General features: G+C 36.7%; 1 protein-coding gene and 1 long non-coding RNA gene across 2 annotated transcripts; one reads left to right on the forward strand and one right to left on the reverse strand.

The window, feature by feature from the left end:
* Window positions 1-27,005: 27,005 nt before the first annotated feature.
* PCDH17 (protocadherin 17) lies at window positions 27,006-119,607 on the reverse strand. The gene is made up of 4 exons (XM_053936478.1): window positions 116,977-119,607; window positions 93,005-93,063; window positions 92,675-92,847; window positions 27,006-29,126 (listed from the first exon to the last, which is right to left on the reverse strand). The coding sequence occupies exons 1-4, from the start codon at window positions 119,602-119,604 to the stop codon at window positions 28,444-28,446; spliced, it is 3,543 nt and encodes a 1,180-aa protein (XP_053792453.1). The 5' UTR covers window positions 119,605-119,607; the 3' UTR covers window positions 27,006-28,443.
* Window positions 38,935-41,522, forward strand: LOC128784664 (uncharacterized). Its single transcript, XR_008429573.1, has 3 exons — window positions 38,935-39,211; window positions 40,523-40,620; window positions 41,435-41,522. It is a non-coding gene; the product is annotated as an uncharacterized LOC128784664 (long non-coding RNA).
* Window positions 119,608-144,179: the final 24,572 nt, after the last annotated feature.

The following is a 144,179-nucleotide window of genomic DNA, read 5'->3' on the forward strand; positions in this document are numbered from 1 at the left end:
TTCATAAATTTTTTTCCAACACAAGGCACCAGTAATATGAGGCTGCTTAGCATCTTTTCATTGATTAGATCAATATCAGCATCTAGACTATTGTAGACTCTGTTAAACCAGATGAGAGATGTTTTAAAGAGGAAAAAAGGAACAAATTTGAAAATTTTTGATGATAGGTATAGCACAAATTATTTTTAATATTAAAGATAGACTAAGGGAGATAAAACTGACAGAATTGGTTGAGAAATAGAAAACATGAGGATTAAAAAAATGCCAGCACATTAACCGATTGGTGCACCAAGGTTTTACATTAAACTCCATGTTTTTTAGTAAATTTTATTAATGATCTGAAAGAGAAGATTGTGCAGTGAGGTAGAAAGATGACACAAAGTTGTCAGTCAAGACCAGAAGGTATTGCAAAAATCATTAGCAAAGGAAAATAATCTGATATTCAGTTTTAGGCTTCCTGATTTCACAGATGATAATTGCTACAAAACTACCTAAATCAATTGCCTACACTGGAGGAAGTAGGAAGAATGTGCTGCAGTGCATTTCCATGGCTTGGGATTTGTTTTTGTCCCAGATGGAACACAGGAACTCTGCAGACCTATGAAAGTCTGTAAATAAGTCAATGAAACACTTGCATCAAAAATGTCACCAAGTTATTTGGGGGAATAGCATTATGATAATTAATGTGGAAAAAAGCTAAGAAGTCTTTCCATTAATCAGTAGTTTGGACTTAATTCCAGCAAGTGTACAAATTAGCACCCATCAGAAAGATTATTTGGGAATTAAAGTGTGTAGAAGAAAGGTAGCAATAATCAGAATTCAGAAAAAAAAAAAAAAAAGGTAAGTTTGGTAGAGGGAGGGCAATACTGAAAATAAGCAGAGAATTAGCTTGCATATTAAATTTGTGTCATCAGTGCACTAATAGGTTTTAATGCCCTGGAGTCTCACCTGGCTGCTCCACTACTCCTTTGACCACATGCCTAGGAGCCAAATTCCAGCTCAGCCTTGGGCCTCCAAACACTATCTGGACTACATTATAGGGGTTCCTGTCTCCAGCCCTGCCACCTGAATTGACCTCATTTTCATGGATATCTTATGGAGGGATCCCTTAGATGTACTCTTTGTCTTAACCTCAGAGCCTGTCTCTGTCCTGTGTCTTGCTGCCCCTGATGGGAGCCTGTGGATGTATTCTGGAGCTGATGGATTGATTGCAATGTTAGGAGCTAATGATGGACATTGCTATAAGCCTGTAGCTCTGCCCACTGAGGTCCAGCTCTGTAGGACTGCATCCCATAATGAGAGATCTACCTGCTCTAGGGTCATCATAGCTCCCTGCTGGGCTCCTGTTACTTCAGGAAGCAGCCTGCTGCTGCCATTTCTTATTCATCTGGGAAGTGAATTTTTAGATGTCTGTCTTTAAAACAGCAAAATTCTTCTGAGACCCCTTGTTTAGTCTAAAAAAATAACCTTATTCACATTAGTCCTGTTAAGGAAAACATCTGGAACTGACATTGGCTTGGTTGACCTGAGTGTCTAGATACTGCTCACCTAAATCCATTTGTTCTGCTGGACTTCACTTGTAAACCAGCACCACAGTAACACAGGCTGTCAGGGGTGAAAACTTGTTGGTTGGCTAGTGTTTGAGACTCTAGAGAAGAAACAGTCTCTGGTAAAATGAATAACTCAACATTCAGAGCATGGTCTGAAAAGTATGTGCTAAACAAGGCTTTACATCACTCATTTGAATAATGACAATAGCCAATGAACATCATCCCCAGCTTTGCATTAAATGAGTGGCACAGTTGATTATGTCAATGAAGACAGTGCCACAGGAGGAGTTCCAGTTCTGTTAATTATAGATACAGCTTGTGCCTTAGCTTTGGGTGTTTAGTGATTCTGTTCTCTTGAAATGAATGATATTTAAATGGATTAATTGAATGTCCTTGAGAACACTCAGGGAAAGATGTGTTCCATCTATGTGTAGACATCTAAACATAAGACTGATTTAAAGCAACCTCATTACTGTCATTTTGCAACTTTGTATTGTTTGATTTTTGCATCCTTTACAATTATCTTTCAGATACATTTTTTTTTCCTACAACATATTCAATATGCAGACAAACCATTATCTGTTAACATCCTGAATTGTATTCTAAAATGTGAAACAGATTTCTTCTTCCTATTACTGTACAGTAAGGAAGAATCCCAGCCATTACAAATATCCATCATATAATGCATTATATGCTCTTTTCTTTTCTGGCTTCATATGCTTATCTCTTGCTGGAAGGTAACATTTCTTTTAAATATGATCCTCCATAGTATCTTTTTCTGAATCAGTTACATTTATAGCAAAACATTAAGGTCATATGTGGAGTTACAGTGCAGAAAATAATTCATATCTTGTTTACTCCTTGCTTTTTCTTTCAGGCAACTGTATCTATCTGACACTTTTCAACTTGTTTATTTTGCAACACCATTGCATTTTTCACAGCTGTTTCTGTGGAAATCTTAATTGCAGGCTTTAAGGCTAAGTTTCTGCTTTTAAAAGCTGCATCTTTGATTGCTTATTACCATGCATAGTGGGCAACAAATCTCTTTGGGTATCACTCCAGTTATCAACAGACTGGCAGGATTCAACCACTCACCTTAGCTTTACTATGCTGACTACAATACACTCACTTTTTACTGATATTAGTTGGGAAAAACAACAAGGCATTACAAACAACAACGTTTATGCTTTAACTCATAAAGAAGGACAAATTATTTTCTTACTTTTCTGTCAAAAATCTTTCATTTATTTTAAACTCTTTCTGAGTGTCTCAATCAGTTTACCTTATCCAAAAACTCAAATTGGGGTTGGGCAAAACCCTCTCTCATAATGTGGTGCAGATAATACTGAACTAGTCAGAGTTCCCATCCCAGTCCTTCAAAATCTCACCAATCCCAACATCTGAAAATGAGCCTACTCACCAGATGCATATCCTCAGATTCACTGGCACACTGGAGGCAATGTTCCACACTCACCCCTGGAGCCCCATCCCAACCCCAGAGTGGCCACCAGAGAGGAAATCCCACCTGGGGGAAGGTCCCAGGAAGGCTGAAGGCTACTTAAACTGAAGCATGAGACAAGTGCAAGCCTTGACCCTGCCTCCTCTTGGAAGTTATGTCAGCTGAACACCGCTGGACCTGGGAGTGATAGCAATGTTTGTTCTTTCCATATGTTTTCTGTCTTACTCTCGTTCTCCTTCTCCTAATTCCCTCTTTGCAGAGTTTTGAGTAATTTAAAATCGGTCAGGCTTGGAGTTTGCTAAGTTGAATGGGCCAAGTTAATGCTTTCAGATGTTTTATGTTGATCAAATGCTTCTTTAAGCTTTTGTTAAAGTCATCTGATTTTCTGAAGTTGCCAGTTAAGTTTCTGGTTGTTTTGACCCCTTGAGAATATCTTGTTGGTATTTCCTCCATGAAGCTAATTCAGAATACATAAAAACTACACAAGCCCTTTTAAGAGGCTCTTTGAGCGACTTTTTTTGGGGGCCTTACACAAAGATAAAGCAAATATTATGTAGAAGGGACTAACTCTGAACAGTTTGGACACTGTACTTGGCCCTGGAGAATATGGATCACTCCCTTGCCGTGTGTAGCTACCGGTGTCTTAATACCATCTGAGCTAGGCTGATAGAAATCACCCGAAGTCAAATGGAATGCATTATGTTCAGTGAAAAAAAGACGAAAACATTCACTGTGTTCAATTTAGGATAGAACAATACTTGAGTTTTATATAGAAAGAAGTATGCATCATAAAAAGTAAAAATCTGTATATATTTATTTATATAAAACCAGTTTCAAACACTATCAGAAAAGCAATTTGCATGGGCACTCTGGGAGAGTACATAGTTTATTAGTTTATATTTCTTGAATAAATCAATCCATCTCAAGTGGGGGATAATTAAGTTCAGTACTGAATTCAGTCTATTAGGTGGCATATGTGAAAATCCTACAGGTCTCCCAAGAACATTAGTGTCCCCATAGCAGAAAAAAAGAGATGACTCATTTAGACCAACATCCCATAGGCTGCAGTGAATGATTAGAGGAAGATGACAAACGAGACAAGGATAAGTGACATTTTCTCTGGTCTTGCTTTCCTGTTCCAGGCATCAACTGTCTAGGGCTTCTAGAACTAGAAGTTTCATCCAGACCTCTTTCTTTAGTAAGTACAGAAGGAACTTCACTTTCTGAACATTTTTGGCACTTCATGAAATTTATGAAGTTCATATGAAAATAAAAATCGCTTTTTAATTGCACACTGTATGAAAAAATACTTTTTTTGGCCTTTATAAAGCCACTGCTTCTTTATCTGCTGAGGTGCTTGTTAGATCTTGAGTTAAGAACAATCACAAATAAAGTTTCCTATTAATTTACTATATATATATTTTATTATTTTAGCATATTCTTTGCGTATGTGTGTTTGACTGTCTTCTTTTCCTAAATCAGCTTTTCTGGATACCCATTAATTTACAATTGCTGTAGATTACATTTCCCCCACTCTCTTTTAGAGGGGCAATTATAAAACTTAAATTTCAAAATCTGGGGGAGATATCCTACAACATGTATCTACAGGAGCTGAACTTTGATCTGATCTGAACTACCTCTCACAAGACAGCTGCTTGCTATCTTGAGACAGCATAGCATAACAATCACAGGAACTCAGAGGATCAGTTTCCTATCACTTCTCTGACCCTGAAGAATTTGGGCACTGGCTCTCTTTTCAGATCATGTCACACACACTCGAGGCTGCAGTTCTTGTTTCCAAACTTCCTTCTGAGACTCAGTAAATGCAGCTGCGCTGGAGCTTGCAGCTCCCACAGATTTTGTGGTTTCAGAGTTTTTCTCAGAGTCTTCTGGGTATCCTGAAAAGTTCTTCAAGAACTCTGTGGCTGTTAAAGTAAAAGATAAATATTTTACAGAAATGAACTTTATAAAATAAAAATAGTTATCTATACTTCCTCCATTATGAAAGGAAAGAAATGATGGTTAGGTGTCCTGTAAACCCATGTCCATCATCACTAATGAGCAGTTTTAGTAGACAGATCAGAGACTTCCATGAAGTAGGGATGAAGAATTTCTTCTCTCAAATCTCCAGAAAAGAACTCCTTTGATAAGTTTTGTCATGGCTGGTCAAGGCAAGGAGAAACATTTGCCGTCAGTGTTGCTTAAGAAGAGTAACCTGACTGGCAGCATGACCACTGCAGCATTAGGCATAAGACTATTCACAAGGTGAAATGAAGCATAGTAGCTTGAAAGGATTTAGTACAATCCTGAACAAATAAACCTTTGAAACACTAAAGGTGTTTGTTCTATAAGTCATGTTCCTTCTGGTTTCTCTGAGGTGTCTTGTCCTCATGATCCTCTTACTCCTTATCAGCCTGGATTCAAAAATACTGTTCTTGAGCTTCCAGCATGGGGTATCTGCTGAAGATATTACTTCAAGCATTTTGCATTAAGATATTCTCCTCCCACCTACCTCTCCATGCCTGTCTTTCATAGGCAAAGACTTATTAGCAGTGTTGTGGGATCCAAAGGGCATCACACAGATTGTAGAAGACACCTGAGGCTGAGGGATTTGTGTCCTATGAGACCAGAATATTCTTGAAGGACATAGCTAGCTGTGAAAAAAACAAATGTGAGCCAATCTGTCCCTTAGGGTGCAGGACTGGCCTCAATCCTATCTTATTTAACAATATTTAGGGAGCAACAAATTTTCTGTAATACTGGATGGCAGTAACCCCAAATGGAATCCTTTAGCCACTGTATGATACAGTGCCCTATCACATAATGAAAGATTTTTTTAAGGTAATTTTAAAATGGAATGAATGGAAAAAAACAAAACACCCACAAAATGCCTAAACATTTTCTTTGACATCTGTGTGTTTATGTACTCTTTGTACAGACTTAAACTGCTGGTGATAACAGAAGTTCAAAACCTAAATTATGCAAAGAGCAGGTTACTATAAAAAGCATAACTGCAAAAAAAAAAAAAAAATCCCAAAGGATTAGTTTAAATAATGATGTATTTGTATTACATAAGCAAATATAGTGGTCAAATATTTATGAACAGAGTAAATAAGCCCATCCAGAGTCTTTTTTAAAACAAACAAAAAAAAAAAAAAGGGTCAAGAAGCTCTCCATATAGCACTCTGATTATATCAATCTGTGAACCTCCTGACTTTCTGGATCAGAGCAGAAGTCTGTTCAACATGATGTTCTATTCTGACATGTCCTGTGCCAAATGTTTCAGTGGAAGTAGCAGTAGTCCCCTAGAGTGAAAGGTACTGAATAAGCTGCTCATTAAATAGTTTTCCTCTTGCCTCTAATAATTTGGAAATAGCATGTTCCAAGGTATGAGGGTATCAAAGATTCATCAGAGATGAAACTGGAAAGCATTAGTGTAAACCATCCAGTCTGACCGTCTGCATATTGCAGAGACTTCTCTAATCTTTCTATCAAGTCAATAAATAGCATAACCATATCACCAGATTTTTGTATTTTTGATCCTATTTAGTAGAAAGGAAAATGTTCTTTATCTAAGCAAATGAGTTAAATTCTTTTGTTGGAGTTGACTGTAGTTTCTTTTTATTATTATTATTTTGTTTTTAAGGAACATTGGTTGGTATGGCTGAGTAATCATATTATTATTTTAAATTATAATTTCAATGTTGTCTGCCTAATGTTCACTGATTGTTCCCACTGAATGCACATGATGAATAAAATTTTTCAAAAGTCACTGATTATTTTTCAAGACTAGAAGCTATTTATTTAGGGAAATCTCTGTCATTTACATTTCTGCACAGAAAATTTCCACAAGCTAATTCATCTTCCCAAAATTATTTTAAAAGACCTTATTCCTGCAGTCTACAATGCCATCTGCCAGACATAAAGATTCCTTTCTGAAATGAGGTGAAAAAATCCTATATGGCTCTAAGAGTTGTGTCAGAAGTCTGAAAGGAAAGGCCAAAATGCAGTCTGTTTTTGATAAAACCAATGCTGAAAAATCATTCTTCATTTGCAGACAGGATATGCTCTGAAAGCTTATACAAAATGAAAATGAACCTTGTGTTGTTGAGTAATAAATTTATTTTGTCCACAGACCATTTCTTTTTGTGGTACAATGCTAAAGGAAATAAGTGTTCCATTCATCCCATGTGGCATGTTAGGGCACATATTGTTCCATACAAAGGATGTATTTGCATCAGGATCAAATATTACCCAGCAAAAACCTCTGACATGCATTTTTAGTCACATTCTAGATCTAATACTAGCCTAGAAATTATTTGATATGCAGGAAAGGGTCTAAGGAAAGGAAGAAACTTCTTGCTTTTATGACCAAAAAGCAAACCACTGGTGGGTGGAAGAAGAGGAAAGAAAAAATTGATAAAACATTTGAAAGTTTGATAAGAAGTTCCTGAAGGTTTTTCAGTTTTTGTCCACAGAAGAAAGAAATTTGATGTAGTGTGTAAGGCAGACAGCAGCTGTCAAATTTCTAAGCACTTGAACCCCTTCTTTGGGTGCTAGATGGGAATGTAATTGCATGACTAAAGAGGACCTTCTACGTAACTGATACAAATAACACATGTTACTTTATCCTTTTCTCTCTCTCACTCTCGGTTTTTTAAAAGAAATTGCTTATTCCCAGGGTGAAAAAAATATTGTCTTTCTGAAGTATCTTTTTTACCATAATATTAACACATCTTTTGGACACTTCATTAAAGTTTCAAGAAGTAGTCATGCAAATTAGCCTAAATATCTTATTTTGCCTTGCAACTATATTCCTGTTAAAATAGATCAGATCATTACATTAACTCATCATCATGTGGCTGTGAGGTTCCAGGATTCCAGAAATAGTAAACACTTGTAGAATTTACAATAATTGAGAGCAACAGTAAATTACATTTTAAGTGCTCACAAGGTGAGAACAAGCCACTTCATGAGTCTTCATACACACTTGTTAGGAATGTTGCCAAGCTGGAAGAATGCACAGGTTGATATAGAAGGTGCTATGAGTGCTTTTGTGCTGGAGGAACCCAGTGATTTTTTTAGGGACACCTCTCCTAGATTTTTTTTAAACAAACAAACAAATAAACAAACAAACAAAAGAAGAAAGTGAAAATAGATTTCCTTGGATAGAGATTTGAGCTAAAAAATTCTAATATATAATGCACTTGTATTCCGATTTGATAATTTAAAAGGTAGCCTGGATAGATGCTTCATTCCCTTTGGGGTTCAGGCAGGATGAAATCCTGCATTTAGTTGCAGCTTCCTACAATAAAAATCTTCCCACAGAAAGGCACAGCATCAATAACTTAACACTGACTATTGCAAATAAAGCAGCCGTTGCTTAATTTGTCAACATATACATATGCTATAGACCTGGTAGAAACAACATCATAGAACAACTGTCTGCTTTTAGCACATTTATTTCACTTATGCAATGCAATTCAAGGAGCTGAAAAAGTTTGCCTTTTGCTTTAACAGAACATATTAGCATCACACAATTTTTGGAGTATCCTCTAGCTGGAAATTCCATTGCTTGGTCTTGAAAGATTCAATTTGTAAAACCTACTTGATCTCCTCTTGCCATAATAAAAATATCAGCTTAATCACATGCTAAATTAATTGTGTGTTGCTCCTTTGTGTTAGCTTTGCTGGTATTCCACTATGCCTGGAACCAGATGATTTCAGCCAGCAAAGTCCCAAAGGATCAAAGGTGCCTCTTACCTGCATAGTAACCAAGATGGGAAGGATTTGATCACTCATGCCAAGAGATGATGACAGGAGACCCAGGACATGATAGGGCCTCATCTTTGCTTTCCCACCCTTTCCCCTTCATCTACTTCCCATGGGTTTGGCCAAATCCAATGCCTCGGGCAGCACTGCCCACAGCAGCTTGTCTTCCTCAAGGGTACTCTGTGCATGTGGGGTTTCAGGTCAGTCTGGGAATGAGAGGGACAAAAGACTGCCACCACCCTTCATCCTCCTTCCAGACCCTGGAGGCCATGAAGAGCCTCCAGTTCCTTCTTTATTCCCCATGGGACATTAAGAATGAAAAGAATATTATATCTAGAAAGTCATGTTCTTATAACAAGATTTGGGGTGTTTTTTTGTCTTCTGATGGTTCTTCTCTCTAACTGTATGGCTGTAGGTGGCTCCAGCTGAGTGGGCTAAGAATCAGATAGCAATAATTATTGAAGACTTTATACAGGAAGCATTAGAATAAAATGATATTTAAAAAATGTGAATGCAAATTGCATATCTAAGATACACAGGTCCTTCTAGAGTGTGGTCATACATTTTCAGGGGACTCAGATAAACCTTGAGAAAGCATAATAGACACAGAGAACCACTTTGAGATATTCTGAGTGGAAATTGCTTCCCCTTTTATTCTCTCAGCAAAGAAGATTAATGACTTTAGAAAAATTTTTGAAAAGTTTTGTCCCATATAGATAAAAATCCAAGGCTTCCCACATATCTTGTCTTCTTTTGCAGCTGACATGGTTTGGTAAATTATTAAGTTGGCTAAATTCTGAAGCTATTGAAACAAACTATCAGGCAGAAATATTACCACAACATGTTTTTCAGTAAGGAAATCTAGTATTGTCTCTTCCTGGAACTTCCCATCATTCTTCCTCTTGTCTTAAAAAAAACTTATTAATGTCTTGCTGTGAGAAAAAACTGACAGAGAAAAATTAACCATGAGATGATGGTACAGGAAATCTGAGATTCTGGATACCCAGAATATGCATGGTTCTGGATATCTACACGTATTTAATTAAATTCACTGGTTTCTGGGTGTTAACTGCATTCAGTGAGACCTATTAGCAGAAACCAGACTGTATGCTCAGAGTTCTGACTTAACAAAGGCACCTTTGATTTCCTGAAAAATACAGCTAAGTGAAAAAAAAAAAAAATTCAGACATGCTGAGCATATACTTGGTCTAATGAAGAAATCCTTGAAAGCAATGACTGAATATAAAGCAGAAATAGTTTATTTAGTCATTTCAGGTTTAGAATAAATCTTTGTCTGAGTTTTGTCTGAGTTTGATTTTGTGAGGAATTGGAAAGTTCAGGAAGTTTCTGCTATCAGTTATTCTTTCTCTTTCCTTTTTGACAATGAGACTTAAATGCTGTTGTTCCCAGTTGTGTTTAGCTGTTTGATCCAGCTAAATGCCAGGTGCCCAAGAAAGCTGCTCTACCACTCCTCAACTGGACAGGGGAGAGAAAGCAATGAAAGTCTCCTGTTAGAAGACAAGGACAGGGAGAGATCATCCACAATTACCATCAGGGTCAAAACAGACCCAGCTTTGAGAAATTAGTTGAATTTGTTACCAGTCAAAATCAGTGTACAATAATGAGAAGTAAAACAGGACTTAAAAGTACCTTCCCAGACTTAGCTTTATTCCTGACCCTCTATCTCCTTCCCCTTAGCTCCCTTCAGAGGGTGTCCCTGAGTTGGGCAATGAGGGTTGTGATTAGTCCATCACATGCTGTTTCTGCTGCTGCTTTGTCCTCAAGGAGAAGAGTCCTTCCCCCTTCTTGAGCATGGCATTCCTCTCATTAGAGACAGTCCTCCACAGACTTCTCCAATTGAAATTTTTCCTATGGGGTATAGCTCACCTGTCCATTAGATCCTCCCCAATTCCATTTTTATCTCTCTTAAACTGAGTAGTCCTAAACTGGATGTACTATTTTATATGCAGCTCACTAGTGCCAAGTAGAAGGGAGGAATAACTTCTGTTGATCTTGTGGCCAGAGTTTCTTATCAGTATATATAGTATATAACAGTTGCATACTCCAGATGTAGCTTGTCTTATTCAGAAAGAAAGAGCGCTGTGGAATTGTCTCCAACCTCGTGTACACCATAACCCTCAAGCTCTCTTCAGAAGGGCTTCAACTCACCAAGCCCTTCCTAAGCTCTATTAATGTGTGGTACCCTTTCTCCCTTGGTTCAGATAATTTTGCTTGTTCTTGTGGGACCTCAAGAACTTTCTTTTGCTCTGGTACTGAAATTTATTGCAATCTGCTTGGGTAGAGTTTTGACATTTTTCATGGCCACAGTTATTCTTTCCAGTTTATTTCATCTGCAGATGTTCTAAGTGACTGCACTTATGTTACTATCAAGGTCACTGAAAATGTTGAACTTTACAAGTCTGACATGGACTTCTATGGTACTGAACTTCTTTCTGATCTCTAGAAAGACATTTAACCATTGGTCATTGCTGTAGCTGAGTCCAGTTAATACTCAAACCTCAAAACAAACCCACCTAACTATTTTCTCAGCACATACTTCCTCATCTGTGGAGAATGACAAAAAACTCACTAAAGTCAAGAAAAATTTCATACACCATTTTGTCTTGTCATATACCCAGTCATTAAATTGCACACTGATAAAATATTTTTTATGCACACTTTACTCTTGAAAAATCCATGTTGAGCATTCCTGATTACTCTTCTTGTCTTTCACTTACTTGAATATGGACATGAATTTCAAGAGCATGTGTTTCTTGATCTTCCCAGGGACTGAGACCAGCCAAAGTTTCTTTGATTCTATGATTAAATCCTGAGCTGTCTTTAGGCTCTTCTTAAAAATCACCTAGCTTTCCTTGATGTCCTTATCCTTCATGGCAGCTACGCAAAGAGTTCCCAAGCAACATCCTGAATTAGAAGAAATATGCAGTTGTAAAGTTCGGAGTTCAAAATGTGCTGCTTGCCTTCCCATTTCACCTCCAGGTCCTTAACTTAATCATTTTGGAGACATTGCAATTCAAGGCAGATCTAAGACTGCTAGCAGGTCTTCCATATTTGTGAGTAGAGCACTATCCCTGGTCATCCCAGCCAACACTTGCATTAGGAGGTATGCTAGAAGTATAAATACACCATTCCTGGAGAGCTTTAACTTTTCCCTGAGGATATGAAAACTTTCCCTGACTAGTATAGTTACATTGCAGGTAATAAGAATGAATGGCTAATGAGAGACAAAATTTTACATGGTTATAAACTACTCTTATTCTCTATCACCAGAGTTCAAGAGATATATTTCATGGCCAAGTACAAGGAAGTTTTTTTACCTATCAATTACATCTCACACAGGGCAGTGTGATCACACAGGACAGTATGTGCATTACAGCTTTTTTGTGTGTTTGCTTTCTAATATTCTGTAAATAATTTTCATTTGCATAGTAACTGTACAATCATTTGTTATAATAAATCTACCTGCATGAACAGGAACAATAATTTTCCTGAAGAGCTTCAACTTATTTTTGAAGATAGGAAATATTTTTTGGCTAATATAATAATTCAAATTGAAATCTGGTCCAAAAATCCACAGAAGTAAATATAGTTTATCTACAAAAACTGCCTTTGAGCCATTAATAATCAATGACATGTTGTTTTACTTGCAATCCAAAAAGTGGCAGCTCAAGGCAAGACAAGTTCTCCATTCTTCCCCAAACCAGGATGGCAGTAGAAATGTGGTTTTGGATGAACCCACTTGGAGTAGCAGCAACAGTTTCTTCTACTTCTGGCAGCCATGTAGTAGATGCTCAAGGCTGTGGAATACCACAGTTGACAGAACATTTGGAAAGAGACCATACAAACTTAGAACATAATTTTCATTTCCTCTTAGTATGAGGAGGAAAATGAGGGGTTCCACTCTAAGCTCTGAAAAGGCTGGTAACTTATTAAGTGGAATAGTTTTGACTAATATTGATTAGTTTAATTATGACATGGAAGAAAAGGACAGTATCACTTGGTAAACAGTCTAGTTTACTTAGCAAAGTTTTACTTAGTACTGTTTTCCTTGGAGATGTCCCAAGAATTGGTTAGGGTGAGCTCCACTTAGTTGACTGGATCTGGCACAACTATATAATGAAGTAAAATATTTTTTATGTACACTGAAAATTCAGACTGTAGCTAAAATGTAAATCTCTCATGGTCATATATAGTCTAAAAAATCTCAGTGTCTGTCATCAAAGAAATTATAGTGCCTTAAAGAAGCAATAAAAATGTGTGAGAAAAATTTACAAAATAATTTGGATTAGTAATGTGGACAGAAACAAATAGCTCTGTTATATTGAAATGCTGATTATAATCCACCTTTTATTGTGGTATAAGGGCATTTTAAATATTTATCTAGATCTCTTCAGTATGAAAATACAGGCAAAAAACATTCACAGGGAAATAAATAATGTCTAGATGCCATTTCAATATTTGTAATTTGTCACCAAAGGTATAGGGGACAGTAAAGAAGGTGACATATGGACTCCAACATTCAGAAGGCATAAAAGGCAAAAAGTCTCTCCTTTATTCAGAAGTCTTTATAACTTAGTTTACTTAGTTCACTACAGGTGGACCTGATTGGTCATTTAATTATTACATTTCACATGATTGGCTAATTAACAAGACACCCATTTGGTAGACAACCTTACTGTAAACATCACATAACACACGTTAACATGATCACAGCTGCAGAGATTCAGGATTGTTTATAATTCTTTTCTCTGAGCTTCTTACAGCTTTTCCCAGAATGATGCCTGGGAAACTATCTGTTTCTCTCTGTGACCAGAAAGCCACCATCACATTTAATGGATGCTGCAAAATGTGATTAAAGATGCCCAGATGAGAATGACAAACTTTTGATTAGCTAACCATATTGCAGTATAAAATTTGTCCTTCGTTATAGGTGAATACATCTTTGAAAAAAGTTTGGCTCAGAATGTAGTTTAGCTGGATCTGTGCAACTCAGTTTTAAATCTTTTACCTTCATGTGGTTCTTCTCCTTGAGTGTGTGTGTGTGTGTGTGTTGCTAGATTTTAAATTTTAATTTTCACATTCCATTAAAAGATAGGCACCTTTTTCATTATGCCAGTTTCTTTAGTTACTTAGAAAGCCAGAAGAGAGCATATTTCCTAATATTATTTAAAACAAAAACCTTGGCTCATATAGGGATTTTACTGTCACACTCATTCATGTTCTACTGTGAGTGTCAGATGCTAGTTTTGATATGTATCTTGAGATAGAAATCAAGCATAATCAAATGATTTTATACAGATTTTTTTGTGTGTAACAAAATTATAAATAATCTTGAATATTGTACATGGAGGTCAATTATCTTAAATCAAAACAAATAGTTATAGTGATATACTACCTATTTATCTAAAATTTTATTAAATCAATATTCTTCCTGCCAGAAAATTTGACTTTGAAAAATCCATAGTTTAAGCAACTATCTGAATCATATAACAAGACTTGATTACACCAGGTGGTATTGACTGATATATTTGGTAATGTAATAGAGATGCTAACCCTGACAAAATCTGTTAGTTTGAAAATAGGGCAAAATGCCATTTTATTGCAAAGCTAATGAAAAATATTGCTTACAGAATGATGAGACCCATCAAGTAGATTTATAGCATACGACGTTTGTAAGATCTCAAATATTTCAAAGAGATTGGAAGGGCAATATGACTATTGTCTACTCAGTATAATGAACTAAAGAAAATGGAGCTTTGATTCAGACTTGCATGATAGAGGGCTAAAAACTTTCTGAGTAGTAGAACTCTTAAAGAGAGCGGGTTGTTTCTTGAGCTTACTCAGACGCTGTCGTGGCTCCACAATTCAAAGAGATATTTCTTGGGGGATTAAAGACTGTGAGTCGGATTCAGTGAACCCAAATCCCAGCAGAAGTTTGGCAAAGGAATGAGTCAGTTCCTGGGATGCCAGCATTAATGGCTGAGGTCCAGACATTAATCTCTGATGCATGGCACATGTCGCCTTCTATCTCAATTAAGCCACATCTGCAGCTTGCACACACAGCACATAACAGCAGATTTTCCAAGGCATATGCTGCTTCCAGTGACATACGTTTTAGTTTAAAATCTGATCCATAAGGTATGAGTATTTTGTTGGGTTTTTTTTTTCCTTCAGTTGTTTGATGAAGAAATAAAAAAAAAAAAAAAAGAAAGCAAAGATTTATTAACAGCATTCACCCTGATTTACCACTCTGACTTCTTCATCTGCTATTCCCCTTCTTCAAAAGGATTCAATCAGAACCACACCAAAGATGCAAAGAAATTAAAGTAATAATAGAAGCAACACAGGAAGATTATTTTCCTTCATTTGTTCTTTGGTCTATGTGAGACATGACAGGATTCGATAGACTCTCAAGTATTTACTCTTTAAGCTAATTCTGCAGTGTTGTAAAACATGCAAACTGCAGGCTAGAGAGAAATGAGAAAGTCAGCATAGCAAAACTCGATTAGAAAGTTTGATTTGATTATCTGTTCCTTATTTGCATCACACTGCTGTTTCACTCCAAGCTACCTGACTGGAATATTTTCACTGCAATCTGAGTGTGGAAACCAAAGCTATCAGCAGAATAACAGGCTGCAGGAAGTACAGTGTTTTTTGCTGGAACATTCCAGCACACTAATTGCTGCTTTTAAAATCATACTCCAAACATTTTCTTGCTTCATTTAATCTCTTGGTTTCAGTGGAAAATGTCCAGAAACAATGCAGTAGAGCTTGAAGATGAGAAATGGGAGACTGAGTGGCTGAAAGGTACTGTATGAGTGGATTGATGTAGTGCCTTAATGTACTGGCCTTGAACTGTACAAACTTCATGGTGAATTCAGCCAGATTAAGGAGAGTGAGAATCGATCAGTTTCAGATGTCTCTAAAAGTTGCAATAAAAGGGAAGATGGTGGTCTATTCATTGTAAAAGACCTACACGGAAGACCCTCTTGGGTAATAATAATTAAAAATACTCAACTAGAAACATTAGCTTGAAAAACAAGGAAGAAAACCACCTGACCCTTCTGTTCTTAGAAGAAAGCACATTAGCTAAATGACTGATTTTGTGCTTAAATTTTTTCTTTTTTTTTTTTTTCCTTATTTCTCAGCAAGTATTGATCTCATTCTCTGTATTGCATTAAACACCCCAAAGTATTATCAATTTCATGCTTAGCCCAGTTTGGGAGAGCTAAGTGTGAGACTAATTTTAAAAAGTCCAGTCATATCAATTTTCACTTTTTTATAAGCTATTTTTAACCTTTCACAATAAAGCATGACAGACACCAGAAAACAAGCTACTTTTGGCTACTTTTAAATAAAACAGCCTGTATAGGTTATGTGTCAATTTTTAAAACCATGTGCCTGTTTTGCTCATGTATAACAGCCAAAAAAGAAATAAACAGTTGAAAGGAAAAGGACACCACTCTGCTTCTGAGGTGATGTAACAAAGAATGATCTTTAATGTCATTGTCCCTGCTTTTACAGAAGTTTCTCTCATACATCCTGGAATCATATATAATCTAGATGAGATTGGTAGGGCCAGAAATCTTAATTTATTTATTGTATAAGCATAATGCCAGCCACCTCCTGTTTTCATTATACCAATCTAATGCCAGCCATTTCCTGTTTTCATTAGACCATTGTAATGCTAGACTCCTACTGTTCTCATTAGTGCAGGACTGTGTAATGGCAACCACCTCATGTTTTCATTATAACAGAACCGTATGGTGCCAGCTGCCACTTATTTTACTTTACAGAAGAGCATTTGAATAGTCCATATCTTTTTCAAGAGAATATATGCAGAGATGTCAAGGACCCTAGGGGTCTAAGGCCCCTGAGAAAATGATGAGAAACACCCTTCCTGACAACTTTGTTGCTGGAAGAATAACAGTGCTTATACAGTATGTACAGAGAAGAAGTTGAAGGCTGGGGTTAAACTGTTGTGGAACAGGTTTAAATTCTAGGAACTGCCTTTCTGATCCATAACCTATCTGATCTTCCTGAAGAAGATAAAAAGGTGTTTGCAATAGTTCAAGGTCTGGATTAAAATAATAGGGAGATGCAAGTCCATAACCTATAAATTCTGTCATATTACTCCAGTTGTGACTGGTCTGGAGATAATAAGATTTTCACTATCTGAAATATTGTTTTATTTTGCTTTGCTTCTCTTCTGTAGTACTTTTTCAATATTAAACATTTCACTGCTTATCAGTAATGCTTAAAAAGAAGGTGTAACTCTTTTGCTAGGGTCTTCAAATGCTATTGTGATGATATTAAATAGTACTAAGTACTGCCTGATGATATAAAAATCTTCAACTGAGACTTCTTAAAAATATAGTTTGAAAGCAGAAAGGGTTCTGTTACAACATTAAGTTGTTCTTACACTGCAGAACATTAGGGCTTTACTTACTTTTCATAGTAGGTATCAGAATAAAATTTCCTCTAATAAAAAACATATAGGATGCTGTAAAAATATTTTTCTGAATTTTTTTTCTATATTATTATAAAATGTTTATATTTAGATGGTCAGGTTTCTGTTCATATTGAACATAATATAGATGTCAAAAAAATCCCTCCAAAATATCACAGTGTCATTGCTCTGTAAAAGCTATATAACTTCTATGTGGATACCTTGTAACATCACTGCAAAAACATACCTCGTTTACATAAGGGGACTGCAGCCTCAGTTCTATAATGAATGAATGAGCTGCATATTAGTCATGAAGTAGAGCTACCACATCTACTGGTAGACACACATCTGCTGCCTCTATTCTGAAGCCTTGGGAGCTTCAAGTGCTCGGTATCACAACCAGAAAAAGCACCACAGTGAAGGCCATTACTCTGTACCTGACCAAAATTATCACTTCTGCACAGTGACTTTGATGTTAATTATTTGTGTGATGTCAGCTTCATGTTTTATCAGTTGTATGTTTTAATGATTTATAGGTTCCCTGTAGCTCAGGAGAGGAGAAAAAAAAAGCTCTGTGGACATGTATTATGAAAATAAAATTTTCCTGTTACTATAAATGCTGGTTGTGGTGGATTGACCTTGGCTGGAGTCCAGGTGCCCACCAAAGTGCCCTAACAGACCCCTCTCCATGAGGACAGGAGAAGGAGAAATTAAGATGCAAAAAACCTTAATGGGAAAAGAAAAGGGCAGTTTAAAATAGCAAAAGCAAGATCATGTGCATTAGCAAAGGAAAACAAAAGATTTATTTTTTACTTCCCATCAGCAGGTGATGCTCAGTCCTTTTCTGGGAAGTAGGACTTCAGTACAAGCATCAGTTGCTCCAGAAGACAAATGTCATAAATAATTAATCCCTCCCACCACCTCCTTTCTCTTAGCTTTCAGGTCTGAGAAGATATCATATAGACTACCCCTTTGGTCATCTGTCCTGGCTATATCCTGTGCCAAGGTCTTTCCCATCCCTAGAGTACTATTGGGGGTGGGAGTCTGCGTGGAATGTTGGGGAGGCAGCACTGATGCTGCGCCAGCCCTGTTCAGCAGGAGCCAAAACAGTGGTGTGTTACCAGCACCTTTCCAGATACCAGTGCAGAGCACAGCGCTGTGAGGGCTGCAGTGGGGAAAATTAACTTCATCTTAGCCAGACCAAATACCCTGGCACTTACACTGATTTGTCTGGGAGAAGAGAGCTCTTCAAAAGTGTTTTTGTTCTGTTTCCAATCTTGATGGAAAAGTTGTGTTTTCAAGAAAAGAAGAGTGTTCTTTGTCATCCTCAGATTGCTGTATTATTAACATCACTGGATAGAGTAATTGACAGATGTGTATAAGTGTTGCTAAAATGATTAAAAGCTCTGGAAATCATAACCTGTCAGCGTTCCCTGGGAAACAAAGACCTTTCCATCTGTTAGGGGACTCTGTAAAGCAATGTAATGAGTCACCTTTAAAATGACAGCTGTCACCTTTAGGATATGAGCCTCAAAGAAAGTGCAAAAAATATAAAGAAATACATATAAACTGTCAATCAAAATATCCTTAATTTGTTATTATTTTGATCACCTCACTCTGGGCAAGGTGTGGTAACTTGTAATTTTTCTATGATCTCTAGTGTCTGGATTAGGTCCCAGTTAATAGGAAAGCAGTTATGTTTATCAATGTTATAGTTTGATAAAGCACTATATCCCTGCATATGTCTTCGCACATTTTCTCTCACAGTCTTCACAATGAATAAAATTTTACAAGGATAATGGCATGTGATAGCAGCACATTTGAAAATTAGTTCTGAGTTTTGGAAACCCAATAAAATGGAAACTGAGTGATGGAAGTGAAGGATGTGGGGCGATTGGTACACTTTTAGTTCACTTGCAAAGATGGTATACTCTGTATGTACCACTACACCTTACCCTTTTATATTTAAGTTGTTTTAGTAAATGTAAGTGGTTTGTCATTTCTCTGCTTGTACCATTTTTCCTGTTTCTGATACGTTTTCTGAACTAAGGCAGGTGGAGTCATAACATTTTCTGTGAAATAAAATGCAAATTCTGTTATGCTAATGGACCACTAAGAACTGAATTAGATTAAGCAATGGTGGTAAATCAGCAATTATACTGCCTTTTTTTTTTTCATAGCAAGATTTCAGCAGAAATAAAATTCAGTGGTAGTCACAACTAGAGGAGAAAGCCTAGGGCTGTTGATGTGCTTTAATGAATTTAGTATACATTTTACCACTACTCAGATGGAGTCTTTAAAACCAAGAATGCTGAGCAAAGTGCTTTGAGTCAGCTGGTAACACAGTATATTAATTACAGCTCATAATAACTTCCATTTTTACATAATTGCTGCATCATTGTACATGTTATACCAAATAAAATCCTCAGTCTTGACTGGTGATTGTTATTAATATTTATGCTGCTGTTAAAAATGAGCATGCTTTTAGCTTCACTGATGCTGAAGATTTTCTGGATTATTTATAAAATGCAACAAAAGAATAACTAAAGAAATCCCCAAACTTAGGAAACAGGTGGTTCTTCAAATAGAGCTCTGATTTTTTATCTGTCTGCAAGAAAGCATTGTCTGCTAACAAACACAGGCATTGAACCAGGATTGGTCCTTCTCCAGACCACCCTTCAAGGCTTGGAAATGTCAACTAGAATTTGCTAGTATGTCTTATAAACACTCAGGATAAAGGAAATAAAGTGAATGAGGGGAGCTGGCATGCACTTACAAGAAGCTATGAGATTCAAGATTTGGCAGCTGTACCTGGTGGCTCCTTGCAGTTATGTGTTGCCACTGCCCATGGAAGCTTGAAATTTTTCCAGGCAAGAGGTGATGTGAACATCACCTTAGACTACAGGAATTACTGGTTATCAGCAGAGCTGTCTCAGGTTTACATTCTTGATCCCACAGTAAGCTTGGCAAATCTCCATGAAAGCTTTTTGAACAAGAGTGTTTGAATCAGATGTCCTCCAATTGTTTGTACTTCTCCTCCTGTTGCCATAATATGATGGGCCCCTGACATTTCACCTCTGCTAAAGGGATAAGATGTAATAGGGACTGAAAGTCTGCCTAAAGCATAGTATTCCTTTTCCTTCTCTATCTTGATTTCTACTGCCAGACACATTAGTACTGCAGCTGCAATGGTTTTACAATTTAGGAGTGCACAGAAGGTTATTAATAAGTGCAGAAGTAGGGATGTTTTAAAAGAGAGGATTCATTTGGAAATTAAAGGACTGACTGTGCTTGCTATCATTATACAGGCTTTATTTTTTTTTTTTCTTTTCAAAACATGGGTGTTCTTTTCCTTTAGAAGGATTGCTGTGTCTTACTTTGACATATCCAAAAAGATGTACTAACAAAATTGACCTTCTGTCCATATTGTATCCCTAAATGAGTCACCTGAAGAGACTCTGCTAAGGTAACATCGGAGCACTGAGTGGCAGTGTGGCAGTGAGCTGGTATATACCAGGGTGTTTGCTTCACTTACACTAGCTGATGGAGGTGCAAAAAATTATTACGGAAGCATAATTACCAGCCTCTGGAGTCTCCTCCAGAAGATGACAGCACAAAAGAAATCTAGAGACTGAAAAGAACCCTTATTGTGGTACTCTCCATTAGAACTACAGCTCTTAAAACTGAGGCAAAGCCACAGTGCTTTTAAGAAGCTTATCTTGCCTTCAAAAATAAAGGCTTATTAACAGTTGCTAATCTCTGTTCTAAATCTCTTATAATACAAAGGTACTATAATGGTGTTAAAATAGTTTCACATGTATTCTTTGCTGTATTTGCTATATTCACATGGTATTCTACAAATCCTTATTAAATTATATAGGAGTGCTTATATTACTTTTGTTCTCGATTTAAAATGAGGCTCAAGGGAATATAGAATCATTCATATAGCCAATGCATCTTCAAGCACAGAGACTCAAAGGGCATTCAGAGTAAATACAATTTCTCATCTGGTCTAAGATGAGATAAGTCCCTAAACATATACTCATAATGAAATACCATTACTTTGAACTGCATTATAGTTAGAGAATATTAAATGTATTAGTTATCCAGAACACACATATCAGATTTTTTTTCCTCATAATTTCAGTACAAAAAATCCCAAAATAAATTATTTTTCACTGAAGATGAAAAGGCTATATATTTAGTTATCAAGAAAAGATTCTTATTTAGAGCTGAATAGTTTATTGCAATACTCCTAATGAGATTCCCCATGGAACTCACAATAGTGAACGAAGAATTTGTTCAAAAAATATAAGTATTTTAATTGGAAAATAAAAATATAGTTTTAATATAGTTCAGCAGCTTTAATCAAATTTTAAATCAAAGAATTAAAAAAATAAACAGAGATCTTATCTACAAATATTATGATGAATATTTTTATTATATGGTAAGAAGTGTGAAGACTAATAAGAAATCTACTTTAAATTCTCTACATTAGATCAATTTTCAGTGTAAAGAATTTTAAATTGACATATAAAAAGAAAGCAGTGGTGACTAATAGGGTCACTTGTAGAAATCATTACAGCATGCAGCACCATAATTGATGCCTGTTGTAAAAGGCTTAAAAAATATATGTATGGAACATTTTCCTATAGACAGTATAACAGAAATAGATGTCATTTTCCTGATGGTCAGACACCTATGGTGTTTTTATTTCAATGCAGATGCCAGCCTAGTGATCCATTTTTATCGCTCTCAAATCAAACCAATGAAAAGTCTTCTGCATGTGATTGCCCTCAAAAAAATGGAAAATGTACAAGTATTACAAAATCTAATCGCAAATTTGTTAAGGAGTATTTCTTGTTGCAGATATTTCTATACTGCTACAGCAATCAATTGATTTCCAGATACAACTTCAGTATTTCTTTTAATTTTGAAAAGGTTGAGGATTACTGGCCAACTGTTCCCCTAGTTCTCTGGTAGCAGTTCAGTAGGTGTACTATAATAAGATTTCCATAGTGTTAATGTTCAAAGTATTAAATATGTTTACAGAAATGGAATTTTTATTTTCCTTTTCGCAGTAGATTAACATCTGAATCTGCTGTCCAATCATCTATGTTTCAAGCTAGTCCTATACTATTAACTCTTACAAAGATAAGTTTCAGAATGTTTACAGACATTTTGGAGTCTTGCCCAAATCAAAGGTATTATCTCTAACATAAAGAATCTAAAGGGGAAAACCATGTCAGAACACCATTTTCATAAATTAACAAAGGTCTCAACATTTGACTAGTCTTTGTTTAGGAAAAAAAAAATCTTCTTAAAAATATTAAAAATAATTTGTGCCCCAGATACAGAAAAATGTTTCCCAAAATTTGAACTAAGTATTTTTGTAAGCCAGTCATTATCAGGAACCATCAACAATAAATAAATCAAGATGCTGTGCTCTTTTCCCTGAATCATGACATATGCATTATGGAGTATACATCTCAGAAAATTCTTAGATGGCTCATTAATTCCCTGATCCATTTCTTCATGTGCTACTGAAACTAAGGTGACCTTTCACAAATCAAACGATGCGCACAGCAGACAGTTGTCCTTTCTACTGGAGAAATTTCATTTTTAGGGAAACATTACTAACTGAAGAAATAAGCTTTCAGCTGCCTTCATGTCTTAGACTCAGTAAAGGATAAGGATAGGGTATTTATCCCAGGAGTGAACACCCTGAAGCAGTAATACGTGGTTGGCTTAAAGGAGATCTAAGAATCTCTGTTTGACAGACTGGCCACTTTCCAAATGAGAAATCAATGATTCTGTATTCTGGGTAGAGAAAAGCCAGGATGGTTTATGACTTGCTCTACATATACTGTGGATCCAGCCAACCTCTGAATCACACACAGCTGAAGACACTAAAAGTAACATCCCATGTCCAGTGAGGTCATTAGCAGCATAAGGTACATTCTGTCAGGATTCTGCACAGACAGTGACTTGCTAGATTTTAGAAATTAGCCTGCAGAAAGACAAATATATGTAGCGGGAAAAGGGGGATGTAACATTGTTGGTTTTCAGTGCCTAAGATGGGCAGCTAACTAGATGCAGGCTGGTTTTGTTTCTAGTGAGGAGACTTGCAGAAAAAAATGAAAGGTAAAAATGGTTAAATGGTTAATTCTGTCTACAGGAATAGCAAACACCTTTATAACACCTGTAGTAGTCTGAATAAAGTGAAATTCTATTTAGCTGTCAAAAGCAATGCCTATATACATAATTACTTCTGAAAAACACCCAAAAATCAAACAAATGTCAAAAAACTACCCACTGGGAAAAAAAAAAAAAACCAAAAAAAACCCAAACAAAACAAACAAACAAACAAAAAAAAAACCAAAAAAAAAAACAAAAAAAAAAACAAAACAAAAAAAAAAAAACAAAACAAAAAAACAAAACAAAACAAAACAAAACAAAACAAAACAAAAAAAACAAAACAAAAAAAAAACAACGACAACAACTCAAAACCCTAAAAATTCTGGTTTACAGGCTTTACACTATTTGGTATATTATTGCTACAGTCACACAGGAGCAGACAGAGAGGGCCACATATTCTGAGGTATTGATCATAATGCTCAAATACATAAAACCCAACCAAACAAAAGAAGTTAATGAAAGTGTTAAATTATAACAACAAACACAAAAAAAACCAGACATAGGACTTAGAAATATTTTTCCCAGCAATTTATCACATTGTTTACAGCAACATGAATAAAATTATTCACACTCTTAAGAAAGACACAATTTAAAAAGTTAAAAAGCAAAAACCAATTCCTTGCATTCTTCAGGTTGTCCTCCACTTGTATTCTTAAGCAGTGTTTTGATCTCTCCTCCTAGATTGACAGTCTGTAAGAACTTACAGCCCCACCCCATTTATAGTGTTTCTGGTGAGCTCACCAGTGTACTAAACCAAAATATCCTTTACTCAGCTCCATGTTTCTATGACCAAATAACAACCTCTAGGGATTCAGTGTATCAGCTGCTTAAAAGATAAACCTACCCAGCTTGATGAAAACTCTTCTCCACTTTCCTGTTGAGAGAAAACAGTTACACATTTCTAATAAATGAAGCAGGAACTGTCATTTTTTTTGCAAACTGATAACTAGCTATAACAGTCGCATTGCCACAAGTTGCTTTTCCAAAGTAATTACCGTCAGGCTCCCTGTGGTATGCAGTGTTTAACACATTTCTTCTGTGTTAATGAATGCAAAAGCAGGCAACACCACTATTAGTAATCGCTTTTTATTTGTAGTCCTCATTTTCCAGATAGGTCACATTAAACACAGCCATTAAACAATAGCGGTTGAGAAAATCCATACAATGTATGCTGCTTTTGTTTGGTTTTTTTTGTGTCATTCACCAGTCATTGGTGCAATTTTGAGTCGTATGGGGAGACAGGAGCTGATAAATGAGAATGCCAACCTGTATCACAATTGGGCCAGAGAAGTCAAAACCTTAATCAGATTTCATTCAATTACACTTCAAGTCAACAAATCTTGATAGCCAAAACTCCCATTTAAATTAATGCAATAATAACTGCTGCCTGATGTCAAAAGAAAGCAATTAAACAATAATGAGTGGGCCTATGTTATGCTAGGCTTCAGACTCCCCCTTGACCTCAGCGATTTCCCTTCCATTTGACAGCAAGCAACATGAAATCTTGTTTGAACGGTGTATCTTGCTCCACTATGAACAAAGTTTGACTTCTAGGGGTAACTTGGATTTGGAAAACTCTATTCTTAAGTGGCAAATCACAGTTCAGGAGAATCTGTTTCCTGATAAATATGCCAATTAAAAAAAAAAAGGAAAAAAGAAAGGTCTGATTTTGAGTTCTGATTTGATTGGCCAATGGTATAAGGAACTCCCAATTGTTGGGTTTTTTTAATTAAAAAAGATACAGAATGCCTTATTCATTATTCACAGTGTACAGTACAAATTTATTAGTTGCTTTACTTGCCTCCCTTAACTCCAACTTTACTTTTATAATCTTGTGAAAAATATTTCCTTTCAGTCTTATAAAGCATGTGTATAAAAAATGAGAGAAATAACTCATAAACTTTATCTTTCATTGCTGCCTCTTTCTCCAATGGTGATAGTATAGATATCACAGAGAAAAAAACACTTAAAATTCTTTTGTGTGCAGTACGTCCTTCACACACAATCATTTTAATTTTGACTGAACCAGCAAAACTCACATTGTATGAGCTCTGCTGGTTTGCTGGTTCATTATGTATCCATTCTAAATTGTGAAAGAAATTTTAACCTGGGATAATCTTATACTGGGAAGCAGTATGCCAGTTCTACAAAACAAGGCAGTGGAAAGAGAAATTAAATAAAAGCAAGATTTCTTAAACTCTTCTATAAAGCTGTGAGTCATGAATTCTGAATTACCTCAGAGTGGTAAATAAATAATCACTACTAAATACCAATAATGTGTTAAACAGCTAAAGCTAGTAAATCACTAATGACAGAGAGCCTTAAGGTAAATTCCTCTTACATTGGCACAGCCCTTTCTCAGAATGTTGTGGTTTTATGTCTTCAGAAACATACAATGAATTGTACAATTGGTTACTCAGTGTTAAAATCATTTGTAAAATACACAAATCTCCACACTTGACTGCATTTACATACTGGTGTAGATTTTGCTGAATAATGGATCTTACTGGCAGAGCTAAAGACTTGGTGCACAGACACTGAAGTGATGGGCACCACAGAAATACACAGAAAAGACTGATCAAACAATAAGAATCCTCTCTACTATGGAATTTCAAGCTATCAAGCTATCAAGCAAAACCAATCTTGGATCTCCTGGCCAAAAAAAAAAAAAAAAACCAAAAAAACAAACCAAAATTATATAACACAGACAACACCACGTTTTAGATACATAAATTGTCCAAAACATGGAGAGTAGCTTGATAAGACATGTACAAGATCCTTCATTTTGCATGTAACTGTAGACATGTTTTAACAGGAGCTAAAAGCAAACTATCAGAATTGGTGTCTCCCAAAGACAATAAATTGTAGGACAGATTAGCTAAAATCACCATTTAAATGCAATCCCAAAACCAAAATAGGCTGTTGGGTCAACTTTTGTTCTTGAACTGATAAAAAACTATGGCCTGTGGTATTTCAGATTGCCAACCCCTTTTATAAATGTTTTTATAGTAAAGATTAAATTTAAGAAACCAAATTCATAATTTTTAAACAATGTGCCATAGTGGTATTTTCAGCAGAGTATCTAAAGCATATAAGGGACAAATCCTGAGCTAAATATTTTATTCTTCTGCTTCTTCTTGTACTGTGGAAGTTCATTTGTTATTTTCCAAGTTTCATCCGAAAGTAATTTTGAATTTTTCAAATGCAATAAAAACACTCTTAGGAAACAATAATAAAAAGTAGAAATAGTATATCCCAAGTTATTCTAAATTATTCTGCAAATATTATTCAGATCAAGTGAAAACCTGACTAAAAAAAACCCTCAGAATAAGCAGCATTTATCTAGAACTGCAGTAAGCTATTGCACACTCTAAAGAATCAGATAAAATACTGCTCATGCCACATTGGCACTGATATATTTTTCAGCTCTATAAACTTAATACCAAAACTTTTAAAATGGTGGCACCTCTGAAGAATTCAATCAAATATCCTACATTGAACAGGCTGGCTGCATGTGTTGGGGAAAAAAAAAAAAAAAAAAGAAGGTTCCAGATGTTGGTTCAAGTGTAATTTTTGTTATTAAACATGGGTTTGCAATAGAAGCTTCTACAAGGACCTGCACATAACCATGACTGATGGATGTATTTGTAGGCTGTTCAGTTAGCTCCATCAGCTCACTCAAACATATTTTGAACAGATTATGTACTGGAGTACTTCGTAGACCATACATTAAACAAGAGACTTTGCTCTGAGGCGCTGCTTCCCATATTCCATGGGGAAAAGGAAGCAGGAAAAAACAAAACTCATAGAGTTCGACAGCTACTGAGGCAACACTTGCCATTTACAATATAAGCCCAAATATTTTTGCAACACAACTATATATTAATTTAATAAAATACACAATATAGCTCTTATACACTCAACAATTTGGCTCATATGCACTGAATCTGCAATAAATCAATAAAAATATGTCATTTGATGTAAACACACTGAATCATCTTACATTTGCACATTTAAATGACAATGTGATTTTTGTGGATGTCTGACATTTTCACTTTCCTGAGCTATTTTAGTGTCCACAAATAAATAAAAAAGTGTTAATAATGTTAATTTCTTTTCTGTATTACTGTTAAGGTAACTCTTTTTTCCCCAAATTTTACTTCATTTCCTTTTCTTTTTTTTTTTTTTTAACTTATCACTAACTATTTATAGCTTTGTTGGACACTAAAATGCTAAATAGATATTAAAATCTTTTTTTTTTTCATTTTATCAAGTGAATTAGCTTATGTGTGTGCAGGACAAGATGGACTATATAATTCTACATTTAATCTTAATATGATATGTAGTGCTTCATTAATGATGAGGATATGTTTTTTTGAATAATGATCTGGAATGGTTATTTTTGTTTTATTGTTCTTTTTTTCTTTTTTTTTTTTCATATTTCATATTTGTGGCAGATAACTTTGTACATAAATGTTTACCACAAATGAATGTTAATGTTTGGTGTCGCTTGGACTACTACAAGAACTCTTTATAGGACTTTCAGTAGAAGCCTGTGGTGGCTGCTGGAAATTCACCACAGATCAGCATTATTCAACCCTGTTTTTCTCGGGGTTTATACGTAAACAGTAAAGTCAGCATCAGCTGTTGAGGACAGTCTTAAAGTATCAGACATATTTCCATTCCATCTTTCTCACACCTTCCTATCAGATTGTCAAAATGGTACTGTCTTTCCTTCTTTCATTTTGTTCTTGGTGTACTTGACTCTGTCCTAATGAAAGTTTGGTCAAAATGAAACCAGTGTTATCTGTCAAAAAGAAAGAGCAGTGAAAAGAACATACTTGTGGGCACTTCAGATGTTCACTAAAAGCCTTAAAGCAGCATTGGTCTTCCTTCATTCCTGTAATTCTGTTACAACCAGGGAATTTATTCATTTATTTACTTTCAATCAGCAGAAGAGGAATGCAACTGCCAGCCTGTCCTTATTTTCCCCCTCACTTTCTGATGGCCACAGGGTCGCTTCCCCGGCAGTCCTGCAAGAGCTTGTCTATTTCTCTCACAACTTCCTCGGCATCCACCGACTCCCTGCCTAGATCCCGGGCTGAACGGTCTAACTGCTCCAGAACAGAGTCCATCTCACTCGAGTCTCGGCTCACTCGGGAGTGCACGTCTGCAAAGGCCCTAGCCATCTGATCTGATGCAATGAAGGAAGCGTCCTTTGACTGTTTACTGGGTGATAGATACTGACTGTCAGTTGACAAGTACTGGCTGCTTGGTTCAGCCAAGGCTCCTGATTTCACTTCACAACCATCCAGTGGTCCTTTTGTTGAGGTGCAAGGCTCAATGCATGTCTTGGTTGGGCTGCTCGATGCTGAGGGAACCTCCTGAAGCAGAGGACTCAGGGCACGTTTGGCTTTTAAGTAAGGTTTAACATTGGCAATGAGAATAGTGTGCTCTCTCTTGTCTTTCCCAAATGTACAAAAAGTCTTTTTCCCAGTGGGATTCACAGTTTCATATGTCTCAGTCTCAACGTTAGCTTCAACTGTGGGTACAAAGAGATTTGTGCGATAATCTGCATTCTCAGCCTGACTGGCTGCAGGGAACTGTGGCATCCAACACCTGTCAGAATGACCAAGCACTCTGCATTCATCTGTGCAGTTAACACATTCTTCTTGTTCTGCAAAACAAAGGAGAAAGAGAAAAAATTCTAATTATAAGTGGATTTATTTAGGCTAATGGATAGTCTATGATCATCATATGATGGGCTTACTTGACATCTGGTTTCTTAATTATGGAGAAAAAGAAGAAGCTATAATTAAAATATTTCAGAAGGTTTGCATAAACCTGTTAGTTGAGACAATAGATATATTTAACTCTGTTCTCCATGTATTAAAGCATTCACACAGCCCAATGGAAGTATAAAAGGGTCATAAAAGACTCAGTGGAATTGAGCTTCATCTGTAAACTAATCTACTGTAGAAATCTTTTAGGCTTTATTCTGTAAAACTCATACTAGAAAAGAATGAATAGTACTTAGGGAATTCAAAAGGAATTATAAGGATTAATTATTCAAATCAAATAACAGAGCAGTGACTGCCTTTCTGGAAATACAAACACTTCATAAAAATCAGCAAGCTGTTTTTTCTTTTTTTGTCACCTCCATTTCATTTGTAATTGTTATGTTGTGTGATAGTCACGAAATAAAAAGGTTTTCTTGAAAAGCCTACTTTTCCTGCTGAGAACAGAGAACTAGATCTTCCATCAGTATGCATTAAATATAAGCTTGTCATAAAGTGCATATTGCAATTTTATTAGACATGAGTATGGATCATGTAATCAGTTTCCCCTTTTTTGTTTTGGTGCAACTAAGTGAAAATGGATTTGCTCCATACATACAATTTGGAAGAATGACAAATGGTGATACACTATTTGAACTGATGATGTTTTCAGATAGAATTTCTATATCTTTATTTCTTTCAAAGAATGTAGTTAAATTAGATTTCTTTTCTACACTTTTAGAACATAAGTTTTGGTACTTCCTGTTCTACAATTCAAACAAAATTTTCTGTTTTAAAAACCTTGGCTTGTGTGTCATTTGCATTAAGTAGGCTACATTTGGGCCAATATTTCTTGTCTTATAATTGTACTCACAACTCTAATCAACTATCAGGAATAAGAAAAATAATAAATAGAATAAATCCTTTTATCATCTCTAGGTTTCAGTTAACTATACATTGATCTTAATAATATTTCTTTCACAAAATGTGAATATGGGTTCAATACTTATTTTTTGAGGAATTTAGTATTTAAAAAATGCTTGGAATTCCAGTTAGACCAAAAACTGTTGGCATACCTTTAAATATAAGGATGAAACACACATACAGACAAGCAGAACAAGTCTTCAGAAAAGCAGAACAAACATTTTGACCCAAAGATGGGGAGAATTTAAGCAATCATCATCTTTCTAAATTAGAAAATAAATTCCTAGTAATCTTATATCACCACCTGATTAATGGATGATTGCACTGCAGAAACATGACAAAAGAAACACTGAAGTTCATCTATGGTAATCCAAGAGTATAAACTGTTTTCCACATTTCTAAAAAGATATGAATAAATTGGACTTAAATTAAACTAAAATTGTATTATGTCACAGTGATGTTGAATTAGGATAACTTGTTCAAAAAATGATACTTGTTAATGATCCCATGGTGTGGAAAAGTGTCATTCTGCATATTTGCTCCCTTTCCTTGAAGACTTTAAAATCTAAGTCTGGTATAAACCCTGGAAAAGTACCAAAAGCAAGAAAGAATTAGGTACAGGGATAGCAGGGCAAACTGATTGTTGAGAAAAATGATGCAACACAGGGGCCTTAAACATAAAGTTCAGAGAGGTGAGTCAGCCTCAGCTATGTACCTGGTAAAATCATGGAACAGATCTTCCTGGAAGACGTATCAAAACATATGGAAGATGGGGAGGTGATTAGACACAGACAACAAGGTTTCATTGAGGACAGATTGTGTCTGACTAATCTGGTGGCTTTCTACAACGAAGTGAATGCATCAGTGGACAAGGTAAAGTCTTTTCTAAGGCCATTGATATGGTCAAATATTGATATGGCCACAATATTCTTGGTGCTAAATTGGAGACTGATGGATTTGATGATGGATTGTCAGATCAATAAGGTAGTGGCTGTATGGTCACATGCAAACAGCTGCAGTCAATGGCTCAATGTCCAAGTGGAAACCACAATGAGACGTGTCCCTCCAGGGTCCACATTGGGGCCGACATGATTTATTGTCTATATTAATAAGATAGACAATGGAACTGAGTGCACCCTAGAATCACAACAAGCTGAGTGGTGCATCTGGTTCGCTGGAGGGAAGGGATGCCATCCAGAGGGATTGACAGGCTTGAGAAGTGGGGGCCATTATGAAGTTCAGCAAGTCCAAGTGCAAGGTCCTGCACCTGAGTTGGAGAAGCCAGTATCAATACAGAATGGGGAATGGACAGATTGAGAGACCTGTTGAGAAGGATTGGGGCTACTGGTGGATGAAAAGTTGGACATAAGCCAGCAGTGTGCACTCACAGCCCAGACAGCCAATTGTGTCCTGGGCTGCATAAACTGAAAGCAAGCATATTTAGATCGTACATGACGTAGAAGCTCTTTGATATGAGAGTAGTGAGACACTGGAACAGATTTCCCAGAGAAATTGTGGTTATCCCATCACTGTGAGGTTTCAAAGTCAGGTCAGACAGGACTTTGAGCAAACTGATCTAGCGAGGGACATTCCTGCCCATGGTAGATATTTCAAGGTCCTTTCTCACCCAAACTATTCAATGATCCTATAATCTCCAAGGAAAATTAATCCACATGCTGGTTTTAGTATCCAATAAAACTAAAATTATCATGATGAAAAGCAGGAGTAAAATAACCCCAACCTTAGGACTGTAACAAAGTGGCAGAACTGAAAATATTCTAATGAAGAAATTTAAGTTTGTTGTGTTTGATTGTATTTCACTTGAATGAGATGGCACTGGTATGCATAACCAAAGAGAAAACATATGTGTGGCAATTGCTTAATTAAATGGGAGCCATACAAATGAAGGACATAGCTATACACCTCATTCCACCCATTAGTTCATCTCCACTAAACTTCTCTGTATCTAGTTTTCTGGACCGTCTACAGCATCAAACAGCTGCTGCTTTAAAACAGCCAAGGGAAACTGCTACTCTCTCTCTCTCTAAAAAAAAAAAAAAAAAAAATCCCGAAACAACCAAACAACCTCCTCCTGCTCCAAAAAAACTCACTCAGAAACAGAACTCCACAAATCAAACCAAATCAATATATCTTTAAAAACACCTTCATCTTCCTTTAGAGTAGACTTGTGGCAAGCTCAGCCTCCAACTTTAAAAATGGACTTACAGAAATAGGAGAAATAGGTGTTTCCTTCCAGATTTTCCCTAACAATATGTAAAGTTATTTTTTCTCTCATATGGAATTCATGACAATTATGAGTAAAAGCTTTCTGGCACTTTTAAAAGTTTACCTAAACAACTAATCAGCTGTTCAACTAACTTTTATGTTGTAAGCTTAACTATCCTTTGTATGGATATTTGTAAACAATTTTGTTGCTTTATAACAAAAGACAAAAATAAAACCCTGCTGCATGTTAGCTACCATAAAATGCTCAGAAATGCACAATCAATGGACTGGTACTTTTCTCTGCTCCTCTCTTTTCAATTACTCTATCAAAGCAAGATCCCTCTTTGCTCCTTCCTTTCTCACAAAAAAATAACCCAAACATGACAGTCTATTTCATTATACCACAAAAAAGACATCTGTAGCAGGAAAATTCTGTCTCTCAGGTAGTAGTTTTATGTCATATTATCTTTAAATATTCATATATATATATAATCCTCTACTCTGTACATTGACAACGTGCATATGTATATATGCATATATATATATATTTATATGAAATATAGAACTAGGATATTCTATTTTGACACTGACACTTTTTCTAAAACTCAACTGAACTGTATTTCTTTAAAAAAATAAATATTCCCTGAACTAAGATTGAAACAAACAATCTCAGTTGAAAGGTAAAGTTCAGAGAAGTTCTCAGTCACTGGAAATAAGTACTGCAAACTTATTCAGTAGGTATTCTGTTCTGTGCCAAAAACTATGCTTTGAGATTTTCAACACTCATTAGGTTAATTTATTGCAACCAAGTTATGTTTGAAGATTTACATTTTTAGCTCTCACACACATGCATACATATACACTGCTTATGAGGAGGGGCCTTCTGCATTGTTTAGATTATTCATTACTGCCAATAAAAATACAAAGTTTGCTGGCAATCTCTAAGTAAAAGAGATATATGTCATGTAGTATATACAAGTTATGTATATATTTCATGCTCTATTTTCTTTCCCCTTCTCATTTCCTGTATTTTTAAAGCAATTATTATACTTGCATTTAACTCACTGTATTGACTAACTTTCCATTTCTGCTCCCTGGACATGGTAGCAGTGACTGAATTAAATATGAAGCAAAAAAAAAAAAAAAAACAAACAAACAAACAAAAAAAACAAACAACCAAAAATACACAGAACGACCTTGATTTGAAACCCACCTGCATTGCATGAGCTTTGGTTCTCTAGCCCTGAAAATCTCTGCCTTTGCATTTCATTATTTTATGTCACATCATAGAGAATGGATTTTGAGTATTGATTATCATACATTATAAGCTGTTTGTTTCACCATTAGCCTGTAATTTTGACTGCTACAGCTACCACACAGTGAGGAAAATCAAACAGGGATTTTTGTACTAGTAGCAGAAACCGCAAACACAAAGTGAACTATCACCACCAAGGGCCAAATTAGTACATATGAGAAAATAGAATCAATTTAAAGGTAAATATATAAATACATATGTAAAATAGGTTATATGCAAGATGTGCTGATAGAGTGATATGCACCATCGGTCTTTATCTCTGTGCTTGTCTCCCTCCCATTGAAAATAAACCCTTAACAGTGCATGTGTGTACAATAAACAGAAGCAGTGTAGAGGTTTTCCTAGCTCTCTGGAGCTTTAAGGGTAAACAGTCAGAAGTGCTTTATGCATTTAGGGGAGAACATACACTAAAATAGAACTGCTAAATTATCAGCGGTAGAAAGAAAATGAAACAAGATATCTGTAAACAACAGTTACCTAGATAGGAAATGTATTTTGGATGGAAATTCAGAGATGGTGTAGGATGAAAGTTATATTGGCAACATATAAAATGTAATGTAAGGTATGTATTTTGGCACAACAGAAGACATATCTTACATATTTTATTCTATTACCAGATGAGTTATATTTAATATCGGCCTTCTGTAGCAAGCTAAAAGCAAAATATTCTTATACTGGGGTATCTACAATTTCCTACAATTTCTTTATAAATATTGAACAAAAGTAATTATGGCCACTGATTTCACCCTAAATATATTGTACTATGAAGTTAATTAATTAATGCTTTAGATAGCTGGCTCCTTTCAATGGCTAAAACAGATATCTTATTTTGACTCACTAATTATATTAAATTGGCATAATGATAAAAAAAGAGGAAGCTCAAGAATTTTTTTTTTTTTTAAACATTAACTTGGTGGAAAAATCAAGTCAATAAATACAATGTTTTCTGCAATTTAACTGGTCCCTAATTATTTAAATTATACATACATACAAAGCAAAAAACCCCCAAATTTAAGGTAAACAGCATGCAAACAATTCCAAGAAATATTTTATGTACTATACTTACAGGATGAAGAACACTATAGTCTGTATTGAAGTACTCCATACAATTTGATACTAAATGTCAAGATTCCCATATATGGGAAATCAGACTATAAATATATGTATATACACATATACAAATATGCTTTTATATATATTTATGTAAATAAATGAATCTAGGTATATTTAAAATCTGATTACCCCTGGATTTCCTGGGTATATAAATAGGCATAGACTTAGATCTACAGCTAGATCTATGCTATCCTATTCATCACAAAACCTGTAAACTATTTTATCAAATTTTATTCGGAGTTAAACAAGGCAGACAGAGTTAAGATCATTATAATTTATAAGATTTGAACTGATTGTCATTCAAGTGCATTCTTCCCTAAGAACTTCTTACTCACAAAATATTTAAAAATGTAGTTTTTTATTGCCATTTGTTCATCGATAAAGACTAAATAAGAATATGGCTAGCTAAGTTCATGAATAACACTAAATATTTTAAAATACCAGTAGCTTTTGTTATTTTTAATTGTCCTAGGAAAGACTGTCTTTCAGATATTCTTTTTTCTCTTTCAACAGGGGATGTCTAGTTTTTGCTATTGCATAAACACTTTCTTCTAACTGACTATTTTTTAAATTCTTTTCTATAATTGTGAAAGCTAAATATAAGCCTTAATTGTAAGGGATGCTTCATAGGTTGATTTCATTGAGTGGAATGACTAGCAACTAACAGGTCCAAATACAAAATAAACCAGAGGACCCATTTCAAAATATATGCTGCCTTCTTTTTGAAAGCATGTAGTTTCATAATACCTTCACTCTTGAAATGTTCTATTCTCCATTGCATTACAGAGAATAGTAAAGCACATCTTTGATGATCCTTTTCACATGACAAAGATCTGTCTATGAATGCATACATAGAATTCACACTTCTTTGTGTAGGACATCACCCTTGATGTTGTGAATTTTTATTCATTATTGAAAATATTTCCATTTAGAATTTACTCAGTTATGAAATAAAATGTAAAATTCTCTGCAGCTTGTATTTCCCTGGTCTAACCACAAACACAGTATTCTTTACTCTGGGAGTGGTGAGGCACTGGAACAGGTTGTCACATTCCAGGAAATGTCCAAGGCCAGGCTGGAGCAACTTGGTTTAGTGGATGGTGTCCCTGCCCATGACAAGGCAGTTGGAACTAGATGATCTTTAAGATCCTTTACAGCTCAAACCATTCTATGATTTTATTTAAAAAACCTCCACCAACACCAGTACCTGTTTTAGACTAATAAAATAATGATATGTTTCATATTTTTAATACCTTAAATAGATATGAAAGATCTGTATTTTCTGTACATATGTGTAAGCAGATGGACAATAAATGCCATATAATATCTAACAGAGGATGTAATTAACTCCGCTTTTCAGAACTTCAGTAATTCCTAAAATATGACCAGAAAACCTTATAGAACTTACATGAAATAGTGAAATAGTGGCTTACTTTTTTTTTCTTCATTTTCTTCTTTTTTTTTTTTTTTTTTTTTTTTTTTTTTTTTTTTTTTTTTTTTTTTTTTTTAATTTGAGACAGGCAGTTGCCTTTACTAAAGAACTGGAAAGGCTATAAGTAGATATTTGTTACGGGAGACAAATAATGTGTGCTTCGGCATATCCTAAACACTGGATCTATATGACATTTCTATTGAGAACAATCAGCTAAAGTATTACCTCTGTGGTTGGATTTCTGTTTAATTACAATTGATTTTGACATAAATGAGCAGAGATAAACAAATACTTCTATACTTCTCTTGCTGTTATTAAACAGAGCTGTCTCCTATCTGAGTATTTATATTGGCTTGTCTGTTAAAAGGCTCCTTTCAGTCATGCAAAGCAATTATGTAGCTCAGATTAGCAAAATCACTGGCAGTAAAATCAGAGTGGACTGCACTTTTGTAAACCTCTTGGATCTCATGTTTTTCTCCTGATATTATAAATACAGGTTTCTGAGGTCTATAATCCTTACACAGTTTCCCCACAGGTGGTGTTGGGTTTTTGTTTCGTTGGCTTTGTTTGCTTGTTCTCTAGACACGGGATAAAGACAATATATTTTTTATATTTTTATGACATAAAACACTTCAAAAGCATGAAAGCATGATGACCTATGGATTTAATTCTAGTTCACAGAATTAAATTAGTTCACATTTGTCCCAGACAATAAATATTGGAGGAATATTTCAGGATTACAGGGAGCACTATGGAAAATTTAAAACATTTCTTACAGAAGTATGCTTTAATTAAATGCTTACAATTTAATGACAATCACATATCTTTATTAAAAACAATATAAGAGAAAGAAAATATTTGTGTTACCTGAAAATTTTCCATCCACACAGCGGGCTGGTCCACAGATCCCAACAATGGGTCTTTGGCCTCTGCCTTGCTGTTCTGGAGGCAAATCAGACCTGTGAGTCACAGACAGGGATAGGCTCTGCTTCCAAAATTCACAACAATATCAAAACTTCTGCAGCAGAAAAACAGCTTATACCTGTGATCCAGACACAGCTCACAGCCCTTGACATTTTTCACTAATTTTCTCAGTGGTACAAACACACAATTCTATAGTTGGCAGTGAACTGAAAATGTCTAACTAGTAAAAAGTACGTCTCATTTCTTCGTAATAGAGGAGAAAGAAGAAAATGGACACCCAGTCTTGATTTCCACTGTTTGCCTATACATTGACTGGCCCTGACTCTAATTTGCAGTGAAAAGACCATAAACAGTCATGAAACAGTCATTTTGATCTCTTCCCCATCCCACATAAGAAAGTCTTCATAGCCTGGGACAAAAAATATACAAAGGTTAGCTGTACCAGCCCTGCACTTAGCTGAGAAGCTACTGGGAAACTTTAGCGATATAGCACATTGATAGTTTTAAACTATAAATCTTTGTTGTAGAGCCCCAAGGTGTATCCTGAGAAAGAAGGAAAACTAAACTGCAGTAATTAACAGAAGAAGACAGTCTTGTGGATCTTTTAGAAAGCACATTTTTAATATAGCACATTTTCAGTCTTGATCAAGGCAGTGCAAAAGATATCACAGTGGGATTGTTTCAGCACTAGCATCTACAAAAGCAATGATTCTTAAATCTGAAACTTAACTGAATTTGTGTAATCATTTGCACAATTTCCATGATATTCACATTCTTTTTACTAACTTTATTCTGAGCTAGTCATAATTTTAGTATCAATGATTTCCATATCTAATTTGCAGCACTTAGTAAATGCTGCATATTGTAGTGTGGCAATGCTTATAATCTAGTCATTAACCAGGACCATTGTGAGCCCGCCCATACAAATATTAACAGATTGTATAGTTAGAGACAAAAGGTAACAAGTGATTATGACAAACAAAAGCAATGAATGGGAAGAAAAGACAACATTAATGAAAATATAACCATGCTGTTGCTACCACAGTTGACATTTCCTAAAAATACCAATATAAAATCTCCATAATTTAAAGTAGCTATCTCCATCTGTCAGACCATCAAGCCACCAGCAATGAGCTATATGTTACACCACTGAACTTTCTTTTCCAGTTGCCAATTATCTCAGTGTACAAATCTTTAATTAGAAGGTACCAAGCTTTTAGCTTTGCAAGTTTGCCTCAAATTTGGATATGACAACTTGTTTACAGATATTGACTGAGGAGGGTTCCACTGAGGAGAGAGATGTGATAGGTTTCTGAAGAAATCTCTATTTTCTTGTGTTGGCTCTGTTTACATCCTGACTGTAGGTAGATTGTTGAGTGGAAGTCTGTCAGCCTCTGTGTAGGAGCCTGGTTTTTCCCAAAACAAAATCAATGCAGTAATGCTCTTCAAATGCTACCTGTTTTCCTTTGCAAAGTTTCATAAAAATAATTACAAAGGCTGCATGGATGCTGAACCATTCAAAACTGAATGGTCACTTTGGTGAAAGAGAATATTTTTCCTCCACATTCCTGCCAGTATGCCTGGATTTACATTCAAAATCTCTTTTAACAGCCATAATGAGACGATGTGGGCTTTATACTGATAGATGGAAAACCCTACTGGGTAACATCCTCTGCTTCAAGGGCTGATGTCATAAGCAAGTCATATACTTTGGACTTCATGGAAGGTTTACAATGCACCTGATAGAAGAGGAGGAAGAACACTTTTCATGATGCTGCTCTCAGAAAAAAACTTTAGGTTGTCTAGACATCTTAAGGAGCTCTCACTTGGACATAGAGATGCAGAAGTATCTTATAAAAGAAAGAAACTTTTAAGAGTTTCATGTAGAGTCCTCTCCATGCTAAGTAAAATATTCATTATCATATAATTAGAGGGTCCCTTAGACTATTATTTAGAAGATTGCTGGTGTGTTGTTACCACTTTCCAAAGAGATCTGCAGAATGGGATTACCCTTGTGTCACTTTATGAAGAACCCAAATTCTCTTAGCAATGTAAGTTTCATAATGCTATCCTACTTAACTTTCTGCCAGGATAGTGCTCCAATTAGATCAATCAGAAAGGATAATTAAGGATGTCTTTTTCAAATCTGACTCTCTAAATATAACCAGTTTGGCAAAGGGAATAATACATGTAAACAGATTCAGTACCGTATTTTCATATTCTCTATGAACAGTGGATTAATTTCTGAAAGACACTAACTGAAGATATCTTAAGAATATTCGTATCTTCCTTTTCCCAGATCCGTCATCAAGAACTCTAAGTTACAGATCACCTTCTTATATTTCAAGGATTGAGGTGATTATAGATATTAACACCACTAATACAGAGGAATCTCTCCTATTAGTTACTTTTATGTGCAGCAGTTCAGCTGTTCAACTGAGACTCACCTTTTTACATGTCATCTTTTCATTTGTTATAGTTTCAGTTTCTGAACTGATTCAGACTACTTTGACACAACAAAAGACAGCTTTAAGAAAAATTGTCAATTTGGGGAATTATTTCCAAAGATGTTGTCATTATGCGTTCTTTGTTTTCACTAATATCTTCACTTTTTAAGCCTGGTAACTATTGGAAGCTATTTTTCTGGCATCTAGCAACCTCTAATCTGACCCATGTTCTTATAAAAAAGTGTATTCTAGTCTTGGAGATAGACTTAAAAGCAAATTACAAATATCACCACTAAGTAAGATGCAGTCAGGGTAATTTCTGTTAACTGTGCCCTCAGCTTACTTATCTGAACATCCTACAAAGGAAATCAGCAGTGAGGCATTAGATAAGTTAAACACTGTTCTGGAAAAGCAAGTAAAAGATGCAGCTGCTAAATTTAAAGCTCCAGAAGTATTCAGAATAAGCCAGTTGACATCAATCTATTGACATTCTTTAAGAAAATCATTATTCTGTAGAGATGATGAAGATACTACATCACTAGAAATGGAGAAGACAAACTATAAAATGCAGTAAAACTTATGCTTGGTATGGGTCATCGTCAATTTTCTCAGGGTATTTAAAGCAGTATTTTAATTTACTGGAACTCATCACTATAATATTTACTCTATTTAATGTTTCATGTATGCTTTACAACATTATTTTAATGGGTTCCCCTCCTCCCAGACTTATTGTTTTATTGGAGAAAAAGGAGAAAAAACGTTAGAGACCTGTACAGTTATTATTAGCTTGAATTCTGATTATCACAGATAATGTAAAGCAGAGAAATCTGAGCCCAAATATCTACTGCATGGTTCTTCAAAAACAGCCTCTGTGTTTCCTCATAAAAATGTAACTTTGCTTTGTTTTTCTTTAAGAAGAAGAATTTCTTTAATTCCCAAGGAGACAAAAATAAAGCAACATATCTGAAAGTAAGACTCAGCCTGACCTTGAACAAATTCTGTAAGGAATTAAGGTAAAAAAAATTTGTCTTATGGGAAAAAGAATCACACGTTTTTTTGCTGTTTTGTTTTCACCTGTTCCACAGGTACCTGTGCTAAGGCTCAGTATGTATACCACTTCTCAGGTACCTAAGAAACAGTCTAGCAGAGCTCTAAACTTATTTGTAAGCTCTCGAGTGACTCTGCAGTTCCAGCTGAAGCTGAATACAAGGCAGCTAATTTGCTATCACCAAGGGAAAATGTTATAACATAAAAACATTCCCTCCCTTAGCTTCAAAACTGTGGAGTGCCTAGGGAGCCTGACTATTTGTAGAGCTGATACTATGCATATGCTTCTTCTGTAACTGTTACATGCATACATCTGGCATCTGTCTCTGTGTTAAACAGTCTTAACTGTCCCCACTATCACTATGTAGAAACCCTCTAACCTAGATGGATAATGTGAAAGAAATAAATGAAAGGGTTTATATGTTTTTGGGTTTTTTTTTTGTGGCATTGTTTTTGCATTATTGGCAAGATTTCCAATGAACTCTCTACTATGGCTATAATAAAAATATTGTAGTTGTGCCTTCTGTGTAACTTTGGGTAGAGATTTTGTTCTTGTCTTAGCATGACATTTGCACTTTGAACAGTCTTTTAATAAAATGGGGTTGTTTAAACTGGAACTCTTATTTTTTATTTATTCTTCTTTTATTTTTTTTTTCTTTCTTGTTTATTTATGACTCCTTTTTTTAATCCATATCAGACTTCAGAGCTTTTAATCATTTGCTAGGCATAGCTGAACTGAATCTGAAGATATGTTTTGTTGTTTTTTTTTTTTTTTTCTAGGTGTTATTGGGGTACTCTACATGCTATTACATTATTCAGATCACTGTTGCCAGCAAAGCCAAGACTCAAGCAAAACACTTGATTTCAGATTTCAATATATTTTTAAAAGATCAAAGAGCATGGAAAATCTTGTTCTTTGGTTAGACAGAACATGCCGAACAGTAATACTCTGAAAGATGGAGGTAGATGCATAGTACTAATACTAAATTGAAGGCCTTTTGAAGTTACTTTAACCTTTGTGTCAATGTTCATCTCAAAATCCCCCAGCAAAGTAAAAAAATTCGTTTAATTGAGAAAACACATAGAAATGAGTAATTCCTGTAAAATAAGAGAGGAAAGTAAACAAACAAAAAAAAATTGCTGTTTTGACATCTCAAATTAGTCATGATAGCAAATATGAAATATCCTCAGGGTGCTTCTTCTCCTAAGATTTATTTCTTTGAGCAAGACTATAAAGCATAGACTTTCCTAATGCAACCTGCCCTAGTCTATTTAGGACTCAGAGTAAAGCTATTCTTACAGCTGAGATCTTCTGAAGAGCCTGACTTCCTCCTAGCATGTGCATTAAACCCTAGGGAGTAGAAAAACAGGCCACAAGTTTTTCACCTCTCCTGTTAAACTTTTATTATCATGCAACAGAGAAGCAAACTAGAGAGAGCTTCCATTTAAACTCCTGTTTAAGGGAGAGCTCTTGTCAGTCAAGGACTGAATAAAAGCCCACAGGATGTAGATTCAGACACTGTATATTAGTTTCATCAGTGACATAGCAGCAGCTATAAAACAGAATAATTTCATTCAGCAAACAGAGAAAGCCACATAATCTAATTTTTGACAGTTCAAATTAGGCTAAAATTCTTATGTGGTCTCTGGAGACAATGGAGAGGGATGCATTCAGAGAGCTATTTAGAATGCCACTGAAAGGCTCCAGACCTACAACACTTCATAGGCAGGTCTATCTCTCTTCACATGCATAGAGTTGATGTCCTAAAGTTGTCTTTGTCTGTGTCAGGGATATATATCAACTGGTCTGCCTTTTCCTATAAGCTAAGCTTTTCAGCACTTAGAAAATTGTCTGCTTTAAGAGCCCAGTATTTCCTAAAGTAATGTAGGTGGGATTGAGGTGCGTAACTCAGCAATGAGTCCCCTTTTCCACAATGTGCTCCTAATGAACATTGTCCTACCATTGGTAAGAAAATAGTCCCTTTGCAAACTAATAGCTAAGTGATACCACATACATATAAATCCTGGGAACTCCACAGAATATTTGTCAGATCAAGTTTCATGGTATTTTTCCACTGAGCTATTTTCAGGAAAAAGGAAACAAATTTCCTTCTTCCCTTATACGGTGCTAGCACACTTATGACAAGCTACTGCTGCTTTTTTTTTCTTTTTTTTTTTTTTCTTTTTTTTTTTTTTACAGAATTAAGACTTGTGACAAATTGCTGCACTTTGAATGCCTGAAGAAACACATTGGGATCTGATGTTCTTCATTGAGGAAAATTGTAGCTGATCCAGACCCCTCTTGCTGCAGCCCTGACTCCATGACTCCAAGTTCATATCAGAACATAGCAGGGAGTGACTTTGCTGACATATAGATTCTTCCACAAATTCAAAAGATATTTGACATGGTGTGAAGTGGCATTTTATTTAAATTCCAGAAATTTAGCAAGAGAAATCCAGATGAGATGATCAACTCTGTCTCCAGAGCAAGCTAGCTTAACGTTGCCAACTTAACCAGAACATCATCCTTTCTCCTGAAGGAATCTGGGGGCAGAGCCAAATCTTCTGTCCAGCCATACCCTGCTTTGCAGCCCAGGCTCTGCTGGCTCACAGATCTAGCTGAATCCTAAACATAGCAGAGTACTGGACAACTTGCAAATCTATTGATATAGAACAGCATATTTGGAATTCCCTCAAGTTGCTGATTCCGTTCTCAGAAATCCAGTCTCAAAATTTTTATTTTAAAGGCTGAGTGGGACTGAGCTCTTTCATTCATTAAATCTGTTGCTTTCAAAATCAGCCCAAGTATTCCTTCTTTAGATAAATTCTCAATTAACATTTGGCATGTGCTTTTTGATACAGCAATGTTAAGGTGGTATTTCTCAGAGAGTCAGACTATGATGATAAACAACTCTCAACAACTTTGTTCATAAAATACCAGTCACAGTCCTCTGAAAAACTAATACACTTAGCAGTTAATTTTTCTTTAAACATAATCAAGTGGAAAACCAATGATGGTAATCCTGTAAATGCATCTGCATTATCAAGTAATCTTGTAAAACTTTACCACAGCTAGATTTAGGAATTACGGCCTACTGGTCTTCTTGATATACAAATAAATTCAATTCCAGCTTGATGTTGCAAACTGTCTTCAATGAGTTCATTTGCAGTTCATTGCACCTGCACTTCAAGAGATTTTTAGGAGCCTTTACTCGACAGAGAAGTAAGGCTAATATTCACAAGATACACTGGGATAGAATCTGCCAGGGTAGATATTTTCAGGTTTAGACCATGTTTTTTTTTGTAGCTAAGGGCTATTAAAAAGAAAATAATTATATTAAGAAAAAGTAGAACTAGTATGGGAAAATAAAGGCAATTTTTGTTAGGCTAAACACGCTGAATAAAAAGAAGGTCTTATGTAAGGTCTTATGATTTCCAAGACAAAAACAAAACGGAAGAAATAATAATTAAATTTAAATGTTTATGTAAATCATCTTCCCTAAAGTTTCCTATGACTAATTCATTAGAAATTAATTTGTTTGAATTTTTTATTTGAAAAAATCATATCTAAAGTAATATATTTATTTTGCATACTGTGAAAATCTGTTTTATAAAACCATGAGCAAATGTTGTTCTGGAATGTAATTGCCTATTAGATTTCAAAGAGGTAATCAAAGAGGGGTAAAAATACAGGATAAATCATTTCACACTGAAATATGTATATTTCAGTCATTTTTTATTTTCTGACTTTGGAGAGGAAAATACAGCATTTTCTATAAGCTTTCAGCGTCCCAGTTAGCCTGCTCTAACTATGATGACAACATGCATCTTTGATGACATGGATGAATACCTCTAAAATTCAAGGCTTCCTTCTAGCAAAACTGTAATCCAGTACAGAAGGTCAATGACAACCTGCCTTTTAAGGCCAACTGTTTGTGAGTAGTAAAGCAGCATTTTTTGTTAGGATTCTTCCCTCTGCTTTGCTATCTGATTTCTGCAGGGACATGCATCTATTTACCACACTAAAATCGTGTTGTTCATCTTTTGCATGTAACATATTCTTTATTCATTTACTAGAAGTAGACAAACAGAACTGGCTTTTTTGTCAGTCTCCAAAGACATAGTCAATGCAGACCTAGCTAATCCCCTCCTACTTATTATTCAGCAATCAGTGTCTGCCAATAGGATTTGAGAATCCCAAAAGACAATGTTTAAAGGGAAGCGTTCAATTCGGCCTGTGTAATGCCATTCTCTGTTCATGGGATAATTGATCATATTCAAGGAATCTGTTCCATGCAGGGATCAAAGGCTGCCAATTAAAATAAATTAAACTAGATGGACAGCCATTTGAGTGAGTGAGATTTCTGCCACGATCTGAAGCAACTTTGTTAATGGTGAGAAGCTATGTTGGTAGAGACAGTTCTTTTAATCTGCTCCAAAGGCCCTCATATTCCTGGAAGAAAGTTGCGTTTGGGAGGTCTAGAGTTAAGCTCCCTGAGAATCAAGGATATTAAGAGAAACCTGCTGGGGTATTTTATTTAACATTAAAGTGAATTTATCAGCTGTTACCAACTTTTTGAGAGACTAATTGAATTATCAAAGGCTGCAAGGGGGAATGTAAAGCCTTCTGAGAACAGATTTGTAATATAGATAAAATACTTAACTCATGCCATGTGATTATCTTTAAATGGAGAAACAGCCCGGGTGCTAAAACACACCTGAATTTTAGATTTCTTTTACCTGTCTAAAGCCTCTCTCTACCTACCAAAATTATGGGAAAAGTCAAGTGTTTGGAACAGGAGAAAAGACAAAATTATTTTAAAACATCTATTCTATGTCCCCTTTCAATGTCTCCAGGTGTGCTATGTGGTGACTAGGGTAAGGTCTGTCAAATTTGTTGCTCATCTCTTTACGGCATAAATTTTAATCTTTCCATTTCTAAAGGCTTTCAGAAAGAATATACAACTTCCCTCATTTTCAGTGAGACTTCAAATGACTAAAATCAAAGATAAATGCATCATCTGCATGCACTTGGGCATATAATAGTGACGGAAAAGCTGTTATTAGCCTAGACAATGATTTCGTCTGTGAAAGTTCAGCCTTGTTTAAAATTTTGTAAGATAATTATCTGAAAATTATTTTTTATTTTTTAATTATGTCACTTCCATATACATATTAGTGTGGAATTGTGGAACAGATCCTGGCAAAAAAGACTAGTGCTTGGGAGTGTGTGAGTCTGAAAAAGTTAAGGACCGAAGGCAACTTATTGTATCCCACTGAAATTTTGCAAGAGATCACTTTCATATACATAAACAGTAATGTTCACAAGGATGTTGTTGGAATTATATCATAAAGTCAAAGCTTTTTACGCAACACCTAACTTGTCATACATTTCTTGAGAAATGTACTTAATTACCCTACTAACAATTATAAAAATACCTATAAAATAGAAAAAAAAAACATGTTAAAATTGAAACTATGAGTAAAGCTTTCAATACTTGCATGGCAGAACAAAAGATATAAATCTAATTTTGCACCTGTTAGCCTCTCCTATGCTTCAATCAAGTGCAGTTACAACAAACTGGAGGAAATCACTGCATGAAGAGGTGAAAAGAGATGATTGTAAGAAGTGTGAATACAATTCTATATACATAATAAATTCATTTCAGAGTTCAAGGACATTTGTTAAAATGCTTTCTCTTACCAAGCAGCTTTAGAGATATTTGAGAAAAAGCAGGGGAAAAATCACAAATAGAGGACAATTGAATAAGATGCTATAAGGCATCAGAAAGAACATATACTGTAATCTTATTCAATGATAAAAGTGCATCCTGTCCCATGAATACAACTGGTGATAATTGGGAGTAATTAGTAATTATACCAAGAAGCAACAGCTTATCTCTTATGCACAAAGCAAAGCAATCTCAACACATGCTGTGTTGTTTGCATTGTCCCTTTTATGGAGACCTTTATTTATTTTTTATTTATCTCCCTTTTTATTTATCTCCCTTTTATGGAGACCCTTTTATTTATCACCCTCTTATGGAGGCATCCTAGAGAAGTGCAGAATCCATCATTCAGTAAAGAGGACCTGGGAGCAGATCAGGAGAAGCTGAGGTGCTATTAGTATCCCTATCTTTTTCTTAGAAATATTCTGGCTTTAAGAGAAGGGAAAGAGAGGTACAACAGCCCCCTGAGTTCAATTCATGTGTATTCTTTCAATATATGCAAATCAAATGTCTTTCCAGAGTTCCTAGAGCCTCAGAAGTAAGTTTGCTTGTCCCTGATTTTTGGAGAGCCATTTCACTGGCAGTTATGGATTTCACAGAATATTCTGAGTTGAAAGGGACCCACAAGGATCTTTGAGTACAACTCTTGAGTGAATGGCTTGTGCATGGATTGAACCCAAAACCTTTACATTATTAGCACCATGTTCTGACCAATTTCACAAATCTTAGGGGCTCATATCTTTTGATTTTCCATCTGCCACCAAAGGGAAATTAAAACTTTTTCAAAATTTTGAATATTTTTTGCAAGGCTGGGTGGGGCTTTGAGCAACCTGGTCTAGTGCAAGGTTTCTCTGTCCATGGCAGGGGGGTTGAAAGTAAATGGATCTTCAAGGTCCCTTCCAGCACAAGGTATTTTATGATTCCCTGATTCTGTGATCTTTGTCCCACTAATATACTTATTCATGACAGTTCTGTCCTCCTTGAGCTGCACCAAGGGGCTGTTAGTGTCCCTGTGCTTGGTTCTATTCCCTAGACTGGTTTCTGTTGCACTGTCTACAAAGATAATGTGGTTACAATAACACATAGTGCCATGAGCAGTGGAACTAATTAAAGATTCTCTTCTGAAAATTTTTGTATTGACTAACATGTCTTGGAAGGCACAGTCTGCTTGAAGCTTTGTAAGTAACTGAGGCTTTGTTAATAACTCTCTTCAAAGTCAAAAGGCTTCAGCATCTAATAATCTGTGACATCAGTTTTCCACTGATATTGAACACTTATATAGTCCATTACAGCTGTCTATATCCACAAAATTTGTGGAAACTTACTGTTGAATCCTGCGTCCTTGGATAGATACTGTTTCAGAAGTTATGGGTAATAGGGAAATGTGCAGACACAGAATGTAATTTCATGGATTTATTACTAAAAACCCCTGAAAATATATCTTAAAAAAAAAAGGTTATTCTTTCCATAACTGTTGTTGAAAGATTGATTTCCCTACATGGGATTTCTTTTTTTTCCTCAAATATCTGGAACAGACTTAGGAGATCATTAATGGTACCATAAACTACTTATTGACCAAGTTTTTCAAATATGGCTTTCTAAGCAAATCAATGTAAAATATGTTTAATTGACTACTTATGGAGAAGCAGATTGTCCTGATTATACTGAAGAAACCCACTAATTATCAGATTATCCTGAAACAATTCACCAAAATGTCCAGGTTGACTCTGACACTGTGAAGTAACTCAGACACTTCCACTCGATGTGCAGTACTGCTTTGTGTTGTTTAGAGATACACACATTTACACCTTGACAAGGAATGTCAGAGGGGCATAGCACCAGATTCTGAGCCTAGTATGCCTCTGAGGAAGGTGTCCATGTGTGAGATAGCATATGGAGTCCTACTCAGGAGAATCAATATCATGTGCATGCTAATGTAGATGTTTACAGTTGATCTAAATTCCTAATTAGGTGTATGAATATTGATCAAATTGGCACTTCAAATATCTAAATATAGATGTAGGTTACTATCTTTTGGCAGAAATATTTGAAAATACTTGGTTCTCTACCCTAAATACAGTCTTCTGTAACAAGACACTTTGCAAAGAATTTTGTCAGCGATTATGAGCAGAGCTGCAGAAGTGGCTTCCAATTGGTTTCTTTTTGTTTCTGAGTTAGGCAAAGTCTTATTTGGATTAATCACTCTTGCTACAAAAATGTGCTATTTTTTTCACAGCAGTTTTCAAGAAGGCTGTCTTGAAATTTCTTGGAAGACATGCTCCAGCTTGTTGTGCCCATCTGTGTTATATCACGTAACAACACACTCACACATGATTAATGAAAACCATACCATCCTACACAAGTCAAGAAAGAACTAATTTAATTCACTTAAGAATTCCTATCTCGTACATAAGAAAAAAAGGTCTCCTAGTGTTACTTTAAAAAATAAAGCAGATTAGCTTCTGTACTCACATTTAGAGCAAAGAACAAGAAAGAAGTTTCAAGAGATAATAGGACAAAACCACAAGAGGCCAACATATTTCTATCAGAGCAAAACATAAATATAAAGGGGAAGAAAAAACCAAAACCTGAAGAAATACTTCTACTAAGAAGCAATTCCAACCTTTAGTGTGAACTATATTATAGACCTCCAGACAACAATAAATATCACTTTTTGGATACAATTTTAATTAAGTACCATCCAAGGTCAGTTCACCCAAGGAAAGAAAATTCAGTAACATAAATGTTCAGGACAACAATCTTTAAATCTAGCAAGCTTAAGCATGTCATTTTCTACATGAGTAGAAAAAAAATATTTTAAAATTGAGAATTTGTAATTGGTCAATATAAAGAATTCAAAGCACCAGCAAAAATTTACATGTACATAATATGTGATGGCAAGCATGTAGTAAAGGGAATGTGGGAATTTATATACCTTCTTTGTCTAAAGGCAACATCGTATTAAAACCAAAATAAAATCAATAAGGAATCTGTGATCATAACAATCTTATAGTCTGCCTCATGAAACATTTTAAACTAAACTTTTAGTTTATCTAAATGGTGCTGGTTAAGCTCAGCTGTGTTAGGTATGGCTTTGTTTGATTCTTTTGGATTTTTTTCACCAACTGATATTAAACAAAACTAGAAAATAAAATGTTATTTGTCTAATTAGCTCTACATAAGACTGAATTTCAGCATATTTTAACTAGAAGAATGTTTTACCAACATTGGTTCTGTCACAAATATGTCACAAAATTACATGGTTGTAATCACTTCCATAATCTCAAGTAAAGAATTAATTCTTCTTGGTGGGAAGAAAAAAAAAAAAGTGGTGAATTTTAATAGATGTCCAAAAGTGGGCTCTGGCTAAGGTCTAACTGAAGTTGTTCCACACATCCATAGTTATAGTCAAAAGGAGGTGAGCTGAAATAAAAACAGCAGGAATTTTTATCTTATGTGCATCTAGAGGATCTCCTTTTAGGAATAAATTTGGATATCTGTGGTGATGAACAGGAGAAATACCTTCTAAAAAGTATGTTTGCTTTAATGAAATATAAGCTATTGCCAATTATGTAAAATACATATGTTATTAATATTTCTATTATTATTATTATTTCTATTTATATTTATGTTATTAATCCAATTTGATTTATATTTTATTCTTTGGTCTTTTGTTTCTCATTTTGATCTTCTGTTTTCTCTGCCCATGTTTCTCTTATTCTGTTCCTTCCACAAAATGTGTAATGTTCTATGAATGCTATTTAGAGAGCTGGCATATGGTTTTCTGAAGTCACCACAATTTCATTTTTTCATTGAAAAAAATATCCAAAACTAAAAATAGACCATAGACTTAATCTTCAAATTTGAGCAAAAACCTGAATGGTTACCACCTTTAGTTATTTTAGTTTGACTATTTCAATGAATTCTGGGGGTTTTCCTCATGAAGTACAGATTTAATAAACTCATAATTATATACTGACTGCAGCTACATGACACCAAATGAGGATCAGTCATATTCACTCACATAAGCAAAAAGCAGTAATACTGTTTCAAGCTTTATGTTTTTGGTCAGGCATAGAATTTCTCTCAGCATGAACAGGCAGGTTGTAAATGAAAGACTTTCTCATTCTCAGCTGAAATTTCTGTCTTTCAGTAAAGTAGGTAATAATAAGACAAAATATTTCAGGCTTTAGCAAAAACTGCCTTTTCAATACATTTATATTAGGTAGCTAAATTGTTCAGGGTTTAATCTCCTCTTAAAAAAACTGGGAAGTCATTCTTCTGCCCTGCTCTCAGGTATTAAGTCCATACATCTTTTATGTTGACAGTTCAGCTTCAGGCTATAAAATAGAAGAACCTGTTCTACACCTACTATTTAAAACAAGAACAGAAAAACTAAACCTCCATCAATTTGCTGTCTTTGTCTTATGGCTTATCTGTGGCAAAAAAAATGAATCATAAGAAAGATTTGTTCTGATTCTACAGAGAGATCCATCACACTACCAGTACCCATGAACCATGCATTCCTGCAGAGATTGGTGCTAATGGTGTAGCTGGAATTTTCAACCTAATATGACATCTAACTACTGCTATTCACTTGCAGGCTGTAATAGGAATGTATTTAGAGAAAGCACATGCACACAGCACACCCAAAGTAATACAGGTTCACACAGTCTTTTTTACACATTTTTACTTCTTTCAAATAGCATGCTTACTTTTAGACCTCTATCAGGACCAAAACGAAGACAGTGATGTCATTTTGAACAGGTTTTTTATGTCCAAATCACTTAAATGCAAAATTAATACAAATATGCCATTTCTTCACAAAATTATTTGTAAGCTTTTCAAGAAATAACTGTCTATCAAGCTCTGATATGTGATTTTTTAAGCTGCATCTTTTAAAAAAACAAACCCTACATATCTTTATAATCTCACATGTAAATTTTGGATCACAAGAGAAGACGGCTAACAGATGAAGTATTTGCTCACCTGAAAGAAGCAGATCAACAGACTGAAGTCTACTTGTGATGGTATGTAGGGTGAGGATAGCAAAGGAAAGCAAAGTCGGGAATGCTTGAAAAATAAAATATTTTTAGTTAACAAGAAGAAAATTAAACTTTGGAGAAAGGATTCATTTCACATCTGAATCCCTCTTCCAAAATGGTCTCTGATTTAATCTTAATCCTGTGAATAGCCATGTCTGAAAAAGCATGTCAGCAGTTGCAATAAAGCACACAATTATTTCAGTCAATACTGCAGAGTGTATTCAGGAAAAACTCTCATTCAGGTAAATAATCAGGGTAAAACAGAGCATATAGTGTAGCAGTGATGCAAATGATTTAGTGTAGTGCCTACATGTAGTTTCAGCCCCCTTTTTTAGACAGCTCTATCCAGAAATTTTTTTAATGCAATCAGACCCAGTACCAAAAAATACATTCTCCACTCAATTAAGTGGAGAAAAAAAAATTGAGACATTCTTAAAAAATTATAGTTCCGTTGGCTTTAAAACATGACACAAGTGTGAGAAACATAGAAAACATACAAGTATAGCTTGGTGGCACTTATTCTGTAAAGATTGTGAAAAATATATCTTGTATGGATTATTTGGATACTTGCAAAGGATGAAAAATACAGCTAATTACATAAGCTATCAACAATTTCCCATTAAAAGAGCTTATAGGGTTTCTGACCTGATATGATATTCATTTAATCTAATTTATGAAACTGCTTGAGGAAACATTCAGCTCCTTTCTTGAAAGACTGACTTGGGGATTATTGGAGCTGTATAATTGTTCAACTGATCAAACTTAAAAAGAAACATTTTGTTTTACATTAATCTTGCAGAAATGGGCAATGAATTTGAGAAATAGATTGCTGTCTAAAAGTCTTGCCAAAAAATGTCTAGCTGTGAGCAACCACAACTATTTTTTTCTAACAGTCTCATTTTCTTATTTTCAATCTTTATTCAACATCTGTTTCCCCCCTCCTCTGTAACATAATTATGCAGAAATCCAGCATAAAACAGGTTGAGCAGTTAATAACAGGCAGCTTAAACTTTTTTTTCCCATTGATGCACTGCAGATGTTTCCTTATTTTTATTTTTTTTTTCCTTTGGCTTCTCATCTAATTTGTATACATTTTTATCCTGATCTTGAATATTCACTCATAACATATGGAAGCACCTGAAAGTAAGTCTGGAAAATGCGCATGTTTATAAGGCTTTTATTGGATATGTAGCACATTTAGTGGGAAAGCAGAGTTTGTCCAGATGACGTTGAAGGAATTTAACTGAGATCGGTAGTCTGCCACAACAAGAAAGACTTCCAGACCTTTTAAAGATATTCTGTATAAAGGTCTGTAGTCATTCAGTACATATCTATGTACCTGTATTATTTTTCCAAGATAAATTCACTTTGCTTTTTATTTGACATAAACTTATCTCAAAAGTAGCCATGGCTCCATGACAGTTATTTCTCATTTTGCAAACACTTAATTTCAGTAATCAGAACGTGACATCTAATTTAAAAAAGGTAGCAAAATCTTATACTGGCAGATATTCAAAACTTCCATGAAAATATAAGGGTTCCTCCATACAGAGGAACAGGTACAAGATGCTGTTCTCCCCTTAATTTCCAAAGGATATACTTATTAGGATAAATAAAGGATTCTAATTCATCTGGAATTTAAAAAAATGTTTAAACCTGTTGAGGCTAACTTTGGAAAAAGCACTAAAATTCTAGGAATTCCTCAGTTCACACAAAGAAAAAACAAGAAGATGCAAATTACCAAAGACAATACTATGCAGAATTAGAATGGATTTCATTTTATGTGGTACATGTAAACAAAATACAGTGAATGTAATTGAATGTAAAACCTATTGTAATTAGAGAATTCTATATTCAGGTTCACATAAACACCATAATTGGAATTATTCCTTCAATGTTGAATGAGTTTATATGAGATGAATCCTAGCAAGCCTGGTAAGAGAAAAAGTTTTCCCTATGGGTTTAATAATGTGCAAATGCTCCTGTTTGAAAACTGAGGACTGGACAACTTGGGGTTTTTATTTAGAGTGTCACTGGTTTAGTTCTATATTCTTGGTATGGAAGAAAACTATTGAATATTTTCCATATATTCTGGTGCAAAAGTGTTGATTTTAACATTTTTCAGCCTGTCTGCTGCATTAATTTTTTACATTTACATTTATTTTCACTCCATATTTAATGTATTGTATACAATATGGATGAGATACTACCCTTTGTTACAGAGACACCACCTAATCTGATGGCTGCTGCTGAAGGAAAAATATTTGTTTTCATTTTTCTCACAAAAGATGATGAATAGTTAAAAATTAGCACAGAAGACACATGTAAATTCCTAGTTTATCTATGAAACATTTATTCTTTAAGAGGGTCACAAACCTGCAGCCTCTAAACTGTTGTTTTAAAGTAAAAGAAAATCTGCCATTGACTAATGGCATACCTAGTAAAGTAAGTTTGACAAAGATTAATAAAAGGATGTTTGTTAACTAAATATGAGTTTTAAAGAAATCTGAAACATTAGAATCTTTTTGAGGGGCAAAATTACATTTAAGAAAATTACAGATTATAAAATTACTTAATTTTCCTTTTTTCTCTGAAAAATGACTAGTTTGTCTCCAAGGCAGAAAGTTAACAATAATTTTCAACTTGAAAAGAAACCCCAAAGAACAAAAGACCAAATCCAGAAAAAAAATACTCAACCAAAACCAAACTCCAATTTCAAATGTCCCTTTTTCAAAAGGTAAGGAAAAACATTTGATATTCTTTCACAGCTATCTAATGCTAGAAGCTGCTTTAATAATGAAAGATTACATGGATAGCTATTGTAATGTGCTCAGTCAAGTTAGCCATAAATATGTGCATACAAAACAGGAAAATTCTTTTATAATGCAAAATATTATTTTGTGAAAAAATATAATTTTCATGAAGGAGTTCTTCAGTATACTTGAAAGGCCTATCTTGATAGTTACACTTTTAAATTATTGAAGTTGCAGAAAACTCTTGTTGTTCCACATCATCCTCACCTGCCCCCAGCTAAGGAATCAAAGCAGAAGAGGAAGACTGGAAGCAGAAGTGTGTGGGAAGAAAGTGAAAGACATCCAGCATTTCCCAAAATTGCCCTGGAAATCTGCTTAGAACTACCTGCCATGGAGTGTTACAACTTACAGTGCCCTCATGCATGCCTAGAAAATTTGGATTCTTGGAATTAATCCATCCAGACTGCAGTTAAATGAAGTTTATTAGATTAACTTGGGGGTGGGGAGGGAAGAAAAGTGAGAAAGAGAAAATAAAAACCATGTAGCAGCATTTTCAATACAAACACAAAGACCTCTTTATATGGGATTGACATGACTGTGCTATGGTTTATGGTAGAGTTTTTCTGAACACCACCATCATAACTGAAGGGAACTTACAAGAAAGATGGAGAGACTACTTATAAAAACATGTAATGACAGGACAAGGAGGAATTTCTTCAAACTGAAAGAGAGTAGCTGTAGATTAGATACAGTCTTCACTGTGAAGGTGGTGAGGCACTGGCCACAACCCTGGAAGTGCTCAAGGACAGGTTGGATGGGCCTCTGAGAAATCTGGTTTAGAGGCAGATGTCCCTGCCCATGGCAGGGGAGTTTGAAATTTTATTATTTTTAAGAACCATACTAAACCATTTTATGATATTGTGAAAAGTATATTTTACACGTGTTTAATTTATCTGTTCTTTCATTTCCCTTCTCTTTCAATACAAGAAATTCAAGATTTTTTCCTAGTATTCACCAACAACAGAGATTTTGTAATTGATGTTAAGTAATGTTTCATGTACAACAGTAAAAATATAATTACTACATATACACAAGATCACTGCAAGGTTCTACCAAGACATGATAGTTCTTAGAATAATGTCTTCCTGTCTTTGTGGAGGGAATTTTTCCTGACTTTAAAATATGCTTTTTACAAAGTTGACAAGACTCAGTTAAGGTTTGCTGATATTTAAATTAAATTCTTTTCAAATTTCAATATTTGTGCTGTTATATGTATTCTGATAATTGTCTTCCTCCTCATGAGACCTGATTTGTTTTCTTACCTCCAGATTTCACCACTTTAGACTTTTCTGACATTGTTGTCAAAGTTCCCAGGAAAAAATTTTATCTGGTATCTGCTGCTTGAATCTCTAGTCTTGTAAATATAACATTCTGCACAACACTGTTTTTACAATATTAATATTATAAAATATGTATTTATATACAGAACAAGCTGTTCTGGTATGGCAATCTAAAATAATAGTGCCTATTTACAAATCTTTTAATAAATAATAGAAAAAAAAGTTAATTGATACATTGTTTATAATTGAATCATGCAAGGCATGTGTCTACTAAAAGTCTCAAACTTCAATACAGCTATTCACAAAAAAAAAAAAAATCAACCTTAAATAAATGTTAATCCAAAAAATCTGAATTATGCCCTTTGCAGCTCAGGAAGACAAATAATATTGACTGGAAGGTGGCTGGTTCCAATCCTAGCTGGAACAGACATTCAAATAAATCATCTCTTTTTTCTTTGCAAAATGCAGTATTCTAAAAAATGCTGAGATTCACCAACTCTATCCAGTCATCTAAACCTTGAGTAAGTTCAAGAAGATGTTAATTAATTAAAAAAAAATCTAAACAAGCTTAATATTCTTGGAAACTCAGTCTGGACTTGGTCAAGGATTAGACTTAGCAGTACACTGGGTGTTGATCTAAAGAGAAAGATAAGACATTAATTCTTCTTATATTTCTCTACTTCTGTGTTTTTAAATATTGTCAACAATGAGATCTGTCTAGCTTCTTTGATCTAGGGAGAATGTGCTATACCTTTATGTCAGAAATAAGCAACAGTACCTAAGACCCACACTTGTGGTGAAGAGTATAATTATCAGTGTACCTTCAGGTCTTACCTAAATACCATCATTAGATCATATATCATGTATATTACCTGATATAATTCACACAATATGGACTGAAAAGTGAACAGCTTGCATTAGATGACAGCTTTTTCTGTCTTTATCTCAGGAAAATGATGCTACCTTCACTGGGGAGATACATGGAAAACATCAGCTTATGAAGGCATATTTACTACTTCAGCAGAGCAAATGGTCTTAAAAGACTCACAAAAGCATTGTGAAACTCTCACAACTATATTCTAGTCTCCTGGGCTGAAATTCTACCAGTATAAAGAATAAAATAATCTGTGTTCTGGGAGGGCTACATTGCTTAGATATGTAAATTGAGAAGTTGGCCTTTTTATGCTCCCTACCTAGTCTGTGGAAAAAGAGAGGCTCTGTCAGAGAGAATTTCAGTTTAAATCCTTAATACAGAAATTCAAACACTATTTAAGCAAGATCTCTCTTTTTTTTTTTTTTTTTTTTTTTTTTTTTCCCTTTGGCTACCAAAACTTAGGAACAAGAATCTTTAACCTCATGAACTTCAAAAAAGCAAAATGCAATGCAACAATACTGAGAGATGCATGGATTGAGAGCAGCCCTGTTGAGAAGGATTTGGAGTTTCTGATGGATGAAAAAGTGGACGTGATCCAGACATGTGCACTCACAGCCCAGAAAGCCAATGGTATCCTGGGCTGCATCTTGGTAGCCTGTGGCCAGCAGGACAAGGGAGAGGATTCTGTCCCTCTACCCAACTCTCATGAGATCCTACCTGGCATGCTGTGTCCAGCTCTGTTATTCTCAGCACAAGAAAGACATGGATCTGTTAGAGAGGGTTTAGAGATGACCCAAAAAAAAAAGTCACAGGGCTAGAGCACCTTTCCTGTGAGGACAGGCTGAGAGAGTTGAGTCTGTTCAGCCTGCAGAACAGAAGGCTCTGGTGACACCTTACAGCAACCTATCAGTATTCATATGGGGGTTTATAAGAGAGATGGAGAAAGACTTTTTACCAGGACCTGTGGTGACAGAACCACAGTCCAATGGTTTTAAACTGAAAGATATGTTCAGATTAGATGCAAGGAAGAATTTTTCCACAATGAGGGTGTTGAATCCTGCTTTTGTTAGAGAGGTTAGACTAGGTGATCTATAAATGTCCCTTCCTACCCACACCATTCTATGATTCTCTGACTACATGTCATGTATCTTAACTTTTATGTTCTTTATTAGTATGAAGTTGTCACAAAGAATAGCCTATACAGCCTTGGCTACACAACTCTCTCAGCCAAGGAGAAAGTGGTCCAGTCTTCAGTTTTCTGTATGACATGTCATAGTTCAACCACAGCTACAAATTATAACTAGAATTGGAGTCCTTTGGGACATAGACTACCAAAAATGCATTAATTTAATTGTGCACTCAGCTGTTTTCTCCTTCTAGAGAGAAAATGAGAGAACTTAAGTCAAGAGCTTAATACACTGCTGGGAAGTACTCAGAGACTGCTGTGATGAGTATCAACAGAATGAACAGAAATACCTAATACGTAATAAAAACAGTGTAGGAAAAGGTTGACTTTCAGAGAACTACCTGCTCTTTTCATGATAACTTGGCTGTATGTGTGCAAGGTGTGCACACACACACACACATATATATATATATTTATATTTATATGATTTCTTCAGAAATAGATACATGACTTTCACTTCCAAATTGAAAATATGGCTGAAAGGCCTGGATGCTTTTAAGTTACTACATTTTGCAAGAACAAACAAGAATACAAATCATGAGCATGAAATAACTAACATGAACAAAACTAGCAACCAACCATCCTGCTGGATGGCAGCACACTGGAATGAACACAGCATGAAGATTATTATATAAAAGATAAAGAGTGAGATGGATCACAGAGTGCAGTTACTGTTACACTTTCTTCTTGTTGGACTCTTGTTTTGAAGAGTAAATTTAAGAAGTAATCTGAAAAAAAAAACAAAAAACAAAACAAAACAAAACAAAACAAAAAAAAAAAAAAAAAAAAAAAGCAAACCAAACCAAAACATTAAAAGATGGTTGGGGCAGAAAGGATTTGGGACCATTAACCTTGACAGAGCTGTCTTTGCCGTAAGCAGTCTTGGTGCTTTTGTAACGTGAGCCACCAATGTTCATTTGGAGGCTGAGATGAAAATACAACCACATTTCACTCATGGACTTGTACTCATGTTTTGTTAAATGCATCCACTTAGCCACTGACATAGACTTGCTTTCCTGACAGACCTTAAGAGAGAGTGCAGTTATTCAAATGTGAAAACACTATAGATTTTTTTTTTTTTTTAACTGATGTATTCCAGCAATTTAGGCTGTGTCCATGGTGATTATGTAATCACCTTCAAGTGTATGGTATACAGAACTGCCAAGAAGTTGCAAACTTAGACTTCTAAAAAAAGAAAATCATGTTGTTGCAAACAAAGATAATAAACTATATATATATAATAAAATATATATATAATAAAAATATATATTATATATTATATAATATATATTATTATATATATTTTTTATATATTATATATATTATATATTTATATATTATATATATTATATATATATAATATATTATATATATAATAAAATATATATATAATAAAAATTTATATTTTATTATATATATATTCTTATATAATAAAATTTTTATTTTATTATATATATATATATAATAATTTTTTTTTTTAATTTCCAGTAAGTATTTGAAAATACTTACTGGAAATTAAAAAAAAAAAAAAATTAGAAGTAATGTTTCTGATCAGAGGGGAGTGTCATGGCTTAACCCCACATGGCAACTAAGCACCACTCAGCTTTGCTAAGTCACTCCCCACTGCAGCAGGATGATGGAGAGAATTGGAAAAAAAATTAGAAAATATATGGGTTGAGATAAAAGCAGTTTAATGGGTCAGAAAATGAAAATAAATTGATACATAATGCAGCTCCTCACCATTCAATGACTGGTGCCCAACCACTGACTGGTGCTCTTTCCTGAGCAGTGGCCCCTGGCCAGCTTTCCCCACAGTCTATATGCTGAGCATTTTGCCATACAGTATGGAATATCCCCATGGCCAGTTTGGGTCAGTTGTCCTGGCTATGCCCCTGCCCAGCTTCTTGTATCCCTCCAGCCTTCTCCTTTGTGAGAAGCTGAAAAGTTCTTGATTTTGGGTAAGTACGACTTAGCAAAAACTAAAAACAGTGTGTTATGAGCATTATTCTCATACTAAAAACACAGCATCGCGCCAGCTACTAGGAAGATAATGAACTCTTTCCAAGCCAGAAGCAGGATAGGGAGTCAAACTAATGGAATGAGGTTAGCCAGAAAAAATAAAAATAAGAAAGTTAAAACTGTGTAGGGAAAAGTGGTGAAAAGATTAAAAATATATACCTTATGCAAAATGAGACAAAATGTGATCAAAAGGAAAAATTCTTATTATAAGATCAGGGGTAGAAACAGCATACCCTAATTAAAACGTAATTAGAGGAAAAGTCAAATAACAAGGTGAAAATCAGTATGTGACTATCAAGAATGATTTAAAATAATAAATAAGAAAGATAGAAAAAGTGATACTGTAAGAAAAAGTTATGCAACACCAAAACACACGAAATAGAAGGAATGTTAAAATGCTGGGGGAGAAATGTAATGTCATGATTGAATCAAAGGATTGTGTGTAAAAGTCACACAAGTGTGAATAAGAATAATGATGAAGATGGCTGTACAGATTTTTTAAAAAAATAAAAGTCAGGAACTAAGAACTGCTATGATGGAAACAAAATAAAAATCACAAAAAGAACAACTTGATCCACTTGAAAATACTTCTAATATCTGTGCAATCTGACTAAATGTATCTTTCCTAATACATATTTTAGTGCCCACCAATAGCAGATAAAGTATTATGCAGAAATACATGCATAATACTAACACAAGCCTAAACCATTCAGCTGTATCATAAATAATAATTATCTGGGACACTAAAAGATCATGTCAAAAGCTAATCTAATAAGTCTTCCATTATCCTTTAATACTTTAAAAGTGTGCCGTGAGCTAAACAGTTGTCAAAATTGAGTTCTGTTTACACTGAGCTGAGTATCAGTGAAACAGAGATCACTGCTGAGCTCTCATTACAAAACCAAATTGTTCTCTCTGTAATTGAGCTGCAAAGGTTAGTCTGCTTCTCCTTCTGCCCGTCCCCCACTCCCCCAACAGATTTTATGCTTATTGGAGACACAAAGATGGATGAAAGATCATATGTCATTTGTTGATCAGATAGGAATTGTATGAGAGGGAACATAATACAACCCCACCAGATAACACTGATTAGCTGCAGCCTTGCAGGGATGAGGTCACAGAGAGCCCTGGGACTACTTTAACCTGGATATTGTATTTCATTTTAACTCAGCTAATGGCATACTCCCTTTTCTCCAAAGTGCAGTGGCTACCAGATAAGTGAAGTCCTTGGCTATCCTCCTTCTGAAGGGAAGTACAGATGGCAGAATATATCCAAAGAGTCACAGGGAGTGTCCACTGCTCAAGTGCACATGGACTTCCATCCTTCATGATGTATATGTAAGAACTGCAGTTGTACACACTCCACCTTATGCAGACGTGAGCTAGCTAAGCATTTGTGGAAAGCTGACTGATGTGCAAGTCTGCATCAGGACTGAGGTCAGATTTTGTATATTGAAGAGAACTTCACTATATACATATGGGCATATGAATGTCCAACACGAATGGAAGTAAGAGAGCTCACCAATTATCATGTCTTCTAAGCGTTTATTCATTCCTGCTGGGAAGAGTTCGGGTTCTATTTGCTTTGCTGCAACAAAGTCTTGCATTCATAGACAGTTCGATATCCAGCTTCCCACTTGCCAGCCCTCTCACCAATAATTTCCTCTATCACAATCTCAGGTTAGATAGTGTCTGGCACCAATACAGATATTCATGTTTGAATATAACATGCTGATTGTGTACTAGTAGCAATGGTTTCCTGTGCCACCACATCCCTACGATATGCAATTCACTTGTTGAAAGAAATGCTATTACAATGCAACTAAATACAACACAGCTCCGGAACAAGTATACCTGTGGTGAGAATAGCCGGTCACAGTCAGATGGTAAAAATTTGTTTTACATAAGCCAGTCCCTGCTTGTTCACTGTCAGAGAAAATACGTTTTGCACCATCACTTACATTGTTTTCCTTATCTGACATGATAACTACAATCTATATTTCTCATCTCTGTGCCCCAAGGACTGAAAGTATCAAAGTAGAAGGAAAGAAAATATGCTAATAAAAATGAAGTACCAACCCATCTCATGAACAGAACCAGAGTCATCTTTGATTTCCAACATGCTCACAGGTCTTTCCAAGACAGCTGCTAAATTACTACTTTAAAACACTGAAAGCCAGCATGAGAAAAGCTCTCATTTTATGAATAACTGCTACCTAATACACATAGCCTAGTTCAGGGAAGAATACTGTTTCATTATGGCTAATACTCACTTTTGCATCTAGAACTCAATTTTATTATGAGAAATTTTATTATGATGGCAAAACATGCTATTCCTTTGAATGATGAATTACTAAAATGAAAACAAAAACCGAAAAAAAGGCAATTAAATCTACTTACTTCAACATTCTACACAACTCACCAGATCGAAAAATCTAAGGCTTATTTAAAGCAAATGGAGTGGGTCATTAACAGCTTATTGAAGATGTCAATCAACTGGAGATATGGTAAGAATTTAAACACATGTAAGTACTGGCAGTCTTAATGCCTGATTTTTTTCTTTTTGTTCTACGAAGGAGAAAATTTCTATCTTCCACCCTATTGGAAATAGAAACTCCTCCTAATGTAGATTTGCATTTGTAATTCTTTCATAATGTATCTCCTCTAATATAACAGATGTTTAGAAACTTCATGCCTTAGGAGGAATGTCTACTTACTTTTTCTAGGCTAACTAAATAAAAATATTTTTGCTATTATGAACTTCGGATTTTTAAGACTTATGACTAGGCACATTGCAATGGCATGTGTATTTAATTTGTAAAAATTACTTTTATAGATTCAGGAATCTTTAAAATTCTTTTAATTTGTTTGTGTGTAGTACAAGTCTGAATTTTCTGCTGGGAAAATAATTATTTCACAGTAGCCTTTACAGTTTGCAAGAAAAATGCATTATTGTTTGATATACCTCTAATAATTTTAAATAGTAGAATAGAAAGTCATTACTCTGAAAAAAATAAAAACTGAACAGAAATCTGCACTACTTTCTCAGCCCAGAATGATGAAATTTTGGGTATTAACTAGCAAAATGGGACTTGTAATCTGGCTAGGTCTGTTAAACAAACATAAATCACTACAAAGTGAATAAGAATTTAATTTCTAAGATCTTATCTGTAAATACATTTTATAAATATAATATGTACTTTTAAATGCAAAGTAATACATACACATTCATATTAAGAGTTTTATGTCTCATCATTTCCACAATGATAGTTTCCATCTTGCTGTATGTCTGGTTTGGTAAGTGGAAAATCTAACCTATTGCTTAAACTTTAAGGCCTGCATGTTTTGCACATGCAGAATGAACATTCATTCATTCTGTGTGCCAAACAAGTAGCTTACACGACAAAGATAAAAAACCCCAAAATTGCAGATAATGTAATTAGTTGGAGATTATCTTGCAACATCTTGACTATATGTAGCACAAATTATTATTCAAAGAGTGTAATTATTTTAGAAGACATAGGGAGACATTTATCTTTTTTTTTTTCCTGTTGCAGCATCTGTGGAAAAACACATAAAAATCTCTGTGTCAAGACGTGCCTAGTTTCAGAAAGCTGTTTCACCTGCAACAGGCTAAAGCAACTGCCCACTTCTTCATTTGCTCAGATGTTTTGATGATGATTTGCTCAATATTTTTACTCAGATGTGGAAAAAAATCCATGGCATTTGCCATCTCTTTGTTTTATAAGCAGTTTTGCAGTGTGGATTCACAATTTTTTGGGATAGGAAATATCCCTAGTGAGACCTACCTTCCAACTGAAGCAAGCTTCTCCTTTCTTTAGGCTGTAGTTCTACAATATGTAAAATTAAGCCAGATAATTCCTGCCTGGAATCTGTTCTTTGTTTCTACCCGGTTTCAATTTTACAGTGAGTAGGTTTAAGTGCCTAAAAGAACATATAAAAAAAAATTACTTCACCTTCCTAAACCAACTTGCTGAAGGAACATAAGTCCTCTGTCCTTTGAAATTCTCATCTAGAGAATGGAAAATGCACTCTATGGAACTAGTATGGTTTAACTGATTTAAACCAGATAAAATAGTGAAAGTAAGTTTCTAATGTTGAAGAGTCTATGAGAGACTTCAACCTGTCATATCAAGAACTCATATTTTCCATCGGTTCTCCATTTATTTTCAATGCCAGTTCAAGAACCTGGCCATAATATTTACGGCTTTACTGAGTAGGATGCATCCAAGGATAATTTTCTGTTCACTGCACAATGAGACAGCTGTGTCCCTCTAGGCCACTTTCATGAGTGTGAAGCTCTCAAGACTAGAAATAAAATATTCTTAGTTGATGTCTGTCATTTGATGGAAAAGACACATCACAAGATATAAACAGGGGCTCCAGTCAGATTCTCCTGTACTGAGGAAGCAATCAAAGAATAATAACTAAAGTAAATAAACCCAGAAGTTTAAATGCAGTAAACAAAAGCAGCCTGTTAGCTACAGGTTGGAAAATCAAGTCTCTCATTAACACCTCCATGGCTACAACAAACTTGAATGGTGTGGATCTGCTGGGATACACCATGCCTCCTGCTCCCCATTCACATACCTAATTCCCACTCTTCTGAAGCAAATCAGGGTGCAGTGAGATAAAAATTGTTCCAACAGAGTTGTCGGGTCCCATCCAGGACACTGTCCCAGTAAACAGTTGAGCACAAGCAAGTCTCACATCGATATCTAAATGTTTGAGGTAGTTGGCTTTTACAGGCTATAAGAAGAGGCACCTGGAATTGTGAATTAAGGATTAGGTAAGATCTGAATCCTATGGACTTCAGCATACTGAACTTAACAAAATTAACGTCCTGTACCTTTCTTTGTCTTTTCACAAGAAATATGCTTTTTTTTTTTTTTTTTTTTTATAGCCTAACGCTTTTCACAAGGAAAAAGGATGGATTTTGTTTCCCTTCATATAACACTACTGTCTTTTTTTTTTTTTTCCCCAAACTTACCCTCCTTGCACACTATTCCTTGAAGTATTTGGAAGAGCTCCTTTGGAATGAAACCCTTTTCTGCTGGATACAACAAATGGCAGGATATGCTTGAAGAGTTACACGTCTGGCAGTCACCGCTGAGAGTAAAGCATATAATACTAACTCTCAGCATGCATCAGGGTGGAATTCAAGCTCAGCTGAACAGAGTTGCAGATATCCTTGTCTACCTTTGAGCTGTTCAACCTGACAGAGCAGTGTACCATAACTTTACATTCAGACCTGTTTTGTTCTTTTCAGTAAGGAAATCCTGAATACAGCATCGATGGCATCACTTATTTGAATCAGCAAGCAAGCTATTAATGGGACATGTCTGGGTCAAATATTCCACAAGTTTCATCTGTTACTGTAACCTCTGTAAAACTGAAATGGAAAGAAGTTATCTTTTCCTAAGGTTGCAGATGAAGGAATTTTAAATAAATATATATTGCAATTGAATGAGACTCTGAGAAAAAAATGTTAAGCCCCTTAGACAAACTGCGAGACTCCTATTCTTGTCTGAGCACGAGTGACACTCTTTGGAGCTCAAAATGTTGGTTCCTTTTCTATGGATTCTTTGGCTGAATCTGGCTTAATAAGTGTAAAACTGCCACAGCAGAAAACTGTCTAGTGTAAAAGCTGTACCTATAATTTCCATACAGCTGGAGTCGTGCTGAGCACACCTTTGGCCTGATCTAGCTCTCATGTTGCAGACATGATTCAGAAGTCATCATAGCCAGTATTCATGACTGTGTGATCCTTCTTCTTGGCATAATGTTCTTTTTGGATTTTACCTTGAACTTTTACAGAAATTCTGTGAAATGGATCCTTGGTGGTTACACAAGGAGGTGACTTTTCTGTACTGCTGGGTAAAAGAGACTACAAGCTGTGCCTGTGGCCAGGCTATTGAGCTCAGTTTCAGGGTCAGAGAACCCCTGACATCGGAGTGCCATGGTTTATTTGCACAAAGTAACAGTATGAAGGTGTTACTGATAGGATCTGAGCAATGGGTGAATAAGAATGCATTACCAACATGCTTCTTTCATGTATAATTTCCTTGTGTTTACCAGACTTAACCAAGAAGCTGCAGCAATCCCCACAAAGCTATGGCAGCCTAGTCAGGAGCTACAGCAACCCAAACAGATCCCACCGCAGTCCATAAAAGAGGTTTGGACAGCAGGTGGAAAAGCATCTTAAGGCATTGCTTTAATGAAAGATCTCCATAGTGAACACCAGAGCATGTAAAAGCATAACTACTTCTGTCTGAGGCTACTCTGAAACAGTCTGAAAAATTAAAGAAGAGAGACAAAGAAGATTTGCTCAATTGAATCAAAGCACTAAGCAGATATTCTTATACTCTTACTCTCTTTATTTCTTTTTTTTTTTCTAATTCTTATTCAGGTTAAAATGTCCTGATTCTCTTTACTCTTACTCACTTTGGCACTTTGGATTCACTTTGGATTTAAGCTCAGGCAAAGTGACTGACTGCACCCTAAGCCTAAAGATAAAAATAAATAGCTCTGCAATGTTAATTTGGCCAAGTTTTCACAGCTGCCTCACTGTGGAAAAATAGAAAAAAATTAAGATTTGTGCTAGATTGAAAGGAAATGGTAATAATAATGGATGATTGCATTCCTAAGTGGAATTCTGCAACAATAGGGTGTGAAAGATCTCTAAAAGTATTTTTCCAAGGGTGAGGAAAGTGAAAATTACAAGAGGGTAAGGTACAGCCTAAAATAGGCATTTGGAAAATTGTGTAACAAGGGAACAATAAAAAATATAATTTTTGCCTTTGATACGTGGTATTACTAGTATACCAAGGAAAAATGGACATTGTCTGTACATGTACATAAAAAGGTAATCCTTAGTTGCCAAAACTCCCAGGAAGAGTGAGAAAAAAAACAGAAGGACCTGAAAATAGGAAATCGGTGGCAGTCATCAGAGACAACCAATATATGGTGTGGGTGTTTTTTTCCAGTAAAAAAGGAAGTGCAACATTGAATTTTACTTGAACATTAGTTACAGGTATAACTATCAACTCTCTCTCTCTCTCTCTCTCTCTCTCTCATAAAACTTCATTATGAAGAGGCAGACTTGAGTCAATTGAGTCACAAGCAAGAGATAAAATTCAAGAAGAAAAAGAGACAGCTAAGGATCTCTCTATAATTGATTTGGAATAAATGTGTCTTCTTTTTTTCTTTTCTGTCTTACTGTAATGGCCTAAGAAAGAACTGAAAATGACATCACATTTCTGCAGCATTTCCACATTTCTGTAGAGATTCTGCTTCTACTTCCTGAATTTTAGATGGAAAAGCTCATATACTCTTTTTGGTTGAAAATTGGTAAGAGGAGGGTATATTTTAAATAGCAACCAAGGATATGTTTGCTATGAATGGTACATATTCAAGAAGACTAGGCATTATGCAAACCAGCAGAAGAAAAACGCTGGTGACATTTGAATTGTCTATGATAATGTTTTTTAGATTGAAGACAAGTGACAGGTATAGAAAAGCCTGTAATCTCAGATAACTTACCAAGTAGAGTGCAGTCACAAACTGTAAGGTGAAAAAGGAAAAAAAAATAGATAGATATAGGTATTAGAAATAGGTAGATTAAAAGTTGATGGGATTTGAAGAGGGAACAGCAAAGAAAAACTTCAGCAAATAAAATCCTAATTGAACAGGAAACATAAAAATTGGTAGCCAGACCAAAATCAAGTATTTACTTGATTCTACACTTTTTTTTTTTTTTTTTTGAAGTCTAAAGGATAAGAACTCCAGCAGCTGGTTCTAAGAGAGGAATGTAATGTAAAAGATGCCTCACAAAGGTAGTAGAAAGAAAGAAAGAAAACAGCCAGTGTAATCCAGCGTAATTATAATTCCAAGATACAAATTACATAGGAGTGATGAAGCAATGCACTTATAACAACTAGTCAAAGAGTTCAGGAGAGGACAAACAGTGCTTACTTGATTCACTAGTTAGCATTCAACAGGCCAGGTGAAAAAAGTAACTATAAATTACACTGTAATGTTGGCCACTAAGCTCTCAAATTTAACGTCTACAGAAAAGAGAAAAAGGAAAGGAAAAAGAAAAAAAGCTACCGTATAATTTAACTAAAAAAAATGGGAACAAATAGAACATGACAAAGCTTTTTGAAAAGAAATTGAAGAGGACAACTAAAAGACTAAATCCTTGCAGATAGCATGACAGACTGCCTAAAGATACTATATTAGGAGTTCAGAGAAATTGTATACCACTTATCAAAAACGCTTTTAAAGGACAAAAAAAAAAAATAGCCAGCATGGTGAAATAGCAGACTGAAGGCCATTAAGAGTAAAAAGATACTCCGAAAAAAAGTCAAAATTGTGAGCAAATTAGGATGAGAAAAATGCATTAAGTCCAACACATAAAATGTTACAATATTGTAGGGAAGTATGAAAAAGGTTTTGAAGACTATTTGTTCATGACATAGAAATTAATGAGGATTTTTATCCAAAAAATCAGAAAAAATGAAAGTCTTCCAGAGGATCAGTGAGGCTAACAGACAATCTGCACATACAGAGTGCTGAAAGAAAATAAGGTCATAAGTAGCCACTCCTAAAAAAAAAAAAAAAAAAGTAATTTTTTTTTTGAAAGAAGGAACCCAGGGAGATTCCTACAATGCAGATATTTTGGGGATAGAAAAGAGTCATTAAAACTGCCTGGAACTAAAAAATTAATACGGTAAAATGACTCCTAACAATACAGCAGACCATATGGAATCCAAATATGAAATTCTAGCATTGTAACAATATCACTTAAATTAGCTTTGGTATCAAACAAAAATGAGTAGTAACATCTGAGACTGTGAAGAGCTGCAGATAGATGTCATGCTATTGAATGACTACAGTAAAATGGCACATGAGATTCAGTGTCAACAAATGCAGGTAATATACATGATGGAAGACAGTAACAATTCTCAATACCCAAGCAAGGCACTCTAACCTCTCTGTTAGTCTGGACAGTTAAATGAAGATGTCAGCTCATAATTCATCAAGACAGCAGTTAAAATAAGAATGTATTTTGGAAAAGAATAAAGATTAAACCACAAAATAATACTCTTTTAATCCATAGCTGCTGTGTCTAGACTTCTGTATTCAGATCTGCTTATGCCATGTTCAAAAGAATATAATAGAACTGAAAGGACAAAAAAGAGTAGCAAAGATGATCAAAGTTATGAAAAGGCTTTCATAAGAGAAGAGATTAAATAAATTATGATTTTTCAGCTTGAAGAAGACACAACAAAGGGAAAATATGAAAAGATTTTTGAATCATGACTGTCACTGAGAAGACTAATAGGAAACAATTATTTACTGTCTCTCCTAAAGCAAGAACTAGGCACTGCCAATGAAATTATCAGGTGGCAGGTTTCAATTAAAAGCAGTGTGTTTGCACACACACCAGAGTTGTAGAGATTGTTGTGCAGGACAAGCTAAGGGTCCATAACACCATTACACAAAATCACAGAATAAAAATCCTCACAGGTTTGACAAAAAAAAAATGTCCTTTTTTAAATTTTCTTGCATTCTTTTCTTTAGACCCTTAATTGTAATTGTCCTGAAGTCTTTGTGCAAACGGTAGAGTAACAGGAAATTCCACAAGGTGACTCAGATGTGGCATTTGGGTGGATGATTGAATTACCTTCAGCTGCTGTAAGTGAAGGGCATACATATAGCACTGATGCCCTACACTGCACAATGAGTCAGAGTCTGTTACTGCATGTGTAGCTTCCACATCTCAACCCTTTCTAGGCAAGGTTTTCATATGCTTTTAAACCCCTACAGATTAATATCTTATGTACCAAAGAAAATGTTTAAATTAGTGTGGTAATTGCTGAATCAGTGCTTGCACTGCACCTTCCCAGCAATTTTTATTACTCTTGCTTTCATATCCATTATTCTGAATGTCAGGGAGCTATTTTTAAGTACTAGCTTAGTTCAGTTTAATAAAAGATATTAAATTATTTGTACCAAAAATTAAAATAATTATTTATTAAGAATTTAGTTTCACAAAATCGAATGCATATGTAGCTACCAGCATGACTGCTCCAGACAAGCTACATTTTACAATCTACACTGGAACAGTGAGATAGAAAAAGAAAGTTGAAACCCAAATTATGGGAAGACACAGAAAGCATGCAGTTAAAAATTGTGTATGTCCAATAGAAAATTTACCTACATCTTCAATAATTCTTTTATATGTCCATTATTATTACTAAGTTACTGCTTTAAGCTTAAAGTCCTTCCTTTTGAACATCGCTTTTATTTTTTCCAGGAATACCATAATCATAATATTGAATTCTTATCCTTCTCAGAGTGAAATTTTCTGATGGTAGTAAATAAAAAACTTAGTTAACTTTCAAAAAGTTGAGGGATCTAAAGCCCAAATCAGAATGAATATTAACGATTAAATTGGCCTGTATTAGCTCTATTGATACAAGGAAAGGTATAGAGATATTAAAAGCTGTGTAAGGATGTAAATTGAAGAAATTGTTACACTATTTTCAGTAATAAACACTTTGGCTTTCCTGTTCTGCAAAACTGATAAACTTAGAATATTTTGTGAACTATAAATTTAGCTGTAAATAGCAAAGCATAAAGTATTATATGGGACCTTAATCTAAATTATATCTCCCAAATTTCTGAAATAGCAATCTGGAGTCATTAAAAACTATCTAATTAATATTTTCACAAGAATTTTTTTTTTTAATCTTAAAATGGGAGGATTTGTTTGTTTGTTTTATAAACTATTTCTCTATTTTCTCATAATTTGTAAAAGTAGTTAAATATTGAAGAAACCAACCAAACAAATATTTTTGTGGGTAAAAAAATAGTAAACTGAACCATCAGAAGAAAGTATTCAAATTTCCCAAAGTAAAGGGACTGCCTTGAGAGAGACTGAAAAAATAATCCAGATAGGATGGTTACTCTGCTACTTGTTTTTATGCTAACAAAGCTGAAAGAGCAAACACAAAAACAGAATACAATCATAAGTATTTTAGTGATGTACAAAATAGAGGATTTACTTTCTGAAATAGTTCTGAGAGGCACTTATAGAGTTAAGTAGTTATTATTAGCATTAATCTGTACATGAGAAAGTGTGTAACATATTCCTGACAACAGTGTTCAATTTGCCAAAAATGTAGTTCAATCTTTCTCTGTGTGAGCCTTACAAGAAAGCAGACTATGTTCTCTATCAATAACACTGATGCTGAATAGGAACTTGTGAGACCAGATCTATATTGTGAAGCATTGCTGGCAAAGATATGTCATCAGAAGTGTGACAAAATATATGACAACCCTGTTTCTCACAGCTATTTGGCAGAAAACTCTGACATTCCCGTAGTTATATGAATGTATATTTAGTTTAGTTTATCTCTTTCAGGGGCACAGTGCAGAAAGGTTAGAAGCATACCTCTTCGTGCCAGCATGTGCAACACCTCCAGCAGCTGGCTCTGGTAATGGAGTTAAGAGGAGAGTGGCAGGTGTACTCATGCAGATAAACCTCACCTGGCCATCACAGTGGCACACCCTACAGTGGGTGTGATAAAATGGGATAATCTTGAAGTATCTTAAACAAATATTTACTTAGATTTAATAGGATGGCTACTGTATGTTTATGAAATGCCAGTGATTCTTAAATGTATTTGCTGGAGATTAACAGCTATTCCAGAATCCATTGCTATTTAATGAACATATAAGTACTGTCTTAGATGTTATAAGGAGCTAGGCTTAACAAGTTCATGAATTACATCCATTCACCAAATTATAAAAATTTACTGAGGATTAACATTATGTAGGGTACAGATATGTTACACAGAGATTAATCCTTAAATTAATATATTTTTTCATCCATTGATATTTAATTAACTTAAAATAGTACCAGCAGTCAGATAAATAGGTTAATTTATTTTGATTTTAAGAAGTCCATATAATCCAAGACCATGCCTTTCTTGTGACTCATTTCAATAACACATTTCAGCACATAGGGCTTTTTAGAAGGTTGATCTCAGATTCTAATTTTAAACCTCCAACACACTATACTCCATTGCTTCTGGCACTACCAATTTGGCCATAGAAATCCAAACCAAAAGCCAAGTAGATAAATATTTAAGTGAAGCATAAAAAACAATGCACCTTACACAGTCACCTGATTTTGTGAGGGAAAAACAGTTCCCATCTGCAAATACATGGAAGAGGGAATAATAGGCATGCAAACAGAAATCATATTTCTGCCATAGAGGAGAGATTCAACATCTCTACAGCATGACTGCTGAAATGGGAAAGATTTGCTAAATAAATTTGTGATGATGTCTCCAGAATAAACTTGGGCTGGAAAAATTAACACCTATAACACAAATAAGAAATACGGAAGCCCAAAACTGGTAATAAACAATAGTCAGTTTGCAAAAAGCTTGTTCCCTCAAAACCTGAGAAATTCTTCTTTCATAGGTTTACATAGATACAGTTGTTTATATCAGTTAGCTATCATTTACAGTAAAGAGGATATGATTCATCTTAAACAGATCAAAATAATCATACTCTGGAAGTACCTCACTCTCCTCAGTAATCCTAGAGAGCTCATCAGCTAATTAACTATAAAGAATTAGGGCAACTAGGTCAGATGTAGGTGAGATAGTAGGTGAAATGGCAGGGACAAGGTTCCTGAGAACATGTGGCTGTTCTTTTCTTCAAGAGGGTTGAAAATGTAGAAGTTTAAGAAGCGTTCTGTTCCTTTTTTTTTTTTTTTTTTTTTTTGTAGTAACAAAACCTTCAGGTCCTTCCATCTTGTATTTATAGAGAGCTAAATATCGAGAAGAAAATCCATGCCTTAGTTTCAAATCTATTTTGGAAGTGTAAAATATAGTCTAAATGAAGATGCCATTAACTAGAATATCCTGGATTTCATTAAGATTTTGAAGAGTACTTTTAGCTGTCTTAAACATTTTTCTTTTTTTTTTCTATTTTCCAGAGTATTATGTTCACACATCTCAAGGAAGAATATCATCCAAGTTTTGTGAAAACTTTTTTTTTAATACAAAGGCTTATGCAAAAAAAAATTATATTATCTGACATAGAATTAAAAATACAAAGTTATATTTTGTAGATTTATACAAAACAAAACAAAAAATAACATTCTGTATTGATTCAATATGGGCAAGGTGGTACAGTTTTGCTGACCATGATGAATTTCTGCAAAAAAGCAAGCACCTGTCTGATATGAAATATTTCCAGTTTGGAAATATTTAAATGCATCTTGACTCTAGGGAAATGACAAATTTTTGTCACTTTTGACAGAGAATTAAATTTAACAAAAGAACACTACCTCTAACAGTTTCTTACTTCTTATAAAATCTGAATGCGTTTTGATTGCTTGTTTGGTTTTCTTTCCTCCTCTGTTTTACACATTATGTTCCCACATCCTTAACTTTTAAGTTAATTTTTTTTTTCTTTATCTTCCTCTAAATCTCACTCTGTCTTTCCATACTTCTGCATATCAGAAAAAAACATTTAATAAGTTTGCAATAAATCTGAGCTTCTACTGACATCTGAATCTATGTCTTTAAAGAATATAAAGTAATCTTTAGGTTCTAAGCAGCAGTGAAGTTCTCAGGCTTTAAATACTGGCTTATTTTGAGACTTTAAATACTGGCTTATTTTGCCATACTTATGAAGGTTACATATCTCCTCAAATCACTGTAAAATAATGGTGACTTAGTAATTAGGGTAAGATTTCTCAATAACAAAAGGAAGGTGAGTTCACACTAATCAGTCTAGCCTGTGTTTGGGAGGCTCTTATTTGTGCCAAAATTTTAGCAACATATTTCTGCTATTCTTCATATAATAAGAAAAAAAAAAGTGAATGAACAGAATATAAAGCATATAAAATAAATATAAAGGAATGAAAATATTCATTAATAATAAAGAATGAATAGACAAACTCTAAATATAACAAAAATATAAATATTATCAATACTTTTGTATAAACAAAAGGTATCCATAAGAAAAATTCACAGTTTTATATGCCATAGGCTTAAAAACCTTCTGTGATTTTAGTTTCACAATCAATATAATGAAGAAAGGAAATTTTGAGAGAAGTTTTATTTTGGAAGTCCAAACTACTTGACTTATTTTTTTATTGCAAACATGAATGCCAAAAGAATTTCATTTTGATTTGTTTTTCTGGGTGTTTCATTGTTCTTGGGTTTTGTGGGTTGGTTTATTTTTTTGTGGTTTTTTTTTTTTTTTTTTTTTTGTATTTTTTCAGTTTGTTTCTTTATTAATTTTTTGGTTTTGTTTGTTTTTTTCTTTGTTTGGTTTCTTTTAAATAATTTTTATGGTCCAGTTCAGCAATGGGCCCTGGTTATTAATATACTCTGCTAATTCTGAGAAGCAAAAGAGCAGCCACAGAACACTGGCAAATAAAGCTGAGTTTAAAGCTTTCCTCACAACAGTAGCTTCAATGTTCAGTGTAGATTTTTGTCTCCATCCTTCTCTCCTTTCTAAGCTCAAGCCTGCTCTGCTCTGTCTCTGGCCGCATCTCATGGCACTCATTTGAGAAAAGTATTTTTCATAGGTGCATTGGCATTGCGCCAGTATCAAACCATGACAACTCCATGTACTTCTTTGTTCCCTTCAAAAAAAAGTAATTTATGTGAACTTTTCTAACAACAACAAGATACCACGAGGATAAGGGACAGAATCCTTGCTTCAAGTCAAATTAGCAATGCTGAAAAGAACTATGACTTGTTAAAACTAATCAGAGACATGAAATGCAGGAATATTCCATCAAGTGCAGGAATACCCCACAGAGCGTAAGAATATTCATATTCAGCAGCACACAGGTCCAATATACACTTCCCAAAGCCATGAAGATTACAGATGTGCTGCAAAAGTCTTTCCACAGGGTCAGAACAGACACAGTTCTGTTTCTGTTTATATTTTATGTTTGATTTGTGTTGCATCCCAGGTTGCATTCAGATTAGGGGTTTTATAATGTTAAATTAGCTGGTTCTGTGTATCCCTTTGTACACCCCTGTCCCCCCACAATGGTTCACTCCAGGCTGCCTGCCATTGGAGCTTCCCCACGTCACTCCAGTAACCAGTAAGTTCTTTCCTGAAACTTCCCTGTCAGTTACCCCATCCCCGTGTCCCCGTTCGTCCCAGAGCCCTGTGTCTGCCCCTGTCGCATCCCCATTGGTCACCGTGGTCCACGTCACCTCCACGGTGCCTGTTCCCATTGGGTGGGAGGGCTACTGCCCTCCTCGGCCCGCCCCCTATAAAATCTCATTTTGTCCACGCAGCGCTAGGGAGTGAGCCATGGTTCTCCATCACAGCTCCCCGTGACAAATAAAAGCTCTAGAGCCAGCCACGCAGACAGACTGGACATTTCTTCCTTCTTTGTCTCGCCCCTTGCACTGGCAGCAGAACGTGGCCAGCCCCCCCCGGTGTGTGGAATGCAGCAGCGCCCGGGACAAGCGGCGCCCTGGTCCCACCAAGAAGCAGCACCTTTGCCGGGCTCTCCAGAGCTGCCCGGGACTGGGGAAAACAACGCAAAGCCACAAGTGACGCCCAACGTAGGAACCACAGCCAGCGTGGAGTAGCCGGCACAGGTGGAGATTCACCACGAAGCACTTGAAAGCCACACAGAGAGCCGCCAAAGCCACCATGAGGCTGCACCACCGACCAGCAAGCGCTGCCACCCAGCCGAGTGAGCTGTGGTCCGCGCCGGAACGGTGCCTCGCGTCGGACAGAAAACGGGAGAGCAGACTCCTCGAAGTACGTCAGTGAAGACTCCACCACCCCCGAGGAAAGCATGCGGTGCTTTCCCTGCATGGGAAAGGAAGTGTAACTTTTCATGGCAGTGAAAGCCGGAGAGAAGCCGTTTCCCGGGAACCGAGAACCCTGATGCAGTTTTTGTTTGCGGAGACTCTGGTTTGGTGAGTAGAGAAGCGGTGGGGGGAACCTGGCTAATACTCCCCTTCACTAGGGTGGGCTTTACCGCATTCCCGGGGCCAGGGGACATGCTGTGCACAGCACGAGCAGTAGCCACAGGGGTTTTTCGCCTTTTTTGGTTTTCTTCCGCTTTTCCTGCACTCAGGGGTGAGGTCAGGTGGGTGAAAATAGCATGGGGACTGTGCTATTTAACCACTCAACAGAAGGAATTCTATTCCCATGGTAAATAAATCCTATGGGTGAAGGGCCCCTACCCCAAAAGTTCTGTTAAAAATTTTGTTCAATGGTTGTGCTTTTCCTTCCCCCGTGTTTCCGCAGAGGATGCCCGCAAAAAACAGTTTTCGAAGCAGGTAGGAGCAAAATTAGCGGAGGGAATGGAGCACAGGGATCCCTCCGTGAAAAGTTGCTTCCTCAAGCTCCATCTGTTAATTTCGGAGGTTGTAAAAGCGGAGTCCGCGTGGGACGCGAGCCGGGAAGGGGAGAAGCCATTGGGCAAAAATGTTGTCCCCCCTGAATCCGTTTCCCCATCCTCCTCTCCTACCCCTTCTTCCCCTAACCCGGGTGGGCAGGGGGGAGTACTCTGCTGCTCTAAGGTGCAGGGCAGCTCCATGAATGTGGACCATGCTCCTGGCTCCCCCAAGCCCCCCCCGCCGCCCCTGCCTTGGCGAAACTAGCCACTTCGCTGAGGAACCGACCCCAAACCATTTTTCCAATCCCTTTTTCCCAGTTAGAAATTCCAGTTTTGGCGCTACCCCGTGCCGTACTGTGTCCCTGAATCCCTTTCTTTGTTCCCCTGAGGAAGCCACTGCCACGTGGTCGATGCCTTTGTCTCCACAAAATGGAGGACGGCCGCATGTGGGGGCTTCTTCTTTCCACAGTCCTTTTCTCCCCTTTGTTCCCCTCGTTCCCGCCTTTGACCCAACCCCCTTCTGCTTCCCTGTGGGCGTGGGCACCGCCCACTCAAGGCATCGGGTTGCTACCCCTCCCTCTGTTCCCCCTCAGGTGGGCGTTCCCTCCTTGCATGTTCTGCCCACCGTGTCATCAGCCCCACCCTCTCCCGACAGGGAGGGCTCTGTCATCTCCACCCTGCTGTCCCAGGAAGAGGATTATCCCCGTCCTGTCCCTTGCACCCCACCCCCGCATCCTCCCACTCCTCGGAGACCCAGAGGGAGGAGGGGAGGGGAGGGAAAGGGGGGGAGGGGGGGAGGGATGGGGGGGGGGGGGCAGGACCCTGTTAGTGAAATCGAGCAGTCGCTCCACACTCCAGCCTCCTACACCAGGGGAGGGGAGAATCCTACATGGATCCCTTCCCTATGGATCAATAAAAGAAGTCTACAAGAACTTACATGATTTTGGCCAAAAAAGCCCCTTCTTTAAGGGCATTTTAAAGGCAACTTTAACATCTAAAACCATGCTGCCAGCAGACCTTAAATGTCTGTTTAGCTGCTTGCTTCTCCCATTGGAATACAATCTGTGGGAGAGAAGGTGGAAGAAATTGGCAGCACACTTGCTTCCCGAAATCCAAGAGGGGCTGTGCAGCCTTGATTTTGCGGAAGAACCAATCACTTTAAACCATCTTGTGGGTGAAGGGGAATGGAGTGAGGGGCAGCTTCAGACTCGGGGGATTCCAAAGGCCATGCTGGACACGGCCAGGGGTGCGTGCGTTCCTGGGCATGCCCACCAAGGATCCAATGGTGCCCTACACAGCAATTAAACAACCTGTTGCTGAGCCTTTTGTAGACTTTGTAGACTGGGTCCAGGCGGCAGTCGAGAGGAGCGTGAAGAGACCTGAACTCCAGGACGGACTGGTCCTAGAAGTGGCATGCATGAACACCAATGACATGTGCAAAAGAATCATCCTAGCACTGCTGGTCTCACCACCTCTGACCCTCGATCAGATCATCGAGGAGTGCACCCTGAAGCCACACCTGATAATGGAGGAGGCCCTGAGGAAGCGCAAGGACAAGCTGGTCGCCTTGGCTGCTGCTCCTCCAAGGGACTCAGCACCAAAGCAGTTTCCATCTAAATGCCGGTGCTTCCACTGTCATCAGGAGGGACATTTTCTGGCTCACTGTCCATTTCTAGGGACTACACTGCCCAGGGCTGTGGGAGGATGGAGGGAGGACGGGAACCCCACAACTTCAAAAAACTAAGGGAAGAGTGCAGATTTGCCTCGGGCACTGATAAAAATGAGGCAAGTTGCAGTGCTGCAAGAGGAACCACGATGCACCAGCTAGTTCCATCTGTAAGCGGCTGCCTCTCAACTACTGATAACAGGGAGCCTTATTGGCTCTGACTCACTAATTCTGTACACTTTCATTCCCAGAACTGGCAGTTCTTCATAGCAGATGCAGAGCTTCTGTCACACATCTGCTGCTGTGAAACCAGGAGGAAGGAAGACCTTCTGAACTGCAGGTACCTCGTTGTCGGAGACACAAAGCACACACCACTAGAGATAGAGGTTCCTCCAGTAATTTCCTCCCTTAATGTGAGGCTCTTCTATCTCGCAGCACGCTGTGTCCACACCCCTCTTCCTGCCTAAGGGCCAAGTTATTGCACAGGCAATTCCTATTCCTCGTGCTCTGTGTAATGACCTGGAACTCTCAGTCTTTTATGCTGGGAAGTTGGGAGAGGAAAAACCCCTCATATGGTGTAAACTCAATTGCAAGGGGAGTTCCATACATCTTCAGGGGATGACGTAGTGATCATCCCACCACACAAGTGGCCATCACACTGGGAGCTACAAAGCGTGGCCACGCCAGTCTTAGGACTAGGCGGGCCTCAGCCAGTGAGATAATCCAAAAATATAATCCAAATTAAGGGTCCGAACGGTCTGCTGGCCTCAATACGTCCGTTCGTGATCAACTGCAAATTTACATTATGGGGGAGAGATGCCGTGTCACAGTGGGGAGCCAAACTGGAATTTCCAGCTCCCCAGCATTTTTAGGTGCGGCCACTGAGGAGCGCCCCACACAGAAATTGACATGGCTCACAGATAAGCCTATCTGGGTGGAGCAGTGGCCGCTGAGTAAGCAGAAACTACAGGCGTGCACGAAACTCGTGGAGGAAGAATTGGCAAAAGGCCACATTGTAGAAACAAACAGCCCCTGGAACTCTCCGGTGTTTGCAATTAAAAAAAAATGGGGAAGGACAGGTGGCAACTCCTCCACGATTTAAGAAAGATCAATGAGGCTGTGAAAGACATGGGCTCTCTCCTACCGGGTATGCCATCTCTGTCGCCCTGATTATCAAGAGTTTTCTAAAGCCTTCTGAGTTTACATTCTTGTGGAGAACTTTCCCACACAACTTTCTGTAAACAACCTATTGTTTTGCATTCTTTCATAGAGGCGGAGAAATTTGATGTACAGGTAGTTTGTCCAGTGTCGTTGGCTAGGTGGCACGTTCACCCTCCAATCCACTGGCACCTTTGGAGAACTATAAAAGATTGGAGTCAGAGAAAATAAATTAGTCTCTTCATCGTGACCAAAGCTGTGGTGCGTCATTTTTCCTTGTGTCATCTGGTGACACATCTCCATCTATGCTACCCCAAAATTACAATTTGGCTGTGATTGATATCAAGGATTGTTTCTTCCAAATCCCACTCCATCCGGATGATGCTCCTCGCTTTGCCTTCTCTGTACCCTCCATCACAGAGAAGCCCCAATGAAGCGCTACCACTAGAATAAACAAACTCTACCCCAGGGTACTGCCCCAGGGTCTCAAATGTTCCCCTACTATATGCCAGTGGTATGTCACTGGGGTCCTGTCCCCAGTGCGTGCCAAGTGGACATTCTGTATTTTCTATCATTGCATGGATGGCATGTTGATTTGTGCCCCTGACAGCGAAGTCCTACAAATAGCTCTGGAGAACTATTAAGGCTTTGTCGGTGGCAGGATTTGAGTTGCAGAAGGAAAAGGTACAGTTGCTGCCACCCTGGAAGTACCTGGGCCTAGAAATTAACAACAGGACAGTTAGGCCCCAACAAATTCAGATAAATGACAACCCTAAGACGCTGAATGACCTCCAGCACCTGTGCGGTTCATTAAATTGGATCAGGCCATGCATGGCTGGGGCTCACCACGAGGGAGCTATCCCCTCTTTTTGACTTGTTAACAGAAAAGGAGAGGGATGAGGGTTTAGGTTCCCTGAGAGCCCTGACCCGGGAGGCCAGAGCAGCACTTGAGAAGGTCTAGGCCACCACTGCGAGCAGGCAGGCCCATCGTTGTCAACCAGGGCTGCCGTTCCGCTTCATCACCCTAGGTGAGTTACCCCATTTGTACGGAATGATATTCCAGTGGGACAAGGGCCAACAGGACCCCCTCTTAATAAGAGAGTGGATGTTCCTTGGCCACAAACAGTCCAAAAGTATCACCAGGCCACAGGAGCTGATGGCGCAGCTCATAATGCGGACCAGGGCTCCTCTGCAGGTACTAGCAGGCTGTGACTTCACATGTATCCACCTCCCCATCAAAACATCCAAGGGGAAGATGACCAAAGAGACTTTTGAACACCTTTTAAGACAAAATGAAAATTTGCAGTTCGCTCAGGACAAATTCAGATCGGACATCCTGGCCATCATTTGTTCAACACCGAATTCAAATTGTTACCAAAAGAAATACAAAATAAAAGACCACTCAGAGCCCTGACAGTGTTCACAGATGGGTCAGGGAAGGTGGTGACTTGGAAGGACCCAGAGACTCAGATGTGGGAATCTGATGTTAAGGTAGTGGAAGGTTCCCCACAGGTGGCTGAGTTGGAAGCTGTAGTGAGGGCTTTTGAGAAATTTGACCAACCTTTTAATCTGGTGACAGATTCAGCATATGTAGCAGGAGCAGTGTCAAGAGCTGAACATGCAGTCTTAAAGGAAGTCTCAAATCAGGTCATCTTTGGGTTGCTCACAAAATTAGTACACCTGGTTTTTAACCGTGAGCATCCCTTTTATGTGGTGCATGTGAGATCACACACGGATCTCCCAGGCTTTATTGCTGAGGGGAACCGCAGACCAGATGCCCTGGTAGCCCCAGTACAGCTAGTGGGCCAGCTGAACATAGTTGAGCAGGCCAAGCTCAGCCATCAGCAGTTCCACCAAAATGCCCCGGGTCTGGTACGCCAGTTCAATCTGTGGCATGACCAAGCCAGGGAAATTGTGGTCTTGTGCCCCAACTGTCAGGAGGCAGCCTTACCAACACTGGGAGCAGGTGTAAATCCCAGAGATCTCCACAGTTGTGAGGTATGGCAAATGGATGTCACCAAAGTCCCTGAGTTCGGGAAGCTCAGGAATGTCCATGTAACCATGGACACCTTCTCGGGAGCAGTTTTTGCCTCAGCCCACATAGGGGAAAGGGCCACAGACGTAAGAAAGCACCTTATACACGCTTTTGCCACCTTAGGCATCCCAGCCACAATTAAAACAGACAACGGTCCAGCTTATACTTCCGGTTCAGAAACTTCCTGCAGGAATGGGGGGTCCAACATAAAACCAGGATTCCTCACTCCCCCACTGGCCAGGCCATAATAGAGAGGACTCATCAGATGCTGAAGCAGGTCCTCCGGAAGCATCAGGGAGATGTGCGAGTGCTGTCACCGCACGAGAGGCTTTGCAAAGCGTTATTACCATCAATTTTCTAAACTGTTCCTTTGACAGACCAGAACCGCCAGCCCTGAGGCATTTCAAACAACATCAGGAGCTCCAGCTGGAAGAGCGGCCTCCAGTGCTAGGGAGGGATCTGGACGCTAAAGAAATCCAGGGCCCATTCCCACTTTTGACTTGGGGACAGGGATATGCCTGCATATCCATGTCCTCAGGAGTCAAGTGGGTCGCCAGGAGGCATGTTAAACCATACACACCAGGGCAGTTAGTGGGTCGGAATGATAAGGTGCCTCTGGATGCAACCAAAGATCCCACCAACCAAGGGAGTGTTGCATCCAATCATAAGTGGCACAAGGAGGGAAGGGACTCTACATCTCCATAAAAAATGTTTTTCTTTCTGGCTACCTCAGCCTGTTTATGTTCCCAGTTCACCTGTTGGTAATAAAGTTGTTTTCCCAGTTCCCCTATCCCCAGACACCCAAAGAAGAACCAGCTCCAGCATCATCTCCAGGCCCTCTCCATCTGCAAGGCAGTCATCACAGTCACAGCAGCAGAAGAAGCTGGGAGAAGAGGCCACTGTGCGAGAGACAAAGAAGTCAAAGCAACTGTCTTTTTTTATATTTTAAAAAGTGGGGTGATGTTGCATCCTGGGTTGCGTTCAGATTAGGGGTTTATAATGTTAAATTAGCTGGTCCTGTGTATCCCTTTGTACACCCCTTTTCCCCCCACGATGGTTCGCTCCAGTCTGTCTGCCACTGGAGCTTCCCCACGTCATTGCAGTAACCACCCCCTGTTCTTTCCTGAAACTTCCTTGTCAGTTACCCCATTCCCGCATCCCCGTTCGTCCCAGAGCCCTGTGTCTGTCCCTGTCGTGTCCCCTGTCCCCATTGGTCACCATGGTGTACATCACTGCCACACTACCTGTCCCCATTGGGCCAGAGGGCTTCTGCCCTCCTTGGCCCGCCCCTATAAAATCCCACGCGCCACCAGTCCCAGCGCTATTTTCTCGACACGGCGCTAGGGAGCGAGCCGCAGTTCTCCATTGCAGCTCCCCGTGACAAATAAAAGCTCTAGAGCCAGCCACGCAGACAGACTGGACATTCCTTCCGTCTTTGTCTCACCCCTCGCGCCAGCAGCAGAACACGGCCAGCCCTACCCCGGTGCGTGGAACGCAGCAGCGCCCGGGACAAGCAGCGCCCTGGTCCCGCCGAGAAGCAGCACCTTTGCTGGGTTCTCCAGAGCTGCCTGGGACTGGGGAAAACAACGCAAAGCCACAATTTGGACCTTGAAAGGTTGTTTGGGCTCTGTAGCTGCCTAGAGGTCTTGTCAATGTGCAACCTAAACTGCACTTTTTATGTAAGAACTGTGTTCATTTGTTCAAATAAAAATTTGCTATACATTATTAAATAGATATTTTAAAACTTTATTTGTAAAGTTCTGCTTTACATTTATATACTCTATTTTATTCTGACAGCTTTTGCCTCAGAATTATTATTCGTTCCAAAACAACCTTTATGGTGAAATTTGAGTGTTTTGTGTAAACAGTTTCATGAATTGTTCTCATAGTTGCAGTTTTAAAACAAGCAAGCATAAAATATTGTAAAGCATTAAATTTTCTATAATGTTAAGGTATAGATTTATATAGATTACAAAATTAAGTTTTCAGGGATATCAGTTAATGATGTCTTATTTTTGTATGTGTGTGAGAGTATGAGTATGTATGTGGACATATATAGACATGTACACTACATATATGCATATAATATTAATAATACTGCATTAATAATAATAATAATAATATATAATAAAAGACTGCATTTTTTGATATGTAAGTACATTAACATCCCCACTAATTTATATGAAACAATTTATGTACTTAAAAACTTGAATAATAGGGTCCTAAATTTAACAAATACCTATACTTTTCTTAAATAAAGGGGTATTATCTGTGTCACAGTGTGACTTGGTTATGCTGGGCATATGCTTTTCTCCATTTCATGCTGCAGAGGGGAGCAGATGGAATTAAATATAGCTTGGCATGCAGCACAGGGGCAGCCATGGAGCAGTATTTTTTTAGAGCAGGTATTACCAGCTCTATATACATTAGAGATGAAACACAAAAAAGGGGATTTCACCTTCAGGAAAGGGTAGTAGTCAGGGAACATCTGTTATACATGCAGTGTTCCCTGTAGAAAGAACTGAAACATGATGAAATATGCATCAAAAGTTCCCTATGCTTTGACGTACATTAAGTCCCTTTTCAAACTATATGAAGCCCACTTGAGGAAGGGAGGTTATTTGAGTGCAGCAGCTGGAATAGGAGAAAGCAGCAGCAGGGAATGGAAACCAGCTGTTCTGCCACTCTGGAGATCCAACTGGGCAGTAGGTGCACAGAGGCTGATACATGGCACCGTGTATCACATGTACAGAGACTTTGTCTACAGAGACACAGATTCACTGAGTTCTGTTAGTTAATCGTTCTGCAACTCTGTCTCTGAGCCAAGACCATGCTAAATGCTGCATATTATTGTTGGGAAGCACTACATAATCCACATTCCCTGAAATTCTCTAACATGGTGAGTTCTTCAAGATGAAGAAGATGTTAACAGAGAGGAGGATGAGGAACGGATCAGAGCAAATATTCTCTTCCAGTATGTTTTACTCTGGATTAGACAGTGCAACACATCCCCATATTTAATTTTGGCACCATAAAAAGCAGGACTAGAGTGGATCCTCTGGCCCTGGACAGTTTAAAATAAATGTAGATTATCACTGACAAATGTTTTTAAAATCTCCAGGAAAAGGTATTCTTTAACTTACAGGGGTAGCCTGCTTCGGTTCCTACACATCTTTATAGTAAAGTTCTCTCTCAAATATAACTTAAATACTTCCCCCATAAAATTAAACAAAAAGAAAATTAAAAGCAAGCACCATCCTATTTATAACAACTTTATATACGCAAAGACCTTTATTATGCTTCACTCCAATCTTTGTTCATTTTAAAGACATAGAGATTCTAAACACTTCTTTCAAACTTCACCTAAAGGTGATGTTTCACAAACCTCTATTTTCTGCTGTTATTATACCTCTTTTTTGATTTTGAATTCTTCCAGATCTATCTCTAAAATATGCCCACAAACTGCATACTGTAGATGTATCCCTAATTAGAGAGGCTGCAACTCTGGCCCAAATTAAATTAAACCACATTTCCCCCTCTGGAAACCACAGCATAGGAGAAAAGTAGTATGCAAACAGAAAAAGGGCCATGAAAAGGACAGTCTCTATTAGAGTGCACAGACATTAGGAAACACTCTTTGTTCCAGAAGCACAATATAGAATTAGTAGTATTCCAGCTAAAGCATTGATGAATGGAATAATTAACTCCTGTCTCTTATTTAAGACACTTTTCTTTTGTCTTCCCCAGCTGGACATAGAACTATTGATAAATACAATAATTCAGATTTCCAATTAATATGTGTCATCTTTATGGGAACTCCATCTGCAGAACATTGCTTCTTTTTGGTGAAAAGAATGTGGCTGCAATATGAAATGGGATTTTGTTAAATTTTGTCCACTACTGCTGTTTATCATATCAGTATTTTCTGCTGACTTAGTAAGAGGAGATACATAAATCATAAAATGATGATTTAAAATGAGGAAGAGAGAATATGTATTTATTTTGCCTTCCCTATATAACTGAATAAGCACACAGACCTTCATATGTATGTTTTTTTTTTTTTTAAACTTTAATTCTGTGTAAGCTCAATAGAAACCTGTAAGTACACGATTCAAGGACGTTTTCAGACACAGAGCAAGAGTCAGGAATAGACTCTCTCTAGTCCTGTTACAATAGTTTCCTTGATATTAAGTATTTATCCACTATATGAATATATGCCCTAAAATATTCATTAACAGAAGTAAGCACAAGTAGTGAACATCCATTTATCACCCAGGGAAATGCATAAAGCCTGATACTATGAAAACTTTCTATTTTCTGATTTCCTTTTTTCAAAAGTTGTTGATCTTTCTACGCCCCCACTTTTCTTTCAATTTATAAAAAGAAACTGAAAAGAAGAAATGTTAGCTGAAGATAATGATTTTGACATAGAAGGACCTCATCTTACTGAGAACTGCAAATCCTTCTCTTGCTCTTCTGGTGGGAATAAAGTGAAAAGATAACTTATGGATTCTAAGCCTTTCAAGAACAAACTGCAGTACAATAACTGTGCTCAGCCCCAGGAAAGGCAGTGTCAAAACAGAAAGTACAGAAAGGATGTAATGAGATTTCCACTAGTGACAGGGGAGGGATATTCTGCTTTGTTGCCTCTGAAGTAAAGCAGAAAGAGATGAGCACCAACAGCTACAGCACCCAAATATTAGAATCTCAGATATGAGACTTATGGTAATAGACCTGTGATCTTGAAGTGCATGGTATGAATTAATTTGCAAATAAGCTCATCAAAGAAAACTCTTCTGAAATTTATGAATACTCTTATTGGTGCAGTCATGAACTTTTCAGATGTTAGTAAGAGAATATCTAAATTGATTCAATAGTGAAGCATCCAATGAAAATGACACAGGTCAAAAATACATATAATTTTCAAGCACTGAAGTATTTTTTAATTATAAAATAAGTAGAAATAATATGGAGGAGAAATGAAATTACCTAAAAATGTAGCATAACACACCAAATGGTGCATAGATGAAGTTGTGCTGAATGGCTGTAATCCCTCTCTGTCACAGTGACATGTTTGTATGTACTGATGGAGAAAGCCCTTTCTGTATGTTTTGAAAGTCAGTTATGGAAATTTTCACCCTAATCTTTGGCTAAATGCATTAATTGTGGGATATGCTGTTCACAAAATTTCACAGCTACCAGATATATGATGGCAATAATCTGCCAGGTGATGAAACATGCACCTGATTAAAACCCCACTTTGGCAGAACAAGCACCGATTTAAATGCAGGATAATGGGCAATTAGAGGCAGCAATAATAAGCTAGACAATCTTATGCAAACTGTATTCACTGTCACTTCAGCTGCTAGAATGTTTGCAACACTCCTATTTCGTATCAACAAAATAGAGGCAGAGAAGTTATGAGGATTAAGTAAATCTATCCCTTCTCTGTTAGGATGCCACTTCACTTCCTTTTCTGATTTTTTTGTTCTTTTAGGACAAACATTTTCTTTGTCACATTTCTCCTTCCTTACCTGGATAGCATTGCTTGAAAACCAAAGCTGCTGTGTACTTCTGAAAAGAGCACACTATGGTGAAGTTGTGCCTGGGAGCCCTCCCACCTGTAACAAGGAAGCACCAAACAAACTAGATTCTGCTTTGAAGCAATCACACAGCTTCAATCACAAATCTCAACTTGGTATAAAAATAGCTGAAATCTAAAAGATAAACTTAAATTGATGGGTAGACTAGGAGATTGTCTAAAAATAGAATCTAAAACATGAGCGATATTCAACATAATTCTCTGAGTGAAGAAAAGTTGGCAGATATGAGAGTTTTTACTTTGTTTTGTCTGAATCCATCACATAATTTGCTGTAGACATTATACAGCAAAAGATATGTAATAGATTACTAGGTATTAGCATGAGAAAAGCTGAGAATCATCTGTACAGCAAAGGCAACTGACCTGTATTTTTCTCTGTACTTCATTAACTTTGGTTAGAAGGCAGAATATAATTCTGATCTCTCAAAAAAGGGAAATATTGAACATTTGCACAGTCTAGCTCAGCCCAGGTAATAAAATCTTGCAAAAGTATTGCCTAGATCATCTTAAAATGCTTGAGATCAAGACACTCAGAACATTTGAAACTTTTATTAGTTTCTTCTGACTCAAAGTGAAATATATAAATTTAAAAGTTTAATCCCAAACAAAGTTTCAACATCACCATTCAAAAGGATTTCTAAGTAGTATGAGACCAATAATAATGCTGGTAATTATTGATCTCATAAAAAAATAATTTGTGTAGAAGCAAAACATAAAGGCAGAGAATGCTGGAGTGCTTTGTCTGTCTGATTCTCTAAAAAAACTTCGCATTCATTGAGAAGTACTGTTTCACTGAACCAAGTACTCAGAGTAGGAAAAAAGAATAGAAGTAATGTCAATGGCTCCAGCATGATATTGAACTTGCTATACATCCCAGAGTAGATATCAAAGAATGGTATTATTCTTCATAAAGCTCTGCACTTCTACCTACATTTTTAATCTTAAAGTCTCATTATTAGAATAAGACCAAAATCAAATATCTCCAGCTTGTTGATAACTAATTTGGTCAATCAGAAACAGTTACAGAGTAGATACAGATACAGAGTAGATTTCTTTGACCTATGTTAGTCCTCATCTAGGATCATACATATGCTTGCATAAAACACAGAACCTAAAGAAAAGATGAGAAAAATATATAGAAAAGAATAAACAGAAGCAGCAAACGCAAGACTCAATATCTCATTTTGTGTGGGCTTCACCTAGCAATTTCCAGAATTTAAAGTTGTAGAAACAGATTCTGCTACTGAGACATACCAAAAAATAAAAAGAGACCCTCAATACAAGTTGCTTTGCTTTTATAGCTTTCCTGGGAAACAATTCATCAGATGAAATTGGAAAATGGATACTGTGTGCAAGTAAACAGCAAGTTAGCATCTTACCTGACTATGTTAGAAGTAAGCAAGTTAGAAAGGATTATAGTGCTGGACATAAAGACTATTAAGTGGTGTCAGAGCAAGAAGGGCAGTCTGACAGCTATTCTGAGCACAGAGAGAATGTGATAGATGTTCTGTCCAGACAAGAAATCCTATGGGAGGAAGGATTGTTAAACAAAAGATTTTACATGTTGTGTCAGTTCCTGGAGACTCCCAGCCTCCATCAGTTTCTCAGAAAAGGCCATCACTAGTTCTGCAAACTTTGAAAAGAAATATTTCTCCACGATCTTCTTTTCCTATTATCTCATTAAGCTGGTGTATTCATAAAAGAACTCATCATCCTCAATGGGATGGAAAGCATTGGTGATGATGTCAGACAGCAGAAATGTGCTTGATGAACTTTCTGCACTTATCAGTCTAGACTGATTCTAACTCAGTTAAACAGAATGGATTTTAATTATCCAACAGAGTCTAGCAAGATTATGCCAAGAAAATTAATAGATAGTACAGCAAAAATGTGGTAAAAAAATTTTTGTAATTTCTGCTCTGCTGCAGATGGATAATATTTTCAAATTACACTTAGTATCACTTTTTCATATAGATACATTAAATTTCTTTTATACTAGTAGCAATACCCTAGAATAAAATGGTGCTGTTTTACAGAGAAGCCTGATGGGCAGCCTTGGTCCTAGAAGAGACTCTGACAACTATACTGAAGACCTTCATTTCACCCTTCCTCCAAGCAGTTGCCTCTGTTTTTTTCTTTATAGTCAGGATCCACAATATTGTTAATGAGGCAACAGCATATGCAGATATAGCTCTTCTATGGGATGAAGGTGTGAATTGCAAGAAACTGTGTTGAAAGATGTAACACACAGTGATTAAGCAAAAAACTCAACAAAGCTACTGAATTTGCAGATATTTAATCCCTTGAAGTTTTTTTGACAAAGACATGAAAGTATAGATTTACAATAAATTAAGAAAACACAGACTGAAAAAAAACGAGAACAAAAGAAAAAGAAACTAAAGATTCCTGGGAAAATCTAACAAAGACAATAATTTATGAGTAACTACAGAAAAGTCCATAATTTGGTATTTTTTACTGATTATAAGGTAAACATATGCAGGATTCACTAAGAAAAGTATAAAATTAGCATCTTGCTGTTTTACTGCTCCCTTGTTGATATTATTGTTTATGTTTTATGGGTTATGATACAATTTTCAGCTTAGGATACCTTTAAAAGAAATATAGATTATTGCTCTTATTCTTAAACCATACCAAACAAAACAACTACTCTGTTATTTAAATGCGAAAAGTGAATGCTACATGCTACAACTTCAAGTGAAATAAACAGGCAATTAGCAGATGTGTCCAAAACTAATAATTCTTGTAAGACTTCTAAGTAGGGTGATCTCAAACTGTCCAAACTAGCGATAGGGTTTAAAGTATCAGCAATGGAAATGGAAAAAAAAGACAGGTAAACAAAACAAATTTATCCAAAACCATTCTATTAAAGGAGTAGCAGGCATATGGAACAAGCTGTTTAGTGAGACAGCTGATTAAGATAGCATAAGTAAGCTTAAGAGACAGCTAGATATTCTTATGCAGAAAGTGGCTTGGATATCACAGGAAGAGAGTATAAGGCTGAGATAACTAAAGTGGGATGTGCATATTGTAACGCAAGACTTACTGTCATGATAATTTTTACAGTTTGGGGGAGTTTTCTGCTTTCCTTTCACTAAGACCATTCCATAAGCATTTCATTAATTATGAAATTAATTATATCTAATTTGCATTGTCTTTCTCATTTGTGAAAATGTTTAAAATCACTACCAGACAAAACTTGCTATCTGGATACATTTTCCTTGAAGTCAACTACTTCAATAATAAACTGACAGGCTCTGTCATTCACTGTTTTCATTAATTAAATGAAATCATAAAATAATTAAATGAAAATCATAAAATTAATTAAACGAAAATTATAAAGTAAGCTTGATTGCTTCCCATCTCATGCTGAAGTCACAAGATTTTTTTATAAATTTTTTTTTGTAAAATTTCCTACTTCTGTGTTACTGAGAGGACAACTGCTGTAGTGTTACCAACACACTTTTTTATCTCAGTATAGCCTTTTAATTTTCAACCATCTGGGCTAGAGTTGCCCAAAACTGTAGTCAAAACACTGGTACAACTAGAATTCTTGTTACTGTCATTGGCAGAATTGGATGCATGACAATAGTGTTTGGAATTACGTGAAGAATATGTCAAACTTAAACTTAACTAATTTTTAAATTAGGATTCTCATGTCAAGATCCTTACTTCACAGTTAATCCGGATAATTTTTCAATAATTTCATAAGATTTAATTATTAGTGTTGTTCTAACAGCAGAAGCTAAAGTATTTTAAATATCTTTAAAAGACAATAATCAATCCTAGAACTTGACTACAAAACAGTGAATTCCCATCCCTGCATACATCCCAGAATGGTGACAGAACTGCAACTTCTGATATTGCTTCAGGCATTGCTGGAGACAATTGTTTCTAGCAAGCTTTCCATCTCTTTTTCCCAGAAAACAATTTTTTTCTAAAGAAAAATTCAATTCTTTTTCTATCCTAATCACATATATTTCTTACCCTCCTTCAACTTGGCTTATGACTAGAGAAAACAATTTTATTTATCTTCTTTCAAAAGAGAAATATTACGTTGGGCTAAGAACCCTAATCATACTAAGCTCAATGACAAGTAATCATTGATTTCATTTGGAACACCACATAGCACCACATTTGTTACTGCAATGACCTGAAATCCCATAAGGTGCTTGGTGCAGGTTCAGTTTTCATAATATAACAATGATTTTATTATAACACACTAGAGACAGAAGAGTTCATTCAAGAAAACAAATTTATATCATTACTATTTGTAATTATATTTGGGGGGAAGAAAATATTTTTAAAAAAAGGAAAAATAGTTTGTCACTCTATCTCCATTATTTTATTTTCCTCAGTAAAAAAATTCATATAAACAGCCACTGCTGTAGATCAGTGGCTGACAATACTTAACACCCACAATTCAATATGTGTTTCATAAGAACATGAGGAATTCATCTGAGTGATTGGAATAAATGTTTTTGATGAACAGGGTAGCTCAATTAGATATAATGACAAACGTAAACCTGCACATAGCTCTTTGCATTATAATGAAATTAAGCAATGGGAATTGGAGTTGGCTTAATTTGCTTGCTAGATTGCATATATTTTGAACAGAATTGGGTTTGATACTGCTGGACAAACTGCAGTATTATAAACACTGGCCATACAGTCCTTTTCCAAAAGACTAGACATTTTTAATCTGAGTACTAGATAGTTTCCTAGTGAAACTTTAAAAATTTTAAGGCTTTTTAATGGCTATACTTGATAGATGGAAATCCAGAATTTTTGTCTTTTTGTCACACAAAACTGAGAGAATAAGACACATGCTCAGATAGCTTCTTTAAAAAAAATCTGTCACTGCATCTTTATAACAGATCAATGTCCAATTATAAGCAGAGAGTTGCTGTGGCAAAAGTTCAGGAAAAATAATCTTTCCAGCATTTATTACTTGGAAAATAAGGTCACATATGAGGTCAACTTCCAAATGTATACAGAATAAATTATACTGCAGCATTCTAAATATTTTGCACTGCAAAAATTATACTGCAATCTCAACATAATCAGAAAAATGAAGTTGAACATGTATTTCCTGACAACTGGACTACAGATCAGACTAAGCTAAGAGGTGAAAAACCCAGGTCCAATTAATCAACAATTAATAAAAAGCTTATCATATATTTCTGCTTAATTAGAAATATAACTTCTTATTAAGGCTGACTGATTTAATAATTTCCCAACTGTCTTTAACACTGAAACACCCTCCCCACAACAAAGTAAAATAATGGAAAACATACAAAGCATTTAAAAATCATTCCGTGATGCACTGCTTTATTGCTTACAGTGTAAAAGCAAAACATAGAGGCAGAGAATGCTGGACTGCTTTGTCTGTCTGAGTCTCTAAAAAAAATAGAAGTGTATCTTTTGAAATAAAAGACCTTCTAATTAGATAAAATACATTTGGAAAAAAAAATAATTGGACACAGTTTGAGGAAATAAATATGTTTGTTTGTCAGAATGAATGTTGGTAGAGAACATTGTCATTGTCCTGATCTAAGTCATTTTGCTGTTTAACAGATAGTCTTAATCTTTGCTACCTTCACGGGATGTGAATGAAAGTATACTGAAAATAAGATCATATTAGTATTTAACACTTCTCACAGTACACTTAATTGGGAAATCAACATTACAAACAGGAAAATGCATGAAATGAAAACATCTTCTGATTCATTTTTACTCTTGCCTTTTATGCAAAGCATTTTCTTTTCCTCTTCTCCAAAATACATGAGGAATATAAATGACTGGTGTTCTTTTATCTGTTGCAGTCATGTCTAGTTTGAATTTCCAAATCAGGCTTTGACAGAAGTATTGCATATAGTATATCACAGGCAATGCCAGTGCAGATAGAGTATATTCTAATCATTTTCAAAAGTATTAATTTTTTTTTTTTTTTAATCTGCTTTGGACACTTGTGGTTTTATTTCATGTTCATTCTGAAAGATACTGTGTTCTTTGCTCTGGGCTAGTGACAAGATTTACTGTTTTCTCTGATAATATTATCAGTGGGCTATTCCTTCCTGATAAACCACAACTGCAATACTAAATAGGTTGATAATGACATTTTAAAGTTTACGCTTTTGTAGGCATTGTAGGCTTCACTCACCTTGTTCAAGTGGCTGGCTTTTAGTTGAAGTAGTTTTCATCTTGAGTGCCTCCCTAACAGACATGTCACAGCAGGAGCCTTTGTTAGTGTCTTGATCACTGTCAGCCTGATCACTGTCCCCATGCCCGCTGTCCCTCAAGCTGGCTCTTTCTGGATCCTTGAATGTGGAGCTACTGAAATACATATTAAAAAGAAAAGAAAAAAAAAAAAAGAAAGAAAAAAGAGAGAGAGTTGTATTTACTTGTTCTAAGTTGAATTGTACTCTCTGGCAAAGCAATTTTGACAAGAATGCAAATGGGGAAGCCAAGAAAGTTATTTAATAGGCCTTACCTTTGAACAAACTGCTGCCTGCTGCCCATGTAATTGGGCTCTGCGGGAAAATTGTCTGTCTGTGAAAGAGAAGGAAAAAAATACGTATAGTTGTACACTGGACAAATCTCCTGCAGAGCAACAAGATTTCCTAGAGGAGAAATGATTAATAATTCAAAAATTCCCTTAATCTTCAGATTTGTACATTTTAATTAAATTGGAAAATGCTGGCATGTAATTATGTGCTCAGAACAATTAAATGATTCCGGTCCACAAATTACCTGCTAAAGTAAACAATGAAGCTCCAATAAGTGACATTCTCTGTTAGTAACCTGACAGATGACACTGTTTATGTTTTTTCATTAGCTAGATATTAAGACTGATGGTTATTGAAAATGAGAGAAAAAAATCACTCTTGCATATTAAAAAAAGTGAATTATTCAATAATACTAATTTTTAATCATAATTACATCATCTATTGGGATTCTGAAGCTCTTACTGCTGTAATATAGTTTTGTATGCTGCTATATTACACTTGAATTGAAAAAAATAAATAAAAAATCACGAAAATTTATGGCTGATTAACTGTGGGGTTTCTCAGATGCTACTGGAAAAATGCAAGTATGAAAACATTTGGATTTTCTCTCTTTAATTTTCATCAGTATTAATATCTATGTCAGAATAATGAGAACCAAACATGCAAAAGAGAATATTGAATGATCAATACTGTTGACAAGTAGTTTTTAAAAGAAGATACTTTCATTAAGTATGTCATGTATATTTTTAGCAGCATGAGCCAAGTAACTGTAGAAGCACAAGTATTAAAAGGATCCAGACCAACATGGAGCTCTGCCAAAGGGAACTGAATTCCCCTTGTATCATTAGCTGAAGTTCTTTGGGAGAAAGAGAGACTGCATCATTCAGAAAACTCCACATACTGTACATTCACACACGTCACTTCTTGCAGCTGACCTAGCGACAGAGCTTCTACTGTTTTCTTCATCACTTCACATTACACCTCTCTGCTCCGCAGCAGCTCCGGCTGTCGCAGTAGCATCCAGCGGATCAGTATCCGTAACACGGGCAGCACTCAATTAATGGAGCTGAGGGCCCGAGGTTTAATGTCACACAGCAAGTGCTTACACAGGTGACTGGGATCTTAGATATTTGGATTTCCCTGCCACTCCCCACCCCATTTTTTTATCTTTGCCTTGGTTTTATCTGTAGGAGGTAATTAGAAATATTTGCTACTTCTTGTATGGTTGGAGTATTTGAGTTTGGAAAAGAGGCAAAAAGTTTTATTCAAAATTTAAGTCACTGCTGTTTGCAACAGAAATTGGGCAGACACCTGTTACTCCCAAGGGATTTGTGAAATAAATGTGCTTGTATACCATGGATGTCTTTTGTGTTTTAGAGAAGGGATGGAAAATATAGAACCATCTTCCATTCAGCATGTATGTCAATGTACACCACACTTTCTTCTAGTTTCTAAATCCTTTTGTTCACAAAATAAGATTATAACACATACTATGTTCATATCCATCCTAGCTTTAATATATGCAATTAGAATAAAAGTTCATCTTCACATTTAGTATGTATCAAGTTAGAAAAACAAATATTGGAAACAACAAAAAAAGGAAGTATATGTCAGCATTCTTATGTATATCTCTCAATGCAGCACATCATATTTTGGAAGCAGCTATAATTCTGTTGTTTCTTTTCTTCTCACAAGTTTTAAGCTAGTGAGAGCTGCTCTTTTGTGCAGCAAAAAGATATATATATATATATACACTCATACAGAACCTAGTACTTATCAACTTGAATAAACCTTTACAACTGCAGGACTCATGTCTCTTTTCTATGTCTAATATCTCACATACAGATATCCAGGAAAACTGACCTTATGCTTTTACTTATGTAAGACATCTGTCTCCTCCTAAACACAGCTGCTACCAGAATCAACATTTCCATTTTTCATGATATTGGCAGTCAAAATGCCTGCTATAAACTGCTTTTTCATTAATTCTCTGCCATTACAAGTCATACTTTTGTCCTGAAAATAATTATAACTTCTCCTTTTTAATGGTTTTAAGAACTTAACTGTAAACTAGACCACTGTAGGAACCGGTCATACTTTTTGTCTCTGCTTTTTCATAGCAAAAGAGCATTTCACTCATCCTGGATGAGCCAATACACAGATATTAAAATAGAAGATGTGACTGCATCTTAGCTGCTGAGAAATTCTACATTTATGGTAATCATTAAAGACCTTTAACTAGATAATAATTTGAACAATTACCTTCATACTGTATTTTGCCTCAATACAAGAATTGAGTGCCATGTTACAGCAAGATCATTATTACAAAAGAACAAATGTAAGTACTTGGTGACCATATACAGACACAGAGCTCAGAGTTGAATACTGTTCTTTCTGCACTATAAGCATTAGTCCTTCTTCTATGAATTATGAAGGTATGATGCTTGTGTTGAGATGGAAAAGCCCTCTGAGATACAAGCAGCAAAGGGAGGACTGTTTCATGTATGAAAATCTCTATTAGAATTGTGATAAATAAAAAAAAATTAATTGTAAGGTTTGGCAGTTTGAAGGAATCTTAGAAATGTAAACATCTACTTCACAATGGATGAGAGAGAGACGAGTGTCTAACATGTCTAACTTCCTTAAAATCTTTTTTCTTTTATCCTAGTTGAAGTGAGAGGTCATATACTTAAAATTTTTACACTTTAATATTTAGGGAAGTGATATTACACATTCCAGCTCATGTATTAATCATACTTCTTTAAATTGCATAGCTGTAACTCAAAGAAACAAATGCTACTTAAAAAATCTAAAAAACCTCTTGTTCTTCTCTGGATATACAGCCCTTTCTAGGACAACAAAATCACCAAAACTCTGGCCTTCCAGTTTTAAGGTAGGTTGCAGTTCACCTGCAGAAAACCACCTAAAATCTAGTCAGCTACTCTAGCTAATCAGCCAAGATCTCTCAATGTGCCTTTGGGAAATATAAAACATCCCATTTGGTCATCTAGTATTAGGTACATAATACTCCTGGGGAGCATTATTGATATAGGTGAATCTTGACAACCAGCAAGAGGTTCAGTGCAATAGCTAAAGCTAAGTAAGATGCATCAGGTCAGAAGAGAATTGTCTGGAATTTCAGTCTCCTGATAAATAACCAAAAATTATTCAAATGCCAGCATCATAAACCTCCTGAAGAACAAAATAAAACAAATTCCACCCTCGTTTTCATCCTCCCACCAAAACAATCTCCAGGAACAATTTGTCTCTAAAAGTCACCAGAGTTAATCTGTAAAGAAATGTGAATGTTTTTATCTCCGTGATTCAAGATTGAGGGCTGGAGTATCAATCAGGTCACCAGCAGCTACCACAGCACAGGTTCTCCAGTAGCAGGACAAATGTTATCTAAAATTAAAACAAAAGCAGGAATGTCCACCACCACCAGAAAACTAAAGTCTGTGATATCAACCTAACTGTCCAAAGATACCTTAGAGAAGTGGCCCTGGTTTTATGGCTCATTTTCACAGATTAGTGGAACCAGCTAATTTCCAGCGAGAGTATGCTGTTAAACCATTCAACAGATATTCTTTTTTGACAGTTGCTATAACAGACCTTTACAAATACTTTCGTCTACCTATCTGTTCTAATATGTGACTCTGGATCAAATATGAAATTTTAGGAACACTGTCATTAGTGTAATGTTGCAGAAAAATGTCTGAGGATTTCTGTTCAAGCATTTGATACAGCTTTCTCAGAAGTTGAAGCTCATAAAAAAAGCCATTTAAAAAGACGTCAGAATGCATAGGAACCTTTCAAAGCTGCAAAAATTAAAAAAAAAAGTTTACTTCCTTTCAGAAAATATCATACAGTTTGATTTTGTTGCCTTTTACTTCAGTCAGTTGAGAAGAAGGAAAATAATAGAGGCAAATTAAACCTGTGCAAAATATACTTTTCATAGAATCATAGAACAGTTTAGGTTGGAAGAGACCTTAAATTTCATCTAATTCTACACATTCTCTCCCCATGATGGGTAGGGATACCTTCCACCAGTTCAGGTTGCTCAAAGACCAATCTAACTTGGTGCTGAACACCTCCAGGGATGGGGCACCCACAACTTCCTTAGTCAATCTGAGCTGGTTGGATTTACCAATATGGAATTTCAAATGCAACAGTATAATTACTAAAGTCCAATAATGGGACTTTGAAAAGCATTAACTGACCAGTGTTTCCATGAACAACACATAGAATATCTTTCCAAGTACATCAACTCTCTACAAAACTATTCTGTTTATTGCACCTGTCAGGACTTATATAGTATGACCACACCAGGACCTAGATAAACTAAAATTGTTGTCAAGTAGAGGTCTCACATAGTGTATTTGGAATACTAAATTTTATAGACTCAGAAATAAAACCATTCAAAAGTTTGAAAGTCAACTGTTAAGTTTCTAGTAATTAATTCTGGAATGGCTATGGTTTCCAAAAGTTTAATTTAGAGAAAGGAAAATGAAAAATTATAGCCAAGAACAGAGTATGAGAAACATGTTCTTCATAGGATCCATTAACCGTAAATAAACTCATAAGAAAAAAAGCAGTAAAAACCTTATCACTGGAAACAGCTTGAACCAGCCTGGGCCAAGCATTACACAATGAATTATAGAGAATATTTTTAGCAATGGGCTATATTAATCTCTTATCCCTTTTTTATCTTTTCATAAATTCATATTCACAAGGTATATGTGTTTACTTCTGTTGAAATATTAGGCTATTTTTATAAATACAAAAGAGTTCTACTGTGGGTCTGCACACACTATATTTTTTAAATTCAGGATTAGAATTACAGTACTGCATTAATCAATCAGGTTTTAAAAATTCTGCTATTACTCAGCAAGAGAACAGTAGACAACTTCACAAGTTATCTGCTTTCAAGAATTGCTGCAAAAAGCAGACTGTTTCTTAAAAATTAGAGGCTCCTCACTGTTTTTCTCTTTACTTTTTAATAAAAACATTTTTGTGTCACAGTTTTTAAGATTTCTAGCAATATTTGGTGTATTCCATACTGTTTAAGTAAAATTAGAGAAAAACTTAAAAAAGAGTTTGCAATTCAATAGTTTTGTCTAATAAAAAATCAACACCTACAAAGAAAAAGAGGAAGTGAGAAAGAAAGAGACAGAGACAGAGAGAGAAATTCAATATTTAAGTATTCTTCACAAATTATGCCTAGAAATAATTGTCATATAAGGGAAAGATGTACTCTAAAATATGAAAAAAAAAGACTTAGACGTTAATCAGATTAATGAATATTAGGTGAGTAGAATATTCATAATTTTTTTCTCAGAATTACAAGAAGTATCACATTTTCTGAAATTATTTAATGCAGCTCCATTTTATGTAGGTGTTCATACTACTATAATAAAGCAAAATGTCTTTGCTGACTCTAACTTCTTTTTAATTAAACATTAAATGCAAAAATGAAATGAAACATCTCTCACCTTTATCAGATTGCCACTTAATATCTAATTCAAGTACCTTCTGTGCCTTTTCTTGAAAAGCTGAATTCCAAGTATTCATCCTTCCCCCATGAAACAAAGATCTTATATAATGGCAATCTCTTCTGGAGGCAAAAGAATTGTATTGTGCCAAATTGAGTTTTGAAAGAACAGACAATTGTCTTCATTTTGTTAGGAACAGTGTGGGTTCAACACAGGACAATTTTTCACAAAGACTTCTCAGTATAAGACTGCCAGTAAGTGTGTATAGTAGTTTTTGCTTCCACAAGATTTACTTCATTAAGAAAATTCACTATCCCAATAACAAAAACAAACAACAAAACCAAAAACTGGCATAAACATCTCATAGGTTATTCTACCTTTTTCAAGAACAAAATTATATAGGCTATTTTTAAAAATATTATCCTACTATGTGCTCTCCACTCTCATTCCTTGGAAAATGTTTTTGATATATAACTTATATGACTTGTACATATTTGGGAAATTTCACACTTGCTGCAAGATGTGTATTTTGGTGTTAAAGGTCCTACGGTGTGTTTATGTGAATTTCTGACATATATAGCATTCTTCAAAAGCACATTGAAGACACAGGGCAGTAAAAACAGTCAAATGCACAAGGCAATATTGTTCATGAGGCTGCTGTACTCTTTCTTAAAGTGCTGGTTGGTGGCTCGTGTTTTCTCTTCCTCTTGAATGAGAAAAGCAAAACTGTGAGAGGAGCAGGTCCTGAGCTCTTCAGTCAATTGCACAGTGATTTCTGAAAAGTAAAGCTCTGAGGACAGACACTACCATCTTTTCCCATAAGCAAAGGAAAGCAGATCTCCCTGTATAAATGCACTGTTTTCTCTTAGCAAGTACTATTTTGTTACCAAAATAAATTATTGTTGATTTATTGGTTAAGGTGTCATACTAAGGCATTGTAGATTATTTCAGCTGTTTTCACTATTTGTTTAATGAAACCGAATATTTATTAAATTTTTATAAGAGTTTATTCTGCAATGCACAAGGTACTAAAGGTGGCATAAGCTGGACTGTGGTAACTTAACACAGTGCAAAGGTTAGAAATCATAAGGCCCAGACAAGGTTCTTCTCATCTCAATGATGATTGCACCAAGTCAGAAGACTGAAGAAGCTAAAAAGGTCACTACAGAATGACATAATTTTAAGTGATCCTGGTAAAAAAAGTAGATCTGAGTGACATTCAAAAAATGAGGTGAAACCAGACCCGGATCAGACTTTTTGATATGAAATAAAACATTTAAGTATTTCAGGAACAAGCTTGTCTCTTTGTTGGCAGGGAAGTCAGCTCAACAGAAGCCTTCAGCTTCCCTGCCAGTGCAGGATGTGTGTTTAAGGTCAGACTTCTCTCTCTAAGAAAGATGGGACAAAGAAAAACTGTGGAAGCTGAACCCAAAACTTTCTCCTATAGAAAAAGGAATCAAGATTTTCCAGACCAAACTCAAATTGCTGGATTTTTTACAATGAATTCAGGTTTCTGGGCCTTATTTTATTTTGCTCTGGAGAAACATGAAATGTAATGAAAGTAGCATGATCTCAGAAGAGAATGTGGAAAGTTGTCAAATGTGACTAGGAAAAGGGAATTGTAATATGAGTTCTGAAGTTGAACTACATTTTGGAGAAGATGCAAGATAAGAATGTAGGAAGAAGTGCCAAACATCACACCACATAAAGAGCTCAAGCTGAAAGTACAATAACGCTATCACAGCGTCAATAAATAAACATAATGAAATTCATGACACATTATTGCATTGCTCTGCACTGCCGCTATTCATTTAAAAATGATGAACACATTTAAAATAATTCGCAGCTTGTCAAATGCCTGTGAGCACTGCAGTTAGACTGGTGCCGTAAGAGGCATTTGTAAAGGTCTTACAAGAGAGTTTCACACAACTTATAGCAAAGTAAAGATGGAAGTATGGGAATAAAAAACAATAACTGCACCTGAATCCGTTAGTACAGTTGCATCCAATATATTTACACTGCTCACCAATGATATGTACTTACTGAAGCTACTCTGTCAATAAAAAACACATTAAGAACCTTTTGAAAGAGCTTCCCTGTCAATTAGGATGTAGATACATTCTATCGCTCCAGTTTTCCTGTCAATTTAATATACTGGATCATATTAACAGTACTGGTTTGTCAATAAGGCAAATCCGAATCCTATTAATAGAGTTACAGTGCCAATATAATCAGCTTCCCATTTATCGAGCTTCCCAGTATTTGGGAAAGCTGTGAAATGGGATTATAAGGTTAGTTTACATACATCTGTCTCTATATTACATAAATATTTCAGGAATTATATCCCGTTGTGTAAAGAAATACGTGTAACCACTTTTTTCCATTACAAAAACTTCAGATGACAGGATAGTATAATAGTTTGCCATTGCTGAGAAAACATTAAATTATCCTCATTTATCACATTGTTTCCTGCTTTCACTAAGTAAAACTGCTATTTTATGACACAGTCTACTCGTGTGCCACACATATAGAACTGCTAGGAGATGTAGGCACTTCACCCACCCCCCTCTCCAACCACTCCGCAAAAGATAATATCTGCTTCAGAACACAAAAAGAAGAAAATAGAACATATTTTGGAAACAAAATACAAATCACTCCACAGTTTCAGTCTGTATTTAGCCCTTGTGCTGTGCTGCATAGTCTTTGTGGAAATGAAACATGTAAGTATAATTCTAGTGTAACAGAAACCCCCAGAAATAATTACTAAAAGGTATTAATGAATTAAAAAAATAGTAGAAATTCAGCAAACCTTCTATTTAATAGAAGTCTTAATGAAGTTGAACATTAGTTTCTTTTAACCACATTCAATATGAAACAACTACTTTCACTGGATTAGCAGAACATACAAGAGACTGTTAAACCTGATTATATTAAAAAAAAAAAAAGTAAAAAGTAATTGCATTAAGAGATACTGGGTATTCTCTTATCAAATTACCTCTCTATGTCTGACTTGAAAATATGGATTTAAGAAACATGGTTCAAAAATGACAGTTAAGGGTCAATGAATCAAGCTGCCCATTATATTTTCTGGCAGCAGATGGGTGCAATGAAAGCTAATGATTGAATTTGAAACGCTTTAATGCTCCTTTTATCTATGGCTACCACCATGTTGAGTCTACCTTAGTATTCCTAACAGATACTATGTTTACTGCGTAACAGACTCAATTACAATTAGCAACTAGAATGAAATCTGCACTTATCGCAATATCCAGCTTATTCAAAGAATATCATACCATGAACTCAAAATAACAATACACATAGGAGTCTGTCTTTTATAGCATTTGTTGGTTGTTTTTTTTTTTTTTTTTTATTTTTCATGATAAATATGAAGTCTAAAATTTAGAAGAAAACTTAAAGGGAAAACTTTTGAAATAGTGCCTTGAAATGTAAGGATATAATCAAAGTATTTGTTTAGAATTTAAAAAAGTTTAGAACCTTTTTTCTCCATGAGAACAACAACTGAATCTTTCTTTCTTTCTTTCTTTCTTTCTTTCTTTCTTTCTTTCTTTCTTTCTTTCTTTCTTTCTTTCTTTTTTCTTTCTTTCTTTCTTTTCTTTCTTTCTTTCTTTCTTTCTTTCTTTCTTTCTTTCTTTCTTTCCTTTTTCTCTTTCTCTCTTTCTCTCTTTCACATTCTGCAGTGCAATGTTGATCTCCTGACATTTTTTTTTTTTTAATTTTGAGACACATCTGAAAGATCTCAGTGAAGCCAGTAGGTAAAGTGAAATTTGTCCTATTCTTACCACTGCTTATTTCCTGTTTCTAAGAGCAACATAACTCAAATGTTTTCTGAACAGATAAAAGCTTATAAACACTGCAGTCCTGGATGGTGGAGAAGGAGAACAAATTATGGCCTTTGAACACTGTTAATCTGTTTTGTACTTATCATATTTAGTAAGGAGAAAACAGAGACACTGGATATTTAAAATCTGTTAACTTTTTGTTAACATCTATCCAGTATGTTTACCTTTTTCTGTCCAACCCACACTCGTACTAAAGGCAACAATAAAACTCCCAGAAGCCATGACCTGAGGTCCAGTGAAATCAATGGGTGTTTTCAAACTGGTTTCAATAGCCCTTGGATCAGTCTGCTTACTTCAATTACCAGCTAAGTGAGCCTTTACATGGCGTGCTACATTCCCACAGATACATATGTTGTATGCTGAAGAAAGTTGCATTTGAACAGATTTGTAATGGCAGTGACGGGGAAAGGTGATTAGCTAGGCAGCAAATGCTGCATGCAGCACAAAATTCCAGTTCTGTGTTTCTTTCCTACAGAGTGAAAGAAATTAGCAACAAAGATGGAGCAGGATTTGGTTCTGAAGCCATACTGCCTGCACAGAAAACACACACAAAGAGGAACACTGAAGCTTTCTTCCTAGGTGGCAATCAGAAAAAAAGGGGTAAATCTAGATCACCTCCTTTTCTTTAAAACTGCCGCCTTATCCCCTTTCTCTTTCTAAAATACCACACCAGAAAAGCAATGATTCCCTAAAATTCCCTAGGAATTCAGAAGAAAATCACAGATGTTGAAATTTACATTATAAGCTTTTGCCTAATTTCTTATTTAGGTCATGCAACTCTTTATTTCAACTTTTTTCTTAAAAATACTCAACAAGGTATTCTCTAAACATTTGTGACAAGATACAAAACCCTACTTTCACACAGATTCCTTCGTATAATTATTTTCTCTAAGCACTAGGAAAGCACTAAATATGCTGCCAAAATAATGGCTGAATTTATGACAGAATAGTAGATCATCAAGCTTTACAGACTCACACGGCCATGCAAGGAGATTTTCAACTGTAAAATGGTGATGAGTTGATTTATTATTTGTGACATAAGATAAATAATTTAGGCTTGCACAAATTTAGCAAGAGGTTCTGTCCCTAAATAAATTTTAAAGTCATAACAGTTATGTGTCTATGATGAGGTACCTCATAAAATGGAAAGTTTGATTGAATACACCATTACACCACGAGCATAGTAGCAGTGGTCAAGTAGATTTGGACAGAAAAAAACAAGGCTATTCTGATATAGGGTTATGTGCATGCATCCACAACTCTGTCACTTCAGTGTTAACCCACTGCAATGTCTTCTGATAGTACTCTCTACTAAATTGATTCAAAACAAGCAAAAGAAAAAATAGCTGCCTTTCTTATAGGATCACCTCATCTAGGACACAACCATCACTTAACCACAGGTAATCTCTAACTTAATAGGTATTTAAGAGCTGACTTTGACCTGTAAATTCTTAAAAGACTGGGAAAAAATGTTCTGGATTACCCTTCCCATTATGGCTTGACATATCAAGACTCTGAAATCAGATCTTTCTGTAAAATTAAGAAGATCTACATAATATATGGTCTCTGCAAAATTCCAGGATTTGATAAAGTCATCGTTCTGTTCCAAAGCAATGTTGGTTTGTCAATATCTAGGACACTGCTTCAGGTTTCACTGGGGATAGAGTGACTGAACATGAATGCTAATATTTGACCGAGGGGTTTGTTAGCACACAGGGATTTAATTATGGACTTCCTCTCTATCTAATTAGCAGGATGCTCACCCAGTATGTGAGCACTTTTTTCCAAAGTGGAATGCATTGAACATCAACTGAAGGATGAATATATATTTTACTTTTTAAAATTTTATTTAAGACCTCTCAAAGAAAAGTTTATGAAACATGCTCTAAATAATGTCCACATAATGTCCACAGACGTTCCCAAGTTGACATTCAGAAGCATGTATATGTGGAAACCTCTTTCAAAATGGGAAAAGAAAACACTACAAGTACAGTGCAAGAAATTTCAAACAAAAGTTCATGCAAAATGAAAAAAAAAAAAAAAACTTGGGATTGTTCATACTGCTCTTCCTGGATACTCAAACCAGATCATGTGTAACATGGACTAATGCTGCTCCCTGCAGGTGGATCATGAGCCCACATGAAGCCACACCAACTTCCAACTTCACTGGAATTCAACACGGAGTTAGGTTCTTAGCTGCAGAGAGTGATCTCCAGGAGTACAGCCTTTGCATGCAATTCATTTACTCATATGCTCTCAAAACTTGCTTACAGGTAGAAAAACCCACTGGAAGATGAATTATTTCCATGGGAATGTGTTCATTTACATAATTTCAGGGCCATCTTAGTTTACTGGTGTTTCATGCATTGTGCTATTTGGAATAAAACAAAACCTACAAAATATTAAGGAACTACCTGCAGCTTTATTAATGTCTTGATAAATTCCTAAGAATGATTAAACTTGAGTTTTTTTGGTGTTTTTATTTAAATCTGTTGAGGCATAACGCAATAAAATTTGAAATACCCTTCTAAATAATGCTAAAATCAACAGCAAAGTCATCCACTTTCCATGATAACAGAAGTGGCATCTTGCTCCTAGGATGCTGTGGATCACACTTCAGCACAGAAACTTTGCAAGGCAGTGGTATAGCATCTTAGTCTTAAGGGTTTATAGTAGCATTCCTTCTTTAACCTTAACCACAGGATAATAAACAGCACCAATATAATGATAGTCCAAGCTACCAGTAATCTTAAGAACGTTCAAGGAATAGACTGGAAGGAATCAATCTGCTATTTTCATATATCTGCCCAAGGGAAGCATTGTAATTGCAAAAATTTACTCAGACTGCTGAGACTCATAGTAATTATGTTTCTTTTTTAATAGAAATAGCCACAGGTAGTAACAAATTAGGTTTTGAGATGGGGAACTGGGCATGCATTCTAACCCAAATTACTATGTAATTGTCTTTATTATAAAACACTATAGAAAACCCAAAACTTATATCAGAACTAAAACTTTTCCTTAAAAAGTGTTCTCCTCCCATGGCTATTCAGCATGTGTGCCTATTTCTTCATTCACAGGTATCAGCAAGACCAGTATGACTGCAAGTAATTTATCTAAATATTTTTGCCATTGCAAACCAAAATTCCTGAAGCTTACATTTGTTTTATAGAAACAGCTTGCTCTTGCTTTACAAGTAGGTCAAAATCTGAAAATCCAGATACACATTCCTAAGTTTCCTTTGCCAATACCAGGGGATGAAGTAAAGACTATTTGTGGTCTACACATATATTAAAGGAACTGAAATTAAAGTTCTCTTCAAAATTCTGGAAGGTTGTTTGAAATAAATGAGCCCAGGAAAATACTTAAAATTAGTTATTTCACACTTGAAAGAATTATTATCTTGTTATGCCACACTGTTGCAATAATGAGAGGCATATTTTTGGGAAAGATCATGTATGTGATGGCCAATGAATACATAACAAAATAAATTTATACAGTTGTTTCTGCCCCTTGCAATACTATCCCCTGTTACACCTGAAAAGTAGCTACATGTGGTTTAAACAGACAAAATACATGTACAGATTTAGACAAAATAAAGACTGAATATTGAAAGAAATAACAGACAACATCTTGTTTTCACTTCCTTTTCACCCAACAACTACAAAGCTGACTGATATATTTCTCACCTTGGAGCTATGAGATGCAAATTATCATGCACTTTTTAATAACTAATGCAGTCTATGGAATCAGTTAAGTGCTGTTTCTTTTCACATTTTGCATGAATTATACTTCCTTTTAATCATCACTCTCAGTCCTGAAGTTTGATAGCAGGATTCCATCATGAAGTGGAAAATTAGGTCCTTCCTTACCAATACTGTTGCCTCAGGAAAAAAATGACAACATCATTTGTCTCTAAACTTGATGCTTTCTAGTTTGCAGCAAAAGGTGCAGGTTGACAACATCTTCCAAAACACTGCTACACAGCTCTGTACAGATCATATACAAAAAAAAAAAAAAAATAGATGCACATTGCTCATTAATAATGTTTTTTATCCATCTCAATGGTTCTTTTGATTCCAGTCTGCTCTCTTTTCTGTATATCCATGTATGCATGCATACACACAGTTACATATCTGGCCCATAGCCTAGAAATATAATAGTTTTGAAGGCTTCGTGGTTGTCATTTTAAAAAGGCTTTTAATTTCATTATTTCTCAAGCACTTTAAATTCCACTATATTCTTAATGTCATTTGATACACTGAAATGATGAAGAGATCACAAAAGAACACACTTGGTACTTTACAGCTGTGGCTGGATAATCTGGCTCATGATCATCAAAGCAGGATTGTTTTTATGATCTTCAAATCTGCACATCAAATTACTAAAGTCTCTGCAAGAAAGCAAGACATCAGGACTATCTCAACAGAATATGAGAAAATGTAGTTGGAGGCTAAGTGAAACTAACAGCTTTTGCAGCTTTGCAGCGTTCTTAAAGCAAAGGAGAGAAGCAACAGGGACCAGTTCAGGTAACACAGACTAACAGATTCTGGGCTGAATTCTGCACAAGCTTATACACATCAGCAACCCCACACCTGTAAATGATCTATTTAATTTTATGGTTCTATTGACCTAAATTAAAATGGTCACAGATTAGGTGTTTTAAGGATCCTGCCCTGAAAGAAATAATATTAATTTAACTATATATATATATATATATATATATATATATATATATATATATGTATGTATATTTCCACAGGCCTCAAAATTACTCATGCTCTGACTAACGACATGTTTTTTTTCTAGATTTGCACAAAGAGAGCATTTTTTACTCAGCTGGCAGTAACTCAAGTGCTGAATCTGAGGTACATCATTAAGACAATGTTCTTTTCCTTGTTACTTTTAAAATTTTATAGAATTTAAATATTTTCATTAAGAATTAATGAACATTTGTTTAGCCCACTTCAGCTTACCTTTTTTTAAACTGATTCGTAGCTAAATAATCATAAGTGGTTGCTTAGCAATCAGCAAAGAGAGAGACAGAAATATAGTAAGTAAAGAAACTGACATGTTCTATGTTTGAATCATGATATTCAGTAAAAACAACAGAATAACACCAAGAGAAGTTTAAAACAAAATTCTCTTAATAAAAGAATATAAAAAAACTGCCTTTAGGAACAAATTATGCATTTAAAAGCTACAAATTGTTATTCACATGTCTGTTGCTATAAAAAAATCCTGTAGCTATTATTAAAAATACATTAAAAGCCTTCAAATGTTCATGAAACCATTATTCACCTTTTGTTTTAATTCAATTGTCAACTGTGCTTCCAATGATTTTAAAAACAGTATATATCTACAAAGCAAGCAAGAGTTTACAGCTTTGAAGACTTGAAATTGATTTTTAATGCACCAGCTTTCAAACACTACAAAGGCTGCTCTCTGCTGATAAAGACAGTAAACAAGAAACTGTCCTTTAAATGTTTCCTTTAATGTTTTTACTTAATTAAAAATCAATCAAAAAACATTGCCACATAAAAAAATTAAGACATTAAAAATGTTTACGTTTTTGACACACAATACAGTCAAACCAGAATGAAAACTTATGATGTTTCTTTTGTTTACTTGTATTAGTTTAGACTTTTTTTTGCACTGTAAACACTGTTAATCAAAAAATAAAAGCATGTAAAAGTAGTTTATCACTTAACTCAGGTCTTTTCATAGAGTGGAAATGTTAAAAATATGATGAAATTAAACTAGAAATTATAAAAGTACTAAAGTAAAATACTTTAAAAACACTTTAAGATTATTTTAATATATTCCTATCCTCTAATCAGACCAAAGCTTATTTATGTAGATTAGTTATATCTAGAGTCTCATTTATCTAACCTGTATTTACTCTTTGATCACAAAGCTTGTTAACTTAAATGGTCTTTTATTGTTATGATTCATTTTCCCATAATTATGTGGTTTAACTGCCTGATTTTTTTGTTTGTTTTAATAAATATATGCACATGCACCAATCATATTCAACAGTATTATGCTGGATGCTCAATGAACTGTAAGAGCTATTTCAATATAATAAAAGTGCCTGGAAATGTTCCAGGGAAAGGACTGGAAATACGAGTAATCACAGTGTCACTAGAACTAGTACAGGCAATACACACACGTCGTACACAGATCAGTAGATGGTCTGAACTACTCTCTGAAAATCGTTCTGCATGACTATCACTGCAAAAGCCTGCAATGTATCGATTAGAGGTCTCACCCACACAGCTGAAATGATGCATTTGCATCCCATGTCAAGACTTTTCCTTTCCCCTTTGGAGTTCTCCTTTGGCAGGCCACAGACACTGCAACAGAAAGCCACCCACCAGGGAACAGGAACTTTTCTGTTACGGGTTAAAGTATTTTATGAATGTGAGAAACTCTGATCTGATACATATGCCACAAAGCCAGTAGAAAGGTCCATGGCTAAAATCAAATATCTTAATTTGAAGAACTTAAGATGCCTCAATTGCTTATACCTTATTCTATTGAAAATAGACCAGTATGGGACTGATTGTCTTGAGGGTTGGAAAAGGAGATACACCCTCAGTGAACCAAAGTGAGATACAAATTGATCTTTATGCTGTTCCTCTGTACAAATAACACTAATAATTGGCTGAAACTATGCAGTTTTGTCTTTATATGTAGAAGGACTTCTCAGTTTTCAGGACAAAAAAAAAAAAAAGAGAACTCATGTCAAGCAAGTGGATGAATTGATCTGCTATCTTTTCTGTGCAGGTAACACAACTACCTAGTGGAAGCAAACCAGTAGGAGAAAGAGATGGTTCTTGTATGACCTTGTTAAGAAAGAAATGTATCAACAGCCTCTGGGATTTAGCTAGAAAATATATGACTGGTCAAGAAGGTTATTTAAAGCACTGTGTAATATCCTAATTATCCGGGACATTCATAACAATTTGCTTGTTCTTGAATGTAGTATTTAATACTGAGTATTTTATCAAAACAGCTTAATAATTTGCTTTTTTTTCTTTCTCATAGGATTTACAGTAATTAATCCAGAATCTTCTTCTGTTAAAAAAAAAAAAAAAAAAAAAAAAAAAGTCTACAGCAGACTGAAAAACAAAGGTTGCACTATGACAAATAGATTAGTAGGTCTTAGAATGCACCCTGGGTAAGAATTATGGCAGCTGCACATTACTCTGTTTCATCTCATCAACAAAAGCAGTGACTTGTTAATATCCTCGATGCCCCCTTAAATACTTGACAAATAAAACACTTAAACTCAAGAAACTTTTTCCCCAGTAATTTTGCCATTCTCTTCCTACTACTTTTTTTTCCCCTTTTTTTTTTTCTATTAAGGCAAGAACCTGCAGTCCCCTGAGAGTTTTACTTGTTTCCTGTATTTTTGAACATTTTAGCATTAATTTTACCTTTTCTCTTACAGCTGAAGTAGCCATACAGTTGAAAGCGTAAAGCTTTCAGGCTGTCTGCTGCAAAAATTTGTCCCAACTGCTCTACACTGACCTTTTGGCATCAGAGGATTGCTTCTATAATTTAAAGATGAAAGCAGAGCTATGTTTCTGCTGTGGTCAACAAATCCTTGTTTAAGTTCTCATCACTGAATTTTTTTTACCTATCGGAAAACATTAATACTAGTGTCAAAATGTCTTTTCCTCATACATGCAGGTGCTCCTCAGGCATGAAAAAGTATCTGAAGAATTCTGCCATGCAACATATATGCTTTCTTCAGAAAAAAACCAAAACCAAATCCAAAAAAACCCCACATACATCCACTTTTTGTATGTAGAATGAGTGTCTTGCATGGCAAAACCTAAAATTAATTTAAATTAACACTTTTAACTTTTGTGGAAACAACAAAATAAAGAAGAAATTAGGCATGATACTTAAAAACATATATGTAAATATTAGCTGATATATTAATGCCTCCTGGGGAGGAAGGTAGTGAAGAGAAGGAAAAAAAAAATGCTGGGGAAAAAAGACCAAAAAAATCCTTTTTTTTTTTTCATAAAATCACAGCTGCTTCACATCCAAATGTTGTGAATTGGGAAGAATTTTTTTAATGACACTTTTGTCTTATCAGAGAAACCAGACTGTATCTATGCTTTCTTAATACCAAATAATATTTGTGATATTTCAAACATACCTGTTGCTAATTTTCCATGTAAAAATATTTATTGAATTTTAATAATAATGCTGTATTATTCACAGTTTCAGAAATATATGAAAATATGTGGTAACATGTTCAGCAATATGTTCAATGGAGTATTTGATTTCTTTTCCACTGAACACAAGATTATTCTGGGTTAACCATTGGACTTGATGGTTAACCATTGGAATCCTAAAAGTATTGCCCAACCTAAATCATTCGATGATGCTGTGTTACAATTCACATCATAGTTACAAAAATATCTAAATTCCAGTCTCCTTAATTGTTTGTAAAGATGCCACAAGAAAAAAAAAATCACAAAACCCTCAAAAATGAAGGGCCCAATCATAATATTCTTAGCTGCATTCCATAGAGGTCTTAGTCATGATTCACTCTTGAACCCCAAAATCATTTATGAAGTCAAAATTATGCTATTGACTGAATTATGAGTAAGAACTGCCTTTTCATCAACATGGGGACGGATAATAGAAACTTGAGAAAATATGTTGTTAAAGATAACCCTTCAAAGGATTGATCAGTCATTGAAATTGCACTGGTAATCACAAATTTGTAGGGATCTTTCCAGCTAAGTTTAGATAGTGACAGTGAACACAAAGATGTAGAAAGCTCAGACAACTTTAAGAGCAGTTGAGAACTGTGACACTCAATCTTACATAACTTGTTTCATGTCTTTTATAAAACAGCGACTTCTATAGTGATATTATTATTCTTATTTTTTTGTTAACATGAATTTCTGTTCTGGAAAGACTGGGTTTTTTTTCATAATATGTATATTCCACTTTAGACCCTTAATTTTTTTTTTTCTTAAATTGGTTTTAAATTGTTTTTTTCTCTATTTTTTATTGTTCTTTATTACAGCTTTTCATCATGGAAAATTCTTTGGATTTCAAATAGATCAGTATATCAAGAATGATCCTTGTAGAATAATAGTGCTATAGATATCACCAGCAAGGAACTCAGATCAAGACCAGAACAGATGTAACACAAAAAAATAGTTCAATTCTGCTTCCTCTGTCTATTTCAGCAGCCAGTGCAGATGCCACAGTAAGTGGTGTGTTGTCAGATTTGGTCCTAAAATGTATGTACTTTGTGCCACCATACTATGCAGTGCATCTTGGCCACCAAAAAAAGCACCAATGGATGAATAGGAAAGGTTTCATCCTGAAATTCTTCCATAGTCAACTCTAAGATGGACTTCATCCAGTGAATGAAACTAAAGCTGAAGAACAATGTAACAAAAAAACAGACTGTACACAAAACTGCAGACTGTATTAATAAAATGCAAACATTCAGAAGAATTATTTTGCAAAACATCTAGCCTTGCAAAACACTGTTAAAGCCACAGTAACGAACCCTAGGCAGGTAGTTCAAGAGCTGCATCTCACAACTAGTGTCTTTAGATACAGCCCTAGAATATGTAGCTGGGAATCTCTGAAATATATAGAGTACAAACCTGCAAACTTGCAAATGTTTAGAACTGCTCTAGTATCCTCTTGATGAAAAATGTTACCTTGTAAAGTTCTAGTGAGAATAGAGAATAATATTCCTCAGTTGAAGTAGGAGATATAAAAAAAAATATATACCTCTGTTTTCAGATAGGAATTTAAATCACTCAGGATGAGTGCAACTTCTATGATGAAAGCTGCAGATTTCTTTCTGTAATCTTGAAATTTCTCAAAGTATGAAATAGCATACTAGACAGAGCAGCACTAATATGGCTCATGGTTTTTATTTCCCTTGAAGACTCTATCTTAGGTACTACTAGTTACCTGGCAATGAAGCTGCACTGGGACTTGACATTAATCTATTGATACATCATAAACTTCAGGTGCCTGAAGTATTAAGGATGATCTGTACTTTATGTTGAAATGCTGTGGGAGTGCCCGGTACAGCAGATACAATGATTCCTAGCTTGAGATCTTCTTTCTGCACAGCCATTAATTTTTAGCTGTTGTTTAACAAAAGCTGTGACCACCTCTTTTTTTTATTCACACCCACCTTATTCCTGATACATTTACAAAACTCCCCAAGTTTGCACCACAAGTATAGCAATAAATAATCTCTAGGAGGATCAACACTACTCTTGCATATTGCATATAGTTTTCTACACTACTGATATTTCACTTTGAGGAACCTATTTCTGGAACCTACTTGTGTAAAGAAACTATTTGTTTTCCTTTATCCATCTACTCTTACCTATTGGAAATCTGCAAGAAGAAGTTGTGACTTGTTCACACAGGGAAAGGCAAACTATCTAACTCAGAATTTTGGTAGGAGAAATATATCTATATGTATGTTTGTACTTTTTCTTTTCTGATGTCTGCACTTAAAAATAAAGCAAAATTCTGTTTCTTTTAGTCAGGTGAGTAGGTCACCAGAACTAGATGAACCAAATTTTCCCAGTAGTCTTTAAGGTCTAGAGTGAACAGAAATCTTCTTTCAGCCAAGTTGAGTTTCCATTTTCTCCTGCTTTCCTTCTTCCCAATAAAAATTAATAGTTTGGCTTTTACGTGATTCAGAAGACACATTGAATTTTGACCCTGGCAATGAGAATTGTACAGCACTGCCCCATATTTAAATATGTGTAACAGACTTTTGCTTGAAAGCACTGTTTCTAAACTCTCTTTAGAAAATGATTGCTGAAGTAAAGAATAATAAAACATGGGCTGGTGAAGTGTAAATGTGTAACTTCCCAGTATGTTGCTAAACACTGTTCTTAATACACATCAATCTCAGGTGCACATCAAATCACAAATGGTCAATTTTCAGAGGGCTTAAGAACTTGCAAGTCTCTTGCACCCATAAAAGCTGAATGTATACAGCATCCTTGTCTGTCCATCCAACAATTTAAACATATATATATATATGTTTAAATTCTTTAATTTTATGGTACTGAAGAAGTTCATTGGTTCATATATAAGTAACACAGGCAACTGTGGTACACAGGTGGATGCTACAAAGTAATGAGCAAACACACAAGCTGTCAAATTGTGTGATTAGTGTGTAACAGAAGTCACTTAAAGAGAGGCAAGATTACACCACTGTTACTCATGTCAGGAAGTATTTCATTCAACTGCTGGTCCTTTTGGGTCAGTCTGAAATCCCTAGTAACTAAGTAACACTTTACTCCACAGGTATTTGTTGATATAAATTGGGCTATCTGTATAGTAAAATACTATTCATGAGAAATAAGGGAACCATAAGGCCCATGGGCTTCACTAGGTCTTACTAGTAAGTGAAAGGGAAAAAAATGCGCTCTAATAAGAGTGAGAAAATTTGGATCTTACTGAGAAAAAAAAGTTATTTATTTGCTATTAAATATTTATAGAATCAATTGGATGTACTAAGTAATAGTATAATATTTAGCATGTATATACATCTCCATAGATATATAGCATGTACATATATATATATATATACACACACACATATATATATAGATTTAAAGAGAATTGTGCCATTAAACAGTTGCCGAGAAAATGAGTATGAAGAAATGCAGTTCCATTGTATGAATTACATACTATGGGATTATCATGTTTCAAAAATATATCTGTAAAAACTAATGGGAACATTTGTTAGAAAACCCTTACACAAATGTTTATCTTCCCCTTACTGAGGTACTGAAGAAAACAGCTTAACTGGATTGATTAACTAAAAGAGATGATAAAACAGCTGGATTTTGTTTCTTTTTTTTTTTTTTCCACTGCCTACACCTTTGATTCCTAACTGTGTAATTTACATATGCAGACACAGCTTTCTTGGAGTGATTCAAGATATAGTAGATCCAGAGAGACAGCTGATCCTTTACTATTTCTCCTTAAGTCTGCAGTTTAAATTTTACATGAGGCAGAAGTACAGGACCAGACATAAAGTAATGCCTACATTCTAAATGCAAATTTTATATAAAATTTACTCCAGAGATGTGGAGATGGAGAATACAAAATGTATTTTAGTAATGCAAAAGTACAGTGAAGAGAATCAATTTTCCCCTCTAGCTACTTTAAATCTAAGCCTTTTCTAAATAGAAACCTACTACACTGTTTCTTACTGTATCTATTTTGCCAATACAACTCCAAAATATAGTATCAGTAAGTATGTTTGAACAGGCTGTACACTAGCTAAAACTGAATGCTTACTAATCTACTGACTGGACCATGAAAACCTCTAAAACACTCTGTGTAGATAATGAGGGAAAACAAGACCAGCATTAGATATACCAGTATATGTTATGAGGAGTTTCACTTAACATTTTCCATAGCTGTGATAATGAAAACTCTTATAGAAACCACAACACACTTTTTAAGGGAGGAAATTCCTCTTTTAGCTTTATATAGATTTCAGGGAAAAAAAATCATTATTGATCTTATACAGTGAACACTGTAAAAAAGAAGGAATCATATTTTTCATAGGGATTTTACACTACAATTGAAACTTTACTAATCAGTAGCATCAATACATTAATTAATTGCTTTATATAGACATTACATAGTTGTAGGAAAGTATAATTTTCTGTCTTTTAGTAACTATTACACTTGTCAGTAGGAAAAAATGTGGAGTGTTTCTTTTTTAGCTTTCTGACAACTCCACAGTAAAAAAAAAAGTTGACATTACTTAAACAAGTGTCATGGAAAGTTATTTGGTTTTAAAAGCATGAATAATAAATCAAATTATCTCTGGTTGTGCGCTAACCTAGACTTTTTCTAAAGTGTCATTTTTTGTTAAAATCAATTTCAGATTTTAAGTATTGCTCCACTCACCTGATTGATAGCAACACAAATACATGATAGGCATAAAATAAAATTGTTTCTGTGACACAACCCAATAGCCGCTTGAGGATTAGTTGGATTAGTTTACAGTGACCTTGTACAGGCAGGGTTTTTTTCCTTTTTTTTTTTTCCCAGTTATAAATGTTCTATTTCTAGGTCATCGATTACTTGAAATTTGGTTCTTTAATCTGTCAATTACCACTGGCCATTTCTATTCAGTTTAAAATATTAGATACAGCTGGCAAGTAGAACATTTGGTGTTCACAGATCACAGGACATAGTAACTCGAAGGTATTATGAATCTTCTTTAGGTACATCAAGTGACTACAGTGCAACTTCTTTCCCACTAGCTGCATACATAAAATGAGTCTGTGTCACTTCTGATACACTCATTCCCCTATGACTCAGAACAGCATATCAGGAGAACCACAGGATAAAACAGATATGACATTTCAAATATATTTAATAGTCATTATCCAGAGCCTGCTTTCAATCCAAACGTTAAAAATCACTTTGGAACATACCTGTAGTGTTTGAACATTAAGCTGCATTAATCATGAAGTAATACTTTAAATTAAATCAACTGGAGCCAATTTCTGCCCTCACCTTCACTCTGCAAGTTCACTGCTCTGAAATAAATCTTCTGAGTTTGGACTTTAAACTACCTGCTAAAAATTAAGTCATTCTTTGATTAGTACCTTATATCAAATGGTCCAAATTCTGCCATTTCTCACATTCACAAAAGTCAGTAGAGGACAGTATGGATATAACTGGCAGCAGAATGCAGCCCAGCTACAATTTCTAAATGAGCTTTGGTAGAAGACAGAGTGTGTAAGTCTTTCTCTATAAAGCAATCATCAATGTTGACTCAGGCTACTGGAAATCTGACTAGTTGTTTTGCTGGTTTATGACAGGATGTGAGTTTTGTTAATATTTAGAGGTAGGAGGGAGTCACCACATATATTTTCTTTCTATTTGACTAAGCAGAATTTTCAGCACTGAAAAATTAGTTATTTATGGGGGGAGGAGGAGGCAATGGGGCCCCAATGATACTGTCAAAAAATATATTTATGGATATATATTCTGAAGAAGGAAATTTTTAAAAAATTAAAACATACATCTTGGAATGATAGCTCATATTTATATACAAGATTGGAGGGCTATAATACACTGTTGCAATAGATGTCCTCATTGTGCAATTTCTTCCCTGTCCTGTTAGTTACTGAAGGTGGTATGACCACTTCAGAAATGCCCTCCCTCTTCTCCACCCCAAACCAAAGAGAAGTGAAACTTGTGGAAGTGCCCACCTCTGTCTGACAGTCTCCTGGGAAAATCCCCCAGCGTGCCTCAAATGAGCTAAATGCCTGCACACACTTTCACATGCACCTCTTTGGCAGTGCTGTAACTCTGTCTGTGTTTCAGTGGGCATTTTCTTTTGAATCACATGGGAAACACCAATAAGACAGCAGAACCAGACCCACCAGATGTGATCTGGTTCCACTTCCATTAAGTCCACCTCTCTTCAGTGACTTGTGGTGGTTCCTACAGTGGTGCCTTACAGCAGACTGCACTGCACACAAAAGGGAAAGTTAAACCAGTGTCTAAAGTGAGGTCCAGGGTATTCTAAAAGTCTCCTACCTGAATTATGGACATCCGGCTCGGGGGAGCCTCGCTGGCGTTAGTCCCTTGCCCTGTGAAGCTGGTGTGGCAGCCCACATGTCCCTGGGGTACAGTCAGGTTGTTGGAGGCGGGCTTCAGGTACATCACCTCAGACCTGGGAGAGCTGAGGGGCAGGCGGGTCTGGTAGTCAAAGTACATGGGTGAGGTGGCCAGGGATGGGCTGCTCACCACGTTCATGACATTGAGGGGACCCCGGCTGTCCTCGCCCTCACTGGGCACCAGCATAATGTCATTCTTGCTGATCTTCTTCTTCTTGCCCTTGCCCCCTCCACTGCCACTGCCTCCTCCTCCCCCGCCACTGCCTCCCCCTCCTCCCAGCTGAGGGTGGCTATACTCGGCAATGCGACAATTATAGGTGCGGATCTCCTTGTTCTCTCGCTTGCACTTCACAGCAATAGTGATCATGGCAGCCAGCAAGATGATGGAGACAGTGCTCAGTGTCACAATCAGCGGCAGCGACAAGTCCCAGTGTGGCCGCCGATGCTGCTCACCATTCACCTGCGGCTCGCCAGCCTCGGGCAGGGGCCCCGCCAAGGCCCTGACTATGAGCTTGGCCACAGCAGAGAGGCTGGGCTTGCCATGGTCACTGACTTTTACCACCAGTTCAGCCACAGGGCTGAGCTCCTCCCAGTAGGGGTGCAAGGTGCGTATCTCACCACTGGTGGGGTCCATCTCAAAGAGGTGCTCCTCATTGCCTTCCACAATCTCATACGTGAGGCGCCCACTCTCCCCAAAGTCACTGTCCAGGGCGCGGACGGTGCCCACGGGGTAGCCCACCCCAGCATTGCGTGGCACCTGCAGCTCAGCAGTGTCATTGATGAGGGCAGGCAGGACGATGAGGGGCGCGTTATCGTTGACATCGAGCACGGTGACACGCACCGTGGCATTGCTTTCACGGTGAGGTGAACCCGAGTCTTTGGCTAGCACGCGGAATTCAAAGTGCTTTGTCTGCTCATAATTGAAGCTCCTCAGAGCATAAATAGCACCATTTGTGGGGTTGACAGAGACATAGGTGTAGATGGAGACATCTCCCACATGCCCAGGCAGAATGGAGTAAGACACTGTCCCATTTTGGCCCAAGTCAGGATCCTGGGCCAAGACTGAGCCCAGATACTCTCCAGGGATGTTGTTCTCAGGCACCTGCAACACATAAAGATTCTTGCTGAAGCGGGGTGGGTTGTCATTCTCATCAAGGATCCGGACAGAAAATGACTTGGTGGAGTTAAGTGGGGGATTGCCCCCATCACGTGCCACAATGGTCACATTGTACTCGTCCTGTGCCTCACGGTCCAGGGGTCGGTCGGTGACCACAGTGTAGAAGTTGTCATAGTTCTCCTCCAGGGTGAAAGGAACGGCACCAGGCCCACCGCCACCGCCCAGCACCCGACACTGGAGCTGCCCATTCTTGCCTGAGTCACGGTCGGTGACCCGCACCAGGGCAATGACAGTGCCTGGTGGGGCAGCCTCACTCAGAGCTCCCTGGCGAACGGAGACAAAACCTATGGTGGGAGCATTGTCATTGCGGTCAATGAGGCGGACAGTGACCTTGCAGTGAGCAGGGATGGGATTTGGCCCCAGGTCCCGAGCTTGGACATCAATCTCAATGAGGCCACTCTCCTCATAGTCCAGGTTGCCCTTAACACGGATGAGGCCACTCTGTGGGTCAATGCTGAACAGGTCACGGACACGCTCAGGTGTGTAGCCACTGAATGAGTAGAGCACCTCTCCATTGGTACCCTCATCAGCATCAGTGGCATTGAGATCGATGACTGCCGTGCCTAGTGGTGCATTCTCTGGCAGCTCTACCACGTAGGAGGCTGCCTCAAAGATGGGGCTGTTGTCATTGGAGTCAATGAGGCGCACATTGATCTGCACCGTGCCTGAGCGCGGCGGGTCACCACCGTCCAATGCTGTCAGCACCAGGGTGTGGTGACTCTGCTCCTCACGGTCTAATGGCTTCTGGATGACCAGCTCCGGAAACTTTGTGCCATCACCACGGGACTTCACATCGAGGGAGAAGAGGCCGTAGTCATCACGAGTGAGCAGGTAGGTGCGCAGACCATTGTCCCCAGCATCTGGGTCATGGGCGCTGGTGAGGGGGAAGCGGGTGCCTGGTGCAGCATTTTCGGAGATGTCCATGTCCACTTGGTCAGAAGGGAATGATGGTGCGTTGTCGTTCAGGTCCTGAATCTCCACTTTGATCATACAGATCTCCTGGTCATTGGCGAACACCTCGAGGGACAGCTGGCACTTGGTGCTGCGCCGGCACAGCGCCTCACGGTCAATGCGCTGCTTGGTGTAGAGCAGCCCGCTCTCCCCGTCCACGTCCAGGAGGTGCGGGGCTGAATTCTCCAGTACGCGGAAGGTGGACTTGGTACCGCGGCCACCCCCGGGGCCGCCACCGGGAACGCCACGCTCCGCGGGCAGCATCCCGCCTCCCGCCGCGCCTGCCGCCAGCCGCGCATCGCGCCCGATGTTCCCAATGACCGTGCCCGCTCCCTGCTCCTCGGGCACCGAGTAATTCAGGTTCTTCAGTGACAGGGCGGGAGCCCAGCAGAAGAAAAAGCAACAAATGGAAAGGTACATCCCCGAGCAGGGGTGGGGGAGGCAGGAGCAGCAGCGACGACCAGGGTTGTCCCCGTCTTCTTTGCCTCCTGCGCTGGGGTTGCTCTTCCTCCTCTGACGGCTCTTCCTTTCCTTCCTTTTTGTTTTTGACTTTTTTTTCTTCTCTTTCCCCACTCCTATATTTCAAGTTCCTGAACCTGTTGCTCTAAAACATCTGCAGAGACACAGGATGAGAGGCAGCAAATAGACCATGTAGCTCAGAGGGAGGGAGCAATCGGGGGGGTCGGGGGGAGGGGAGGGAGCAGCTTCGGCAGCGTTTCAGCAAGACCTTGCCGTGCTTGCAGTCTCCTCGCAGTTACTTCGTCTGTCCAACTTCGGCAGTGAGAGGGTTTCAAAAATCAGAAAATTTGCAAAAGATCTTCTCCTCCGGGCAGGCGATGTGTTCCCGATCCTTGAATCCCCGTAGATGTACAAAGAATAATAAAAATAATAAAAAAACGGCGGCAATGGTTGTTCTAAAAATGATCAGAAATATTTTTTAAATATGTGCATTTGTATATACATAACAGAAGGGGATGGTCACAGGTCTGTAGCAGAGGTAAAAAAGCTTATTTGCTACTCATAGCTTGAAATGCGATTGATGGAGTGGAGGGGTAGGAGAGAGACTGAAGGGGTAAAAAGTCTCAGCTTGTTGTTGAAGCCCTCTTCGTGTGCAGTGAGCGGCAGTGAAATGTCTGATTGCACCGCGGGGTTGTTGGTTTTCAGGGAGTGTTTTGCTGCATTTAGAGATCTAATCTTGCATTGCTTGCGGCGGAGAGCTGCATCTCGCTGCCGTCGGTATTTCCCCCCTCTCTGTCTCGTACACCCTGGGTCACTGTTTCCTTCCCGAATCAGAGGGAGAGGGAATGAGGATTGCAGGGCAAGAGGGGAAAACAAAACACATTAAAAAAAAAAAGCCCAAAACCCAAACCACTCCGCCCCCGCCCGCAAAAACTAGTGTCCGGATTTATAGGTTCCTTTCTCCCCCTCTGCTACCAGCCTCCCACCCGTCCTTTTGGAGTGAAAAAATTAAGAAACCCACCAGCTGACCTTCATCACTAGCAGTAAATATATATTTTGAGGGAAAGCTCAGACCGTGCTCAATCAGCAGCACACTTGGGTTTCTTTAAGACAGGCCAGTAGCCGCCGCCACCACCACATCCTTTCTCTCCGTGTATCTATGCGTGTGTGCGTATGCGTGTCTGAGGAGCTGCACTTTTCTCGATGCAGTTTAATTCCAGTTTGCTTTTCTCTCCAGTCGAGAGGAAAGCAACAGGCAACCCATGGCTAGACGCATAGATAAAAAAAAAAAAAAAAAAAAAAAAAAAAAGCAAGGGAGGGGGTGGGAGGGCGGAGGAAGAGAAAGAAAAGCCGCCACACACACTCTCTCTCTTTCTTTCTTAGTCTCTCGCTAAAAGGGAAACACTCTCTATATTCACAGGGCTGCGCTATCAAGTGCCTCTCTTTTCTTTCTATTCAGCGTCTCCTTCCAATGACACTGCCGCCTAGCCCTCTTCATTTGGGGGAGGTGAGAAGAGGAGGAAAAACAATCTTGGCAATGAAGGAAGTGGGAGATCTTTTAATCGATTAATTCGCTTATATTAAAACCTATGCAGTTCCGCGATCAGTATGATGCATTTTTTGCAGTCCTTTTAAAGCTTTAACAGTCTCTCTGAGCATCTTGGTACAGGGGAGAAGAGCGGCAGCAACGCCAGATGCGTTCCCCCTCTCTGATACACACCTTTCCTAGTGATACGATGTACAGGTAAATACTGGGGAAGGGTAGCAAAATATTATTTCAGGTTCTTTTAACAACCTGAAATAAACGAATGGCAAATTCAGAAATGCAGATGTTTCAATCTGCTTGGATGAGTCAGATCCAGCGGAACAAATCATATTCACTATCTCCTCATGTTCCTCCCTTCACAGACATTAGTTACAGCTTCTTCCTAACGCTTCACTGACTCACTCTATAGACAGGAAAAAAAAATAGATTTATATTTTGGAGAGGGAGGAGGGAAGAAAAAAAGGAAAAAAAAAAAAAAAAAAAAAAAAAAAAAAAAAAAAAGGAGAAGGTGGGGGTGTCAGATCCAGCTACACTTTTACTATACCTCTTTCTCCGGGAGACTGAGGATCAGGAAAACAAGGCTGTTATCCGCTCACTGGCACAGAGGCGCGTCTGTCTCCTGCTTTGCTGAGTGTTTTTAACCACCTTTCCTCAGTATTATGTGTGAAATAAATCAGAGATCTTTCACATTAAAAGAAAAAAAAAAAAAACAATAAAAACATAGGTTTCCAATACATAGCTCACAGATCTAGTTCCGAGTCTTAGTTCTGCACTGTTTTTTTCTCCTTTATTTGAGTCCGGACCCAAAGTACACAGTTAATTCTGCAACGTGTGGCAGGGAGGCTTTCAAACGCAAAAGAAGAAAAAACAATTATTCTTCTCTGCCTCATTGATGGGTGGCCCCTTGCAAACAGACAGTCGCCAGTCTTAGCCAGGCAGCACGCGGAGTGAACGCCGATCCCCGACAAACCAGATCCATTTCACCAGCCGCCCGCAGGTAAGTGGAGAATTCAGTGAAAATTCAACAGTTGGAGCCGCGCTCTCTCACTCCCCCCTCCTCGCCTCCCTCACTGCAGCACTCGCGGGGCCGCCGCGCCGCGCTCGCCCAGCGCCGCTCTCCGACTGCCTCTATTCACCTCACGCCGCAGCTTAAACATTGATACGGATTCTCCGCCAGCCAATGGGCGGCGGTGGCGCCGGCCGGCCCCGGCGCGGCCCGGCCAATGGGAGGAGGCGGGGGGTGGGGCCGCGGCGGGCGCTGGGTGTCATTGATTAGATCGGCTCCGAGGGGGACGCGGGGCGCGCGAGCGGTTCGCGCGGGTTGCGGTGTCTGGCTGCTCGCGCACCGCAGCGCCGCGACCCCGGCCCCTGCCGGCCGCCGCCGCTTCCTCACCCGGCCTCTTCCTCACCCCTGCCTCCCCGCCCCCCATATTTATTTATTTGTAAGACGTGTTAACAAGTCCTCCGCGTTGACGGGTGGGGAAGCAGGGGGGACGCGACGCCCCCGAACTAGCCCAAAGCACTGCGAGGGCGAGGACTTGACTCCACTGCACGGTCCCCGGGTGACCGCCGGCCCGGGATGCGCGGCGAGAGAAGGGGGGTGTGAGTGGGGGGACACCCCCCGCCACCTCCGCCCCGGCCCTGCGGGAGCCGCCCGAGCGGGTCTCGCCCTCCCCGAGGGGCAGTTCCCGAGGGCGGGAGCGCATCCCCTGTCGGCGGGGAGCGGGGCGCTGGCAGCCACGCCGTGAGGGGCCGGGGGCCGCAGCAGCGCCCGCCCCCGCCCCCGGCGCGCAAGGGAGGCTTCCGGCCGGGGCGGCGGTGGCGGGGGGAGGACTGAGGCTGGAAAGGTGCGTGCTCGGATTGCCGGAGGGCCGGTCTCGACCCGTGCGTACGGAAATGAAGCTGCCATTTGTGACGAGCGTGTAAGTAGCAAGAATCATTTAAGGGAAAGGAGAAAAAAAAAATTTTAAAAGGGAAGAAAATAAACTGCGGAGCAGTTATAAGACGCTCTTGAATTATTTTAGGAGCGTCTCTTAAAAGAGACAGTTAAGGCAGCTGCTCGTTTGCCTTGCTCAATAGAATAACCTTCATCCCTGAGTTATTATGTCCATAAATATAATATGAAAAAGTCTTGCAGATTTATAAATTCAAATGAGTGTTCTTTCCAGACCCATCTTCTCATCCTGAGGACCTCTTTGTAGCTGTGAAACAGATAATTTGCCATCCATAGCGAGTCTGCTAGTAAACGTTATAGAACTAATGCCGTGTTAAAATGCAGTGTATAAATAACCTATACATATATTAGTGGCAACAGAAAACCACTACTCTCAGCTGAGACAACTTTTTGTGTGAGAGCAATGGACAGATGAAATAAAGGATATGTTTACAGAATGGGCTTTGCTTTCTGCATGAGGGCTTCAGATTGGCTGAGGGAATTTGGCGTGTTTGGCTAAATCACGTTTTTGGAGATGTTCCCTATAAAAGCAGCACAGTATTAAAAGTGGAACAAACACCAGCTTAAGTCCCTGAGCTATCAGGAGACCCCGGCTGACTGCAACTTGAGTTCTCTCCTTTCCTCTCCTTATTCTGCAGCTTATGCCAAACCTTTAGGATGTCTCAGGATGTCCAGTGATTTTTCCACGCCAGTTCTGCTAATTGAGGGGGGGAAAAAGGGTCATTGCAATTATGTAATGGCTCCCTCTAGCGTGCCAGAGGTACTGCTGCATTTGGGGTATATCCCGTTTTCCCGTGTGCATGCGTCCTGTGGGGTGTGTGTATATGTATCTGTATACATACATACTGGGGGCTGTACACTGTGCCTAAGTGTGTACACACGTGGTAACATTAGTTTCCTTTCAGAGCATGAGAACACCAGCAGGAGTAAAGAAAAGAAAAAAAAAAAAGGTTTGTATTATAGTGGCATATAATATGTAATACATTTCTGACAATGTTTCTCATGTTTAATTTAAAAAACAGCCTCAAAACCCAGGATGATTTTTTTTTGGATGAGTTTAGTGTCTTCATCACCTTTTTTTTTTTTTTTTCCAGTCTAGTGAGTACTTTTTTTTTATATGACTCAGCATTACACAATAAATACTCTGACTCCACAATGAATTCAATACATTTGAGGGCACTCTGCAGTTTGTAAAACAAGTACTTGGGACTCTGAATTAAGGGAAAAACTATATAGCCCTTTATACAAGTAACTGGAGTCTTTGCTTGTAAAATCTGTCTGTTTCATCAAACATCTTGCAGCTTAGAACAACCCATTGATACCAACGACATGCATGGAATACTTAGAGGAAAAATAAAATCTGAAATACTAGCACTGGGTCTTCAAACTGAGTGCCACGTGATAATGATAAATTAAACTCCTTGCTCTACAAGTCACTTTGGTTTTCTGGTGCTAAGTTCAGCAGAGCTGCATACTCATTCTCAGGTATGGCTGATTATTAATTATTTCTAATGATTTCTTGGAAATCATGCCATCTTCGCATCTTTACAAGTTGTGGCTCTTAAACCCAATCGAAACTTAGATGCCTAACTGGAAAAATACACATTAAAAAACATCCTTGCATATGAATATATGCCTCTGTCAGGCTGATGTTTGTTGCATCAGACAGTTTGTAACAACAAAATGGCATTTATTGATTTTAATCCACCTGTGCAACTAATGAATATTTTATTAGTTCAATGATTTTACAGTATATCTATAATACTTTTTTGTCAAATTTTTAGCACACATTACATATTTGTTAGCTTAGACTGGCATCATAATTTCATATTCATCATTCATCATAAGTTGTTGTATTTTTCACAAAGAAGAGTTGGAAATGAAATGTATGATGGTAATGCAAATGAATGCAAATAATACCTATATGTTGTGCCATGTCACTATATGTGGAATATATAGTTTGTATTTGTTGCTGAAAAAACAAACAAAAAAGAAAACAAAAAAAGAAAAAAGAAAACAAAACAAAAGAAAAAAAGAAAACAAAAGAAAAAAGTGCTTATTAACAGCTTGGACAGAAAGCTGGTCTGTAGAGAGGCTAATACATAAAAAAATCACAAATCCTTAATAATAGAAATACACATATAAAAGACTTGTACTGCCTGCCAAATCAACAGAAGCACATCAAATACTCTGTGTAGGAGAAGCTCAACAGAGGAGCAAAGTCCAATATAACAGCCCTAACAATTAACTATGTATGGAGTTAAATTATGCTTTAGAATGCTACTTTTCAATACTTTGTTTATTGGAAGCTATAGTTTGATATTAAACTAAATAACAAGTTGCAACAGAACACATCTCCAAACATTTTTTAAATTTATTGAAAACATAAAAACAGTAGATGTTGCATCCTGGGTTTGGGTTCAGATTAGGAGTTCTGATATGTGTCACTTAGCCGGTTCTGTGTACCCCTGTGCACCCTCCGTGTTTCCCTCCCCCACGGTAGTTGGCTCCAGGTTACTTACCATTGGAGCTCACCATGCCAGTCCTGTAACCACCCCCCTGTCCACTCCGGAGAGTTCTGTGTCTGTCACCCCACACCCGCAACCCCATTTGCCCCGGAGCCCAGTCTGCCCCTGCTGCGTCCCCGTTGGTTACCCCGATCGACTCACTCCCCCGTAGCCTGCCCCCATTGGGCGAGGGGGGCTTCCGCCTCCCTCAGCTCGCCCCCTATAACACCCTATGCCTTCCTTTGTTCATGGCCATTTTCATCCACACGGCGTTGGGAGCGGTTCACAGCTTCTCCACCGCAGCTCCTGCAGCCATTAAAGCTTTCCAGCCATCCACACAGATGAAATGGACAATTCTTTCTCTCTTTGCCTCATCCCCCGCACCGGCGACAGAGCGCGGCCAGCCCCCGCTCCGCAGCGTGGAAGGCAGAAGCACCCGGGACTCTCACAGCAGCCCCGGTCCCTGCCGAGAAGCAGCGCCCATTCCAGGCGCTACAGAGCTGCCCGGGACCAGGAAAAATAATGCACTGCTGCAAGTATTCAGTCTTTTTTTGTGAAGTGTTCATGATGAAATCCAGTACTTTATTATTCTATCTTTAGAAAGACAGTTAAACCTTTCTTCTTTCAAAAAATAAAAAAAGGAAATAAATAAGAAATACCCTCAGTCAGAAGTGTTGGAATGAAAATCTGTTGTCTTGGTGTGAAGGGTGCTTAAACATATCACAGAAGTCTCAGAACAAATAATCCCTAAACAACTAAAAGAAAATAGAAAGGCAAGGAACAGATCAATATAGTTAAATGTCAAGGTCCAGTATTTAAGTTATTTGAGCCTGAAATATATAATTTGGAAAGCCCAAATCCAATCAGCTTGAGAACAATAGAAAGAAGTAAAATTAGAAAGGCCAAGGAGCAAATTTGAGGAACTAAGAATCCATATATAAGACAATTAATTACCTGCTAATAAAAAAACCTGTGCTTTACCTGTGTGAGGAAGCCATGACAAAACTGTCCAGCCTATTATTTTGCCATAGCTATAAACCAAAAAGTACTGCAGAGAAATATTTCTGTACTCTAATACTCATAGAAAATGAAGACATTTCCTCAGGTCAATTTTTTTTTAGTAACAAAGATGAGATGTGGGTGTGTATAAGGTGTCAGTGGTGATATTCTTAAAGAGCAGGAAGCATCTAAATAAATTGCAGTGTCAAGCGTTCTTACAGAATATGAAAATGGGGTAAATTAACTGTTAAAAATATGCAGTCATTAAGATCAGTTACTATGTCTAAGGATTAAAAGGTACAAAATATGTTTCTCTTTTAAAAAATTAAAAGGGTGATCAACAAATTATGGTGTGGCAAGATTTATTTTTTGTAGCAGTAATATAAAATGGGTTAAAATAACAATTAAAAATAGAAATTATATGGCATCTAGAGAAAAGTAAGAGAAGTACTTTTAGAAACTCAATGAAATCAATAGAAGCTTTGATTTGATCCATCCCATAGTAGCGAAGTAGTACAACTTGCATCGACTAAAAGGACATTCTTTCTCTTTGTTAGTATTGTTTCAAAGTTGTAACAGAACAACAGGTGGAACCCCTTTTGTTGCTCTGTATGTAAGCAGTTTTATGTCAATTTAATTGTGAGGTCACACCAGCAGGACATGTTGAAGAGAAAATTGCTGAGAAAGGGAATACAAAATAACAGGGCATTAGGTAAAGGCAAGAGAGGGTAAGTGTCTGCAAATGATGTTAGTGGGCTAATGGGAGGATAGGACCCAAGAAGAAAGAGGAGCAGGAAAAGGCTGCAGAAGCAGGGCACAGGACTATTTAAAAGGCTTCAGGCAAACTGAATTAGTGAGTAGGAACTGAGTGTGAAGTTCTCACAGAAAGAGTTGATACCTATGGCTTCTATGTAGCCAGGAATATTACGGTTACTGTTGTCCCTGTGTCATTTTGGAAACACAAACAAACATACAACCACAAATGTTCATTGGGCTTACAGAAAGGGTGAGTTTTAGGCCAGACATGAGGTCTTAGGATCTGTATTCTCATGCCTCTTTTCAGCCACATTATTTAATGATTATTTAGTACAATATACAGAAAAATTTTTTGCTTTTTTATTACAGTGAAAACAGGACACACTGAGATAAAACCCAGTGTGTTTCAAACAGACTAAGTTTTTTTAATGAGTTTTTTAAAAACAATTTCTTTAAGAGCAACTGAAGTACTGAAAACTGGTTTCCTACAGGTGTGTCTTTTAATTTTCTCTCTGCCACTACTACCAGATTCTTCCTGTGTCTGATGGTTGTCCTGCAGCTCTGAGTGGCTGGCTGAGAGGGACATGCTGCTGGGTGAGGCAGCAGCTGCCTGGAAAGGTACAACAGCTACGTTTACTTCTCTCAGGTATCAATTTATATTGCATACATACCCACTCACTGAAATTAAATTTAAACTAAAACCACCTTTAAACCATTTGAAAATTTGATTGAAATTGTCCAGTAGCTCACAGAGTTGCTGGGCAGAATGATGAAGAGACAGAGACACTCAGATAATGGTCAAGGGAGCTGGTGTTTTTACTTGCATAGCCTCCTTTAAAAAAACAAGAACATTTTAAAATAAAACACTTTAGCCATTGATTATAACATGATGCAAATGCTGGAGTTAGGGTATGGCATAGTAATATGATTGTATGACTTGGCATGTTAACATAAAGCACACACTGCCAGTACCAGTGAGATAGGAATATACTGTAAATATAGACACTAGATCTTGTGGAAAAAAAAAAAAAAGGAAATATCTGCATTTTCAAATAAAGGATATTCTCCAAAACATTTTAAAACTTTTCTGAAGCAAATATTGTATGGATTTTTCTCAAACCTGACAATTTTTGTTTGCACAGTAAATTACATCAAACCATATAGAGATGAACAATACACTTTGCTTCACTGAATAATGAAGTACTTCACTGATGAAAATCTGTTTTGTGAATTCTTTGTAACATGTTTATTAGAGATTAGAATGCATAGACCTGTCATTAATATAATTATTTAATTTTTTTTTAGAAATTTATAAACATAATTAAATTTTATTAAATACTTGGTTTAGTAGGTGGAATTAATTTGATTGCAGTTATTGCTAATGGCTAATGTCTCCTATGTCTTTTAAAGATTATGTGGCAGGACAGGACAAGTTTTTGTTGTCTTGTTCCCCTTTGGCTTAGGCTGCAGTCTGGAAATATTGTGCCTTCTTGGGAATGGTCAAGTAAAGAAATTTATGGTAATGCAGGATAAAAAAGAAGAAGGAGGAAGGGGGAAAGAAAACAAAATCAAGAGTGAGCAGAAACTCAAAACTCAAATAAATGCTGAGAAAAGCAGGGAACAGGACTCCTATATAAGTAGGGGAAGGAAAGAAAATATTCTCTTGGGCTTGAGGAATGGACTGTGCATAATCTGCAGACCTGCAGAGCTGCCAGACTGGGACCATGCATGGACAAGAAGACCTGGCATCTTACATCAGCATGAGGCAGTGGATATTCATCTGCACCTTTCCTATTCTATCTAACTTTGGATGTTTTATCAAGCTTTGCTTTGGGTCAAATCTTATCTTTGAGATTTAAAACTTTCTTGGGAGTGCTGATAATGCAAGCTTTAAGGAAAAGGTAGAAGCAGATCAAACTCAAAGATCTGGCTAAAATATTTATATTTTACAGACAGAAGTACTGATAAAGTTGGAGAAGTCAAAATCATAGAATCACAGAGTGATTTGGGCTGGAAGGGACCTTAAAATTATCTAGTTCCAACACCCAAGCCATGACACCTTTCACTAGATCAGGTTGTTCAAAATCCCATTTAGCCAGGCCTTGACTGCTTCCATGAATGGAGATCAGCAAGTTCTCTGGGCCACCTGTACCAGTGCCCCATTGTCCCAGCTTGCAAGGCAATATGTATTCTATTTGCCCTCTTTGTGGCAATTGTCTTGTGTTAAGTGGGCAGTTTTCCTTATCTCTTCCACAACCAATCCTCCCTCCGGGGAGACATCTGCTGATAATGGGTTATTGAATGTTACTGCATGACTGATAAGAACTATAGCATCCCATTGTGAGATGCTCCATGCAGAGGGAGGAGCCAAGCATTCCTACCTAGATATAATATTGAGTTTCTGGAACACCAGTATGTCTTCTCCACTGGATTTCCCAGAGGAACAGCTGTCTCTTCCACTGGATCTTTAAAGGAAGACTATACCCTTCTACAGGATCACTGCTCCAACAGAACCACACCTGACACTCCATGAGGACTGCAGCCACAATTCCAATTGGACTGCTACCAACACCCTGACCAACCGGGTGTCAGGTTGTATTCTGACTTTGTCAGTGTTGTTTTGGTTCACTGCATTGTTTATTTTATATTTTTATTTTCTTCCCTGATAAAGAACTGTTATTCCTGCTCTTATATGTTTTCCTGAGAGCCCCCCTTAATTTCAAATGTATAACAATTCAGAAGGAGGGGGTTTACATTTTTCCATTTCAGGGGAGGCTCTTGCCTTCCTTCGAAGACACCTGTTTTTCCAAACCAAGATACCCATAACTCTCACAGTAAAGGTTTTTTCCCTAATACCTAATCTGAACCTACCCTCTTTCGTTTTAACGCTATTCCCCCTTGTTCTATCACTGTAGGCCTTTGTAGTCAAAGTAATGCTTCTAGACATATCTGATTATATGAAAGATGAGGGAAATCAAAGAAAATGGAGACCCTAACAAAATCATTGGTAAATATATTTCATGAGAGCTGTTTAAAGGCAAAATCATGTGCTGGAACTCTAAGAAAAATATCCTACCTTTAAGGTTATTCTCAGTCAGATTTGGTATGGAACAAATATTTTCCTTCTCTTCATTAAAAAGAACAATATATCAGACAAAATTACTGACCCAACAGCATCTAAGAAAGCTACTGGATATTTCTCATGCTTCTTATGTAGGAAGGTCCCTAAGAATATCATTGTATTATATTAATATTATTGACTGTAATTAATACATTGGAATTCACTGAAATACAGCGTGTCACTGAATCTCTTCTCTCTTCTAGTATTTCAGTATTACAATTTCTTAGGAGCTAATGTTTACTCTCTATAGCCAAGGAAGTGTGCTAAAGTTCAATGCATCACTTTCTCCTCACAAAGCACTTAGAGATTGAAAACTGTAATATCAGTCAGATATGTGAGCATCAACAATTTTCATGTGAAGGAAGACCAGTGTCTTCAGAGCTGATGCTGCCACCTTCCAGTATTGGTAGAAAACAGAAGATTGAGGAAGACTCCAGAATAATTCACATGTAAAGTACTAGATAATCCTGATCCACAGAAATTCACCTCTGCCAAAATTCTAACAATTACTCCCCAGGTGGGATGAAAATAAAACTTCAAAACTTTTGAATTCCAAGTGCAGCTGGAAATCAAGTTCCAGTTCCCTGAAGAGAGTAAGCCTGAACTGTAAGTGCCAAGTAATCTGTGTGTATTAATTTGCAAGAGATAAAGTTCATACTGGAAGCAAAACCAGTAACAACAACAACAACAAAGGAATTAAGCCAGATTTCTGGTAATTACTTATTTCCATTTTTTAAAATTAATTTTAGGTTTTCTAAGCTAGCATTTTGCACCCCCTGACAAAATTTCAAGCTCTCCTAAGGGTGTATGAAATTTCTTATACATTGGACAATAAAGATTCTACGAGATAATTTTACCTGTTATGCAACCCTTTTGTTTCCAAAGTATTTCCTTATTTAGTTATGCAGTTAGTAGCTTTACTTTAAACATGACTGATTGCAACTCTGTAAACAATTCTGTTGCTAAATCTTTCAGAGAGATGGAATCCCATTTACTCTCTCTTAGCTGCAATTTCAGAAGATTAGAAGGAAAAAACCAAAACCTAAAGTAAAAACAAAGAACCCAAAACAGATAATGAAACTGTCTTTGTACCCCATGCCAAAAGTTCAGGGACACAACTAGGAATAAATTATGATAATAACAAAATCTGTTGAGTCAAGTGTTACATTTGTATGCTTTTTAAAAGGGAGCAACATCTTTAGACTTTTTGTAATAGGAACAAAATTGGATGGTTAGTTTCAATAGATGTGTAAGCTGGCAAAGAAAGGTTTCTTTGCCAGCTTACACATCTATTGAAACCAGCCATCCAGTTTTGTTCCTACTAACCCTTTTCATGTGTATACTCCTGTGTGAGCTCCAACATAAACAAGACTTGTAAACAGCAGGCTATAGATAAGCTTTCAAAATGTTGTGTGGCATTTTGCCCACATATCTGTCAAGTAAAAGGTTAGAATCTTCACTTTTTAAAGAAAAACATACCAATTAGCAGCAAGGCAAGGCTGTCTAGAGCATGAGGTTTTCAAAGTTTGACACATCTGTAAGTGCAACACTAGCCATTTATTTGTATGAAGCTCCCTTTCATCTCCTGATGGTAAGAGAGAATCCAGGGAGGGGCCCACCTATGAGGAATTTGCTCTCAGGAATTACAACATGAGAGTCTTGCCCAATGTGTCCAGTATATCTACAACCAGGTAATGGGGTAGGAGATGATTGTTTTGCCTTGTTTGACTACCAAACCAATCTCTATACTGGTTTCAGTGGCATAATCACCAAACAGGATTGTCAAACACTCTTATCCCCACGGTGCAGCAAAGTAAGGGAGACTTGAGGGCTTGCTTCCTGGTATGGGCAATTATGACTTCAGGTCACAGCAAAAGCTGGAGAGTGATGACAGCAGCCTGTGAGGGGCCACTGGTCCCTGTCCTGATGGGGCATTGGCAGCTAGTGCTCAAGGCCATGCAGGACTTTGGCTTCATCCCCTCAACACACTGGCCATCTGAGATAAGCTGAATTGACAGTTGGCTGCTAGCACAGAGCAGTAGGGGTTTGTGCCCCCCTTAGAGCCAGGAGTAAGCGAGAGAGGAAATAATGTTTCTAAAAGTCATAATTCCCTTCTCTGTTTGCTCCTGGGATGGCTCTGCTATACCTTTCTGCAGGCAAACTGTTGTCTTACAGTCTTGTCATAAGTGATTAGTCAGAAGCCAGTGCTATAAAAAAGCCAGAACAGAATGTAATAACCAAGGTGCAAAATTAACATTTAAAAAAATCCTAAAACCTGCTGCAAAAACAAAAACAGATCCTAAAATTAAAATATTAAATACTGTATCCTTGAGACCACTAAAAACGCTTAGTGAATTTTTCTGTCTTTATTAAAGACATATTAAACAGGCTTGATTTTTAAAAATTGTTTCATGTCCATGTCCTGGAAATTTGGTCTTTTGAGGCATCTTAATGATGAGTACATAGAACAATTTTTTACTCTTTAAAAAATGGCATATGTTGGATAAACTATGCAAAAATTAAAGTCAGACAAACAAACAAAGAAAACTATGCAAATATAAATCTTGGGTAGTATTTCTGTCATTAATGTTGATGTGTTAGGTACCAAAACAGGTTTAATTTTATAGAAGAAAGTGCATTCATGGCTGCTGCCCTGAGGAATTTAGTGTCAGTAAATTAACATAAATGAATTGCTACAATTTTCTGTTTTATTATAATTTCTAAAATTGTTAGCAGACTTAACAGTTCTACATACATCTAGAGATAACATCTGAATTGCAAATAAATCATTACAAAATATATGTTGAAGACAGTTTTATTTAATGTGCAGAGGCATTAAATATTTAAAGGGCTAGCATCTGCCATTTGCCTATTTCACTAAGTGCACCCACTGTGGTGTATAAAGGAAAATCTACTGTATTGGGAGGGGTAATGTTTTAAGGTAAGATTTGTTTTACACTACAGGTATTTAATTTAGAGCTAATGAGTCAGTTATGTTACTAAAATAGCATAGTTATTTTTAATACATTTATTTAGATGTAGGGACTATATAATTAGGTTTTTTATTCTTGTTTTACTCTGTATTTCATAATAGCTAGTTCCTGTTTAGCATGTGTTAACTCGTATCAAACCTAAATGAAATGCTTTTTGGAGGATTGTTCTTCAAAGCTTTACCAAAGAAGTAACATTTGCTTTTTAAATTAAAAACTTATTTGAAAAGACAAACTAAGGGCAGGTAAGCATCTCTAAGGCACAAGAACACACCATTTGGTTATGGTGAATGATGATTCAGGATCACTTATATCCTTGTTTGTGTAATGCTGTAAACACACCCTCATTGCCTGAGAAACTGTCTGCCAGGGTGCTGCAGTGCAGCCCCTCCATAATGCTCACTGCCACCTGACATGTGAGGGCACAAAGCCTGTCTCACAGTGCACCAGTCAAGTTCAACATCTCACCCTTATTTGAAGGTGCCTAATGTCTCAGGGTATCAAAAAGATTGAGCCCTTTGTGATGATTGGTTGACAGTTTTAGGGTTTTGTCTCATTAGAACAGTCTGACATAAATGCAGTTTATCTGGAGAAGGACTGACATCTTTGGTGGACAGACTCGATACAGTGGAATGAAATTCCACAAGAAACAATGACCATTTTACACCTCAGCAAATTTCTGCTTCAGTTGCAAGTCTTTTCTCTTTACTTAGCTTGCTTTAATGAAAATACATGCAAAATTTGTATGTAGGTAATTTTAATTTATAAAGATGAAGCAAGCCACACACTTCTCTTTCAAGCACTTCTATTTCAGAACAAAATTAAAGTAGATTAATTTGTAGTGCTTGGTGCACCAGTATTGGATGTTCTCATCCTACAGTGATGAATGTCTAAGCCTGTGCGTTAGAGAAGACCACATACAACCACAGGAAAGATAAAATAATTGCTAATATGAGGTGTGAGAAATGTATTAGGTCACAAAAATGTCTGAATTCAGACATTATTGAACTCTTATTGAAATGCATAATCATATAGAAAACTGCTGAAGAAATGCATTTTCAATTGCTTTGCTGTTTTCTTCTCTAATGTGATGCTCCTGATCATTGTCTCTGATTTTTAAAGGCTGTAGCCATGTTAGTATAGCATTCACTTCTTCAGCAGACATAAGTTATCTCTATGGTATTATGACTATAGTCCTGATCCTGCTCTTGCAGACCAAGTAGCTGCTTATTGCATTTTCCTACTAAAATTCATCAAAGCGTAACCAGATTTCAGCTTTCACCTATGTGATCATCCTGATATCATTTGGCTTATATGATGTGAAAATCACAGAAGTCCCCATGCAATTGAATTTCTAAAGAAAAACAATGAATTCATGAACTTTTAATCATAACTTCTTTCAGGGGTTTTTGGCTGGGTGTTTTTTTTTTTTAACAAATGAGTGAGAAGAATTCTAAAGTTTTGCTTGTGACTTTTCTAAAGCATTTCATGTAGCAAGTTCTTTGGTTTACAGACTATGAGAAAGAATTCACAAACAGCGGCCATTGTTTATTGTCCTGTTGTAAACAGCAACTTTCTCAAACAACTGGCTACATTCCTGTGGGAATTGGACCCACACCTCTGAAAAGCCATTTATCATAGAGTAAATGCATGAAAGAAAAATGTTAAAAATTCACAGGAGGATTTTGAAAAACCTCAAAGAGATCAAATTATTGTCTATACTGTCTAGCTCAAAGAGTTTAAAATAAGATACAATACAAAATTACACATGGCAGGTCTAAACATCACTAAATGCCCACATACTCTAAGTGTAGGGCCTCTACTAAGTAACTAAAGTAAATTTGAATATTAATCTCTTTATTCTGTTTGGAGACGTTACTCTTTTTCAATATATTCATTTAGAGTTGAAGCTGTGGATGCTCGCTGGTAGATTCTAATACATGTCGTCCTTCCAGTCAGTGGGCCAAAAAAAAAAAAAACAATAATTAGCGTTCACACCTTATCACATAAAGGGAACAAAGATGGTTAACACACAGAGTTAGGCAAATACCAGTATGTTGGGGGACTTACTGTTGTGCATAAATGGCATGAATTTAAAATTATTAAATCTCTTCATAGTTGGCTATAGTATAACCAAAGCCTAGCACTTACCCTTCTGAACAGAACAAATTCTCATTGTGTTTAACAGGTCTTTTCCAGTATTAAACATATTTATGCAATTAATTAGGAAGAAAGAAATTATAAAAACATGACCTTTTTTACTTCTGTGAAGAAAATATCAGGTGTCAATATTAACAGTAATGCAGCTAACATTTATAATGCATCAAGACAACTATTTGGAATATTGACCTATGGAATAAACAAGTATTGAGATTTTGTCATCCCTCTAAATGTCACATCACTGAAAATTACACAGAGAGAAAATTGGAATGTTAAATGGAAAGCTGCTGTGTTCCACAGTAACAAGGAAACTGAGACCCTTGGGCTAAAAAACAGTGCTTGACTATTTTCATATCCTAAACAAGACTCCTTCCTTCCTTCCTTCCTTCCTTCCTTCCTTCCTTCCTTCCTTCCTTCCTTCCTTCCTTCCTGCCTGCCTACTTTCCTGCCTTCCTATAGAATTTTGCCATTCACTATGGAAACAGCAAAAGTACACACTGTGGAACTCAAAATATAGGTGTTTTTTTAAATCTTAGTATAAGTGAGCATGACAATTATTTTAGTTTGGGGTTACTAATTTGTAAGATTTCTACCATACCAGCCAGTAAAAAATTATCCTATTAAAAGGTAATGTAAATTATTTTAAATTACGTATGTAAATATACTTGGCTGCCACACTGAAATTCTGCTTCAATTTCGTTCACAGATGTCACTAAATGACACAAGCAAAAACAATGCACCACAGCCTTGGTCACGATGAAGAGACTAATTTATTTTTTCTAACTCCAATCTTTTATAGTTCTCAAAAGATGCCAGTGGATTGGAGGGTGAACGTGCCACCTCTCCAACGACACTAGACAAACTACCTGTACATCAAATTTCTCCGCCTCTATAAAAGAATACAAAACAATAAGTTATTTACAGAAAGTTGTGTGAGAAAGTTCTCTACAAGAATGTAAACTCAAAAAGCTTTAGAAAACTCTTGATAACTAGAGCAACACACAGATATACTGAAAAAGAAAAGATAGTCTGTTTCAGTGAAATTTGTTTTTTTAATTTCTTTTTTCAAATATGGTACTTAAAATATTTAGATTTGGCTATTATCAACACTAACTCACTAGCACCACAAAGTGGGAGTAGAGTCACTGGTACATTTTTAGTAAAACCAGTGCAATTACACCTGACATTATCAGGTGTGGCTGAATTTAACAACATGTTTCCATTATAGGTGTCAATATTTCTAGTATTGTTGGTGTATTTCAAAGAAAGAATAATAAAAAAAATCTTCCACCAAGAGCAGATAGATGAAGTTGGCATGTGTCTCCAGATGCGTGGAGTATGTGTCACAAATGTGAAAGCATGTCTGAGTTTAAGCAGCTAGTGACCAGTGTTGTATGTTGAGCGCTCAATCAGATTAATTCCTATATCACTTTATAATGACACATTTTTATCTCTTTTGCTGTTCAAATTACTTTGATAAATTGGAGAGGGGGATTGTTTTCCCACATGTGGTAGTATCAGATACAGATTTTTTTAAATTTTTTTTTTCTCATTTGTCTGAATATTACAGTTTAAGAAGCATACTTCTAATTAATCAAGTTAATTACATATCAAGATACAAATCTTGTGTGGCCAGGGTTTTTTTTGTTATTTCTTTTGTTAGTTCATCTAATATCTAAACTAAAAGAAATTTATCACATACACTACATTTGCTTCAGAAGGAGTTACTGATTTGCTGCTGCAAGTTTTTCTTTCAATTTCCCACTGCTTCTATCAATAAAACTGATTGCATTTGTCCTTAGATGCTTCTGGTATTATAATACCATCAACAATAAAAATTTACAAACATTAATTTAACTGACAATAGATTATAGAATCTTGTTGCTTAATAGCTGAATTATGGGGAAGATTTGTATGATAAACAAGCTGAAATGCCCCTTGCCTGAGGAGCTCCTAGGAATAAAAGGTTCTGTTGTGTCTGTGGCTTTTTTTTTTTTTTTTAAGGAGGAGAGTAATCAAACTGCTGCCATAAACTTCTGCCCAATATTTTTAATTGTTATATGCCTCGCCTATGATTTCTTTCCATGATCCATTTTTTTTTTTGTACTTTACAGATGTAGATGTACCTTTTTTTTTCAGTAGGACCTGTTTTGTTGAAAGGCAGCATATTTATTTCAAAATTAATGGTGGCTCAAGACTCTCGTGAGAAAGTCACAGAACTCATAATTTTTCAGGGGTCACATTAAAGAATCAAAAGTTTACTCTACCATAAAGTCCAGCTGGTTGTGGTCAGCCTTCAAAAGAAAGGCAATCTGATGAAGGAATCAAATTTGTCAATTATATCTGATTCACACGCACTAACCACTATTCCTTTCCTTTGCTGCACTATAAATCTGGAGAAGAAGAGAATTGGAGACATTTCTGTTGTTTACTTAGTACGAATATATTTAAATGCTACTTTGTATATTTATTTACAGTGTGTGATGCAAGATGATAAAGTAAATTTCATAATTATTTCGTCTTCATTGTTATACCTGCAACTTCACAAATACCTTGTCTTTTCAAAAACAAACCTCTAGCTCCAAAGCACTCATAAACAAATTTACACAGAATGTGCAAATAAACATGAAAGAGGAGTGTAAAGTTGGTTGGCAGGTTAGAACAGAGAGGATATTTTAGGCACTGTAAACAGTTTTGGGAATAGAAGAAGGAAGTCATGCATGACATATGGATACACACAGTAAGCAGGACTGTATTGGACCCAGGAAGGAGTAAGGACTCAGTCCACTTGTGGAGTAAGGCAGACTCTTGCAAAGCCTCAAAATTGAAGAGGAGAAATTTGACCTTGTAGAGTAATGAGACAGAAAACCACCCGAGGGACTGAGAGAGGACTTGACATGATCAAAGTCGTGAAGAAGAAAGATAACCTTGGCTACAGTGTTTAGAGTGGACTGGAGGAGGGAGATTAGAGGGAAGAAGGTTACAGTGGTTAAGAGGTCACAGCAGGTGAGAGGTAATGAAGGCATGAAGCAGGCAGGAACAGAAGATGAATAACTGAAAATACTGTAGATAAGACAGAAGAGATTATTTGGCCAAGAAGCCCAAATTCAGATAAATAAATAAATAAATTCAGATAAATAATAAATTCAGATAAATAAATAAATTTGAAAGTTGATTATGTAAAAAAAAAAATGTAGTTAAGGCTCTTGCTGTGTTTATTTACTATCCTATTGATATGCTGCAGCCAACTTACTGTACAAAAAATCGCAAAGCTTTCTAGATCACCTATATTGTTATCTGTTTCTATACATTCACATGTATTGATAGACAGCTATTTTTATATTTTGACTGTGGAGAATGAATAGGGAAATCAGGTGGTGCGAATTTATTTTGCTGACTCTACTACTGATTAGGCCTGTGGTCTTGGATAGGTGTTTTCTGTTTGCTGTGCTCCAGCTTCTCTGTCTGTACAGCAGTGAAAGTAGTTATTTCCTTTCTTTGTAAATTTATAGATGAAAAAGGATAGATACTATTCAGAAAACTTAGAATTCTCTGTAGAACTCAACTCAGTTAGAAGATGCCATCAGACCACTCCACATGGACACCTTCACAACCACCACTTGGGTAGCAATGGTCATTTTTTAGTGGCAGCATCCCAGTGCCTGATACTAGGGTGGGTCCAGATGTGTTTGGGGTTGTAAGAAAGTTGAAAACGACTGTGCCCAAGTAGGTAGTTTTAACTGGAGGTGTCACAGCTCACTGGTGTCTGAGGCCATCCGAACCAAAATATATTTGCAGACACACTTCACCTACCAGCTGGCTCTGTGGATTACATGTGTCTTTCAAACATATGCTGTCAAAAGACAGTGATGGTATGAGAATGCTTCATTCAACATGCCAAAGGGCTTTTTAATATATTGGTAAAATAAGACATAAAGCAGACAAAATACTTGTTGGGAATTTCACTCCAATATATTTGGAGTGTCACAATTCTAGTTCAGACAAACTGCAGACAACAAATGATCATGACATAGAAGACAGAAAGAAAAAAATATAGTTAGCAGATTAACCATAAGCCTAGAAAGAAAGAGCACCTCAGCAGTAAACACAGACATAATAGTGACTATAATTTTTGCTAAATCACAGTTAGACTCTTCACTGATGAGTAAAAGCAAAAAGGAGTAGAAGCTGGTAAAGAATATTCTTTGAGGTACTTCTGCCCTAACAGTGTTCTTTGTACTGCTAGTACTGAAGCTAAGACCCCAAGAGGATGAGGAAAAGGGGCAAGGTCCCTCACTGTAGTGCTGAATGTTGCTATAGCTGCCAGCTTTTCACCAACTGAAAATCTGAGTTCTAGAATTCCTGTGGAGATAATTTCTGTGGCTTACTCCTCCTGGTTTTGTCCCTGTAAGCTATGAGTATAGAAACCTGTTTGCAGTATGCACTGTTCAGATAAGTCAATATTTAGAGAAAAAAAAAAAAGAGATAATGTTTTAAATGCTATTAATCTCGTTTCTTTTGAATTTACTATAGGAAATCATGTTGTTAGAGAGCAGAAAATTCTTAGGGGGATAAAGATCACTAAGGAAGAGATCTTTCTAATGTGGTAAAGGAGTATAATACAGAAGAAAAATCTGTTGGACATGTAAGATAAACCTTTTCACTTCCTAAATTAAATCGTTGCCATTTGCTACTGAGACATTTAGCAGGTGTCAGTTAGAAGACACAATAGATTATGTACCAAATTACTTCTCTTTTTAGACAACAGTTTGCAGTCAAAAGAACATGTGAGGAGTTTTAATCAAAGATTAGAACTTTTTAATTAAATACAACTCTATGTGACTAGTCATTTGACATTAATTACTGTTTTAGTTGGATTCCTTTTGATTTGTAAAAGGCCCTGAGCACTGAAAAAATTATGTCACATCATAGAAACTGCTGATTATTAAACCAAAAAGTTTTCCTTATCAGCCCATCACTCTCCTGAAAAAGAAATGTAATTTCAAAAGTGAAGCGGCTGGCTTAGAGGAGACCAATGAGTTTTGAAAGCAAAATAGCAGATGGTACTTCAGCTGACTTCCCTTAGAAGGGACAGTCTGAAGGCACTTAATTGTAATGATTGATAAGGTCTTCTGTCAATGCTCAACAAAACTTTCAAGGGGCTAAACAGCTGGCATGAGGTTCATGTGGAGTTTTAACTAGCTGACTACCCTTTGGGGTGTCTTAAAGCTAACTAGCATCACTGGTACTGATAGAGGGCATCAGTCAAAATGAAACGCTCTTGCAGAAACTGGTCTGAGACTTCAAGTAATATTTTAATTTGTTGGCCTACAGAGAGGAGGATAAATGTTAACAGTGTCCTTGTGAGATAACTTTGAATTTAAGTCCAATGGTGGCATCAGTATTTGTGAGTCCTTTCATGATTTTGGCTTTTTCATACACTCCACTTATTCAGAGTAGAGTGGGAACAATGACAATGAAAATCCTTATCTGAACAGCCTGCAGAAAGAGAAGGAAAAAAAAAAAAGAAAGATATAAAAGGAGTAGGAATAATTCTTAGCTCATGTAAAGATTAGGGGTGAACTTCACTTAAACACTTACAAACTCAGAGTCACTGTGCCTTTCTTGGTGAACTTCTAGAGAGATTTGTCTGTCTGAAGGTGAATTAAGAAAGCTCTAACCTGTAGTGGCACAGTGCAGTTTCTGAACATGGGGCTTGAGTGCATGTATCTGTAGCTCTTTTCTTAGCCTACCAAAATGATGCTCAGTGTCGAGCTACAGGGTCTATCTAACAGAGCTTGTTCCTGGAGATGACAGCTTGCCTGAAACTCAGAGTGGGCGATTAATATCACACAGAGAAAGTTTGGAAATGTTTGAACCAGTGATAGTCTGATTGCCAGCAATGCCAAATACAAATCTGGACTTGTGTGTCCCTGTTTTGCCACAGTCTAATCATGCTCACAAGTTTTAAATTGGCAAAGCAATTAAAAGCCTGTTTTGGACCCCAAATTTAAAAAGCCCTGTGCACTGAGTCTCTTTTTTGGGCAGAAGTATTGACATGATAGAAAGAAATATTATTACTTGGAACTAGTTAATCTCCACAAATTGATGCCGGCTTTACATGCAAGTCTGTTCCTTTTGGCTGTCAGCACAGGACGTTAATCTGCAGTTTGAGTAATAGTTAAATGGGGTAAATTTACTCAATGGAAAATTGAATTCTAGTTTATAACCTGGTCTGAAACTCAACAGATCATATTTCATTTCTGTGGCAGTCTTCCTATATGACTGTGAAAGAAATGTCTTTCGATTTCTTTGTAACTCAATTTTCTAACTATAGAAAGATGGTGGTACCTTTTTGCTTCACTTAGTAGATGGTAGGACTCTGAAAAAAAAAGTTATCTCTTACTGGCATTGGTGCAGTGCCTGGGACGAACAGACGCTCCTAAATACTGTCGTTATTTCTACCATAAATTGTATTTATGCCTATTTTTCTAGTTTAGCCTCCAGCCTGCTACAGTCTGAAAATCACTATGGAAACTGTGGTAGTAAATGTGGTATTTAGCAACCGGTCTTCATACCATGTCTAGGTTAAATCTTTTCCTAAAATGATCTGAATCACTGTGTATTTCCTATAGGAATGCAACCTTTCCTTTCCTGGACAGAAGAGTTCACTCCATTCAGATAAAAAGATTCCATTTAAAGTGAAAAAAACTATCAGTTGTGTATGAAGACAAGCACTGTAAGAAACTTTAGCTATAGAATGAATAAAAAAATGTGTGCTTTATTATTGAAGATATATTATTTTTCAAAGGAAAAAAAAACACAGAGGAGAAACACAAAATTATCATAGCATTTTGTATTCACTGCATCAGTTATTTCCCAAAGAAAGTCTATCAGTTAAAATGATGAATTTTAACCTTTACCAATTCTTCTAGAGAACATTCAATTTATATTCTTCAGGCACTTTGCTACTTGTTCACCATACTGATGCAAAATTATTGGTTTTGTAATATTTATAAAGATCTAGTTACAAGTTTTCAAGGACATACTTCATTTTTTTTTACCCAAATCTAAATCCTTTAGTATAAATTAAGAAACAAATGAAACAAAAGTTAAGATACAGTATACTTATATGCCTTAATACATTATTATTTAAATAAAGCATTATATTGAATACAAGTCTGGTGATCAATAGAAAATACAAAGGCCATATTATCACAGAGTACAGAAAGCTTTAAGAGATGAATACCAATGACCAAACATTTCTGCATATAATCCTTTTTCCTCATTGCTCCTATGGGATCAAATGATGCCCATATGAAATCAGTGGTTTCACACTCCCTTTATGAAACCAATCCTGTAACTGCTGTTGGCAGAACTAAACTTGAAAAAGCAAACAAGCTAGCAAACAAAGAAACAAAAAGCCCCTGGTTTGAATATAGGTTCAAATACTGAGCTTTGTTTAATTTGTGTCTTAAACAATTTCTGTAGCCATGGAGTTAATCTTTCTTTAGCCACTTTAGGACTCTAGGCACCCTTTTTAAGAGAGCAGTAGTTTTACAAAATAATACTTCAGCTCTTGATTTCTGCTGCAGTGTTGCAGAATTAGTTGCTATCCTTGCTCTGCAGTCTAAGGGTGTACTGAGTGATAGGCCTGGGATGCAAAACTGCCAGCACACTGAACTAGGAGATGGTGTGTAAGAGGGCCATGAAGAAATGGGATGACCTAGAAATTTATTTGTCTTCTGTTTAGATCATTTTTGTAAAGTTAACAATTGTAAATTCTTCAGAGACTTTTCTTTATTTTTTTCTCCTTATTTTCTATTAAATCACTTTTCAAAATTACATTTCTGTACCTTCAAAATGAGTGGGCCATGTGGATCTCTGTAGGGGATTTTAGATGTTTTTCTGGAGAGCATTGTGAGTAAGCACAGAGATAGGAAGGGCAGGGGTTTACCAAGGGTGAGAGAGAAGTAGGAGGCAGTGAGAGTTACAGCAATGAATTGGTATCCTGCAGGTCAGGAATACTGAAAGCATTGTTAGAGGCTTCAGGGATGACAGAAACAGTGTCCCTACTAACTACAGAGGACTGTGCCATTTGCTCCAGCTGGGAAGCTTCCATAATGACTGAAATAAAATATAGAAGCAAGAACCCACCTTTAAGATCACAGAGGAACTAAAGTGGGGGAAATGGTTTTGTTTATAAGTTAATTATTAATTGAACATTGTTTTAATCATCCTAGTCATTTTAAGTCTTTCTGTCCAAAAATTTAGCTATCCTAGTTGAAAAAACTGATGAAGCTTGTATTTCAGTTTCTTTCAGAGAGGTCACTCTAGCAGAAAGATCTAGACTGGTCCTCTTCAAAGATTTTGCTGATCTGGGGTCCTGCCAAAGTTTTTGTAGGTATTCCAGTATATCTGAAATACTCAGAATGTGTTCCAGGCTTTGCTGTGAAGCACACTGAGTAGTCTGTGTTTTATGAAATTTTAATCTAATTAACAA

Source organism: Vidua chalybeata, chromosome 2, assembly GCF_026979565.1.
Source record: "Vidua chalybeata isolate OUT-0048 chromosome 2, bVidCha1 merged haplotype, whole genome shotgun sequence".
NCBI classification, from domain to species: Eukaryota; Metazoa; Chordata; class Aves; order Passeriformes; family Viduidae; genus Vidua; species Vidua chalybeata.

Coding starts and splice junctions, on each gene's coding strand:
- PCDH17 (XM_053936478.1), bottom strand. CDS start 119,604: ATGTACCTTTCCATTTGTTGCTTTTTCTTCTGCTGGGCTCCCGCCCTG. Junction 93,064..116,976: donor GCCGGATGTCCATAATTCAG/GTAGGAGACTTT, acceptor TCTCTTTCACAG/ACAGACAATTTTCCCGCAGA. Junction 92,848..93,004: donor AGGCAGCAGTTTGTTCAAAG/GTAAGGCCTATT, acceptor TATGTATTTCAG/TAGCTCCACATTCAAGGATC.